The sequence below is a fragment of the Pleuronectes platessa genome, chromosome 19, assembly GCF_947347685.1.
Source record: "Pleuronectes platessa chromosome 19, fPlePla1.1, whole genome shotgun sequence".
NCBI classification, from domain to species: Eukaryota; Metazoa; Chordata; class Actinopteri; order Pleuronectiformes; family Pleuronectidae; genus Pleuronectes; species Pleuronectes platessa.
In genome coordinates, this window is record NC_070644.1 from 3399843 (window position 1) to 3544021 (window position 144179).

The window sequence follows — 144179 nt, forward strand, 5'->3', positions numbered from 1 at the left end:
GAGGCAGCTAGCTCCCCCCAGCTTCCACACACAGTCAGCAGGGACACCCGATACTAGCTACTACCAAGTGTTTGCTTCTAACCTGACGGTGTTTGAGAAACAGTGTCATGACAGCCGTGGGATTAAGGCAGCGGGTTTTTGCGCTGTTCCCACCGCAGTTAGCATGGTGGCTAGCCCGCTAGCCCCGTTATCAAAGTTCGTTATAACCGTATGTGACCGTACACACATGCTGTAAGTGCTCTAACCAGCCACCGTCAGCAGGACAACGCCGCTGGCTTAACACACTTGTCACATTAATCATAGAGTCGTAGTTGTGATTTTGGTTTATTGTGATGTAGGGAATGGAACAGGAAGTTTCCATTCCGAAATGCTGGCGTTAGCGGACCAATCACAGCCAAGTGCTATCCGTGGGCTGTCCGTCATTTCGACGTGTAGTTAGAAAAATGAGAGCTGCACGAAAAGCACGTTGGAGAAGGCGGTCCTATCTGTCCGTGTCCGTCAAAACGCAGAAGCATACATTGGCCTTTAGACACACCGCCGCTGATGTGACGTTTTGTAATAAATCTCTAATTAGATTTTTGTGTTTGCAACTTGTGTTTCTGCTTGCGCGGCTATATTTTGGTCACCCCCGACAAAATCTCACGCCAAGGTTTTTTGAAGAGTTGGCAGCTCTGTTAATATTAAAAAAATTTATAAAAAATTTATAAAATACCACAATATTCATATAATAATTTACAGAACAAATCCCATGAATTTCATGTTGTTTATTAAGATAAAACTACGTCATTTGAAAGACTCGGAGATCTGTTGTTGATGCACCCCGCTTTGCAGACAAAAACTTTTGAAATTTGCCGCATCTGGGGAGCAAGCAGCAGAGAGGAACAAAGAGTTACCTGCTCAATGCAAACATGTCAAAAAGACAGTTGAATTTACTGTCCTGTTTCAAAAAGAAGGAAGAGTTGCATGACGCTTCGAAACGAGTCAGAAAAGCCTCGACAAGCGGCGACAAGGGCAGTTGCAGCGGTCATGTTGACGAGCAAAACCGGCTGCAGCAGGAGACTAGCGCCGCAACCGCTAGCCAGCTTCACCGACAGCTAGCCAAGCCAGGGCAGGAGGCCGGTACCGCGGCAGCAGCAGGTCAGGTTGCCCGCCAGCCGGAGCGGGAGCTAGCTACATCGCCAGCATCACAGACACACGCAGTAAAACCCGAAACAGGGAGGAGGAGGAGAATCCGGACATGGTCGTGATGTGGGGTGTTTTGGACAACTAAATATGGTGAGCTTACTGTCTATTAATAGGCCGCCGTGCCAATCTTTAAATAATAATAATGGAAGATTTATGTGATTTATTGTAAGCTTTGAACTTTTATTTGTTCTGTTTTACAAGTTAGATCTATGTTGAGAAATTAATTGCTGACTGTAAGTCCCACCTGTGTTGATGTGGGTTTTTGCCTGTGCTGTGCAGTATAGCCTAAAATAATTGTAAATTATTGTCATAAAATTTATACCATGGATATTATTTGAAATTAAGGCTTGTAAGTCCCACAGCATTGTCAGTGGGCATTTGCATGTATTTTTTCAGCATCGTTTTCTTTATGCGTTCCGGGACCTGTGCCCGTCTCGTCATCCCTGTGCTGTCATATGTACTTTGCGTTCCGGCACCTTGTGATTTACAAATTAAGCACTGGTCCTGCGGCACACATCATCCTGCAGCGCACATCCCTTTGGCGCACATCGTCCTGCGGAGCACATCATCCTGCGGCGCACATCATCCTGCAGCGCACATCATCCTGGGGCGCACATCGGCGCACATCGTCCTGTGGCGCCACATCATCGTGCAGCGCACATCATCCTGCGGCGCACTTCATCCTGCAGCGCACATCGGCGCACATCATCGTGCAGCGCACATCATCCTGCGGTGCACATCATCGTGAGGCGCACATCATCCTGCGGCGCACTTCATCCTGCGGCACATCGTCTGCGGCGCACTTCATCCTGCAGCGCACATCATCCTGCGCGCACATCAAAGGAGGAGGGTTGGATCTAGATACCCCACATAACAGCCTTTGGATTAAATTTGATATTCTAGCATTGAACAATACAGGACAAAATCGATTTATGTATGTGGGTCTAGATACAGCAATAAAGTCATGAAGTTATTTTGAGAAGTGATGGCCTATTTCAAAGGCAGAGAAAAAAAAAGAATCAACAGGAGAATACGGAAGCGGGAATTGCATTCACTTTAATTTTTGGGGGCCTTTGTAACTTCTACTGTGTTGTGCAGAATTGTGTGCATAGATTTTTTGGGGGGGGTTTTCATAACCCTAACCCTAGCTCCTAATCCTAATTGCAACACTAACCCTAAAGCTTCACAAATTGTTTTTTTTCTTTCATAAGGTCGTAGAAGCTCATGGTTTTTAGAATGGGCTTTCTTTGTACTCAAAGGGAAAAGCACAAGCGTAAATACAAAATGAAATGTAGGTTTTAGCTGTGTTAGTTTCAGGGTCATGTGATTCCTTCACACTGACTCACTGAACAGAGCAAGTTGCTGTTATCTGTAACACCTGTGCCGTTCCTACGATGACATGTCAAAAATGTCTGCTGTGAAAAAGGCCTGCGGCTCATTCTGTATCTCCCAATTGCATTTCAGGTTATGTTAGTTAGTCTACCAGTCCCCCCCCCCCCCCCACACACACACCTTTATGGAGCCATTAGGGTAATAGTTGACACAGACCAGGCAGACAAATCTAAGAATGCTGTGGTGTTTAAGATTAATTTCATAATGTACTGAGTTTGCATTAGGTGGACCTGTTTCTTCAATGCAGCGTATCTGAGCTGTTTGTTTATAAATAATCTGAATTCAATCTTAAATATCATAGTTTCGGTCTTTCAGTAACACTAAAAGTGAGAGAGCACACTACTGTCAAAATCTCGGCATCTGCAATAACAAGATATCTGACCTGTGAAGTTTGTATTTTGATATGTTGTTTTCAAAGCTGAGAATGAAACTGGCATTTCCTTTTGGGAACAAATCTTGTTTTCCTTCTTTCACAAGAGGTAGAAGTCAGTTTTCCTCTCTGTTCTGGACTATGGTGACATTTTTTAAGGTCAAACAGCAAGCTTCACCCTCAGACCTCTAGATGTGGTTTAATACCCATTGCCAATTGCACAAAAAACTGGTCTCCCTGCTCTTTCAGTGAGGAGGGATCAGTATTTATTTATTTTTATGTACAAAGCTATTTTTATCAAACGCCCCCCACTCCAATGTCTCTGACTTGCTGTCCGGGAATGATGGTGGTCACTTTACCTAATCACAAACATGGTTTACCCTGCAGGTAAACAGCTAGGAAAATCTGCTTTTACAGTATTCCACAAACTTCACCAGAACTTCAAGCTGACTTCAATAATACCACTGAGGCAATTAATTGACAAAAATACTTTTAATTTTATAACAGTTTTTTTTCTTTTATTTATTCTTTAATTTCTTTATTAATATTATTTTTTTGCAAATACATCTTTAAAAAAAACTTGTATCTATTTTTAATTAATTTTCGTTGATATAACCATGTATTATTTTATTGCTGTTTAAATTTAAAAGTGTTATATTCCCTGTATTGTTGTATTGCTGCATCTCGGCACCATTGCAACTTAGGGTTCCACCCATAGACTGTATATCAGAGGGACGATAAAGGATCAAAAGGATATGCATAGACTGTGTGTATATTTAAAAAACTCACACATTGGTTCCACCTTTACGTAAACAAATAAATGATGATGATATTTGCACATAGACAATTACTACAGTTTTATATCCAAGCACCTTGATGGACTTAATCAAAGTCAGCTCATCCATACATCAGCAGCATCATGTGTAGACCTATGGTGTGTACATTGAGGTTGATTGACAGGCTCTGCGACTCTGAAGTTTGTCCCTCGCCGGCCGCTGTTTAAACCCGTACGTGGCATTCACAGAGCGGTGCAGCGCAGCCGAAGTGGCTCGTACTCACTCGTACAACCCGACTTCCTGCACTCCCGCAGGAGACACAGTGGCGAGGATAAGTTCGATTCCGCCGGACTCACCACCTAAGCGCTTGGAACATGTTTACCCTGTCGGAGCTCGTTGTTTTGCTGGCCGTCCTGTCTTCCACCGCGTCCGGCTACTTCGTTAGCATAGACGCCCATGCCGACGAGTGCTTCTACGAGCGGGTCAACTCCGGCACCAAGATGGGCCTCATGTTTGAGGTCGCCGAAGGAGGCTTCCTGGACATTGATGTGGAGGTGAGGACATGTCGCTGAGCTCATGAACCATCGCCCTAGCCTAGAGAAATAAATCTTAATGTGTAAACACAACTCATTCGGGGAACCCCAAGGCCTGTGCTAAGGTTAGCTGTTAGCTGTTAGCTGCCTGCGTTACGTCTAGTGGAAGTAGCCCTGTGCTGCCCATGTTTATGGCTTTCAACTCACAGTTAGCTATTTAATCTGAGGATACCTATTTCAATAGATATTTTTTATCAGCTTTCTGTTATGGAGCGTATGGCACTGACTACTATATTATTCAAAGCGATACAGGAAGTGCAGTGTTAGCATGTCACCAGCTAATTCCTGCTAGCAAAATCACATAGCCAGCAAAGGTGCTTGACCTAATAATACACTATGAGGCGAAATATTCCTCCTCTTCTGATCTGTTGTCTCTGGAAACATCCATGCGCTCTGCAGTGTACTTGAACGCAGCACGTATCCCTGCCATATGTTGTCCACAGCCCTGTCATGGAGTTAATGATCTGCCCTAATGCATCACTGAGTTTTCACACATGCCCCCCCCTCTCCAGATAACAGGGCCTGATGGGAAGCAGATATACAAAGGCGACAGAGAGTCAAGTGGCAAGTACTCTGTGGCAGCACACATGGACGGGACCTACAAGTTCTGCTTCAGCAACAAGATGTCAACCATGACACCCAAGATTGTCATGTTCACCATTGATATTGGAGAGGCACCGAAAGGGCAAGACATGGAGACAGAAGGTACGTGGAGGATCTGCCTCAGTGGTCTCCAACCTTTTCAAGCCCAAGATCACTTTTTAATTCCAAACAAAAGCTGAAATCTGCCCCCCTATCTTCCAAAAAATACACTTAGGAGCGTCAATCATAATTTTTTGCAATTTCTGTTAAAGGCTGAATGTACAAGAAATAAAAATACACAAACCGAGGCAGTTTTTAAACTATTTCACAATAAAAAAGCATTTTTTTAAACAAGGTATTGGATTCCATCAACAAAAACGCTGAAGTGCTTTTATTTTGAAAAGGCATACAGAAAGTGTTGCAACCATTTGTTTGTGACATAAATTCAATAAGAAACATTTAGACACAGGTGAAAGATCATCTTCTCTGTTTATTCTGCTACGAACCACAATGTATATCTGTCTATTACACAAATGTATTAACGACACTTTCCAAACCCGTTTCAAAGTAAAAGCACTCATTTGTTCTATCGGGGATTTTATTTTTATCGACAGACCGAAAGATGCGCATCTTCATACCGTAGAGTCCTGACATTTACTTTAGTAAATAAACCGACTTGTTCTTGAACGAAATGTAGTAGATAAACATGCAACTCCACCGCCAGTAGCAGACACACAGCACCTGTGTAAAACAGACAACCCACACACCGCTGATCTGCGGCACGACGACAGCCAGTGAGTCCAGAGAGTTCGGGGATCGACCGTTAGATCGCGATTGACGGGATGGCGACCACTGATCTACATGGTTATTACTGAATATGTCCGCGCAGGAGAGCTTAAGAAATTGCAGAGCGTGTGTCCCACAGCCTTTCAGTAGATGGCTCCAGCAAAATGTTTCTCTGGGTGTTCTGCTTGTGTTTATCTTGTTCAACAACAGATTTCCTTCCTTGTGACTTTATTTTGGGCACCTTTTCCCCAACTTTACAGGTGGTGACAGCTGGGATGGTAGGGCACAGGGCAGGCTATGGCTCTTGAGTTTGCGATGCACTGCAGAGTTTTCTCTAACCAGTGTTGTTTCCGTAGCCTAAACTAATATTGTGCAGTATTACGACATGTAATCAAGCTGCTGTGATGCTTGTGAATGGTTTAACTATTTGCACAATGAGGAAATTATATAATCTGTAAGTGTCTGATGGGACAGCATCACCTTTCACATGTCCCCAAGAATGACGCATGTATTGCATACTCTGCATGTTTTTTGTGCACACAAATGGTTGCGTGGCCTATTAATGATGCATTAACTTTTTCCTGCTTCAGCCCACCAAAACAAACTGGAGGAGATGATCAACGAGCTGGCGGTTGCTATGACAGCTGTGAAGCATGAGCAGGAGTACATGGAGGTCCGCGAGAGGATACACAGAGCAAGTAAGAGTCCAGGGAACATGTACAGAACGTGTAATGTGTTGCTTTAAGTGTGTAAAATCCTAAATGTTCTTTTTGTCTCCCTCTAGTCAACGACAACACAAACAGCAGAGTGGTGCTGTGGTCGTTCTTCGAGGCTCTGGTTCTGGTGGCGATGACGCTCGGACAGATTTACTATCTGAAGAGATTTTTCGAAGTGCGGCGAGTGGTGTAGTGCGATGAAGTGATCTCTCTGTGTCCTCCACTGTTTTCTCCAACACAAAGACAGTTATTTACACTCTGGAAATGAGACTGGCAGTTTGAGTAAAGCCCACAAATGATCGGATCTCAGATGTTTTTGTTGTCCTGTTACCTATGTCCTTCTGTAAAAATGTTAGAATGTTTGGAGTGAATGGCCAAAATGTTCATTAGTTTTTTGTTCTTTTTTATTTGTTTTTTAAACTGCCTATTTTTTCTCCAGTATTGTTTGATAATTATACATAAATACCAATCACAAGCCAGAACAGTTTGGTCTGTATGAAGTAGTGCAAGGCTCATTAATTTAAGTGAAGGCAGTCTGATGAAAAATTCTTAGAAATGCACAAAAGTGGACATGCATGTGTGGAGTCACCACAGGAGAATGTGCTCTTATTCAGATTGAACTGGGATACTTTTCAAACCCTAAATATATCAAACATTAAAAAACCGATTCCATTAGCTCACTGTCTGAGATGCTGGTGGCTTTGTTTCCAATATCTAAGCCAAGTCCGACAATGTACTGTACATTGTGTTACTGCTCTCAAACAACAAATTGCACTCCTATAGAATATGTCTAAATAACCTGAAGGATTTATATTTCAGCTGGTCTTTATGGGAAACTGTTCAGCTTCTAGCTCTGTCTGTTGATTCAGTTTGATCCGTGCCACAGGGGCTTCAGTGGACGTCCTTTGTAGGGGAATGGCTTGACTCCCTACATAGTTCAGAAAAAGGCAACAGGCCTGAAAGGTCATAAGTTCGATGTAAAAGTCCAAAAGTTAAACTTTTAAGGTGCGATTTAGCAGATAAAGCTGAGACAAAGTTTGATTTCATCTTAACTACTTGGGCTGAAACTCCAAAACCAAGTGGAGAGGAATACAGAAATACATGTTACGTGTTGATTGATTGAGGCTGGGTGGGGTGGGGTGGGTGGGTCACCTAATTGACTGCTGTGTGCTTTAGTTGCTTCTACTCTGGTTAGTTTGTTGGTGTCTGGGATTTTAAATTATGAGATTGTATACAATTTTGGATATTTGGTTTTAGTTTCATTTTTCTGGAGCATATCCAGGGACTGTTTTGGTGATGCCTTTAAAATGATTTTTCCTTCCTCATACAAAGTAAAAGGCTTCTGTCCAAGGCACTATCTGAGGCATGTTACTGAATATGCTCCAGTTTTGTATTAAAAAAGCATCCTTGAGCTCAGGCAGGTAAACTGCTCCGTGCACAGTCTCTCCTTTGTGTGATTTCGACAAAATCTGATTAATGGATCTGTGCAAATGTAGAATGATTGTGGAAATTTCCCCAGGATTCATAATAAAGCCAATATTCTGTACAATTACTCAAATGTCTTTGTAAACAAGTGGAAACTGCTATGGTAAAAAGTTTGACCAAGATTCACCCTAATTCAGCAGTAAAGCTGAATTGGTGAAAACATTATGCTCAATTTCTGTGCTTTAATCACTGGAACAGAACCATTGTTTGTTATTAGCTTCACCTAATATGAAAAGTCAATGTCTGCTGTGAAAAAAGTCCAACATGTTAACTCATTTCGAGACGAGATCACTGTAACAATGTGGGAATGACGGTACAGCAACATACAGAAGTTTCTACCTGTATAGTTGAAAATAAATTTCCAACTCTGTGCTGGAACCTTTTCCATAAGGAACGCAACTTGATGAAAACGTATTTGTTCTTTATGAGAATGGGAGGAGGTGGAGAAAAGTTATGATTTTTTTCTTGGCACATTGCTCTGGCTGTAAGCAGATAATTGTATTACCCTGTGTGGGTGCGTGTCAATAACTCAACAACACATGGACAGATTTTCACGAAGCTTGGTGAAAATATTACTTGGGAGAGTATCTCCAGTTGATTAACTTGGAGCTGATTGGTCAAAGGTAAAAAAATTGTTTTATGTATCATAATGTATGTAACAGTTACAACCTACATGTACAGTTTATATTGATCCAAGCCTAATTTAAAATGGTCATGCAGTAGCATTAAAAGTCAAACAGAATTCACATAGGCATATAAAAACTAGCACATATCAGGTTTTGATATTCGAAATGCCAGGGATGGAAGAAGTATCAAAAACGCTTTGTAGAAGTAGTTGTAGGCCCTAATTTCAAAATCTTACTGAAGTCAATGCATCAAAGTATTAACATGGAAAGATACTTAAACCAAAGGTACAATTACTCACCAGGCATTATTATATTATAATACATGGCTATCTTAACAAAATATACTGCTACAGGCATTATTGTATTATAATAAATATTATAATAATGCCTGGCGAGTTTCAATCTATATTATATAAATGATGTATATAATTTCAGCCTATTTTATATAAATGAGTTTTAATCAATGATGCATTGATTTGAACATCACCTAAAATGTTGAAGTTGTTCAATTTCAGCTTATTTCAATCACTTATTGGTTTGTGGTAAATAAAGCAACATTATTTATGTATAGGTCGATTGTGGTGTTATTGTTGATCTGAATACAAAACTTTAAAAAGAATCATCACATATACAGTTGCAATCAGAAATATTCAACCCCCCAAAGATTTTAAGGATTTATCAATTAAAGGTGACAGAATCTTGCTCTTTGAGCAAGATTCTGCTTCGGATGAATTCTTTATGAGTTGAGTGATACAGAAAATCAACACGGAAAATGCATAATGTAGTATTTGTGTGTAGCAGTATATTTTGTTAAGATAGCCATGTCACAATTATTCAACCCCTATATAATATTGTTGTTTTTAAAGCTGTCTTTGTTTTTTTGTCTTAAAGTTGAGTTGAAACATTATTAAGCCTTTGGGAACTCTATACTGATCCTTCATTTGCTTCAGCTGTGACGCATATATAAACCCCACCCATGAAGGTATTCAAGGTGAGTTGCAATCATGGGAAAGACAAAGGAGCTTCCACAAAAGCTGAGAGAGGAGATTATTTCATCACACCTGAAAGGCCTTGGGTAGAAGAAGATTTCCCCCAAAAATTATATTCCAAGAGACACCATTGGGAACATTATAAGGAAGTTTAAAACTTATGGAGCAGCTTCAAACCTGCCTGGCCGTGGAAGAAAGCCCAACATTTCATCAAGGACCCTCAGCAACTTAGTCAGAACAACTCAGAGAAACCCCTGCGTGACTACAAGACACCAATAGGATGACCTGATGAGGGCTGGTACAAGTGCTTCAGTGGCAACTATAAAACGTGCACTGAATAAACAAGGACTTCATGGCCGGCTTCAAGACACACTCAGCAAGGAACATCAAAAGTCGACTAGAATATGCCAGGAGGAATTTGGATAAGACTACTGAGTTTTGGGTGACAGTTCTATGGACTGATGAAACCAAACTGGAACTGTTTGGACGTATGGACCAGCGGTATGTCTGCCGTGTGAAAGGGCAGCTTATGACCAGAAGAATACCATCCCCACAGTCCAGCATGGAGGTTGGTCAAAGATGATGTTGGGCTGTTTTTCTGCGGCAGGAATTAGCAATCTTTATTGTGTACATGGCATCATGGATTCACAGAAATACCAGGCCATTTTAAAGAGGAATGTGATGCCTTCTGTTGACAAATTAAACCTTGGTGATCATTGGACTTTCCAGCAAGACAATGATCCAAAGCAAAACCTCCAAGTCCACCAAAGCTTGGTTGAGAAAAAAATCCTGGAACGTCCTGGAGTGGCATTCACAGTCACTAGATTCAAATTTGATTGTAAGTCTTTGGTGTGATTTAAAGAAGGCAGTTGCAGCATGGAAGCCATCAAACATCACTGATCTAGAGGCTTTTGTACTTGAAAAATGGGCAAAGATTCCAATCGAGAGGTGTAAGAAGCTTGTCCGCACTTACCGAAAACATTTTTTAGAAGTTATGAAAGCTAGAGGATGCGCCACAAAGTACTGAAGCTGGGGGGTTGAATAATACTGAACATGCACATGTGTTGAAAGAGTTACATTTTTCATTTGAACTTCAAAGTTAACTCAACTTCTGTGGTCAAAATAACTAAAATACGCATCAATAAATATCCTTTGTTGTTTGATGAGTTTTTTTTTGTCATTTATTGTCATTATCGGTCATCCACATCCCTATAATGTCTATTGAGGTGAGGGGGTTGAATATTTCTGATTGCAACTGTATAACAAAAAACTATAAACGAATAATAAGTGAATAAATGTAGAAGAGTAAAAAGTACAATGTGTTCCAATACAGAAAAATAAAGCAGCAAACAGTCAGTACAAGTTATTTATATAATAAATAAACGTATACAGGACTTTCACATGTAACGGGGTACTTCTACTTCTACATAAATACAACATTAAAGGTACATAAAGAAAGTTAGATGTGTATGCGGAATGAACTACACGCGGAACTATACGTGCCTCTGGGCCTCAGTTCCCACCCGGCCTGTAAACATCGGCGTACCAGGAACACGGAACAGCGTGGAGCTCGGACCAAGCAGCTGCGACACGCACGTTTCCTTTCCACGGTGAAAACCAGTGATCGCCGCTGGTTTGTTTCACAATGGACAACACGACAGACGCAACATGGGACTCGTTACCTGTTCAGCTGAGCGAGGGAATTCTACAAACTCTGGAGGAGCTGAAGTTCACTCACATGACACCTGTACAGGTAACACCAGCCCCCCCGACACGTGACTCCCACCAGCTTCTCTCCACAGCATCTTTACTGATCATCATTATTGTGTGTTTATAGTCCGCGTGTATCCCGCTGTTCATGGGCCACAAAGATGTGGCTGCGGAGGCGGTGAGTACACGTTCTCCACCTGCAACAAATACTCGAGTACTTATCTGAGTTACTTTTACTTCACTTCACTGTTTCCATCTCTTGCCACCTTCTACTTCTACTGCAACTTATCTCATATTCTATCTTCTTACTCCTCCACATGTTTGAGAAAACTTTCAATATTTAGCAGATAATGCAGCATATTATCAAAAACCACCATCAAGCTTAATAAGATGTTTTCACGTCATTACAAATACATCATGATGTGAGTCACTCATTCTTTTGAATCCCAATTTCACTGATGTATAAAAATGATAGTCATGTTATTGTTTGTTTTTGCTGGGGTCTGTCCTATATTGCCATGTTACGTCAAATCTGGACATTATGAGTTGTACAATGTGTTGTATGACTCATTTCATCAAAACATTCCCACTCGGCCACAGTTAAAGAGGTTTGCTTGTGCCGTCGCAGGTGACTGGAAGTGGGAAGACGCTTGCTTTCGTCATCCCGATCATCGAGCTGCTCCTGAAGAGAGAAGAGAAGCTGAAGAAGATGCAGGTAACAATAAGATAGACGTGTATTTCCACCCTGGTACTTTTACTATCCCAGTGGAGTTGTCATTTCTCCTGGATGCTGCGAGTGTTGCTCTTTCCAGGTTGACAGGAGAAGAAGGCGGGGTTTGGACCCTGAAGGGAGATGCTGAGTTTTGATCTGTGTTTTTCCGCAGGTTGGCGCCTTGGTGATCACTCCCACAAGAGAACTGGCCCTTCAGATCAGCGAAGTGATGCAGCAGTTCATTCAGAAGTTTCCACAGTTCACGTGAGTTCAAAGTCACTGCAGAAGGTGGATCACTGGATGAAGATATGAACTGGGGCTGAAAGAACGAATCGATTAGTGCATCAATCTGCGACTATCATGAGTTATTTGACCTTTTTTTTCTTCATGCAAAAATTTCACTTCCACAATATCCAGAAAGTTGATAGACCAAATAATGAATCAGAAAAATAATCAGTTGAAATCATAGTAGCAGGGGTTGTTAGTTATAGCTCTGGAATTAATAATCAGACGAGAGACAAACTGTTCCGAAATATGTTTCTACTACTGAGGGTGTGTGTCAGTATTCACCATCACTCCTCCAAAGATCCAAAATCAAGTCTGAGAGAGCATGAAGCCTCCTTATTGACCAAGATCCACAAACCAGCTTCTTCCACATATCACTTATTGTTTGTTGAGCTGTTGATGAGATGTGGCAATATAATTTATCTGTCAAAAAACACATCAAAATGTTTGTACTGTTTTTGTTACTTATTCAGGACCTTTTCCAAATAAACACTGACTAGACCAGTGTACCGTATGAGGACCAAAGCCTGGTCCTAATGAGGCAAACCCTAATGTACGCGGTCTTGGTCCAAAAATTAAAGTCCATACAAAGGACAGCTGCAGAAACCTTTGTGCATGTGTGTGTTTAACTTTAACTCGACCGAGCGTCATAACTTCAATCTAAAAGCACCAGAACTACAGTGATACCCGTCCCAAAGGAACAGCATCCTCATCAGTTTAACCACACTGTCTTTTGTGTTTTAACTAATTAAGTTGTTTCATGTATGTCTGTGTTTTCCAGGCAGATTTTATTGATTGGTGGATCCAACCCAATAGATGATGTGGAGAAGATCCAGGATCAAGGGTATGTGATGCATGGAGTGCCACATCATCAGATCACTTAACAGTAACTGTATTATTATTTGTATGCTGATGGTGTCCAAATGTACCTCTCAAAATTGTTCCCATTTAAGTCAGAATTCATATTAAGGTTGCGGTGGCCAAGCCCCTATGTTCATCTCCGACCTGTTGCCACGTTAGATCACCACCTTAGTTGTTCTGACCAGGGCTTAATAGACGTCCCTCACACACATTATAAAAACAAGAGATGAACGTGATGGGTATTACATTATGCAATAATTCTCTGCAACGAGAAGCTGAAACCTTATTTATTCAAGCTTGCCTTTGTCTAATGAAAGGAGAGCGAGAGATGATAGAAAGACAACTACAGGAAATGTTTTTTTTTTTCTGTGCAAGATACCTTTCTGATTGTTTTATTGTTTAATTTTAACAACTATATTTTATGAATCACTGTGACTTACTCTGTGAAAGGTGCTTCATTAATTCAACTTAACTGACTCGCTTACTTACAGTTGTCACGCCATCATCTTCCTCACAGAGTATCGAGTAAGTTTATGGTTCTTGTCACGAGGAAATCTGGCAGACGTTTCCCAAATAATCTTTTTGTTTAGTACTCAAATGTCTGCAGTGAGGCTCCGAAATCAAATCAGATCCTGGACTCCATCCAGAGTGTTGCGTAATTAAGTCCACAATAATGTGTAGACAGAGTTACACAAACCAACATGGCAGCTCCTGTGTTTCAGAGCCAACATTGTGATCGCGACTCCCGGCCGTCTGGAGGATATGTTCAGGAGGAAAGAAGATGGTCTGGACTTTGGCAGCTCAGTCAGGTGTCTGGATGTGCTGGTTCTGGATGAGGCCGACCGGCTGCTGGAAATGGGCTTCGCGGCCAGGTACGGGATAAAAAGGAATATTTGTCGTTGTGTAGGAACAAATGAGTTCTGTGTACACGATCTTGACAAGCGTTTACTGTCTGTGTGATCCAATGGCTCTCGTGTAATGTACATTGTATTTTGTGCACATTGAATATATTGTATTTACATTGTCTATATTATTTCTATTCTATTTCTATTGTCGTATCTCATGTACTGAAAATGCATCTTTAATTATTATTACTTTGAATGATGCCTATTTTTCCACTGTTCTCTTTGCTGCTGCAGCATAGCACTTTTTTAGTCCCACCTGTTGTGGGACTAAAAAACGATTCGCTTATCTGAATAATTGGAGTAAATACAGCGTTACAGAGATGTGTAGAGGCGTCAGGCATAACAATTCTGTGGTTGAGCTCATTTAGTTCCAGAATGAATTTGGCTCCAGACAGACGAGTCCGTCCAAATCCCTAAAGTCCCTAAAACCTTCCCACAGTTCTGTGTTTTTAATTTCCTCTGCTATTTGACGTCTTCTTGCCATTAACAACCTGTCTGTGCTTCCAGTCTGAACACCATCTTGGGCTACCTGCCCAAACAGAGGCGCACAGGCCTGTTTTCAGCCACTCAGACTCAGGAGCTGGAGAAGCTGGTGAGGGCCGGCCTCAGGAACCCTGTCCGCATCACCGTCAAAGAGAAAGGCGTGGCTGCGTCCGCCACTGCCCAGAAGACCCCCGCCAAGCTCTCCAACTACTACATAGTAAGTGTGGCCTTCGCACCAATCAGCCCGAAGTTTAAAAATGGTTTCAACACAAAAATTCACATCATGGTTTTCATTCCAGTTATGTAAAGCTGAGGACAAGTTCAACAACCTGGTGGCTTTTCTGAGACAACACAAGCACGAGAAGAATCTGGTCTTCTTCAAGTACGTTGAACTGGACAAACACTTGATTTAATCCTGTTTGAAGTTAAAGTTTGAATCAGCCGGTCTGCACATCAAAAACATTCAACTTCTGTTCTCACACAGAATCCCCTTTTTTTTATTCTAGTAACAACTCAACTAGGTTACTTTAAACAAAACAACAATGTTGTCAAAATTTTGGACAGAAAAATAAATTCAACGTTACTTTGTGCAGCACATCCATAAACAGGGACTTAGACTAAAAGTAAAATACAAATCTGTAGCTTACAATATGGTCTGTTCTGCAGTAAGGTCCAATTTCATATTAACACAGCTCAGTCTCAGTCCAACCAATAATTTATTTCTTTATTGATTCATCTGCCGATTATTTTCTTAATTAATCTGTTTGTAAAATGTCACAACTTCTTTAACCACAAGGTGATGTCTGTGCATGTGATATGAATAAAACAGAGATGAGAAGTGAATTCTCACAATCAAAAAGCCACAAACAAAAGTGTTTGGCATTATTTTAGAAACAAAATGACAGGAGAGTCAGTAGTTAAAACAATTCATTATCTGTTGATCAATGAATCATTTAATTGTTACAGCTCTATAAAATATTACTCCTGCAAAATCTAAATGAGCTCACCAGAGCTAATGGATAATTCAACGGCAGCCATGGGAGAAATCTGATGGAGCAGCTCAAACTTCAGCATTTGACTCCCGTCATCTGGGGACAGATCGTCGACTGTTCAGGAAATTAATCAGGATTCATGATTCGTTCCCCCTCAAACTGACACCTCCATCTTTGGTTTCTGGACCAACTGCATCACTTTAGCCTGTGTGGCTCAGGTTCCTTTGACATGTACTCACATGACTTGTCTCTCTGGTCATCAGCACGTGTGCGGGTGTGGAGTACTTTGGCAAAGTTCTGGAGACTGTGATCAAGAAGGCCACCATCTGCTGCATCCACGGCAAGATGAAGAGTAAACGCAACACGATCTTTGCAGACTTTCGGGCCCTGAAGAGGTGAGAATGAGTTTGCCTGTGATCGGTGCAGTGACGCTGGTTGTACGTGATTTGACTTCCAAGTATCGCTTTTGTCCGTGTGTTACGCTGCAGTGGGATCTTGGTGTGCACAGACGTCATGGCCAGAGGCATCGATATCCCCGATGTGAACTGGGTGCTGCAGTATGATCCTCCCAGCAGTGCCAGGTGAGTGAGCTAAGTAAAGTCTCTGAAAATCTGCGTAGCTGGATCTGAAAGGCCCAATGAGCATCATCATATTGACTATAAGGTTTTGTATGTTTGTAAATAAACTTTTAATATACAGTGTTTATAATCCGTCTCACTAAAATACCTAAACTCTGATGATTATCTCTAGTGTTGCTCTAAAGCCGGATGCATATTGTTCCTCTGTGCTACAGAGCCACACTGTTTCACTGGTCACATGTTCCCTCATCACCAGGAAGAAACACTGCACTTTTGTTAATTTTTTCGTTCCACACATATCGCCCTGCCACCTCAAATACTCATGAGAGCCTCAAAATGTGGATTCATCCGCTGCTGAAATTAGTTCCCATGAGTTGTCCCACTTTTTGAGTGACATTGAAAAACCTGCAGTGAACAGGTTGCCATAGCTGTTACATCACCAGTCTTATTTAACTCACTGGTTACTTGGATGTGAACATGCTGCTTAATGCCAGTTGCAGATCAGTACATTGATTATCTAGTGGACTATGACTGAGTTTTTAGTTACTTTTAATGATCTTTTATCAAACACAATTCACTTTCAAATAACGATGACTTTGAAAACCAATGAATATCAGAACAATCAAGAAAAATAACCTCCGATGTTGAGATATCATCGTGTCGCATTTTGAAAGTTACTTAGAGTATATAGAAAAATCGTCTTCAGATGCCAGTTTGTTTCCAGTACGTTTTCCAGTATAATTAATTCAAATTACTTTATGTAGTTTTGTCACAATTATTTTATTGAAAAAGATTCATCATTCAGGCTTTAATTCCTTCTACATTTCTTCTGTCTGTGTCTCAGGGCCTTTGTCCATCGATGTGGGCGCACAGCACGTATTGGTAACCTGGGCAACGCGCTGGTCTTTTTGCTGCCGATGGAGGAAACGTATGTTACCTTCTTGTCCATCAACCAGAAAGTGAGTTCTTCTCTTCTTTTTATTCATACAACATTTACCAAGCTCTGAAAGCCACAGAACGTACCACTGCTTGTATCTGCTCTGCTTGGTCTGAAGTTGTTTTAAACCTGGTAGGACATACTTTGATGTGACTGTTGCCAGGTTACTCTGGATTTTCTCTCTCACCTAGGCACATGTGGAATGGATGGATAAACTCAACAGATGTAATGGGGGAAATATTTGGAGGAGTGACGGGTGGAGTTATGTTGATGGGGCGGTGCGGGTTGTTAGATCTGGTTAAGATGATAAGTATAGTAAAATAAATTGCTTCAAACTCTCATATTTTATTAACTGCACATCAACACTGGTGTTTAGGGTCCAAGGACAGAGGTTGTCGTGTAATACCGATTTGTAAAGGCAAATATAAATATTATTTGACTTGGCTTGGTGGATACATAAGACACTTTCATGCTTGATAACCACTGCATAATGTAGTTTAGAAGTATTCTGAACTGGGAAGTACTATGACTTGTATAACATTGCTGAATGCTGGTTGCATTTAATTTTAGCTGTTTGATCATATTGATTTTCACGTAAATGGATGTAATAAGTATACTTACTACTGACAGCAGTGAGATGATAGAGGGCTGAACCCCCTCGGCCAACACACACATCAATTTATATTTCTACCATATGAGCATCAGAACTTCTAACTCCTCCCCTTTGACTATAAGTTCTGACAATTAGCGACCAGCCCACAGAGACTGAAACTGTCCTTTGACAGTGAGCAGGATGTCATCAGGACTTTCCGTGCTGAACTGCTAGTTACTGTTTAACTCTGCTGCCGCTGTGCTGTAGAAAAACGCGAATCAATATCCACGAGAGTTCCCTCCATTGCTGTGTGTTTTACTGGACACATATATATGCTGAATGAAACAGCTCTGATCTGTGTCACAGGATTTAAAAAAGACACAGGAATATTGGCCACATTCCTTATAAGTTACTATTGAATATGAATCAGTTGAAAAAAGACTTGTGTTGCATCTTCACAGTCCAGGCCTCACAATTAAAAGCTCTTCTGTCATTTTCCTCAGTGCCCGCTCCAGCTTATGCCTCATGTACGTGATGTTGTGGATGTGCTGCCCAAAGCCAGGGCCTTAAATCTGGCAGACCGCGCCATGTTTGACAAAAGCATGAGGGCCTTCGTCTCATTCGTCCAGGCCTACGCCAAACACGAATGTAGTCTCATCTTTAGAGTCAAAGGTGAAATAAGCAGCTTGACTTTTAACTTGACTATTCAATTTGTTGGTGTGTATCAAGTCCAAATATAAAAAATAAAATGTATTTCCTTTCTTTGTCTAGATTTGGACTTTGCTACCTTAGCTCGTGGCTTTGCCCTCCTTCGCCTGCCGAAGATGCCTGAACTAAGAGGAAAAACGTTCCCTGATTTCGAATCGACGATGGTGGACACAGAAACCATCCGCTACAAGGACAAGAACAGGCAGAAGGAGAGAGTGAAGATGCTGAAAGACAGAATTGAGAATCCTGTTCCCAGAAAGGTTTTCGTCAAGACTACGTCCTGGTCCAAACAGAAGAACAAGAAGGATCGCAAGAAAAAGTTTACGGCTAAGAGGAAGCACAAAGAGGTATTTCCATTCAGTGGCCATTAAATGAATTGATAAAGTGTCAGTGGACTAGATGTATTTATGTCCCTTTTTTATTTTCTGTGTCTGCAGGACTGCGAAATCGACGATGAAGATATGAAAGAGCTTTTAAGCGACACTCGCCTCCTCAAGAGACTGAAGAAAGGGCAAATCAGTGAGGAGGACTTTGAGAAACAGATAACAACCTTACCAAAGTCCAAACACAAAACCGAGGGAGCACCACTCGACGGCTCAGTGGGGGAGGCTGTTTGACAAAACTCCTGAAGTCAAAATGGCCAAAGTCAGAAACAAAGTTTTGAATAAATCCAGAAGAACACCTCGGACATTTGTTTTCCCTTTTATAAAAGGGTTTTATTTGAGGCTTTTAAGTCACGGTCATAAATAAAGTTTGATGAGTTCGTCGCTGACAGCGGACGGGGTGAGGACGCCCAGGTCAGTGAAGAGGAGGGTGATGAGGGAGGGAGGCGTGTAATCAATGATCGGATGCTCCTCTGACAGGTTCTGCACTGTCTTCAGGGTTTCTGCTTTGTACTGTGGAGGAACGGAGAAGAAATGTTAAGATTCAACAGTTGTATGTTAAGGTTTGGACAAAGGACATTTTGCTGTAAAGTGGAAATACAAACATTTAACCCCTGCAGCAGTGAGCCTCTTTATTAATGTTGAAGCACTCTCACTTTTATTTCATGAACAATAACAACAAAAGTAGCATGTGGCGCAAGAATCACTGCACAGATTGTGGGAAGAACAGACTCCTATGTTGGATGTAAATTTGCTGTCAGGAAAGTGAAAAGAAGAGGTTGACTTCTATAATAGGACAATTCACCAAGAACCATCTAAAAGTAAAACAAAACAGTTTCTCATCGTCCCTTTCTGCAATTCCCCTTAAATTCCGTTCCGCCCGGGTGCACTCACCAATAGAAACATGAATCAAGGTGCTTAGAAATGCAAAGGCAGCAAGCTAAAAAACAATCATTTTAAATATTTTATTGCATAAGCAGTGTAACCTTTGACCCTTTGCAATAATTTACATTGTAAACAGTGAACATGATTCATTATTGTACTTAATATTCCTTGACTCTTGAGAAAATTTCAGGATGGCATCATGATTTGGAAATTTGGCCACTTGTTACTTCGTTGGCTTTATGACAAATCAAGGGGAATTAGAATTAAAGGCCACAATGAGTGTGAATAAACTACCTTCAGTGATTAGTCACCTATTTGGCCAACAGGCGGCTTTTGTGGAAAGCGCTGGTTATTTCTCGTTATTCTTCTCTACTGGGAGAGGAGTTAAATTGAATAGTGGAGAGAGCGGGGTCGCGTTAATTGAGTTTAGTGATTGAGTTGCTCCTGCAAAATCATCTAGATATGAATGGAGATGAACTACTAAAGAAATGAATTCCTTTCCTGTGATTTGGTGCCTCTCAAGGAACCCATTTTGAGAGGTGCAGAGAAGCTTCTACAGTTCCTCGCCTGATGACTTACTTTCCCAGTTCAAAGCCCCATGATGAGCAGTAGACAAAGATAGACTCACAGCACCGCGACCCTGACACTGCATGAAGGAGTGGGTAGGGATGTCTCAATAAATAAATAAATTTCAGAGTAGAGGCACTTCAGCCAAAACATACGGGTGGCTTAGCTTCCTGCTTACACAACAGCCCAAAGTGTAGCTGCTTTCAGACATGCACTGAACTCAGGAGATCATCCGCATTTTCTCCGGAGGAGGTGTGTGTGTGAACGCAAATGTCCCAGTGAGAGCCTCCAGGGACTTTCTCCACATGGCCCCCTTAATAAAGTCCACAGAAAGTGCTGTAAACAAAATCAAAGGTTCTCCACAGTGGAATTAATACATGATAATGACATCATGTCTCTGCTCGCTGCACCACCCCTCATCTGAATCCTGCAGATTATTTGTTGCTGTTTTGAGCACGTCTGAGCAGAGAAAGGCAAACTGCGGAGAAAGTCCAGAAGATCCTAATGTATCATAATACATGATATTATACCTTAAATTTATCTGGCACATCCTGTTGGTTGAGCGGATAGAGCCGGACAAACTTGAAACTCTCTGCCACAACGTAGAAGGGCTTGTTGTGAGCTTTGGAGCACATCGCCGTCTGATAAGTGCCGATCTGCAGAAACAAAGGGGAGGAGTTTAGGCCTGTGTTTGTCATCACATGTACCTGACATGTGACCTTTATCACAGAGTGAGATCAGTAGGTTAGCCAGACATCTTTGGGTTTTACTCATTGTTTGCTGTCGTCATAAACAGCTAGCGCACCATTATCTGGAGAAGCTCACCAAGTATTCAGCTCAATGAACCTGGTTAATGCACTTTCACACCTACTTTGTATGGTCCGGACCTTCTGACTTTCGGGTTTAGTCCAAACTACAATAACAGATATGGAAGAAGCTCTTGACCAACATTCTAATATCTATACATTTCCTAATTTAATTATGAAACACAAACTAGCCGGATCAAATGTTTAAAATGTAATTAGGACATTAACCTTAGTTCGGACTTTCATTTAAACCCTTAAAACCCCCTTAGATGGACTCACTTTGTGATACAGACCCCTGACTAGTTCCTGAAACACACCTTGTTGATGATTCCTCCGCTCTCAACAACTCCCTCTGCACCAACAATAACTAGATCCACCTTCTCCAGGACATACCTGTGAAAAATAATAACAGCAATATACTAAATTAATGCGACTTAGTTCATCTTGACAATGTATGATACCGATTTTTTATCTGTTTACCCGACGGCTGCATCCAGGACCACCGTTACTGGGACATTAAGTTTTCTCAGGGCTTCGGCCATCTGTCGCCTGAATAGAGAAAGAAACGGATTCAATGAGCGTTTGTCCCGTCAGGATAAAACTGGGACACAGTTTACTGACAGTATTCACTCACCCAGCTGAGTCAGGCTGCGATTCAGTCACATAGACAGAGAAACGTTTCTTCTCAGCTGCAGCTTTTTCCAGCACCCTGAGGACGACTCTGGAGTAGGAGTGAGTCAGGATTTTCTGGGAGAGAAACATTTGGAGGACAAAGGATATCAGCAAATTGCCTGAATAGTGTGTGTGTTCTGTCTGCTTACATCCAAACTGTGTCATCTTAAATCCTAGAAACAGTGGCCAACTTAAAATGTGGTCTATGTTTCAGTCATAATACTTGAGAAATTTATAAAATCTTTATAGCTATAAACAAAACTTAGTGTCTTCAAAGCATCTTTTAAGACTTCAGGGGCTCCGTACTTTAATTATGCTTGATGAGAACATTTAATAAGGTGCTTTTCTGTTGTTGTTATAACTTTTCTGTTTCCATGTGCTTGTTGTTAACCTCAAATGGTTGATAAAGTGTCCAACAAGGTCTTCAGATTGTTCACACCTGGCTGCTTGACTTAAAAAAAAAATCCAAAATACAAGACCACATCAGTTACCTCCTTTTTACACTGGCTAACCCTGAGCCACCGAATTTACAAAGAATGTCATCAATAACTCTGAAAGCTCTACAAAGTGTTGATCCAATCTGGATTACATGTTTATTTGCCCCCTACATGCACAGCCACTGTCAGCGCTCCTCAGGTAGGACCCTGCTAAGTGTTCCCAGTGCTGCTACAATAGAAACTGGACATTTCCCATCAGAACCGTGCAGCTGTGGAACCTGAGGAAACTAAGGAACGCTTCTTTTAAATCACTCCTCAAAATGTACATTTACAGGAAAGTTTATTTTCTTCTAATAATCCCATTGTTTATATAGATTCTATCCCTTTTAGTTATCAGTATTTATTAGGCACTATTTTATCAGGTCTTACGATTTTTTTGTTTATATCTGAAGCTCCTCTGACCCAAACACATAATGAAAATATAATCCATACAATACAGCATTAAAAAATTTGTTTTACTTTTTCGTTATACAGCAAACTGTCCAACATAAACAGCTTGTTCATCAACAGTTATAATATTATTAATAAATACAGTACTTACAGCCCCGTCTTTGATGAAGGTGTGACAGAGCTTTGCAACCTTGGTCCTGGACATTGAGATCTTCTCTAGAAACAGTTCTCCCCTCTCTTCCATCACCTTCTTACAACGAGACAGATCCTGGCAGACAGAGAGACGAGAGTTAGCTTTGCCTTGAAATAATAACAAAAACTGACCCCCAAAAATAACTATATAATGTAAAGATGCAAATTAACTATCTTATTAATTTAGTTATGGTATATTACTTGGTGCCTCTTTGGCCCTAGAAACTACTTGGACAGGATCCAACAGGACTCGGCCTGGGAGGAGCTGTATGTGGAAAGCAGCAGTGCATTCGAGCAAACAGGTCATCAAACCGACTCCTTCATAAGCTACCAATGAAAAGTTTGAATCTGCAATGTTGTTGTGTCATGCCATAAAACAAATTTTAGGACAATTAATCTAAAACAATGATGGCCTGATGCGAGTACTGTTTTTTGAACCACTCCTTTAGCCATTGCCTGCCTCTTCGGTCTTGGTCCCAGTGTAAAACATGGAGTGCTGTAGCACGGTTGTGTCCCGGGCAGGTCACTCACCTGGTGCTCCAGTGATGTGAGGCTTATGAAGCGCAGGAAGAGCTCCCCTCCTGAGGACACGCCCACAGAGGAGTCCACTCGCGTCAGGCAGTCTGTGGCCCCCGTCAGGCTCTCTCTCAGACCCAGGATGGTTTCACCTAGAGGGGCAGAGAGAACTTGTCGAATTAGGCTGAGAACAGTATGCAGCTGTTCCATTTAACACTACAGGAGGTCACATGTGTAAGAATACAGAAGCTAGGAGTGAACATACCTTTGTCTCGCTTGAGGAATTCCAGCAGGGTGCGGATGGAGGCCACAGCTGAGGCCATGTCCGGATCTTCCCTCATCTGAGCCCTGAAATACTCCACCAGCTCTGACCCGGGCACAGTGAGAGTGAGAGTCAGTGAGGCAGCACTGAAATCTGAGCATCCATTGTCCCACCTGTGTTTGGCTCTATACATAACTACATCAGCATATTAGTCAACGCATCGAACTGCTACATCATCTTTGGAGTAAACTACACCAACACATCCTAACCCCAACTCTTGGTCCTACACTAATGTTGAGAATACTGTATTCCATAATTAACTGATAATAAAGCTGTGATCACTCTCAAACAGCTTCAACACAGACATCAGAGTTCAATAACAACATGTCTGAGGATGTATTCCAACCATCGAGCTGATGAACTCTGTGTTGTGTTGTTTCAATAACTTCAGACATGTTCAACTAATATAAACTGGTAACTATCAAGAGAACAGCTCATCTGCTTTGACTTGTTTTGAACTAATGACTGCAGTGGCCCCTGAGAGGCCCTGGTGTTGTTTCCACCACGTGTGAACTGTATCTCACTCTGTTGAGGGCCCCTGTCGTGCTGAGAAGTAGTTTCAGTGTCCCCATCATTAGTTACCACCTGGTTCTTATCTGCTCACCGAGGAGGAGACTGAACTAACTCACCTTCTTCATCCATCGTCAGTCTGACAGGTGGAGTTTCTCAGAGTTGAAACAAACCACGGCGAATCAAGCGTTGGAGGTTTTCTCGCTAGTTTCAGTCAGTCAACAGGTTTTTATATCACCTCCCGTCACACGCGACTTTACAACAAGCCGTTTCAGTCACAGTTACCAGGTGAAAAGCAGTTGACACTCCAGCTGTGGTCAGTTTGTGAGGAGCTGAGCACCATTAGCTTCTGTGGCGGCGCTGCGTGTCGCGGGGAGATGACGTAGGACGGTGGTGGTGCCTTCGCGTGCTGCTGGAAAAGTTGTGCTCGATTTTACGTTTGAAGGATTGGTGAAAATTATGGAAAGATGTCGGCTGAAAACAAAATGTGGTTGTAGTTTAGTTAACGTTGTTTTTTTGTATTCCACGTGTGCATTGTGCAATGAGTAGGACAAGGTACTGAGCCCGTGTATTTAGCCTTCTATAGTTCTTCAAATGGTGTCTAATAAAAATAATACTTAGTAACTATTCAGAATGATTGCTGGAGTTTATTGTTTTATTTATATACATTTTTTCTCCAACCCCTCATTAAGATAAACTGCAATTTTTGCTTTTTGATTTACGCCATTAAAAGGTTACACTGTCATTTTCACATTATATGAGCTTGACTCAAGTTTCATTCAATTCGTTTTTTTTGTATCATTAGTTATAAGGAGAAAGCATTTTGCGAGTTTGTGACAGTCCAGCCAACTGAGATGTACTGTACATCAGTGTCATACCATTACATGGATTTAGTTTACAATTTTTATTTCTGTTCAACTTTCGTCATATTGCCGCTGAACAATGGTTCAAGGTGTCAGCTAAGGTATTGGAGTTAATCACCTGGCAACCATAAACATTCACAGTAAATTATAACTGAAGTTTGACCATTCAATTTCCAGACATATACTGTGTCTTGTCTTACACCATCATGGAGTGGCTTTGACCTCATGGTGGCATTAGACAAAAAGGTCAGAGGGCCACAAAATAATAGGCAAAACCATCCTTAATCCAGCAATTTTCCATTGTAGCTGAAAAAACATGAAAATACATATGAAGATTTTAGCTAAATGAGCCCTCAACATCTGGAAAACTGTAATCACTTTTTGCTTCTGATGGCCAGACTGGATTGGATGTCAGATTTACATTATTACACATACACAGAACAGACACTACATAAACACCACACTAAGTGTATTAGTTTATCATGTACACCCAGTTGCAACCAATGCATCTGTTGGACTGTAGCCAATAGTTGGTTTTGGCTTTGGTGAGTCCTGAACCATCCCTCAGTTCTACTGCTGTAGATCTAGTGCTGGGGGAATTCCTATCATGCACTGGGCACTTCGACATCAGACTACTGCATGTTACCAACTTCTTTGTCCTCTCTCTGTCCTTCTTACTATTGTTATAACTTATTCATAGATGGTGTTATAACTGATAAGATCATTATACCTGTGTGAACTGGTATAATTTTAACCAGTTTGACAGTGCTATACTTTACAACAGTCACACAACGGCACTCTCTCTCTCTCTCTCTCTCTCTCTCTCTCTCTCTCTCTCTCTACCTTTGAGATTACACATAAAATATGCTAATCCTGTATTAATCCCCAAGGGGAGAATGTGTGTATATCAGTAGCTCAAGTACAGAATAAATACAGGTTAAAACTACAGTGTCACTCAGTAGAGCACATACCTCCCTCCAGCAGTCCCCTTAGATTCAGGCTAGCCGCACCAAATTTCCCAGGCCTGACATCCCCCTCTGCTTGGTCGCGTGTGGATCACAGAGGAGATTTAGGCCAAAAACATGGTGTAAATGATGCTGTTTCAATTCGGATATGAATGTCAGGGATTGCGGACAATTGGATGACAGCACAGGAGCAGTATGGAGGCATGTTGTGTTTAAAAAAAAAATATTTTTAGATATTTTTCGACAAAAAGTGGATTTTCCTTTCTTGGTGAACTATCCCTTTAAGGTCACACTTAAATCACACATTAGATCTTGATGGACGAGGTGTTCAAGTTGAAAATCATCACTGATGTACATTGTATAATTTGGTTAGAACAAAATGACATTACAAAGTTCAATGGAAACGAACATCATTAACCCATTGAGGGCTGGATTCAAAACCATATAGAAAAATCTAAAATTTTAAGCTGAAATCACAGGGTGATCCAACTTGCGGTAATTTCATCAAGGCTGCTCATAATGTGAGTCAGTAGTGGGAATGACCTCCGCGTGTCTGTATGCACTCCCAACAACGTCTGGTCAGGCTCCTGATGAGTTGGCGGATGGTGTCCTAAGAGATCTACTCCGAGACCTGGATCTGGGCATCAGTGAGCTCCTGGACAGGCTGTGGTGGTACTTGGCGGCGTCGGAAGCCCCAATACATAACATTCCATAGGGGCTAAATTGGATTTATCCAGGAAATGCCCACTCTTGCCACTTGAGGCCTGGCATCGTCCTGCACCAGGAGGAGCCCGAGGCCCACTGCACCAGCTTGAGGTCTGAAAATCTCTGTGAGGATTTCATCCTGGTACCTAACAGCAGTCAAGGCACCGTTGGCTATGACAGGGAGGTCTGTGCGACCCTCCAAGGATATGCCTCCCCAGACCATCACTGACCTACCAACAAACTGGTCATGTTGGATGATGTTAAACACAGCATAACGTTCACCACAGCTTCTAGAGACTCTTTCACGTCTGTCACATGTGCTCATGTCAAATGTCAATCGAGCTGCACGGTGCTGGGCTGTGAGCATAGGACCTACTAGAGGACGTCGAGCCCACATGCAGTCTGTTTCAGACAGTTTGGTCAGAAACAAGCACACCAGTAGCCTGCTGGAGGTCATATTGTACAGCTCCTCCTGTTCCTCCTCGCTCAAAGGAGCAGATACCAGTGCTGCTCCTGGGTTGATGCCCTTCTACAGCCCTGTCCAGCTCTCCTTGTGTAACTCCCGGTCTCCTGGTATCTCCTTCATGCTCTTGAGACTGAGCTGGGAGACACAGCAAACCTTCTTGTACATATGGATGTGTCATCCTGGAGGAGCTGGACTACCTGTGCAGCCTGATTGGGCTGCAGGTACCAGCTCATGCAACCAGTAGTGACAAGGACACTAAACTAGAGAGGAATCAACCAGGAAGGATGAGGAGAGAACAGCTGTCTGTGGCCACCACATGTAAAACCATCCACTTGTTGTGAGTTGTCTTGCTTTTGCCTCCATTGCACCTGTTGTCACTTTCATCTGCACCAAAGTAGGAGACAGTGATTCATTACTTGTTCTTCCTGAATGGACTCATTGATCCCTGAAGTTTAACTGACATGGTGTTTTACTGCAATGATTCAGTGTTCCATTTATTCATTTGAGCGATGTGCAGAGTAAATAAAGAGCCAATACATTATATACAGAGACACTTTATCATATATATATATATATATATATATATATATATATATATATATATATATATATATATATATATATATATATATATATATATATATTAATGTAGTGCAGTTATACAGCGAATAACTTTGTCGGTCTAGTAGTTTACTCTCCACCAGGTTCTTTGTTCTCCTCCTCTCTCTCTCTTTCAAAGCAGGAGACACATCTCTCTCTCTCTATCTTTCTGTCTCTCTCTTTCTCTCTTGTTTTCTGTCTGTCTGTCTCTCCTTCTCTCTGCCCCTAGTGCAGCTGCACCCGTGCTCCCCCCCCTCTCTCCTCCCCCTCGCCGTGCTCTATCAGTGGGCGCATGCGCACTGGCTCCTGTGTGCGCTCCACTGTTTGCATTGTGTCTGAGCAGCCGGCGAGCTTTACTAAATATTATAACCACCGCGGCAATGTCGGGCAGGTCGGTGCGAGCTGAGACCCGGAGCAGGGCGAAGGATGACATCAAGCGGGTCATGGCCGCTATTGAGAAAGTACGAAAATGGTAAGAGGACAAAAGGGAAAGAAGCAGGCTCGGGTTATCTAACGAGAGAAGGCTCGTTGGGGGAGGAGAGGGGAGCCGCGAGACGGAGCGAGGGATGAAAGTGGAGGAAATTTAAAGGACGCTTTTGCGAAGGGCTCCGCGGCTCTTGTAGCTCAGGTGCACCGGGGCAGCAGCCGCCGTCGTCCCGGCGTCTGGCGGCTCAGTCCGACATGTAGCCGGCGTTTTTTTTTTTAACGGCAAGGGTTGAACCCAGAAGCCATTACGATGCAGTCACATGAAGCCATTGCTGTGGAGCTGGCGGCGCGGCGCGGGTTATTAGCGGCGAAACGTCGGACACGCGTGGCCCGAGAAACGATTCGACGACGGCGCTGTGGAGCCGGAGCACTTTAGTCCGTGCGGAGTTTGAAATGAAGCGCTCGGAGTCGCCCTGTGGGTCCGACACGGAGCAGGGCTCGGTGGGGGTGGGGAGAGGGAAGTAGGCTGTGGTGCATGGCTGAACACGTACAGTGACTCCACGTTCAACACAAGAACAAAGCGCTTTAATAAACATTCACAAACACACATGTATCTATTAAGAGGATGGCTGGTTTTTATATGAACGTGTATAAGCCCCGCACGGTGGATGAATATATGTGATTTTTGTTTTATCAGGTGTATAAATCTAACGCCCTCGGGACCGGTGGAAGTTGTTCTTGGGTGAAAAAAAAAGTTTATGAATGATCAAATTAGAGATGCTTTCAGGTGGATGTAGTAGAAATTACACATGTCATCGTTTGGGTGATTTGTTTTTCTGTTCGGGCCTTTCATACATTTGTGTCAATGTGTTTTCTTTTACTGTCGCATTGTTTTGTCTCAAGCAAAAATATTAATCTGACAGTGACTTTGAGATAGTCGACTTATTGATAGATTACTAATTCATTCGTCAATTATTGAGCAGGTGCTTTACTAATCAACGAGAATCCCAGATACCAGCTTCACAAATGATCATATTTACTTTGTTTTGTGTCATGGTAAATTAAATATTTGAACAAATGTACTGACAAAATGGAACATTTACATATATAACTGAAGTTAACACATGGGTACTTAAAAATGCTTAAGAGCAGATAAAGAACACATGGAGATTGGCTTCGTTGTTGTTTGTCTTGACCTTTTATACGTCTGTGACAACATGTTGTCTGTTGCTGGAACATTATCGCTTAATCAATTGGTCGACCCTTGAAACAATTATTCCTAAGCTATTTTACTGATGTAATAACTAAACGAAAATGCCCGAATTCACTGAAACCTCCTTCACGGCTGTTCATATTTGCCTATTTCTTTGTTTCCAGGTATGGTAAACTGAAAGTAAAACATTAGATATGTTAGAACAAAATGTACTCATTCATATAACTTCAATAATGTGAATGTAGAAAACATGAAAAATTCTGTGGTCAATTATTCATCTACATCAGCTTTTTTTTACTATTTTTGAAGTAATTTTTAATGCAAATATACAGAGACCGTCTTCACAGATGTTCATATTTGCGGTCATATTAAACTGAATATTTTTAATCAGACAAAGATAGAACTATTGGTGTCATCTTAGACATTTTTTATTTTCTGGCATTTTGTAGACTTAATAATCCTTTGATCACTCAAGAATATAATTAGCAGATTAATAAATAATGTAAATATTGACTTAACCATTACTTTTATACTGATTTTAATGTAGCTATATTATCATTTTCTGTTGTTAAAAATTATTAACATACTTCACTGTTCATTCTTTGACCCAAGTATTTCATGTTCTTTGTTTTCTATGGGATTCCAAATGTTGATTAGTCAAGCTGAAATATGACTGTCAACTTTATCTTTGTGAAATTAGAATAGACTTTTGATTCAGGGCTCTAACTAACAATAGTTTTATTTTCATCATCGATTACCACACCAATTTTTCTCTCAAGTACTTGATGTATAAAGTGTCATGAAACAAAAAACATATAGAGTATGTTGGCATCAGTAGTGATTTTAGACTGCAGTTATAACAATATGACATTTTCCTGCCTTACAAATGTGAATATTTGATGCTTTTGTCTGTTTGCTTTTATTTTAAATGAGAGTTTTGGGTTTTGTCAGACAAAACTATTATTTTGACAAAGTAATGATTTTTAGTTGGAAAGTGATGATTACATTGAACTGAAGTTGTGGTGAAATCAACTGAGAAGGAAAACAATCTTCACTTGCAACCCAAGAATAACCTCATTGTACTTGTAGTATTTTAAAACTCGTATCACTATAGAGTCCCATCAGGAATGTTTTATAGAATGACTGTAGACCTTTGGGGCAGGGGGCTGCATTCATGGCTTGATTTACACTACTTCAAAAGCATCTTGATTTCAAAGTGTCAGGCTTATAATATATTTCCCCCCAGAGGCTTCCATTCATCTTGTGTTCTTTTTAAATCTCATCTACAGGGAGAAGAAATGGGTGACTGTCGGAGACACGTCCCTTCGCATCTACAAGTGGGTGCCTGTGACGGAGCCCAAATCAGATGATGTGAGTTCGGTCTCCTCAGTGGCCATGACACACACTTTTAACCACATATTATCAGAACGTTTTTTTTATTGTATGTTTTTTGATCAATTGTTCAGGATACTTTTCAAGTTGAAATGCTGCTTCTCTTGTTTGATATACAGTAAATGGAAATTGAATATATTTGATATGCGAATTTCTGTCTTGATAATTGTAATTCTAGAAATGGACATTTATTGGGAATTTATCACAATTTCCACGAAGTTTAATAGACGAGCCGATTAATCAGTTTTACAGTGAAAATAATCATTTCTGTCAAAAAAACCTAACCAAGATTAATATAATGACTATTGTGTACAGACGGTGGACAAATTGTATATTAAACAGAGAACACACTGTCAATATACAGGTCAAATACATAATATTAACAGACTGCATAAATTAACATTTAACAATTAGGGGCTAAATGTATATGATTAGTCAAATTGGTTAAATAAGCTAAAAGGTTTAAGGCATTTTGTTCATAATGCGTTCTCTGTAGTTATCTAACATTAACCAGTTCCACCATTTTTATCATTGTTTGTTTTCACATCACATTATTGCATGTTCACTAACTTTGAATGGAGAATTAATGCATTTGAATGTTGTGCTTGTTCTCTCATTGTAGAAGAACAAGAATAAAAAAAAGGGTAAAGATGAAAAGTACGGCTCTGAGTTGACGACCCCGGAGAACAGCTCTTCTCCAGGCATGATGGACATGCATGGTAGGTACTTAAAGTCTCAAAGTAAAGTCTGGTGATACTTGTTTTCTATTTTTCTTGATGTCAACAGAACCCATGAAAAGACCAAAACCAACGTAGTGTTTGTGTATGTCCTTTTCAACTTCTCTCTCTATATATATATATATATATATATATATATATATATATATATAAAATCTTTTAAAAACCTTGTTTGAGCTTACATGCAACAGTTGGGCTGGATAGGTTATTATAAATGTTACCTAAACAGAGGTAATAGTGCATTTGTCTGGGACTACTTTCAGAGGCAGATTAATCCATATTTGGTGCGCGAGGGAGAATTTGGTCGTGTGCGCGTCTGTGTGTGTGAAAATATCAGTAGATTTTCACTGCAGGTTTTACACATATGGACTTTAATACACACAGCACTCTGTGTTCTCCACTCTTACACTAACATAGTACAGGGCTAATTGGTTTAGCTAAATATGTTTAACATCTTTTTTACGTTGCTGTATCTTATTTTAGAACTTGAGTGTAATTCCTGTAGCATTTGTGTTTTTAGTCATTTGTACTCATGCAACTTTTATTAACATTTTATACTCTTGGTGTAATTTTACTGTGGGAATGGAAAAACCGTGTCTTATTGTGTTTTGTGTTTATGGTGAATGTTGGACAACCTCAAAGTGAGAGAAACTGAAATGACTCGTATCTTTCTGTCTTTGCCAGACGACAACAGCAACCAGAGCTCGATCGCTGACTCATCCCCGGTGAAACAGGAGAACAGTTGTAGCACCAGCCCTGCCCCTGAGCCCACCACCTTGTCTCACCGTGAGAACAGCGAGACCAAGACTGACCAGAGCCCGGACAGCAAGAGGGGTCAGACAGTCACACAAACACACAAGCATGCCGTACACACAGAAACACCAGTTAGTGCCCGAAATCACTCACTGATCTAACCTATTTAGTTCACTATATAGGGAGTTTGCTATTTTGTAGTGCTGTTTTATTGTTGAGTGAAATTCTTAATATCTAATAGAATGGACTTATTTTTTAACCACAATGCAACATGAACAGTAGTACACAACTGAACATTTACCATAATGCGTTACGCTGACAGTGCAGCAGGAACAGCCTGACCAGTACGACAGAGCAGAGCAGCGTATCACAGAACAAACTGATTCAAACAAGATGCTTTTTTTCTATCTAAAAGTATTCAGGTAAGGGTAATGTATATATTACAAAAAGGTATTATGGGATTTTCCACTGGCCAACATTGAAGGTCGTAGACCTGCAATATTACTTAATTGAGCCGAGTAGTGTCCGAAGGCATTTTTTTCTTTTGCTGGTAAGCTCCCTATATAGTCCAGCTACACAGAAGTGTCTATATAGTGAAGTATGAGGGTAGTGAGTGATTGGGTGATTACCGACACAAATGGTGGTAATGATATGTAATCTCATACCACATGTAAATGAACTAGATCTGGATTTTATTTGGATCTGCACCAAATTGCACAAACTCCTGAATATCAGTCCCCTAGACGTGCCCATTTTATTTCATCAAGAACCATGAATTATCGGAGAAATCAGTGAAAATGTTGGTAAACACCCAATCTCACAGTATTGAAATGTTAATCACTGTTAAAGAAAGTAAATAAACCTTCCTGGATCTGCCTCCTGATCTGGATCTGTACCAAAGGTTAATGGGACCTGAATCATACCTGGCCTTCCACCAAGTTTCATGGTAATCCATCCAGTATTGTTTGCGTAATCTTATTTAAAACAAACAAACAAATCCACAAACAAACTGACATGGGTGAAATCATGACTTCCTTGGCTGAGGGAATAATGGAAATAAAGAAATAATTGTTGAAATGAGCTTCACCTCATTTAGTAGTAATGAATACTTAAAATTGTAAGAATCTTATTACATTTTTATGATAATACTTGCGTAGTTTTTATTCCTTCTCCATCATTGGTGCTAACGTGAACAAACTCACTTTATTTAACCACCATGTGATAGTTACATTTAAAGAAAATCATAAATACACTTTTGTTTGTAATAATTCTGTTAATTCTTGAGGGTCCCTCCTCATCCAGCTCATCTGATGGTGACAAAGTCAATTGCAAATAGAAAGAAAGTCAGATCCCACTTCCAATCAAGAAAGAATTTACTGTGACACACATTGTCATCAGATGAAGCTGAAAGCCGCAGCAGCATGAAAAAAAGATTCCATGCACAATTTATTTGTCATAAAGAAAAAACTGTAACAAATGAGTTACACAAGTATCATGACTTATAAATTCAACATGTAACATTTCGAAGGAGATGACTTCAAGTTGTTGAGGATAATATTCTTATGTGAAATGAGTGTGTAATACAGATTTGATTTACTCCTTATGCTTTGTGGGAGAGACACTGGAAATACAATTTCATCTCCATATTAACATTACTTCACGTGACCACCAAAAGATGATCAATTTTAAGAGTTACAGATTTTACGTTAATACTCGAACAAGTTATACTTGTACTTTTATATGCAAAGTTATTTTTGCACAATTATCGATGTTACTTATTGTCCGAAATTCAGTGCACATTGAGACGACATTGACGTTCGGTTAAATTCTAATCTTGTCGATATATTTCTACCCCAGCATCGAGTTAAATACATTGTGTCAGTTTCTTTTTTGGATGTTGAAACGTTTCCCGGGTCTTTTCATGTTGTGCATTGAACCGATATAAATTGTTCAAGTATGAGTTTATTTTGCACGTTAAGCACTTTCAGCAGAATCCTCAGATACCCTAATGCCAACTGCAGGGGTGGATGGATGGATGATGATTTGTAGCCCAATTTTCCACTTGCTGACCAAGCCAAATCGGCATTCGATCGGCAGTGGCAGATTGCAATGTGTGAACGAAAAAAGTTTCATCGCCTCCTTTTACTCGATTTCAAGCAGGCTAAATATCAGACGAATGTGTGACTAGCACAATCAATCCAGTGCAGGACGAGCTTACCAGACGTATTGTCCAGGGTTTTTGTCCCGGGGAAAGGGAGATGAAGACAGAAATGAATGAATTCGACTCTGTACTGAATCCCGTCTCCTCATTGATTGGTCTCTTTCTGTCTTTTGCTTGAATACAGTCATGTGTCTCAGCTGGTTTCATCCAATTACACACCATCAGACTTTGCCCTGCACACCCACACAGTGTCATCGCAAAACTCCAGCAGATCACCCACAATGTTGAATGTTCTCCTCTGTGTGAAACAAAGATGTAGTTCTGATGTGTTGCTGTTTTCCAATCTTCAGGTAAGCCCGTCCCTTCGTCAGAGACCTCAGAGAGAGCACCAAGTGCCAAGAGAGACAGCCTGTCCCCAGGGGAGAAGGACTCTCCAGACAGCAAAGCCACTCAGGTACCAACACCTCACCAAACTGGATGACACAACAGATCAGTTCAGTCTGTGTAGTGCTGGTCCGGAACTGTTAAGGCGTCAAATTAGCACAATAAAGATCCATTTTTTTTATCCCGCTCCATTTTGACTACATTGCTACACTAACAACAAGCGGCCTCAAGCCAGTGAATGTTGAGTGGATATTTATAGTCACAGACGCAGTAGGACCTTGGCCTTCGGAGCGCTTTTGTCACGGCTTCTTTACTCAAGTGTTAATCATGTTAATGATACAACATAAATCTGTACAAAAGCCACCAGGCTTAAATCCTTGATTCCTTTATATGAATTACCAATCAGCCTTCACAGTTTGCTGACCTTATAAGGTCTTTGATTGTTCTACATAACAATATTTTGAACTACACTTCACTAAATGAAGCACGGAAAGGCTGAGTGAAGACTCTTATTTATATGGCCTCAAACCAGAGGTTATCTTGTCATGTAGAGTGGATTTGAAAAACATATGAATACAAGATACAAATCAAATAATAATAAAAAAAAATCTTACAATTTCAATGGGGCCTCTCACCAAAACATTTTTACATATCTGATGCACCTGTATACCTCATCACTATGCTTACTCAATGCGTAGTGATGAGATATACATATCCATAACATTAAACTTTTGTAATCTTGCTATTGATGAAACTTATATTGCGATAATTATTGATATAGTTTTATTGCCTAGCCCCGTCTGTAAGTCATGAAAAGTACCTGAGAACGGTCTAGGAAGGTATTTAGATATAATTACTGAATCTGAATGTTTCCCTACCTGTTATGGGTGGTTATGTTGGCGTCAGTCAGTAAAAATTGAATTATATCATCAGGGATTATTGCTCAGAGATCTTTTCGTTGACATAAAACTCAACATTGTGTATACTGTGTCCTTGTTTTAAAAAAAGATGTGTGTGCTATCGGAAATGACTTTATGTTTTCTGTTTTGGTCGTAGGACCTAGAGGCGGAGACCCCACCCACCAAGAAGAGCAAACTGGAGTCCTCGTCTCCGGACTTTGAGGAGAGTTAAACGTTTGGGTTGCAGTGTAATTTCTCCTCCTCCTCCCTCCCTCCCTCCCTCGCTCTGTACCTCCCTCCATTAACTCCTGATAATTTAGGGCTAATGGACACGTCGGCTCTCTTCCCTCTCCTCTTTCTCACCCCACCACTCCTTCCTGACCCAAACTTATCAACACCGAAGGGAGAATGGACATCTCTCTTCCTCCCCCTCTCCCTTCCACCCTGAAGGCTGTCCCCCCCCTCCCCCTCCTTCCACCCTCCAGTTTGTCCCCTTCACCCTAGCACTCCTCTGTCACAGAGGGAGAATGGATAATACCTCTATTCACTGGTCCCCTCCGTGCTTCCTTCCAGTTCTCCACACTTTTTCACTAATGCCAAGAGAAGCTCTGAACCCAGGCTGCAATCCCCTACGTGACCAGGGGCAGCGCTGTCAGCCCACTCAGCCACCGCCAGGCCAGACCGCAGACCATGACCTGCATCTGTGACTAAAAGAGTTAACGCAGGGGATCTGAGATCGGGACGAGGTTGATCCCGGACGCTGCTCTGAGGCCGCTTTTTAAATGTTTCACCGCTAAATGGTTTAGCTCAGGACAACTGGAGTGGCTAACCAGGTCTCAGATCAGCGGCTGGGGGATGACCACGTCATGTCAGTCCTCTCGATTCGCCTCCTGTTAGATTCATGTTCTATATTTGTTTAGGAAATGTTTAGGGTTTTTTTTCTCAGGAGGGTCAATGCACTGTTATGGTATGTCACAACCGATCACACATAGATTTGCTGCTGTAGTGGATGTCTTTTTTTTCTCTATCCATGAAAGGTTCTCCATTCACGTGTTCATTATTTTTCTTACAATACAAGAAGTTAGCTTGTGGTTGGTAGTGGGGGAAGACGACGGTACTGGTTAAGATACAAACTCTTGAAAGTAGTGACAGGCATAGGTAGCGTAGGTCCTGAAGGTGTGTGCCTTGAGTTACTACAATGAAATATGTTTTAGGTCAAACAGATTTTGAATTACAATCTTGGTGCCATGTTTTGTTTTTATGCCTTATAATCATCGCTAATCAGCTGTATCCAATATTTCTAGTCCACTTCGACAGTCTGATTTCTTTTAAAGGAATAGTTTGACATTTGTTTTCTTGCCCAGAGGAAAACAAGACTGATGCTAAAGCTACAGCCGGAGGTGGTTCGCTTAGCTTAAGTTAGCGTAGCATAAAGACTGGAAACAGGTGGAAACGGCTAGCTCGACTCAAACAGTGAAAACAGTCCTTCAACGTCTCTAATTAGGAAGTTGACACACACAAGTAAATGAATGACACGTTTTCATACAAGAAGTAGGTTTTTATATGTGGTGACTTCTTGAGGGAAAGTTTTTTTGTACAGACCGTTGGTGGATTTTGTTGCCTTTGGAAAGAACAAGGCGAACTGTTCCTCTGTTTCCAGTCATCATGCTTAGATAACTCTGTTCAATATTCACCTGATTGTAATCATATTCAACCACATGTTTGAACAGTTTCATTAGAACAGTTGGATACGGGAACTTCAACACTAACCAGAAGTTAATGTAGTTTTGTTACTGCTGGACATTTGAACATTTGTACAAAAACCTGGCGAGTCAGAATTCCTGGTCACTGGTATGTGTTTACTTCAGGTGACACGTTGTTGTTGTATTCCCCCCCCAAAAAAAGTAGAAACGGACCAGTTTCTCAAACTGGTTTTCTCCTCTGCTCCACCATCTCGACTTGCATTTACTCACGTTGTCTTCTGTACGTGTTCTGTGTATCACTACTTATCTATGTCCCGCAAATGTTCCTGTAGCTCCCGATACACAAGGCTCCAGTCCTTTAGCTCCGACTTTGGTTCTCCTCCTCCTTCAAGGTGCTGTCTGTCGGCTGAATCCATACACGCCCTTGATTTGTGCGGACTTGAACTTTATTGTACGGATTCAGACCTATGACCTCTAATGTCCAACCTCACACATGTAAGATGTGCTTGGATTAATCAATATTTTCTCATGAATATGGATTGAAATCAATTGAATCACCGCAAACCACCAACTTCATGACACAACAGGGGCTATAGAGGTGGAACGTGACACAGAATGACTTGATCAGATTTCATCAAATCAGCGTTCACATGGATGGAGAGAAAAGAAAACAGTCTCAGTTAAGAGGATGGATTAGCATATACCTCATTCCCAGTCCAGCAGCGCTGGAACTTAAAATGCTATTGTATTGACATTAACAGTTAGAAACAGCATTATGTACACTCAGTTTAAGAAAAAATTCTCACTCATGTTGTAGCTCCCATCTGTTCGAGCTGATTAATTGTAGTTTGCTCAAAACTGTGCGTAAGGAAAAAAAAGCTGTGAGATATAAAATCTTGTATGTTTTTTTTCATGGGACCATTGTTTGACGTTAGATCTTGTACAGATTAATGGTTTGGTTTGACTTATTTATTCCATCAGTAGTGCTTGGTTTTTATCATGTCCAATGGTTTTGTTTTCTTAATAAAATTCACAAAACTTGATAGTGTTATCTTGACTCCGAAATTGTATTTCTCTGCTTTTTTCCAGGATCAGACCACTTCTGACCAGGTCTCGATTGAAATCCATTGTACTTAGACGCGTCAAATCTAGAATAGATTGTCCCAGAGAGGCCAGACACTCGTATAGACACAGTTTCAGATTCATGAATCAACTGATGATGTATCTCAAATCTGAAACATTTTTCCAGAGTCATATGTTTCTCTGGACTAGATCTAAAATCTGGTCCATATTTAAACATTCCAAGTACAATGGTTTCACATCGGGAGCCTGTCCGATTTTGTCTAGACGTGAGTATAACCTTGTTTACATTTCATAAGTTTGACTGTGGTTTTCCGACACGATCCCTGTGTGTGTGTATTACTCTTTCACAACAGTTGGAGGTGCAAAAAATCAATCCCTCAGCACTGTCGGATAGGTCTTATCGTAACTTTCCTTTTAACTGTTGGGAAGCTGACTGCAGCGTTATCTTGGCGGTTTAAATCCTAAATGAGCAGATTGTCTCATCGTGTCGTCTGTAATGCTGGACTCACTGACAAAAGCCCGGCCCCCCCTCAGCCACTTTCATGTAAAAAGTAACAACTCTTTGCAGCTCATGAAAAATAGAGCAGGCTCTTTGTGCTGCCCGAGCCTCTCCGGAGTAAATGGATGTGGGAATGAGATCGCAATAAGCGGTGCAGCAGCCAATCTATACGGTCGGGTTAGAGAGTGGGTTTTAATGGCGGTGCCTTTAGAGTGTTACACAAAACACCCAGGTTCCTGCCGGAGGGAACAAACACAAACACAGCAGCGGTTTTGTTCTTAGTTTTTCTATTGGACTGTTCAGGAGTATACAGTACATAGAAAACAGGACATCTTACACCACGCCAACGTCAGTCGAATGGTCTGAGCATTTGGAAACCATTTATAGATGGTGCCTGAAATTGTTACATATATAAAACACTAATAATTAGACATATCACTTACAAAGTACATCATGTTTTTAAAGTCTATACAAAGGGGCTTGGTTTTTCCTCTGGAGTGGCAACCTCCGTGTACGTCAATCTTATCCACAGGGCAGAAAAAATAAATTGCCGTACACATAAAAGCTATCGTTGTTCCATGGCACTGTGTACACATTTATCAGAAGCGTCTGACTGGTATTTACAAAGACTAGTGTCAATGGTTAGTCATGTATTATACACTGTTACACTGGAAGATTCAATATGATCCAACATTGTGCTTAAGTACGAGATACGTCAAAATACATGTTTTTATACTGGGTACATTTAAAGGAATAGTTTGACATTTTGGGAAATAGGCCCATTCGCTTCCCTGCACATGAAGAAAGTGTCTATGGGTTAAAAGGGTGCTCATGAGTTAGATACAGAGCATTGTTGGACTGAAGGTGGTCAGTTAAATACAAAAATGATCAAAATCAATGTAGCAGAACCGGAGATATCGTCTTTTCTTCCTTCTCCATATTCTTCTCTCTGGTCAGAACCTGGTGGCCGCATTACCCACAATGCAACGTGTCAGCCAGTTTGGTTCAGGTTAGGTGTGTTATGTTAGGAGCAGCTAATTTGAAATAAAACGTCACAGGCTATAGCTGCTTGTCCTGTTTCCAGGCTTTGTTACTTAAACTAACCTGCTATAGCTTTGCATGTATCATACACATGTCAATCTTTTTATGTAAAAGCGAGAGAGAATTTCCCCAAAATGTCAAACTGTATCTTTAAAGAGGGCAGCATGAAATAGGACATTAATGAATTATCTGAACGAACTTTTAAGATAAAATAACTTTTATATAACGTTAGAATCGGAACATTAACGTATGTCTCTGCTGAATCGTTAAAGTGGACAGTGCAAATCTAAGCAAGTCGAGGCTGCTATAGTTTCATCTGGGTGAGTTCCTGTTACATGCGGCAGACGCCCACCTACACTACAGTAGTCCTACTACAGACTATAAACACTTTAAATCAGTGCTAGCTTATTTCCCTGTAGGAATATCACTGGTTAGTGAAAGATTAGACAATAAATAACAAAACGTATCAACATCATCAATAGCTACAACAGATCTTCAGTAAAGTTCCGTGACATTACTGAGGGATATTAACGTATATATGCCGACCTATTGAAAGGTAAATACACAACAATGTTAAAATAGAAAGTTCACTCGTGACCTTAGATACAACAGCGGACTAAAATTGTAAATAATCCAACCTCAAGGTCAATTGAGCATCTGTTTTCAGTCGAGTTGCCCAGCTGTCATGGGATTCTAAAATCTCAATTTAAAGCAAACAAGAGATGAGAGGAGTCCTAAAAGGGATCTCTGCAATTTCATGACCACCATACGTACTTCATCTGCCGATGAAGATATTTGCGATAATACTGAAAGCTCCAGGGCGCCAGTCAAATGGACCGAACGTTGCAGAGCCACCCCATCCAAGAGAAGTAAGCAAGTAAACAGATCAACCAGTCCTTCATGTTTAAGATCCACTGGGTGGCTCTTTGACTCAACATCCATCTGCCAGCTGTTTCTGAAACCTTCATTTGCTTCTCAGTCTTCATCGATAGGTGGCGTTAACGCTCCACACACGGTGTAAACTGTTAAACTTCCCGGGAATAAACTTCAAGAGAGTTGAAAGCTCTGTAAAGAACTAGTTACCATGGAAACTAGGATTTCCAAGGTCAAGAAGGAACTTTTTACAACGTGTTAACATTTAGACGGAGTACTAGGGCCACTAGAAAAGTATGAATATCTAGAGAATAAAGTCATACGAATTTGAGAGTGAAGTTGTAAAATTTAAAGATTAAAGCGGAAAGTGTGAAAGTGGGATATTTAGAGAGACAACACTAAAAAAAAGGTCTAATATATATAGACTAGAGTATGAAGTAATTATGTAAGACATTGTTGTCAAAATACATCCTGTACTATTATGAGAATAAAGGGTTATGTAATATCTCAACAGTAATGTTGTAATAATTTTACAACCTTTCAAATATGAATATGTAGTAATATTATGAGACTAAAATCAAAATAGTTCAGAAAAATAAGTTGCAATATTTTCAAAATGTAAGTAAACCAAAAAAATAACTTTAGGGTTTAGAAAATAAAGTTGTTATGTATCAAGAATATGCCATAAACATCCTTCAAAAATAAAACTTTGGATTGAAATATTAAAATGTTTTTCTTTTGGTCTCAAGATATTCACTCTTTCCTGATTAAGCGAGAGCAGAGGCTGACAGTTCCTATATGTGCTGGAAGCGGTTAACCAATCACAAAAGAGCATGTATACCGTTTCCAGTAATACTACTTGTACAATAATAACGATTAAAATAATGAGCCTGAACACGAGCATAACGTCTCCTTTAAAAGTGGCCCTAACGCTCTATTGTAAGATATAAACTGACAAAGTGGCTTTGTAAAACGTTATTAAGCATAAAACATCAGTCAATTTTTTGTTGTGGCAGTACCTCTGTATCAGTATCTGATTGGTTTACAGGCGTACAGGCAGAGGAGTGTGATACAGAGGACAGGAATGTTAAGTACGAGAGGAGTTTCATTTTCCCTTCAGTTTTAACTGTGCTTCACTTTTTGTCGCATCACATTTTTGCTAATAAAGCCCAAAACACATTGAATGTGACTAATGCTCATTTTTGAAAACAACACGTTCAAAACAACAAGTGCAGAGGACAGATTCCTTTTGTTCTAAACATCAATATTGCACTAAAGCAGCATATTTGGACGAACAGTCTGCATTACAGAACCGGTTCTCCTCTGAGAAAAAAGCTGCGGGCTAAAGGATTTGGGTCAGAACTGTGGCTACCAGTGATATGCTTAAATAGAGTATAAAAATACAATATGGAAGAATCTGCAGGCATGTTGGGCTGGATGGAAGGAAATGTAGCAGGAGAGCAAGAGGTGAGATGTGCATAAAAGTGAGATGAAAGAGGAAATGGAAGGAATTGAAATGCAGGGGGAGTTTTTTGGAGCCTCTAGAAGGTCTGGTCATCGTTGCAGGACTGTGTGCTGTGTCCGAAGGCCTCACAGATGTCACAGTAGGGCCTTTCGTTGGCCGGGTTGCCGTGGTAGGTGCTGTGAGGAACAGAGTCGGGGCTCTGGGCCTGAGTGGGACAGTCCTCTGTGTCGTGGAGGTCAAAGCAGTCGCAGATGTCGCAGAACAGACGGAGGGAGGCCTTCTTCTCCCGCTTTGATATGGCTTCATCAAAACTAGGTGGCAAAGAGAAAATTTATTCGAGATAAAAAATTAAGCATTAGTCTTCACCTGAGGTGCTAATTAGAGTGTGTTCTGGTCTGTGCAGGACTCAGTCTTCACATGATCACAGCAAATCACATTTTCAGACAGTATTAAACTTCTGTGCAAAGCTTTAAAGGATTCATCATTTTTTAAGCCCCCAATAAACCCACATTTCTATCATGTCTGTGCCTGTCTATTTTATTTTATGTAGATATGGACCATTGTGTCTGCATAAGGTTCAATTGTATTGTCTCTTACACTCACTCTGACCTTTTGGTTGTACATTTTTATTTCTCTTCACCTGGTATTAACATCCATCCTGTGCGATCTGATCACAAGTGGACAGCTCAGAGTTCAGGTGTGAAGGCATCACAGACCACATTGGGAGGTGGTGTGAGATGCATTCCTTTAGCTGAATGAATTCAAATGTAGTCCTGGGCCACGTATATAGGACTGAAGCTGACGTCCTCTAACCTGCTACAGTTTCATAATGAACCCAAAATATTTTAAGACTCATTTTATCACTGGTTTAAATTTGGCCACCACCACACAATCAACACTAACCACTACACACTGACTTCCTCTTTTATAATTTGTCCTCATTTCATTGATTCACTCCACTCTCTGTCTCTCACAGCATAATTTGGTTCTTTGAGAACAGAATTGACGTTGGTCTGTGTTGAGTCTGGACTGGATTTAGTTTTTTCTCCTTTTTTGGCTCGTGTCCCGAATCATGACGGATTTAATTTAACAGATATTTATGTAGTTTGTGTAACTTTTGTTTTGTCTGGTTGTGTACTTTGCCCCAGTTTCCGGTATACACGTGTATATTTTAATGAGTGCACGTGTTTGTTTGTTGACTCAGATTTGGGTTGGGGGGTCGGATATGGAGATTTTTTTTGTGCGTGGTTTGGTGATATGGTCATCCTTACCCATCAGTCTCTTCGTTGCCATTGAACTCAGCCAGAGCGAGTTTCTTCAGTTTGATCTTCAGCTCCTCGTTCTTCCGCTGCAGGTCCACGATCACACTGTTCAGGAAGTTGATCTGACGGAGACAGTTAGGACACAACTGAGAATTAGGCACATGCTGATTTGATCGCAGCATAGAAAATGTTTTGGGAAGCATCGAGACAGTCTTACCTGTCCCTCAGCGAACTCCTTCTCTTCCCTCAGCTGCTCGAGAGCCGCATCGCCTGCAGAAACACACCATGAATCAGAAAACAGGTCGAATACAAGAAGTGCAGAGTGTGAATGTTCAAATCGTTGGCTCCTCACCTGATGGTGGGGCCTCGCTGTCTTCTCCCTCAGAGGTCTGCGTTCCCATGAGCCTTTGCTCTAGACGGCAAACACGACTCTGCAGCTGAGCTTTGTCTCTCTCCAACGTCTCCACGGCCGACTGAAGGGTCTTGGCCATGGCGTTTTCACCTCGAAGAACTTTGATCTGCAGCGACAGAGCAAACTGATAAATCCCTCATGCAGCTCAATGGAGACTTTCCAAGAAATGAGAAGACTGAGAAGAGTGAAAGTCGTGAGGGAGCACCTCATTCCTCAGAGTTTCCAGTTCCCGATCTTTGTCTGAGGTTAAGGCTCCAGTTGACTTCTGGAATTTGACTTCCTCCTCAAGTTCCCGATTTGAGTTAGTTTCTCTGTGGAAAAATGTGAGAATCAGAGAGTGTGTTGCATGTCAACTGCTCTCGAACTGCAGCAAACTCAGACCTGAGAACAGCTGAACAAGAGCTGTGAAGTAATGGCTTCATCAACCTGTTCTACAACCACATAAGAGAGAAAGTCTCCACCATTTTATTTATGGCAAACCTCTAATTCCAACTTTCTCGCTATTACTTGTGCTAATGTGGGTGTGTAAATGACGCACACACAGACAGACAAGTCCCTATTACATAATATGATACTGATAACATATGAGATCTTATTCATTAAAACACAATAATGATCACATGGAGAAATATCATAAGATGCTTAAAAAATGTACCAAAAAAAAGATATTATCTAATCGATGAAATTGTTTATAATGTATGTTGGGCTCACTTTGGCTCAACTCCTGTTGTTTGTAACGTGCTTTATCAATATATGGGACTTGATTATCATGTATCATCCCTCGTTTTTGAGTTTTTGATGAAATTTCACAACTGCAGACTGTTTTAGTTCTTGTTTGTAGTCTTGTGACTACAACACATCTCTCGCAGTCCACATGCAGCGTTTCTGGCCTAATCAATAACAGATTCCACATTTAGGTTAGTGCTATGTTTACACCCACTGAAAAGGGATTGATTTAATTAGGCCCTGATTTAAATGGGACAATAAAGCTGATGAAAACAATGTTTTTTCTGAGAGTTCATCTTTTTTTTCCTCATATTCCAGAGAAAATAAAACTAATGTCCAGATACAAGACACAGAACACTAAGGATAAGGATTCAACACAAATTCAAATCCCAGAATCTCCTTTTTGCTGTGGTTCAGTGGGTTCATAGCACTGCCTCAAGAATCAATTACAACAGCACAACATAACAACTGGCACAACAAAATCTCCATGACATGAAAGTGGATGTGCAGCACATCGTTTCACTGCATCACGTCTCCTGTCTTTTTTTTATGTTCACCTGAGAACACACCATCTCCCTCCTCGTCTACTGTTTCTGCTTCCAATGCACAACAACTCTTTCATTTTCCTGTAGTCAAAACCACAGAGCTGTCAGCCTCTCTTCACATCCCGCTGCTGCTTCCATCTTACACCAAGTGCACATCAGCTTCTTCCATTACTGTCCTCTGCTGTCTGCCATCCTTCGCTTTATTTTACGTTCACTCTAAACTTCGCTCGCTGCCGTGTAGAAGTGGTGACGTTTTAAACTAAGACATTCACAGCTTCCTTTGTTCCCAGACTTAGAAAGGGCTCGAAAAAGGCACAACAACAACACAATGAGAAATATAGAAACTGAATCCACATATTAAAACTGTACCTCGAAATACCTTGAGACATGTGATAAACCTTACTGTCGTTCAAACTAAGAAAACTGTTAATCTAAAACCAGATTAAATCTAAATTGGTCCCTGAAAGGCTTGGTTCCTTCTGGTCAGATCCACTTCAGATCTGGTTTCCAGTGGGAAAATACCTGGATACGTGAAGCTTTGACATGATGACTTTACTCCTAAACATGGAGCTAATGTTACCAGCTTCTTATACAGCCAACTCAAGATAAAATGATACGAATTTGGGGATTAAATGTTATTTCTTGTGCTCTCCAACACGCTGACTGGATTGACATACCTCTGTTACAAACTGTATCTCTAAGTCTGCTGACATGTGTTGTTTTAGTTCAACACAGTGGAAACCCAGTGAATGTTTAAGTTATAGTTTTGAAAAGTTTTAGTTAGCTGATAATGTAAGCTAAACCTAATGATATATAGTTTAATAAAATGCTTTCACGATCCCAACCCTATGCCTAGACATTATCTTAAGCAGTGGGTTGGTTTATCTGAAACTGCAATACAGTGGTGTTAGTCCTTTTTATTGTTTTTCTAAATTTATTTTGGTTGGCGATTTGGTCGTTTCTTTACGGTCTTTAGCCCCTAAAATATGTTGAGTGCCCCGGGGTTCAATTCTGCGACCACTATTAGTGTCTTAGTGTTTCTTACGTTTTGATTAAATAAAAGGAAAAACTGAAATATCAAGAGCATTTTTTGACATTATACAAAATATAAAAAAAAACTTGCTTCCCTCATAAGAGTAAGATACGAAGATCGTCTCAACTCTAATATCTGTTTCATTGGAGATGAAGTTGTAGCCAGCAGTTAATGAAGCTCGGCAGAAAGAATGTGATTGAAACAGCTCACCTGGCTCTGTCACAAGGAATCAAAATCCAACTACCAGCACCTCTAATATTCACTAAGACATTACTTGTTATTATTGTAGTAATGCATCAATTATTGACACAAAATTAATTGGAAATATTCTCATAAATTCAACTCAATTTTCAGAACTCTAAACGATCTTGTTTCAAAATGAGTTTTTGCTGCTTTGAGAAAATGATCAGCAGATGAACCCATGAATAATAAAATAGAAATTAGAAATAATAACAAGGAATAAAAATAATAATAAACCACTTCAGGCCGATATAGTTTCTGTTTCATTTAACTTGATAAACACAAAACAAGCTTTAAATCCACATACAGCTAAATTATAGTGTTAAAGTGTAATTTAATTGAATTAAAATCAAACCTTCACACAGAAAGTTGATTCTATTGCACTTTCATTGCTAAATGATAAATGAAAGGGAATTACGATTATCAAAAACAATCAATCATTCAAGAACATATATTTAAATAGCACCAATTTCTATATTGTACAGCTTAACCCAGGAAATGACTTAAAGTGACTCCATTAAAGTCAGAGTACATCAGTGCAGGTTAAAAAGTCAGAACTGAATTAAAAATACGATCCCATTACCTGCTCTTCATGTCCGGTTGTTGATTGTTGCGATCCTCGTTGTACTGAGAGGCAAACACACACAAATATAGAAGCATTAAACTAGAGGCTTAGCCCGTCTGCGCTTTAAGAGTTCAGCCACAGCAGGAAGTCTATCCTCACTATGCCAAAACCTATTAATCAAATCACCGTGTCTGGTTTACCAAACCCTTATCTACTATTACAGGATGAAGGAAATAGTTTCTATAAAGTGAGACTGGGAAGGGTCATTACCTCGTCAAGAGACTTCTGGGAGGCCAGCTTCAGCTCCTCGCTGAGAGGGAAGACAGAGAAAGGAGAGGTGACTTACTTTTTAAGTCCTTTTAGTGCTGCTCTAAAGCCATCAGGTTTCTAGAATATCTGTGTCATGGTCACTCCAGTATATGCTTAAATCTAAGTCTGCCAGATGTTAGCAGGGTTCACATCTGCTGAACGTGGACAGAGGCAAAACTTGAGCTGTACAGTCACTGTTGTATGAAGCAAATAAGTTCTGCATTATGTATGTGAGTACTAAGGGCAAATCTTACATTAAAAAGGCTTATTTCACATTCGATCATGGACAGTAAAATTCTGTTGTATGTTCGACTCTCTGATCAGTCTGAAATGTGTGTGACAGAGAAAGGGGGGGGGGGGATTTCATGGTTTCACTGAGAGCTGCAACAAGCGATCAGTATAATATCATCAGAAAAATATTCTACTAATCATTTAACCCACTGAAGTCTTTCCGGTCATCCATAAATAAAGCAGATAAGAATAGATCAGGATAGAATCATCCTAATTGTCATAGTACATTGTACAACAAATTAAGTTGTGCACCCCCAAAAAAATTATAGTATATAAAAAGTAGAGAAGCAGGGAAAGAAAGATGAAGGGAAAAACTGCTTACATCCACTGATTCTGGTTTAAAAGAGAGTGTGTGCAATTGATGTGGCTTGATTGAATTTAGGCAGTTGGGCCTTGTTGAGTGAAATTCTAATATATTATTTGTTTAATATTTCCAGTGGTTTACAAATAGATCAGAAACCCAAAAAAAAGAGATGAGGGAGGCTAAAAATTTGCATAGATCTGATAGGAGCTGCAGAATAAAAAAATACTGATTACAGCAAACCAAAGAAAATGTACCAGTCCCACTTTTTATGAATTTATGCTAGATAAACTACATTTGTATTCTAAACCAAGCTGCATGGGTGTCAAAGGCAAAGTCACTTAGAACTACGGGTATCTTGATTTGATTCGCCCGTATAAGTTAATCTACTGCAAAGATCACATTCAGATTCATGACGATCAAATCTACAGAGTAATCTTTCAAAAAGACCATCTGTTGGTGTATCTCTGCTGCTTATGTCGACTACTACACTCTCCCTTTGAAACATCTTAAAGGATTTGGTGCCTGTAAAGCCCACAGTGATTTATATACTCCGCAGCACTAAGATACAATATGCAAACAACCCCTAGTGAAAAACTCAATCAGGATAGCTTAAAGCTGATCGTCTAATCTGTGCAAATGATCAGAGTCACATTTATGAGTCTGTATATTTTGGGATGCTGGAACCAAATGATTTTCTGGAGAAATTGAGTTTAGCTCCATGTGGGTCATTCGTAGGATTTGTGTCCAATGAGGAACTCTGGAGCTCTGCGTGACTAATATCCAAGTCTGAGCCCCATCTGGGTGAAATATTTAGCTGCCTGATGTATAATTACATTCACCATGCCACTTAAGCATCCTGCACTCTAACACAAGCAGGAGAAGGTCATGTTAGAGGGGGACTTAACTATAAAATATTAGATTTTTCCCCCATATAATGTTTTATAAAGAGTGTTGAAATGAAATGTCACTGTTCTCCCAGACTCCACCAATTCATAGGTCCACAAAACATAACAAGACAAGTGCTCTGCAACAGACGGATCACAGATTCACACATAGAAAGAACCAGGTAGGATTCCGCTTTTCCACTTTAAAATGTCACGCTGTTTCATACAATATCTAAAATTACACACTGTATATTACTGCAGGTAAAAACTCGGAAAACGATTGACACATGATGGCCTGGAACATCAATTGAAAATGAAAAACTTGTGATAGTAATAATATAATGAAAATAACTATTTATCTTTCAAATGACTTAAGCAAAGCCAACAATGTGTTAACTAGCCAGTATAATATTACTGAAGTGTATCGCATTCACCTTTTGATATTTATTTATTAGATTATTACCTCAGAATTCTGAGAAAAGGTTTACCGTACCTCAACTCAACAGTCTACTTTGAAATATTTGAGCCAAACATATTCCGCCTGTGTAGATTGAACTCATTTTATTTTGTTTTGGGTTGGAGACATTGGTGCTTGTGTCTTTAAGTTATATGGAAGCCATTGTTATTTGTCGGCTTTGTGCAGGCACATCAGTACTTGCTCAGACGGAAAGTTAAATAATTATGAGCTCTCATTATTCAGAAAAACAGGGCAGATTTAGTCTTTTCTTAGGTAAATGCAAAACACTTCAGCACAATCCTTTCTGACTTACTCAACCTGTATGTGCCACTCAGTTTTAGCTGAAGTCATGTATCTTTATAAACATCTCACCGTGTTAAAGTTCCATTTTATTTTTTACGATGGAGCTCTGAGGTTCAGAGGAAAATGAAACATTAGCATAAATTATTTGCTAAATAAAACCACAAATTGAAAGCTAATGGTTTCCTACTTTTAAAAAAAGGGTTTCATTGGCTTCAATAGACAAACCCATCAAGATTTGAAATCGAGTAACACAAATGCAGGGAGGCAAATTCTGTTCTGCAGTGGATACAGCTGTTCTTTCAGATGCCACAAAAGCCTCATTGATTCTACACACACACACACACACACACACACACACACACACACACACACACACACACACACACACACACACACACACACACACACACACACACACACACACACACACACACACACACACACACACACACACACACACACACACACAGAGATAGAGATAGAGAAGTGGCCATGTTGGAGCCAGGCGGTCCTAGGAGGAGACACAGCAATTACATAACATCAACAGACTGAGGAAGGATGTGCCTCGGAAAAGGATGGAGGAAAACAGTGTTGGCGCAGGACAGGATGGGGGTGGAGGTTGGGGAAATAGAACCGAGCCATAGAGGTGATTCACATGAGTGTACAGACATTTGTTTTTTTTAATTATCTAGTCAGGATTACGCATGCAAAGTGCTGCTCCTAAAGGTGGATGAAGCTGGTTTTGTTTCACTGTAACAAAACACATTTGATGACATGTTCGACTCCATCTGCTGTGACACGACGCTGTAATGGATGACTCTAATTCAGCTAGTTACATCCAGCTGGAGCTCTGATGTCACAGCTTGGGACACTTATGACTCAGGGGAGGGGTGGCAGGATGACGTTGAGACTCAAGAGCACACGCATGGAAACATACCACAGACACATATACACACACAGCAGATACACACACAAGGTCTATAAATAGACCTCAGCATCAGACTGGAGATCCAACACAAACACTACAATGCAAAGTAAAAACAGGCTTGTAAAAGATGGATTTTTTTACCGTGCATCAAAAACATCACGCTTCAGCTGAACAATCAGTCGGAGAACTCTAACTATTAATTATTTCCAAGCAGAAACTGTGAAAGCAACAAAAGTATCTGATAATCTGTCAAGCCTTATTTATCGCTTACTCTTATCTATCGATGAGCTCTTAAAGCATTTTGAAGGGGTTTTCATGGTTATTTTATTTAGGAGGTATAAGGCTCCCATGGAATCTGTTTATTCATTATTCGAAGAAAATGAAAGCACAAAACACACTCAATCTAAAAAAAAAATGTTATGGCTTCTGTTTAGATTTGATACAGGGAAGGTGTATGAATATTAACACAAAATAAACGATGACGTTGTTTGAATGTGTTTCAAAAGTGATTTTTTTTCCCCCCCCCCATTGATTTAAATATAATATTTTAAAATCCTCCTGTGTTATGTAATCCACTGCATGTAGATGGGATCATTTCTGTTTAACATTATTACTATGACGTATCACTCAAAGGACTTTTAAATCTGCATTTTAACAGTGTTACCACAAGTGAAAGTAAACTGTGAGGGATTACACAATTCAAGCTGTTTCATGAAGTTAATAATTGATGTTTCAGTCCATGCAGAGAGAGATGAAAACCACGTGTATTTTCAAGGATCTTGTCATTTTCAGTCAAGACTTATAGTTTGGAAATGTATATATAGAAGCCATAACAGCCAAGGAGGTGGGAGATTTACTGAGTATTGTTCTCCACTCCAACATCATGTACACAATCAAAAAATGTAGCTCATTATGGGATTTACACAACAGTTTATAGCATATTTACAAGGGAAAGCGTCTCTCCAGAGAGTCGCAGATGGAGCCACCTTAATACCACATTTGGCATTTCAGTGGTAGACCATTAAAGACACTGTTTACATGTTTGTATTGACTATATGTAATTAAATCAAGCCACGTGTGCACACAGTCCTTCCTTTGTACACGATTACAGTGGAGCTAGAAAATGCAGACTGCATTTTCTTAATCACCAAATTTGACCACAAAGCTATAATGAACTGGCTGGCTGCAGTGCAGGGGCAACTTTTATTGGATACTCGAGCCAGGAACAAGATGCATCAATTATCCTGACTACTTACATTTCCTTGCAGAGGACTCCGATACGCTGGTTTTCTGAGCTGCTCCTCTCCTTCGACAGACTGAGCTCCTCCTGGTAGTTGGAGTTCTGCTGTTTCAAAGCCTCAAGCTGCAGAGGAACAGACACATGGATGAAATGTAAGAGGGTCTGAAAGATACACGCCAGGTAAAGACAACAATGGAAATCACAGGAAGTAGAATTCTTCTCTCTAGCTCAAACCTCCCAACTAAATGTTGTTAGACCTGAGCATATTTCAGACCGGATTTATTTCTCTAATGAAGCCGGGTTGATTTTAATAATAACTTTTCTTGTCAGTGATTATAATCCTGCCTAGAGACACATGTGAGTACTATTTTTACCCCACCTTAGTAATAATTAAAGCTATGATTACCCAACTGTTTTTCAGTGAACTCCCAAAGACCCCCTTAACATTAAAGTCCATCCACAGTGATATCTTTGTATTTTTATATGGATCTCTGTGGGAACAGGTACTTTATTTTTCCATCAGATCAGTGGTAATTCTGACTTTTTTGTAAGAATGGACAATATAAATTTTTTTTGCTATTCTGAAAGATAAAAACATGCTAACGCCAACATGTTGACATTAGAACAGCAAAACCCTGTAAAAGTTAATTGATAGTGCTGTTGTAAAGTCAGAGGTACAGGTACTGCTATTCTCTATTTAAACCCGTATGTTAATTACTTGGCAAGGATTAACATATGCAAAGTTAGGAACTACGACATCCTTTCAGCAATTTATCCATTAATGTATAGACAACTATCACTGGATTTCTGTGACATTGAAGAAAACTTAAAAATGTGACAACATAATTTAATCAACCGTTGTTCGCAATAAAGATAATGGTATCCTCTAGAGATTTAACTGAATGATATCAACATATTTTTCATATCTGTGTGTTAAGATGTTATTAAATTATAACTCAAAGAAGGACAATGATTTTTGACAAAGATTCACCTCACACAGTATCTTTGCCTCCCCTCTAACTCTTTTGGCTGACATTGATTCCTAAATCAACAATGACCAACACAGTCCCTTGTTGAAGTCTAAACCAATAATCTTAGCACATCACGTTCATAAAATCATTATAAAAATAGCTTCCTTAGAAAAGCTGCTGGTAGATAAGATGAAATTCTGGACCATTAGAAGTAATTGCAGGTAGTATATTAAGTACACAATGCCTTAATATTCCTGATGAGTCAGTAGACAACAGTATGGGTTAAATCCATGTGAAGCTAAAAAAAAAAAAGCCTCAGAAGCTCATCCTCACCTGAAGCCAAGGTTCTGTTTCCTATCTGACTGAGACATCTGGGACTCCAAAAACACCAAATAAATCATCGTCTGACTTCAAACTGCTTCTCAGACACGTGCAGCTCTGTGGTCCCAGTGGCTTTAACGTGGCAACAGTCAATAATTAATTAACAAGTATGACTTTGAAATCAATGCTTTTGCTGCAACTGGCATCAGAAAACTCATGTGTAATGGTTCACACAGGGAGCCGTCTGCAGCCTGTTTGTGTTCACACATCGATAAGTGTGTCGTCAGCTGTGTTTTGGAAGCCTCGCACGTGAGTTTCAGTCTTCGTGATGCCTTAATATTAATCCACACCCCCAATGTGAGATCTAGACTACAGAGCGGGCTGAAATACACACAAGCACACAGAACCACTCGCACTGATGCATGCTGAAGTATACCGAGAAAACATGCGCAAATAAACACAAACATGCAGAATGTGCACAGCTTCAATGCCGAGTGAAAATAATAGTCTATAACATGAAATCTGACTTGAACACAAAAGAAAATAATACTTTAAAATACTTAATTACATTAGGTGGAACAGGAGAACAGTTTACAGGCTCTTTCTGGTTACAATGCCACTAAACGCTCTGATATCGGCTGACAGTTCAGTTTGAATCCCATGCGAGAAACTGGCGATCCTACCTGGTAGTGAGGCGAGTAGACATTACTGGAGTAACCCTGATGCAGAGCAGCTATGTCCATACCTACACACAGCTCCCCACTGTTGGATGTCAACTTGATGTCCACCTGCTAAACACAGCAGCGTTGTCCCTACACCGCTCTCCCTCTTTAGTCGACACTACAACATGCACAGACTAACACAAGCTGGGCATCAATAAAACATCAGCTCTCATCCCCGCCGTGCACAACTGCGAGAGGCAAATAGAGAGCGTGTTGCCTGAGCAGCTTCCCTCTCTTTCTCTCTCTCCCCCCCTCTCGCTCACAGTCGGGTGAAAGAAGCTGAGCACTTCCATTATGTAAGCCTAAATAAGCCCCTCCCTGACTCACCCCCACCACTTCCCTGCTCACAGACTTGATTCCTCACTCTCTGACATTGTATACACACACACACGCCTTCATCGCTTCACCTTCCATTCATGGTGAATCACAGAATCTCAAATAGAAGAATCAGCTGCTTTGCTTTCATATTAAAAGGTCAGATAAAATCAACAAGACATTCATACTGTACTCTGTACTGTTTTTCCAATGACACATTTACACAGTTTCTTTCTGTTGACCGTTCCTCCTACAAGCACCATAACATTCTGAGAGAGCTCAGTAAGTAAACATTATTAATATTCTACTGATTATTTTCTCAAATAATCAATCATGGGGTCTGAAATTTAAATGTCAAGTTAACATCTTCATGGACCAAAATATATTTCATTTACGTGCATGACAAATAAAGAACATCTGAGGTACAGCTGGGCGATAAACAAGATCAATAATTATTGCAATATAATTTGCCTCAATAGCAACGTAATAAAAGTCCAATGTGTATTGATATAACGTATATGCATTGTGCAGCACAGGGAGGAGGTATAACACATAACTGATCTATCTAAGATTAATAAAATGTTGAGCTGTTTATCAAGAGTTTATCATTCTCTGCACATAAAGAAATTTAAAACCACAACCTTTAATCAGGAGTAAGAATCAGCCCGTAGCCTTAAAATAAATAACAATGTGATATTTGTATTTAGCCATATCCTCCAGACCTAATCGAAGAAGATAGTCAGAGGATGTTTGGTATACTTTCCTAAAAATTACTTTAATAGGTGCCATTAACTTCTGTTGATTTAATCAATCAAAAAAACAGCCGCTATCCACGTCTAAGAATCTGAAATCAGATTTCTTTGCATTTTTGTTTGAAAAGAAATGTCACAATTAAAAGTTTTCCATTGTAGGGGTTAAGAAGAATGTGATAATTAAGACATTAACAATAAATCGATTGTCAATATTGTTGAAGACTAATCCCCTGATCAACTGATAGATTAATGAAATTATAGATTCAGCTCCTTATAAAAGTGTCTGACCAGCACAAGACAAGAGGCTGATATCAAGTTATCCATCCATTAACTGAAGCAATGTTCTGTCCACTAGGGCATCATCATAACACACACACACACACTCAAGTCTGCAAAGCTATCCCTGTTAAGATATCCCTGTGTATTCACTTCCATTAATCATGGACAGCCCAACCAAACCTAACCTCTAACCTTAACCATGACCCATTCATGACTAACCCTAACCTTACCTCACCACAATTCACTTCTGATCCTTTGAAGGGCCTCAGAAATTTAGTTTAGCCTCATTAAGACCTGGCTTTGGTCCTGTCAAGGTTCATGTTTATGCTGGAAAGGTCCTAAAGTTGTAACAAAGGTGAGTATACACACACATACACACGTTTGTATATATGTCTTATGACAGTGAGGACACTCTTTGGAATAAGGCATTCCCTAGCCCCTTACCCTAACCATCACAATTAAATGCCTAACCCAACCCTTATTTTATCTAAACCTAATTCTAACCTTTATCCGAAAACTTAACCCTGAAACAGCTGATTAAAAGTCGGTGAGAAAGTGAGGACCAGCCTCACTTTCCCCAAATGTCCTCACTCTATAGGTTCTTGCTCAAACTGATCCTCACATCTGTACAAGAACACATACGCACACACACGCACGCTCACTCTGACATGTGCAGGATTACATCACAGGCTACCACGTCATGGGTAAGTGGAGAGAGGAGGCAGATGTAGCAGCATCCTGCTGAATAATTGCTCTACAATGATACTTGCGTGTGTGTGTGTGTGCGTGTGTGTGTGGTTGTGTGTGCGCTCGCTCTCTTGAAGCTGCAAAAATAATTTTGTAAATTTTTTGATGTGGTCACATTACTCCTACTTCTCTCTAGATTCAAGGGGATTTAAAATACATTTGCCAGTTTGTTGTTTGTTCCAGCCTTAAAATACTGTTTATGTTATTTTTTGCCATACATGCATCTGTTAATAACTTTTACTCACTGAATGTATTGAACTATTTCCGGGAGAAAGGGATACATTTTCTGTAAATCCTGTTTAAAAGATGTCAGATTTACTAGTTCAGAATATCAAACTGACAAATATTAAATTAATAAATACAACATCACACTATATGTTCTTTATTGAGCATTTAAAAGCTGTATGATTCATTTTATTAAAACACTGTAATGAGGTTGGATACCAATATAAGAATAATGTGTAATTGTTTATTAATAAAGTTATAAATAACTAGAACTCTTATGACGCATTGGTAACCATGGTACAAACAGTCAATGAATCAACAACATGAAACTTAATATAATACCAAATATGATATGTCTATTTAATATATGTTTGCATAATTATTTATTTTATATATTAATAAAGAATTCATGTATATATTTAGAAATACTCCCTCTTCAAATTCCCTCTGATGAAGACCATAAGAGGTGAAAGATCCAGATGGAGCTAAATATGTTTGATAATAATAATGCCAGCTAATCATTATTCTTAATAATCTGTACATTTGTATAAACAGCTAATAATTGCTCTATATGTAAGGTTTTCATCGTGAGTAAGATTATTTATCTTTGAATATGAATTCAGTGGTGTTCATTAACTATTTATGCAGCAATCATGCTACATGCAACATACTTTCAATAGGTAATAAATATGCTAATTAACCACATTAATAAATATTTAGAATGTCGAAGATGCGGTAATGACTCTATGGCAAACAGGACATTTTTAAACTGTACACATATTCTTAACAAAAGGAGTTAAAGTAAAATGGTTAATGGTTTGTATTTATATAGCAGCTTTTCAAGTCTTGATGACCACTCAAGCTCTTTACAGGACGGTTTTGCCATTTACCAATTAGCACACGCACACACACACACACACACATTCATTTGATCATCTTGTCCATGGACATGGGCATGCATCTTATCACCAGCCCTCTGGTTTGGGGACGACTCGCTCTAACTACTGCCACCACTAAAGATACGTTTCTTCTTATTTCAAAATAATTTGGAGAGGTACTTACACGTAGTTATATTGTGCAGCAGTGAAAAACCTACACATTCATTCAATCTCTTAAAGATGAAAACGGTAAAATATTCAAAGTCAGCAACAGCAGGAGAGTACAGCTGCAGTGCTGAAAAATAGTGCGTGAAGAAGATTTATGCCACAAAATTACGAATAAACACTCCCAAAGAGGAAGCATGTTTATGTTCTCTCCCGCGCTAATCTCCTATCCATTTCACTCGCTGTTATGATGCCGACCATCTGGAGCGCATGGGCAGCTGCTGTCAAAGGAGATCAACGTACAGCAGAGGAGCGGAAGGGCACCAGAACGCCACACACTGAATGAGTGGCTACAGGTGAACAACAGTTTAAAGGAATGGCATGGGTTATGATGAAATTATAGAAAGATGGCAGTCAGGGCAGGTGAGACGTGCAGGCTAAGAGGGAAGAGTAAAGAGAAAGGGAGGCTGACTGCAGTACCCCATGCATGGGTGATTAAATGCGAGGACTGGGACTGGGACACCGTCACATGCAGTCAGTGTGGGATTCCTGTTGCGAATGCGCAACAAAAACCCTGCAGGCTACAGATGCTAAACTTGTCTGTGTGCATGTGCAAATCACTTCACAGGGCTGGGGATACACAAAGTAGCACATGCACGCGTCCTCTGCCTGCTGAACCAGTTTACACAGGGCTATGGGGAGAGCATTATTTGGTATTAAAAGAGTTTTGAGTGTAATACCACAGCACAAGTATAAGGAATGGATTAAACAATGTTTATCTTCTCAGATAAGCTGCAAACGATAGCATGCCTGGCAAACTAACTAGTTACTTTAAAGGCCCAGGGGGATTTGATGAGCTAACTACATTAGTTAGTGAGGTTACATGAAACAAACTGCCCCAATCACAGATACAAAATCTGTTGTGTAGTATTTCTCCACACTGCGGAAGTTGGTTCTAGAGGTTTACACCGCAAATGTTGTGTTATGCCAGGTTACACAACATTCGCAGGACAAATCGGCCACTCGATAACCGAAAAGCCTTTTTTCTTGTTGCATTAAAAATGAATAGCATAATTTAACCTCTGACTTGCTTGTTTGAGTGCATGCGGTATGCTGAGCAGCGAATGGGGCTAAGTTACAAAGACACTGAGAGCCAGAGTCATGACGTTCATATAACTACTGATGTTACTTATTCAGCATTTCCTTAATGGGTCTTTAAGAAAATTACATAATTACTTTGTGAACACAGGAAAGGCCTGTCTGACCTGCAGTTATTAAAGACGCATGAACCAACCACTAACCACAGCTCGCTCATGGTCGCACCTCTTTTGTAGAGTTGTAACATTGTTTTATTAATTAATTATTAGGGCTGTGAAATGATTACAATTTTTAATCAAATTAATCACAGGTTTCTATGGATTAATCATGATTAATCACATTACCGAATTTTCGGAATATTTTTGTGAAAACAAGATTTATGACATTTAACTTTTCTTTTGTGCTGCAACTCAGCAGTTCTTCAGCAGTTATCATTGCTTTTCCATATGGAACATTAATATAATCTTCATCCTAAACAGAATTCGGGCTCCTTAGCCATTGTGTGGTTGAATAAAACTTTTTTTTTTAAATTAAACAGAAATTATTTGAGCTTCTTAGCCATAGGATGGTTGACATTTTTTATATTTTTTGTCACACAACCATTAACCACACCATGATACAATCTAATGCCTCTAAAGGCCCTCTTAGCTACTCGGTCTTTAGCCAGTTGGTGAGGCAAACTAACTTGTTCAAATTCTCTGACAGTAAAGCTGACCGCTTCTTTTGCACAATGTGTCCGGCGAGTGAGTCTGGTTTGGCGCATTCCACTTGAACGCCCCTCGCCGACCAACACATGCTTCACGTTGCGGTGGTTAGGCGGGTATTGCTACGGTGAAACGATAACGTCTTCTCGCAGAGTGTGCATATCACCTTGGTTTTACTGAATGTTCGATCTTTGTTTTTTTGGAACACGATCTTCCCGTCCAGAAGGTCCTCATGTTCATCAGAATTATCCATGTTGTTTGTTTGTTTGAATGGGAGCTGCCGTCTGACTGCATTAGAGCGGCGACTAGTGCAGAGGCGGCGGAATTGGAAGGTCCTTCTGCGCATGCGTTAAATGCGTTAAAAAAAACAAACGAATTAATCCTGTAAATTAATCATAACGCGTTAACGCGTTATTTTTCACAGCTCTAATAATTATATAACAAACAGCAATGGTATTACTGATACTCCTGTTGTGGAAAAAGACACTCATCCAAGGCTAGAGTTTAATTAATAAGCGTAGTTATAAATTCCAGTGGGACTTTGAATGAAGTTTTAGTTACTTACTAGAAAGTTGTGATATTGTTTTTTTCTCCATATTTTACTTGCAACACTAAAATAACTAGTTTAACACTGAAATAAAAGAACACTGTTGTTGCTTAATGGGCTATCAGTTGAAGACGACCAAAGAAATAAATGTAAAAGTGAAGATTCACAGTCCCTCTTGAAGGTAAATGTTAAAACAGGGACTCACCTCTGTCTCCAGCATCTTATTCTCATTAGTCAGATGATCAAGCGACAGAGCCGTCCCCTCTGACTTCTCAGTGGCCTGGAGAAGATAACACAGAAAACATTTTTTAAATGTTTGTTTTTTTCTAAATACACAAAATCCCACTATCTAGAGAAAACAGGACAACTTTCAAAAATGTTCTTTTCTATAATTATAGAAAAATTATATTAAATATTTATGAATTTCATCTTTTGTTCTGCGTACAGTCTGGCTATTAATAAGATTGTTTATGTTTATGGGGATTATTTTGGTTTGTTGTGGTGAATTCTGTTGATAATAGACAATAGACCTTTTTTTAGAATGCAACATTAATTTGAACCCATGTCCTTTTGGCCACTTGGGGGCAGTTGAAACACAGCAGAGGAGTAGCTGTAGATGCGATGCATATTTCAACCTTATCAAGTTTATATAGTTAATCTATTAGCAAACAGATGTTTATTTACGGATAAGGCAGACATCGAACTAAATCAGCATTCATTTCTCATCGTGACAATGTTCAATTAACAAATACAAGTCTGATATTCACTCTCTTTTAGCTCTAGTTTGGTCTACTCCAGTTCCTGAGAAGAAACAGCTGCCAAAACTGATGGTGGTAAGAACAGTGATAGTGAATCAAAACATGAAATCTGCTGTAAAAATGGAAAAAGCTCAAACCCATTAAAAAAACGCTATTCATCTCTCAGTTCATCTCTTTAATCAAAAATAATTCATGTGATCTGTTGCTATAGTTAAATATTGATCGAACAGCAGTTGGTGAATCTGTTTTGCAGCCAGACAGCTAAGCAGTATTACGCAAATTTCAGACATTAACTTACAAGTGTGGACAAATGTATAAATCATCCAAATCACTTTCAAGTTGAAGCCAAAGTCAAGACGTAAAACATTAGCTCTCAAAGAACAGTATTCCATTTATAATCACAAAGGTCAGAGGTCAAATCAATCTTGGCTAAAAAAAGAAACAAGGCTCTTCACTGAATCTCAAGATGGTTCAGTTTCCCTTTCCCAGCCAGTAGGGAAACAAAATACTGTCTTATCACTGCAGACTGTAATATTTGTATTAGTATAAAAGCAGAGGACCTGTGTATAATGAGTGGATGCTGTGTATGCAATGCTTTTCTGAGGTTTTATGCTATATTGATCCTAAGTGATGGCATGGAGAATCTTTCTGCTGCTAAGACATCTGACATGTGCAGAAACACTGACTACTAGAAACGTACGAGAATAAATACTAAATGAGTTGAAGCAGTGTGTTCCTGTGTTTCCTTTATATAAGCGATGACTTCATAGAAGAACACAAACAAACAGAGTTTATTATACACAAATTCCGATCAGTTTTGGTTACTAGGGATTTCATATATTTGTGTTGTTTTTTTATGTAAATATGCAATGTCATGTTCTTCTCTTTATTAATTACTCTTGAGCAACATTTGCATCCTAATTTGAGGACAGATGTGAGGTTGTTTGCTCATGTTGGCCGACGATTTCAATCACAAACCATATTCCTTTTCTGAGTTTCATACTCTTATTATTTAATATTTTTTTTCCCTCTGAAAAAAGGTCTTCAGGTATTTTGGTCTGACAAATATAGTGGACATGTCTGAATTTCTCACCTCATAAAAAAATCTGCAAAACTGCATTAATGCCTAAAAGCTGCATTGTTTGCGTTAAAACTATTATTGACCAACGGTCAATATTTACCCTCTGTCGTTTGTGTCGTCTGTTTTATTCTGACAAACCCCTGTTAAGCAATATAAAACATCTTGGCAGATCCCTCCACTTTACATGATTTAATGGATGATTCTGAAAACTTGATTATTGAAACTCAATGCTTTCATTGTGTAAGTGTAACAATGAAGTTGTGCTGATAGACTTTGCGTAAAGCTCTAATCCAAAAAATAAAAGTGGTCGTATTATTTAATCCACATGGGAATGAGGGCAAAGTGTGCATGCGTGTAGGAAATGTTTTAACAACACAAAATTAGCCTGAGGAGAGAGTCCGATTTAGAGAGAGAAACTTTCTTTAACTCGGTAAGAAAGCATTCTGGAGAGGTAGGATTAGTTCAGTAGGGATTATTAAAAGTGCCAAAAAGGTTTAAAATTAGCTAAATCTGAGCAATTACTTTTCCATTTCCTTTTAAAGAATGCCCACACTAATTTGCTTTACTCAGACTTAGCTACCTTGGTGGGAGGCTGCAAATGCCAACACACTGATTCATCGTCTACATACAGCATTATTCAAGCTGCAGTCAGAGGCCGGGACAGAAGAGACAGAAGCAAGATTAGCTCTCAGGCTCTTTTCTGTGCACTGCACGTACAACAATAAGAAGACTGGTTACATGAGGTCAAGATATTTTCACGAGTGTTGTTGTACCAGTGTCATGCACTGAGTTGTTATACCAACGGATTACTGTGCAAATTAAACTGAAAACTCACAACATGCAGCGGTAGAAAAAACAAATATGTAAATGAATATTCTTTTACAAGCAAAAGACCTGCATTCAAAATGTATTTAAATAGTAAAGTAAAATAACTTATTTCACAGTAAAAGAGTATCATGACATTATAACTTTTGGATACAGATGCATAATTGCTTGTAGAGCATTTTATTTATCTAGCAGCTCGGGGTTCAACTTCAACTTTCAAGGTGGCGCTGCTTTTGAAGACTTTGTATATAGTTATGAAGTTTTAATGAACAAATTTTATTTAAAGATTGATTTATTCTCAGTATTCTTCGATTTTTTCCATGATATATCGGATCATTTTATGTCTAGAGAGTAAGGTCTCTTTGTTGAGACTGTTACTAACACATAGGCATCTAAAAGATGAGAGGCTGCTTTCTTGTTAGACGTCACAAACACAAAAAGCCTGGTTGAATTTTAGAAAGTGTATCGTATTGTGTTTTTGGTCAGTTCAAGCTATTGTAGTTTTTTATGTAAAATCCAAAATCTGAAAAGTTACAGCTGCCAAATAATAAGTGGAGCAGAAGGTGTAAAGTTGCAAATAATGGAAATATTCAAGTTACGTCCAAGTATTTTAAAGAACAGCACTTGAGTAACTGTACCAAGTGATTTGTAAACCTACCTTTGTCAGCCGGACTTTCAGCTCCTTCTCTCTACACTTGCTCTCCTCTTTCAGGGTCTGAGAGTCTTTCTTCGACTGCTCCACACTCTTCTCCAATTCTGAAGGAAACAGAAGTTCATCAACTGTAATAACAATCTTGAAGCAGAAATAGATCACCTACTATTTAATCGGCATAAAGATGGTAGATATATTGTATATCTGTTTACCTTGCATGGTCTTTGCTGTCCTCCTGTTTTCCTCCTCAGCTATCTCAAGCATTTGTCTCTGAAATGGAGAAACATCAGCTCGACTATGAGATAATCACTTACATGGCAACATTCTTGTACCTTGAGCTAAGCGGGCAGTAATGAGCGATTCCAGAGAACATACAAAGTTGTGGATGAAATAACTCTCTTAATGAGGCCACTTTCTCGATGCCCACGAGCAAAACACCTCACGGTGAAAAAATCTCCAGTTACAGACGTGCATTTTTTAGTGGAAGCGTGCTTGTCGTGTTATACAGCCATTTTCATGCCTTTACAATTGGGTCCGGACTTTCTCCAGGGTCTGACTTTTACACATCAACAATGCAGCAGGAGATACTCAGCTCAGTTCACAACAACACTGAAATCCCTGGAGTGGTGAAGGATGGTATAGAAGACCGAGGGAGAGTGTAACATATACATTTCACAAGTTTTTGTTTACAGCAAAATGAAAAGCTCTCCTCCCATCTTCATCAGTGTCTTCAATGCTTTTTCCTCGAGAGATAGTTTCTGAGATATCATTTTTTTTAATTTGTATTATCTGTGTTGTGTTAGCATGTCTGAGTAGGCAGCCCATCATATGTGTCCCAGGACATATTTGCATTCACACAGCAAAAAGAATGTGGCAACATGTGTCCCCTCTGAGAGTAGCCTGAGTGATCAGAGCTCAGGATGCATTTGGGTGCATTCAGACAAGTACTTAGCGCTGAGCACCTGTGATCGGATCACTCAAGACTGGTGTTAGCACCAGGTCTGAACTGGCTCTGAACGTAGAGTTTATCAGAGCTGACCTGTAATAGACACTTGTGACATGGAGGCTCTGGAGAAACAGTTTATCTGGACATGTATGGACAATTATTTGCTTCTCTATTTTCTTGTTTTTCGTTAGTACTTGTTTGAAAGTACTAACTAAAGCATTGAATGTCACTATATCGAATTGTATTTTTCTACTGTTTATTTGGGATTATTAAGGAGGCAAATACATCGTGTCTTTCTTACCAGGCTGCTCAGCTGCTGTTCCAGAGAACTCTTATCCTGCTGCACAGACTGAAGCTCTTTCTGTCTGCTCTCCAGGTCCACGCTCAGCTCACTGATCTGTTGTGGACACACAGTATAGCACATACACATGTACATATATAAATAATGCATTATCACAGTAGCAAAGCACACTTAACAAGGATACATGCCTATTTTCTAATGTTTTCAACAAACCCTTTTCTCTTGAGACTGTGCCTGGGCCTTGAGGCTGCCAATCTGTTGCTGGGACAGAGACACAGCATCCTCCTTCTGCTGGGACGCCCGGAGCCTCAGCTGGAGATCTGCCACCTCCCTCTCCAGCTCCATGATCCTGGAGCGCTCAGACACAGTGGCCACCTGCAGCAGTAAATGCAGAGAGGAGGCATGAGGGTGAAAGAGGATACAGGAGAAGCTGACAGAGGAGAAGAGACGTGGGTTTTTAAAACCTGAAGCCCATACGGGGAACTCCTTTGACCTGACTATTGTAATGTGAGGGAGAGTAGCAACTGAATCATACAATCATCTACAAGAAGTTATTATCAAAAACAGTATTAATTTAATAAGACAAACACAATCCCTGTGGTTAAGCCATCATAACATGACCATGATCCAAAATGTGTACTTACCAAGCGACTGGAGATCACTGGAGAAGTGTATATGTAAGTAAATCTCCTGCTTTCTGAATTTCCTTAAAAAAAATCTATGTATTTATGCACTATAGAAAATATCCTCATAAACACAAACTATAGTTTATTCTGGCTTATTCTTAAACACATAGTTCCCTCCTGCACCAACTTTTCCCTAGAGTACTAAATTTGGATTAATCCGCCATTGAAAATAGTCCCCATCAAATGCATATATATTTCAGAGGTATTTTCCAAGTTTGGGGCTGAGTGCAATGGAAAGGGCAGAGAAGTTTGAACGTTCAAAGAAAGACGTGACACATTGTTGGTCCTATCATGGGTTTTGCAGCAGAGGAAAGGATGCCAGCCTTATCCTTTAAGTCCAACAATGTCAAAGCACAGGCATTCCCAAAATGGGTCCTTTTGTAGGACTTTCATGCACACATGCCTCATTTTCAGGAATATGGCCCAGGCCAATAAGCTTTAAGCATCACTATGCCAGAGCTAGTTGGATGAAGCTACATCTGAGGCACCTTCGGATAAATAGGTCAGTTTACATAATGTTTGCATTTTGGTTCCTTTAACATATCAAAATCACATCACTCAGTCCTTCGGTGGGACTGGGACAGCCAGCATTACCCTAGTGTCCTCTAAATCCCTCTGGAGTTTTTCAGCTTTGGTCTTTTCAAAGAGCAGGCTCTGCTCAAGCTCCTTTATGTGGGCATGCTCCAGCCTGGTCTGCGTCTGTTAGTAAGAGAGAGCAGGAAGAGTAGAACAAACCAATGCAACACTGACATGCCAGCCAAGATTTTAGAGAAAAGAGCAGTGAGGGTGTAAGAAAGCACTGATGGTTCCAATCTTTTCAATCACATCAGTTGGTTGTGCTTATTCTGCTCAGAGGAATCTCTGCAATTAACTATTTTGAATATCTCAGTCTGACTCTCAGCTTCTTCAGAAACTTGTATGTCTCTTCTATGGGCACCTGAAGGAGACTAATCCAGGCAGTAAATCTTCACTAGAGTGACAAAGAAGCAGATAAAGAAGAGGAGGATGGAAGCGCAAAGGAAGACTGAAGACGAGGCAAGACAAAAACAGCTTTCAAGAAGAGGCGTATGGATGAGAAGATGATGACAGGATAGTTATAAACAACTACTGCAGATGGGTAGAAAAATCTGAGTGGAAGGATAAGTGAGTTAAGTTTGAATGAATAAATAAAAGGAGCTGGAAGACAGGCATGTCTTAAGAAGAAATGAAATGAATGATTCAAAGAGCGCAGGAAAAGGATAAACTGATCCAAGAGCAGTAATTTAGTTTTGTGGCCCCTTTTTCCCCACTTTGAAATCACTTACTGCACTTTAACAAATTAGAACAGAGCAAACAGAGCAAGTACAAGCAAAAGCTCAAAACTCATGAAAGAAGTGAAGAAGAAGTATTGATTTACAAAGAACTGAATGGATTAGGTATTGCAAAATTAGTTATCACCTTATCGGTAAGTTTCTGAAGGTTTTCATTTAAAAGTTTCAGTCTGACAATGTAAAGCAGAACTAGAAAAACTGATGCCTTAATAGAAAATAAAATACACACAGAGCGGAAAAAGGAAGTAAACTAGTGAAGTAAAAGTAAAAGTAATTAATTACTATAAAATATTAATAACTGACAGACAGACAGACAGGTAGATACCTCCAGGTCTCCTTTGGTTATGCAAACCTCTTCCACACGAAACTGCAGATCCTCCACTTTTCTGTCAAACAGGAACGATAATCAAATTCCATCACAAATATTAGATTTCAATATATATTTGTATTTAATTATTAAATAGGAAGTTAATGAGGTGCATGAAGCCAAAATGTAAAAAGCTGTGGCGCCTTGGAATAATCCCTTCAGTGGGATAGTGAAATATTAATATATATCATCCCATGGTGGCTTCTTGAAGATATCAGTGGCACTTTTTCAAAAGCTTGAAAAGAAAAAAACGTTTATTTCTATCTTTTTAATGATATTTTATCCATTTTGTTTGGACACTCGTTTCTGTGGTTATGTAGAAATAACTACAATCAGCTAATCAATAATTGTTTGGCTCCATCAAACATTAATTTGGATCAGGAAGGACATCCTGCTGTTGGGATATATCAGAGAACATATAATGAATATTTAGAGCAGTGCAACATTGACTAGTGCAGAAAAAAGAAATGAATGCAAAGTCATTGCAGACAGAATAATTGCCAGTTTAGTTGTGCACCCTCATAAATGCAATAAAAGACAGGAGACAGGTAACACTGAATCAAATGTTGACATCAAGCAAAATGAATACATTCTGAACCGTGCATATTTATTCAGGTTATGAATTTTTCATTTTGTGCACATCTTACTTTCAGACATCTGAATCAGTATAGTAGTTTTATTTTCCTACTTCGTCTGCTGTGTCTTCTCTCACCCCTGACATTACAATCCATGAACAGTATCATGTTTAAAGTCAGACCTCCCACCTTTTCTCCTCCTCCAGCTGATTGAGCAGCTCCACTTTGTCTCGATCTGCGGCTTCCACCAACGAACGCAGCTGATCCAGCTTGGCCTCCATCTCCATGGTATACTGAAACATCCGCAACCACAATAAAGTCTATTTAAGATGGAATTCATACCATTACAATATCTGTGAAAGAGCTCCCGCACATTGACCAACTTATTTCTAGCTGTGGGCCTAGTAGTAGTCGTACATGTTGCTCTTATGAGTGTATAACAAAAGACAACTTGATAAAACGTTGACCTTTGACAGTTACGCAAGAAAGATTTAGGCCTCTGTCAATTAGAGGCAGCATTGTGTTGTCATAGATATGTGCAAAAGTGACTCTTTAAAAGGTGCATGATTTCTTTAGCAGAAAACTCACAGAAACACAAGCCTTGATAAATTATAGTGTTAAAAAGGTGTTTTCCCATTAGTCATGTTTCCTGACTGCAACCACATTTCAGATCTAAGACATTCTTCTAATTGAGTTGTGTGTGTTCTGTCATGTATTGTGTATTTTAAATGTTTTGGTTTATTGTATGTTTTGAAATTCCAAATTAATTAATGATTGAGTTGTGTTGAACTAACATTAATAGCTGGGGGTAAACATATAATTTAACAACTACTAGCTAGCAGCTTATGGTAAAATAAACAAGTTTAAGTAAGTCATTTTTCTTAGTTTTTGTAGCCTTAGTTCCTGTTTCACCTGATCCCTTCCTTTCATCAGCTTAGTCAGCTCCTGCTGCACCTCTCCTGCGTGGCTGGTCACCTTTGCAACTTCACATCTCTCCAGGTCTCTCTCCGCCAGCAGCTGTTCAATGTGCTGCTGCTTCTCCTTCAGCGCCTCCTGCAGGGCTGTGGTGCCAGAGATCTTCCGAGCATACCGAGCAGATGTCTCCGTCAGCTGAAACATCACAGCATAGCATACATTCATATTTTACACCAAGTACTGTATTTAATCTAATATTGTTGTACAGGGCATTTTATATTGCTAGGGTATAAACTGTCTCTCTGGTTCCTAAGGCATAACGGTGGCATATGAAATAGCAAATTATAAGGTTACACACATACAATAAAGTCTAATTTCCCTTCTGTGTGATTGATAAGAAATATCCTTATTTAGAAATATTAATTTAGCTTGCATACACCAATGCAAAACATAACACAAAATGAGGCCCTAGTGTGTAGTCATTTGTCTGTCTATCTACTACTTATTTGTTTTTCCTAATACATTATGATTGAAATAAACTCCTGTATTTAGTTCACTGTTATGTAAATCTTATGGAGTCGATATAAACCAGACTTCCCTTCCTCTTCTCGTCGTTTTGAGTCAAGAACAGCACTTTGTGGTTGTGGTAAGTGAAACACTGACTCAGGTTTCAGCTGAAAAATCCCTCCAGTTTGTGTCACTTTTTCTACATTTAACCAAGAGGACGAGCTGTGATTGCGTAAAAAGTTCAAACATGCTCAAATCATGTATAAATTTCAATTATCTGATATTGGGAAAACAAAATAATTAATTATATTTTCAACGAAAGGTGTACAGATATGTATTTGATACATGTTAAATGTTTAACACAAAATGACACTCAGTAGTGTTACAGATGTCTCAAAACATTTTCTGCTTGCAAATGAGTAGAATGGCTCAGACTACAACATTTTTTTTAAATACAGAACGTTTGGTAATTATTGGTGGCAGCCCAAATGATTCTGTGGGGAGTTTGGTGTGTAAGAATCACTCTGTAACCCCTCACACTTGCAGTCTGAATCCAGTTTTGTTTAGCCTAACATTTCTCAGAAGCTATTAGCTGATGGTCAAAACAGAAAATCAACTGCAATTCATAACAGAGTGAAAAAGAGACAAGAGGGGAAAACATAATCCTGCCACTCAGAGTGAAGTTTGGGGAGGAGCTGCGGAACCAGTCAGCATGAAGCCAACAACTTAGTGTGGGTCTTACCAGTCCTGCTCGGCTGGGTTTGCCGCTGATTGAGGAGGTGGCGGAGCTGAGCGAGCTAATGGAGGAGGCACTTGGACTCCTCTTCAGAAGGCCGGACCTCCTCCGTGAGCTCTTCGCCTTGGTAGGTGTTGTGCAGGGGAAGCCAATACGCGTCACCTTGTGGACCGGGGCAAACAAGCCAAACCTCGGCATGCACTGAAAGTACCTGAGGGGGAAACCAGGTTGCACCACAGAGTCAGAACCCGGAGACAGAACCAGTAACAGCTGCTGGTACAGGAACATTTTTAGAACTGAATTTTAGCAGATATTATATATCTGTCAATGCTCTTTACCTGGTCCCTGCTACAGCTCCATCATTCTTGCCAAGTGGTTCGTCTAGTTCGACTCCACACCAGTATCCCTTGGCAAAGTCTGTCTCTCCCAGAAACCGCACAACTCCTGCCTTGCTACCACCCACCTACACATGAAAAGAATAAGATAATGTTTGATATAGCATGTTTTTTTCTCTGTACTTTAAGCATATGATGCTCGCTGACCAGTTGATCCTATAGTTGACCTGATCAACCCAAATTCACATCTGTTATAGATAAATAGTAGATGATTTCCAATTCATGATTTCTTCTAAGTTTTGTTTGCATTGTGGTTTGTTAAATAAGCCACTCGTTCCTGGAGCACTCTTATAGAAGAAGAGTAAGACAGATGTAAGGTTTGGAGAATAAGAATCGTCTTTGCATGATTCCCAAAAGACTCCAGATTCCCTGCTCAGACGTGTTCATAACAACAAAGAAATCTCCAGAGTGTTCAGGTGAGGGGAGGTGCAGCAGGCCGACACAGGATGTAACATATTAATTCTGTTGCTTGGATTACGTGTTTTTTGTTTACAGCATATCAACAGGCCTTTATCGTGTAAAGGTCTTTTGACATTTTCGCCTATGTCTTCTACATGTAAGGCACCACTTTTTCATCCTCAGATATTTGTATCCTGTTTACATTTTTTTCATTCTTGTGCCTTTCTTCTGATATAAACATCATCCACATGCCCACATGCTCACAGTGAATCCTCTGGAAGTTCTCCTGCTATGTTCTCACATCAGCTCATTCAGACATTCTCCTAAGTTTTTACTAGGAGATGGGCAGAGAAACTCAGGAGAATGTCCGGAGATTCTCCAGAGCTCAATGCACGTCTGAGACAATATAACTACTCATTATGAATGATTACGGACTCTGCTCAAAAACAAAATGTTATGATGACTTACCAGCACACGGTCTACCAGCCTCAGCTCCCTACTGTTCTTCTTCATGGAGTCTGGGTCTGAGAGGTTTGACACCGACTCGCTAGACGTGTGCATTCGGTTTAGCAACCCACTTGTCTTTATGCCAGTGCCCTGAACTGAACAAAGAATTTATTTTCACTATGCTGATGTGACATAATAAAACAAGCACAAATCAAAAAAGTAAGATAGTGTAGTGCATTGTTTTAAATTACTGAAAAACAAATTAAGTATTTGATTTCTTTGTATTTTCACGTGTACATTTGCGAGATGTTACCGGTTGAGGTAGAGCTAACAGGTGCAGGCTGGCTTGTTGCAAAGGAAGCTTGTGCTGGGCTGGCCTGGCCGCCATTTTCCTCCTTCTCTGGCAGTGCAGTCTTGGATAGTTTTGAAGGTCGCGTGAATATCCCCCTCCCATCCTCACACTGGAAGTACCGGACCCCTGCCACCGACCCGTCGTTCTTCCCGATTGGCTCCTCCAGCACGATTCCCGCCCACTGCCCAGGAGCGAACTGTGTGCCCCCGATAAACTGCACACAGCCGGGCTTGTTGCCATTGACCCAGACCCTCTCCCCTAACTGGAAGTCACCACATCCGTCTGGAGTTGGAGAGGTAACACTACCAGGGGACTTCTCAGGAGGAACTGGCTTTGGAGTACCTGCAATCACAATTTTATTTTCATCAGCCTTTTTGATGTTTATATAATCGTGTGTTTGGTTTTTACTTAAAGCTCCTGCAAGGATATTCTCATTTTTGTTGATTTTGGTATCTCTGGACAAAAGTGGTAAAAACCTTGGTCCAGCAAGTGCATTGGTTTTGGAAGTAGTGAAAAAAGACACACATGTAACGAGTTCAGGAAGTACACCAACAAAACGTTGCGACACCGAAGCTCTCTTTTAGTTTAAATGTTTAATTTCACCTTGTTACAGTATGAATGCAGATTAGCCGGTAATATTATTAAAATAAAGTTTGACTTAATTTTTTTATTGTGGAAAGGAAAACACTCATGAGAACCTCTACTAATATTGCCACTTATATATTCAATGGTTAATTGTTGCAAGAACTGCTTGGTTCTTACCTGAGGACGGGGACGTCCTTGTTGGCACCCCTGATGGACGGACTATTTTACTGGGAGGCTTGAGTCCGCTGACCTTGCCTGGTGTTGTCATGGCGGCTGGTTTGTCCATGGCTGGGGATAGTGGGAGGTGTGTGGGGTATCCTGCCTGGTCAAGGTGGAGGACTAGGCCTTCCCCACCCCCCCGCACAGTCCCAATATGAGGGAATAGAGCTGAAATAAACAATCAAGCAAACAAAAAAAACTGTCTACTTAGTTATTTTAAATATAAACAACGACATGTCAATGAACTAGTAAACAAATAACACAGCTGCAACATGTGTGGGAACATGACACAAATTTAGATAAAATAAAATCCACACCGGAACCATACCAGGACCAGTTAATGGTGCATTCTTTTAACTTAAAGTCATGTATTGTTGTTAATCACTTACAGAGCCTTCAAACTAATCTAACTCATCAGTCGATCTTTATCCTCATTCATTTTTTTGAGCAGAACATTTTTCTTGACGATGATGTCATCATGACCAGAGGCTGAGGTAATACACTGACAAGCAAAGACTCAAGTATTTAAACCTTCTAGAGCTGAATTATTGATTAGAGTTGATTATCAAAAGAATTAAAACAAAAAAAGATAACGAAAAAATCTTATATAGTTTTGGGGTTTTCAGATGTTTGTGTCACACTTAACAGAATTTCTGAGGTTTGGACAAAACGACATTTTAAAATGGAACCTTATTCTCATGATAGTTTAAATTGACATATGATATATTTATGATGTGAGAAGCTGGAATTCAATTAAAATTCAATGATTGCATAAGAAAATGTCTGAAATGAATCATCAGTAGTTAAAATACTTAATCACCACAGGTCTACTTATTATGACAGTTAAATTCAAATGGCTGCTCCCTTAACAATTTGAGTGAGGGCTATTTAGGGTGTCATGCCTTATCTATCTTAAACATTTAAATCATCCCATTGTGGAAATATGTTGTCACTTAATGACTCATTTTTTTCCGGTGACCAGTTGTCAGGTAAAACGTTATTAAATCAAATTTTATTCAATGTTATAAAACAAAGAACTAGAGAAACCTCCAAGGGAGGGGCCTACTTTGTATCTGCTCTGTAGTCAACAAACACAACCGTAACTCAGTGGGAGCTGCTCCACTGCTAAGCGACTGAACTCTGGACCGCTCTCAACCCCTCCTACATGTCACGTCCCAGTGTTTATTCCTGAGCTATGAATTATCACCCATGCAGAGCAACACTGACCGCACATCACATGTAGCTTCTCTCTATGTCCCTGCTCTAGGGCCACGAGGACAAGTGCCTTTTCATTAACTGTATACTGCACTTGTCAAATCAAGAGTGACAGTTTTTTCACCTCAGACACTAAAATAAGATTTTATCCCCCTGCAGGTCTGTAGGTGGTGGACATTTTACTCATGAGGCTGATGATTCACTCCAACTGCAACTGGGTCAACGCGAACGTTATGTTTCATTCACTAACGACAATATAATCCCACATATAGATATAGATAGACAGATAAAGATATAACAGAGATTGTGCAAAGCAACAACAATGTCAATACAGTTATAATTTACTATTTAACTAACAGTTTAAGCTTATTGATAATATTTTAAACAAATGTGTGAAAGTTTAATTTGTTCTTAATCATTAAAGAGTTTGAATTGAACATTTTGATGTATTAGAGTGATGGCATAATATGAAAACATCTCCTCTGGTTGTGGTAAATTACAACCCCTATTTTTAGTTTCTATGAAAAACAACCAGTAGATCGGTCTATGATGGGTCCCATGGTGACAGTTTCTTGTTGACCCCAACAATACAGGGTAGGTTCACTTATTTCCCAGTCACCAACCAGTGCTATAAGTAACAGACAATTCATTGATCGTTTGAAGTCGTGGGTCATTAGTTTGGTTCTGCAAACCCTTTGCGTTTTGTATGTATTTATTGAGGGACACATGTCAAATACCACATAGATGGAGTTTCAGTTTCATTATTATGCTTGGTTTGATTAAAGAGGCATTGGAAAGAGTGTGTAGTTAAAGAACAACAGTGAGTGTGAGTGTAGGCTTAATGCTTCTTTAACCAGGCTGGGAAGATGGCAGCTCCTCCACTGTTTTTTATGATAATATAGACTCAACATTTTTGGGGGTATAACAAGGAGCAAAAGAAATAAAAATATGTTTACTTTTAAAATAAATCAATAGAAAAACGTGGGCATTTTCACTGTTGACCAACAATAATCGTTGATTGCAGCCTTGCGATACTTCTATGGTGGAATAACAGAACCCTGCATGTTGCTTTTCTGTGGGTTTATTGCTGGCAAAGCAAAATGAAGAAAAACATGATGAATTACAGCTTTAAAACCATATAAACTAAACGATTAACTGCCAAATTTCCACACAGAGTTCTCCCCAAAAGACCAGGGCCACAAGCAAGAGGAGTGGTGCTAATTTATAATCAATATGCAATCGATCAAACAATTCAGACCTAACCAATGTGGAGCCAACCTGAGTCTAACCTGTGTTTCCTGGGGGTCTGGGGCCCCTGAGCAGTCGATCCCATGCAGTAGACCAGGCAGGGGGAAGATGCTCGGTTTGTTATGTTACCTGAGAGCCCGCCCCGCCCAACCGGTGCAGCCACACCAAACAACAAGCAAACCCGGAGCTGTCAGACCTCATCCTCCTGCTGCTGCTTCTCACGCTGTCACCGCCTCGTCCCCAGCCTCACACACCGTGGCCGCTGAGCACAAATACAACAACCTCCATGAAATCCACCCCACACCACTTCTTCTACAGCGGGGCAGACACACGGAGAGCCCGGGCCCGTGGTGTTGATGTCTGGGCTCTGTTCTCTACCCACCCACGCTGCCTCCCCCGAGCCAGTGGGATAACTTTGGTGGGAACCCTTTCTCTCACCGACCCGCACATTGACTGCCCGCTCACGCCCAGCAGACATGAAGTGTGGCGGCTGCTCCTGAAGCTTTAAGCCCGCTCGAACTTTACTCTCTGTCATGTTCAGTGTCGCTGCTGGAGGGGAACCACAGCTAGCTAGCTACAGATTAGCCTGGCAGAACAAACTGAGGGTTAACGCCCGAGACGACTGGCGCCATGTTGAGGCGACATTGAAGCAGAATGAGAGCAGTCGAGTCTTTGTGGAGGCTTACTTGATCTTTATGTCGGTGAGCCGGGTCTCAGGGCGGGATGTCGTGGCTCCACTTCACTGAGCAGCTCGTCTCCACAGCCCGACAGCATGACGTCAGCCTGGGCACTGACGCTGCCTTCACGGACCCGCGTACATGCCAACTTCATCAGAGATGTGATTCGTCAAAGAAATGTTCAAATCTGAACCTTAAAGCAAATTTCCACAAAATCAAATCCTGATAATTTCCTCGTTCATCCCAACTGCAACATCATCAGAGATTTGATTCGTCAAAGGAAAAAAATTATGTTCAAATCTTTAGTCCAGTGTGTAAGGTTTAGGTGAAAGGGATCTATTGGCCGAGATTGAGTGTAAAATAATCAGAGTGATGTTTTCACTAGCATGTTTCATCTAATTTTTAAGAATTGTTGATTTCATTAACATAGAATTGGCAAAGATCCTTCCATCGTCTTCGTGTTCATGATGGCCATCATGGAAGACCACTGGGAAAAAACTTTCAAAAGGCTTCCCGTCCTTCTCAAGAGACCAAACTCAGACACAAAATGACCATGAATCAATCAATTGCTGTTTTTTCTCCATATGTTGTCATTATGCATCTCTTTGCATCTGTTTTGTGAAGTTTAGTAACAGTTTAGAGTCTCTCTGGTCATTTAACGTTGTGATGGGAATTTGACCTGTTGAGACTTCTGAAATAAAGAGACAAGAGAATCATTGTCTTTAAAGTATACTGTATTCCTTGCAAGGAAGGTCAGACAATCATACAGCATGCAAAGAGCATTCTGCAGAGGGAATGACAAATAAACAGTTGCAGGCGTGTATTTTTTATGCAGATACAGTGAAGCGATGTGTGTTTGTGAAGAGTTAAACTACATGTGTGTGTTTATGTGTGAACTATGTGTGTGAACTGAGTGAATAGTAAAATCCCAGGAGATAAGACACAGACACAGGATGAAGGCCTCTTCGAGGTCTTTGGTAGGAGGAGAAGAGCACAGTCTCAGATTTGTGGCCCTGATGTCTTTTTGACAGTTACACAAGCAGAAATAGTATGTGTAAGCAGAGATAATATATATTGTAGTGTATTGGTAATATAATTTTCCATTACAACATGTAATTGGCAGCGCCATTCTCTGTTGTAGCACAGTTTTAATAGTAATATTGTAGATTTGTACTTAGTTTATTAAAGTGTTTATACAAAGCCAGACATGACGGGAAGCCCTAGGAGTAAGGATCACAGCAGAACAGGGGGATGATGCATAAAAATAAGGTAATTGCATGTTCTGTTTGTGTTAGTCATGGTTAACACACAAATATTATACATTGTGAATCTGTCCGAAGAGAAAGTCTTTAGGTTTGTCTGTACCAACAATCAGTGACTGATGTTTTTGACTAAAATTTTCTGATCTCTTTCTGAGGTTTTACGGAGACCATTCAAACCAGATTAAAGCTTCTGATGTTGAGTCGTAAAATAAGTAATAGTATAACTTCTATTGAGATGTATTAACTGCTAATAAATAAATTAAACTGGAAGCAGAGAAACCTACCAACACTTAGCACTGTTTAAAGATGTGATGGGACATCAGGTAGAAAGATCATTGAAAAAAACTATAACCAAGAGGAAATACATTTATTTCCAAATGGCAACCTTTTACAGTGTTACAATAAGGTGCTCTGTAATTGATAACACATCTTAGATTCTTAGACTTTTACATCCCTTTGTGTTAAGTTATTTGTCTGTTCAAAGTAAGGTGCTCCTGTATCTTTTTGGATTTATTTATTTACACTAAATTAAAACCCTCAATAACAAAGTTGATCCAAAGCTCATATAGTATGATGTGTCAGCAGACTGACTCAGTCCAAAAAAAGAATGCTACAAAGTTGGAACATTTCAAGTATACATCTCCTTTGTCCAAACAATTCCTCTGTTCAGTAACATGGGAAGAATAGAAAAAAACGGTGGACATTTTGAATTAAAATGACTAACTTTGGACAACATACACAAATTATTTAACTTGTTTAGTTACAACAGCTCTGGGTTATTGGTTTGGTTCAGCAAACCCTCTGATCCTGCATTATATTTGTTAGGTGACAGAACTTCATACAAAATATATCTAAATGTAAATTTTTGGTTTCATTATTATAGTGGGTTTAATTAATGAGCCATTGAAAGGACAAGATAGACACAATGATAGAAACAGCATCCACTGTAGGTGTAGGCCTGATAGATTAAAAGGTGAGTTTGGAAGATGGGATCTCTTCCTGGGATCTCTTTAGCTACGCTTTCACGAGAGGCCAAAATGCTCCTGTCGCACATTTCTTTTCATTTTATTGATGACTCAATTTCTCACCAATCTTATGTGTTGCTGAAGGGTCTGTGACCAAGAAGTCATGTGAAGACCTTTCTGTCGGCATGTGTCTGATGTTTCTTTGCAAAATCAATACAAATCCTAAATGCATAATGATATACACAACTTTAGTCCGAAGAGCCATCACAACACAACCAACAGGCATAGGACAAAAACATACTATAAAGTTTATTCTAATCCCTAATGTTTAACCTTTTTATTGAAAACCAGGCAGAATGTGATAGGATACAAAGACAGGAAAATGAAAAAACGATGTATAATGATCTCTGCTTTCCTTCCTCGTTGATTCACAAACCAGCCTGTGGAGCGTTTTTTGTCAACACTTTACTGATATCACTTAAGAAATCTAAACATGGCTCTGGCCGTTCATTTGATTTGTACTGTAAATATTATTTTCCTGGCAGATAGCCAGGCTTTGCTGTTTAAAGTTGAAGTGACCGACAAAGTAAAGGATTTTGTTAACGATCTTAATGTTGAAGAACCACAATAGAAGATCGCTCACTTAACAGATGTAACCGTTACAATCATTTGCAGTAAATATCTAACAATAGCTCAAATGCAAATAGAGATTATTAATTGTGAATGATTCATAATTTACTTACTCACACACTGCAATCACACTCACAAGGGTTTATGTTACACAATTACAAACACACTGCAACAAGCAACTACTTCTTTGGGGTTGTGAAATCTTAATTGTTTATAGCAGATTTAACCAATTCATACATTTTATTTAAGTTATATCTGCATTATGCTTTAATAAAATCTGATAAAATACCCCGCAATATAAGAAGGGAACATAGCAGCACCTGGCTTCACAACCTTCTCCCTTCAATGGAGGAAATGTTATTCTCAGAAGAATTTGTCTCATCTTTGGGACTCCGTCTCAGCAGTTTGTTCAGGATCTTGTTAAAGGCGCCACTAAAGGCTGGGCTGGAGAAATAATACACCACAGGGTTGAGGACGCTATTGAAGTAAGTGAAACACACCGATGTGTAGAATGCCAGGTTGGCCTCCTCAAAATATTTGCACTCATCATACCATAGCTTAAGGACCCATACAGCGATACGCGATATAGTGCTGGGAAAGAAACATACAATAAAGATCAGCGCCACAGCCAACACGAACTGAACAGCCCGCTTGATTTTCCCCTTTTTGTCCACAGTCCTGCTTTTCAGCTGCCAGGTGATTCTGACTGTGCAGAAGGCGACGATCACAGTCGGCAGGAAGAACTGGACGACATAGAAAGTATTGTGCCAGGTGGAGAGGGGGCTGAAGCCCAGGCAGATGTTGAAACTCTCACACTGTGTGCGGTTGCTGTTGTAGAAAAAGTGCTCATTGGCAAGAAGGTAACCAGTCGCAAGAAATATCAGACCCCAGAGCCCGAGAGAAACCCAGAGAGCATAGCCCAGGCCCATTCGGTTGATCTGACTCAATGGGTGGACGATCTTGAAGTATCGATCAACAGCCACGGCAGTGAGGAAGAAGATCCCCGCCGCACGGTTGGCTGCCAGCAGAAAGAGCAGGATACGACAAAGGACATCGCCATACAGCCAGTTTTTTCCACGCCTGTAGTAGTCTGCTCTGAATGGCAGGCAGAACAGCACAATGGAGTCAGCGACAGCCAGGTGAGTCAGGTACACAGAGTTGGGCTTCCAGGTGTCCATGTGAAAGACGAACATCCACAGAGCGACAAAGTTCCCCATCAGTCCAAACATGAACTCCAGGATCAGAATTGGAGGCAAAACCCTGTCCAGGGTGGGAGACTCGAAGGCGCAGCACTTGTCCTTGAGCGTAAGATTCATTGCTGAAATGGCCAGTGAAACACAACACCCACCTGCTGCTCTTTATAGTGTCAACACTGATAGGCTGTACCAGGTGACTTCTTTGGTAGAGAATCAGGTTTGCGTTCGCACAAATGATTCTCAAACACACATCTTAATTCCTGAGTTGTGCGAACATCTGTGCAAGGCGTGTTATCTTTTGGGAAGTGCTATTGACCCAGAGGAGCAGGGCAGCAATTGTAAATGTTATCTGTCTGGGGACTGTGCCTTCATTATAAAACTATTTTGCAGCAGAATAGGTGCACTCATGGGTATTGAGTAGGATACAAGAAAAACAAGTGCCCTGTGGCTGAGGAAAAGCAAGGACTACAACAACATAACCACAGAGTACATAAACATCACAACCCTGTAAAAAGTCCTTCAAAACTTTTTGAAAATCAGAAGCATTGCTATAAAGAACTCTGTTGGAAAAAAAGACATGAGAAGTAGAGGTGAGGGAGACTGAAATTTATTAGCCTACAGTTGCTTGAGTGAAGAACATTTGGGGAGGAAGTCACGCCACACCACACCTTTGGCAAACGAGAGAAAGTGGCTATTAACTAAAAAATGCCAAGTGAGTGGCCAAGTCCGCAGCTTTTTATGTACAGTAAATAAAAGAGGTATAAAATGACTTAATGTGTACATTTGGCCAGGTCGTTGCTGTTACAGGTCACATCCATTATTCAAAGTGCATATTTGGTCTTCACTTCTTGACTTCACCCAGATCATCAATGCTTTCATCATCCACCTACAACAGAGAGATTGCATTTGAGTATTTGATTTCAACATTTTTAAATGTCAATGGAAAAATTCAAAAAAGTGAAAAACGTCCAGTGTGTAGGATGTAGATTCATCTAGTGGTGAATTTGCAGATTGCAACACACTGACTACCTCTCCCCTCACCATCCAGGTGTGTGGGAGAACCTATAGTGACCATCAGGTACTGTTAAACAAAGTCCCTCTCCAGAGACAGGATTGTGTTGATGTTTGGATTGTCTGTTCTGGGACACTGTAGAAACATGTTGGTGCAACATGGCGGACTCCTAGTAAGAGAACCAGATCCCCATAAAGATATAAGGGCTCATCAAATAGTATGGAAAATACAACCGTCATTGGTGTAAGGGGATAGACACTAATGAAAACATCAGTATTTTACTAAATCCTACACACTGGTCATTTAAAAGCTGTAAACCGTAACAGGATAAACAGCGATCCTCACTAAAAAGCACATATGCCTGAGAACAAAAACACGAAAGATAGAGCCTCAACTTATGAATAAACCAAATTACTTGAACAAAGTCCAAGAAAACCTGGAGCCTGTTCCAACTCCAAAGCTTAAAACGGTTTGCTTGTATCAAAATTTAGAAAATCCACTATATCAGGCACGGCAGTCTATTTTTTTTAGACACATACTAACACTCTCTTTTGTCGGTCGGTCCCACACTTGGGTCCAGACAGTAGTATGTGTATTGAATGGTTTGCTATGGAATTTACTTAGAACATCAATGTTCCCAACATGTTCCTAGAGGTTTCATCTAGCGGCACCATCAGGTAAAACATTTATTATTTGTTCAATACTTTGGTTTATGCCTTCAAACTAAATGGCATCCATATCAAGCATTTGGGTACGCAAAAGTTTGCGATTATCTCAAAACACAGTGGCCTAAAATTAAAACATTGGATTTGTAAACTGCTATTTACTGCATTTAGTAATGGCATACAACAATCCACTTCACATATTAGTATTTGAGCATTGATATGCATCTGTAACTGCATTTATCTCATTGAATTTGTTTAACTGGACAGCCAGTGTTTGGTTGGACCTTATCACAACTGTCGAAATATATACTTTTATTAATCAAAAAATATTTAAATGAGAAAAAGTTGAAGATAGAGCCAATAATCTTCTCAGCAATCCAGCCAAGTCCCATCTGAACATAACAGCAAAGACAAAGAGAGGCTCAAATTCATAGAAAAAGTACTTAATACACACCAATACTAATCCTACAGTGTTCTACATGTAAGACAACTCACCTCAGGCCACTTCTCTTGAATGACGTCGATTATGTCATCTGTAAAATCTCCCTGAATGATAATTTCATCCTCAGCTGTAACTGAGGCACCGCAAGAGAATTTCTGGGCAAAGAATCGCTGAGCCTCTTTAAGTTCGATGTCTGCAAGAGGCAACACAGGATTCATGTTCAGAGTCAGGCATCAACACAAAAGGGACTGAAACATCAAAACGTATAAAACATGTTAGACTCTCACCGAATGTTGCCAGACCACAAACCCGTGTGACGTATTTCTTCTTGGCTCTTGGGATTTTTGCTATCGAAACTTTCTGAGGCAAGGTCTTCTTTTTCTGTTTGATCTGGCCTCTTCCACCTTAAGTAGGTAAAATGGGATTAAGACAGATTTAAGACAATGTTACTTTGTAAACACGACAAGACATTGGATTAAATTGCCTTCTCGTGATGCAGCATGTAACCCCAAGTCATAGCTATTTAGTAGTTTGTGAGATACTTGACAATGACCCTGGTTAACATTGTAGGGACTAAAGGAACCAGGAGGAGCAGCGGCAGTGAGCAGATAAAATGGGCTCAGACAACAGGAGTTTCAGACTGATTTAACCCTGACCGCCCCTCTGTAAATCAGAGGAGGGATCTGGTCTGGAACCTCGGTCGGAATTGATGTTCAGACCAGATTATCTGCTAGTGTGAGGGGCTACAGACACTTCTTAGATCTCCCAACGCAGAATCCTCAGGGTATAGCTATCAAAAATGTTTGATTTTAGGATTTAAAATTGGGATTATTAAATCAGTGCATCCCGAGTAGAATCATGACAGCCAATGAGCCCCATTACCTCTGGAGCAAAAGTCTAGATAATATCCTGGTAACAAGCTTAGCACTGTCCGGTGGCTGTGTTTAAAACTACTCTCACTGTGTGCAGCATTAAATCGGACTGTGATTGGAATTTGTTCTTGACTAACGTTATTTCTGGCCATCGTAGCTGCTTAAAGAAGGATTGCTGCAATACTGAACTGCCTGTTACATGCAGTAATCCCTGATGTAAATAAGGCAATAAAAGGCTCTTGCACTTTAGCTCAAATTGGGCATTTTAAGGTTGGTATTTCCCAGGTAACAATTGATTTTGACTTACCTCTCTTCTGTTTCTTTTTCTCCTCCTCCTCGCCTAGAGGGGCCACTTCTCCAATGCCGGGTTCCTGGTTGGGTAAGTTCGCTGCCGGGCCAGTGGGACAGAAGTAAAATGGAAGATATTAAAACCAATCCCACAACATTAAATCACAATATCACTGTTGGTGGGTTTAGGACACATCTTCACAAAAACTATTCCCACACAGGATAACATTAGGAGATATGATAACTTAACAAGCATTAACATTTAGTTAATTTGTGTGTCACGTAGCTGCATGAGCTGTAACACAATATTATTGTGTGTATTGTGATATGGTCTATGGTGTGAGCTTGAATATGGTGTGAGCTTGAATGGCTATATTTTTATGAATGGGAATGCTGGGACATTGTATTGTTCTATGTACAAGATCTTTACTTTCAGGTTTTTATGCCAGGTCATTGTGGCAAAACCAAAATGTACGTTTTTGTATTCGTATTACCATATATATATATAACTCCAAGAATAAATACTTGATAAATGTATATTCCACAGCTCTATTATTAATATTATCATTATCACAGTAGTGTAAAGTAAACTTTGGGGAAACTGAAGAAAACTCATCAGTGACACTTACCAACGGTCATCCTGGCAAATATATCTGGAAAGTTCTTCTCAAGCCATTGTCTACATTTGGCTGGCTCAGGCATGTACTCACAGTACTGCAGACACAACCATGTAGATTTAATTAGACCTCACACAACAGCACAGTTGACACTGCTTTAATGACAACACAATATCCAAATAGGTAGACTTACCTCTGAAGGCAGGGAGCACACTGCAGAAAGAGAGAGAAAAGTTCTGTCACATTTTGAAAAAGTGCAATGTTTAAATCTTACAAAGATAAAAAAACTCAGTACTGTACCTCCACAATAAGTAACTTTAAGTGGGTACTTAGAATTAGGATTTATCGTCCGATGGTCTGTCCTCTCTGAAGAACCTGATTCCATCTCAGTAGTAGCCATCACAAATTATCTGAATACAGAGAAATGGAAAGAAACATTAATGGCAAAGGACACATATGCAAATATTAAATGATAGTCCATCTGTACAGCTTCAAATCCAACATGATAACTATTCTTTCAATTATATATGTATATATATATATATACATATATACAGGGGTTAATTTGTGCCGGATCCTGCCGGAACAGGATCCGGCACCTCTTGGTTTTGGCCTGCCCGTGTTCCGGGACTTATTTGGGCTGATCCGGTACCTCTCGTATAGAAAAACATATTGATACAGAGCTGCCAACTCTCACGCTTTCGGCGTGTGACACACATCCAATTTCTCACGCCCAAAAAAAAAAGTGATTTCTTACAAGTGGCCAATACGTCGATCGCGAAGGCAGTGTGGGCCGGCGCCGCCACGCCCCCCCCCCCCCCTCCCCCGACAAGAGGTCCGCCGCTGACGAGGTTCGCTACATCGTCCAGGGTGGGGGGTGGCGGCGGCGGCTAAAGACACACCGCCGCTGACGTTTTGTAATAAATCTCTCATTTGATTTTTGTGTTTGCAACTTGTTTCTGCTTGCGCGGCTATATTTTGGTCAGCCCCGACAAAATCTCACGCCAAGGTTTTTTATAAAATAAAACAATAATATTCATATAATAATTTACAGAACAAGTCCCATGAATTTCATGTTGTTTATTAAGATAAAACGACGTCATTTGAAAGACTGAGATCTGTTGTTGATGCACCCCGCTTTGCAGACAAAAACTTTTGAAATTTGCCGCATCTGGGGAGCAAGCAGCAGAGAGGAACAGAGAGTTACCTGTTCAATGCAAACATGTCAAAAAGACAGTTGAATTTACTGTCCTGTTTCAAAAAGAAGGAAGAGTTGCATGACGCTTCGAAACGAGTCAGAAAAGCCTCGACAAGCGGCGACAAGGGCAGTTGCAGCGGTCATGTTGACGAGCAAAACCGGCTGCAGCAGGAGACTAGCGCCGCAACCGCTAGCCAGCTTCACCGACAGCTAGCCAAGCCAGGGCAGGAGGCCGGTACCGCGGCAGCAGCAGGTCAGGTTGCCCGCCAGCCGGAGCGGGAGCTAGCTACATCGCCAGCATCACAGACACACGCAGTAAAACCCGAAACAGGGAGGAGGAGGAGAATCCGGACATGGTCGTGATGTGGGGTGTTTTGGACAACTAAATATGGTGAGCTTACTGTCTATTAATAGGCCGCCGTGCCAATCTTTAAATAATAATAATGGAAGATTTATGTGATTTATTGTAAGCTTTGAACCTTTATTTTTTATGTTTTACAAGTTAGATCCATGTTGAGAAATTAATTGCTGACTGTAAGTCCCACCTGTGTTGATGTGGGCATTTGCCTGTGCTGTGCAGTATAGCCTAAAATAATTGTAAATTATTGTCATAAAATTTATACCATGGATATTATTTGAAATTAAGGCTTGTAAGTCCCACAGCATTGTCAGTGGGCACTTGCATGTTTTTTTCAGCACCGTTTTCTTTATGCGTTCCGGGACCTGTGCCCGTCTGGTCATCCCTGCGCTGTCATATGTACTTTGCGTTCCGGCACCTTGTGATTTACAAATTAAGCACTGCATATATATATATATATAGTCATTGTTTTAGGTACTACGTCATAAGGGGAGTCGCTACTAATAATTGTTTGTCATTATGTTGGTTTTAATCATTCAATCAATTTACTGCATAGTCCACTTGAAAATAGTTTTAAATTTCCTTTGGATGGATCTAGGGGTCTGTCAGTTTAGTGCAATATGAAATATAGTGCTGCCATAAGTGACAACTTTCAGCATCAGGTCAAATTCCAATTGGTTCCTCCAGGAATCGATCAAATGTTTTTTCCCCCCTATTAAATGTTAGAAAATAGTGTAAGACACATCACAACATTTCCTTAAAGTCCACATCGCGATATTAAAATCACTTGTTTGGTCCAACTTGTCGTTAAGAACGCATACATGTTGGAGCCATCATATAATTTGGCATTTCTATGTTGCAAATGGTCTAAAATAATTAATTAATTATCTAAATAGCTGCAGGTTCACTTGATTGAGCTAAACTGATTGGCCAATTTGGGCAATTCTGACAAATAATATTGTAGAGGAAACATTGAGGAAAATAGGATTGTCATAAGGAGTACGACTAAATCAAAGGCACATTTAAAACATAACGACACATCTTAAAATAAGTCGGGATAAAAGCTTTAAGCCTTCACTCCACATCAAAGTATTTTCTGATTTGTGATTATCAGACTCCATTGCAGACCTGACTATACTTGTGCAATTATTTCATCATGCTAGCATGCACTGCCAACGCTGTACGTGTCTTTAAATGTCACGTCCACGAGCAGCAGGAACCCAACGTCAGAAAACAACTGGAATAGTCCACAAGTCGTTTACTTGAGTGTGAAGTTAACTCATTACTTGAGATAACCCATAAATAGCGAGTAACACAGCACCAAGCCACAGCTAGCTTCATCTGGCTAACACATGCGGCTGTTTTAGAACTGATCCTTCAGTCAGATTATTCCATCGATTCGGTTTGAATCGCCCTGTCATTGTAGGTGTTGTAGTCGCATAGACAAACTACGCTATGCCTTGCTGAAGCACACATCTACACAGCTACATACGAGTGGTTTCATTCATCAGGTAACACCGAGTCACCCAGCTGTCACCGTTAGTCGGCATTAGCTTAGCATGCTAGCTGAGCTAACGCAGCGCACACTGGGAAAGGCTCTGCTGCCCAGTAACTGGATAAAGACACAAGACACGTCGAGTTACATACCCCGCGAAATATACTCTAAAACTGCTGTCTGTCCAGGGAGTCCGTTCGCATCGTTAGCCTCAGTGTGACTTTTAGAAAATCATTGTCATTGATTGAGGTTTAGTTGGCGTACTTTGAGCACGCCTAGTTGCGACTCTTGTTTGGGTTGTTGAAGCTGCTGATTCGCTGCGCGAAAGTGCGACACCGCCCTCTTGCGGACCGGAAAGCGACCACACACACATGCTGTTATTTATTTTACTAAGATTGAATATGACGTGCAAAGTGTGACAGAGAATATGAAAATAGAGATGGGGGGGCAAATCTTGGCAGATCTTCCATCTACCAAATAATGCACCCCCCTCCCATTTTCCCCAGCTGATATTTTAGGTCATTTTGAAGATTAGATAAAATAAAATAATTATGTATTAGTCCCACAATGGGGAAATTTGCAATATTACAGAAGCAAGAGTCAAAACTAGGCATCAGTAAGTAATTAGTGACATGCAATATTTAAGGGTAAGGATAATAATACACTCTCCAGGGGGGTGATTGCTCTTGTTTCCTCTATTATTCAGATATTCATTGCTTTATAAACAGTCTTTTTAAAGACTCACTCCTTCCTGCACTTGCAGCAGGCCTATTCGTAGCCTAATCTAAGGAGTACTTTGCTCCACAGTCTTTTTTAGAAAGCTCATAGCCCCAAGAGCTAGCCTTCTAGCTAGCTAACTTCTTCCAACCGCAGCTAGCCCTTTTCTCCTTAACACCTACCTTTAGATCTTCAATCATCCACCGTGTTGCAACAAATAAAACACCAGCACTTGAATAGTGTTCTGTGCTGTCCCTGTCTACATTGTGTACTGTTCGTTTTGTTAGGTACCAGGAGATGTGCGGCGCAGGAGATGTGTGCGTTTTTTTATTAATTTGATGTAAAAAAAAATTAAATTTTTTTTTTTTTTATTTATGTGCAACGCAGGATGTGCGCCGCAGGATGTGCGCACATCTGCGCAGCAGGAGATGTAGGCCGCAGGAGATGCGTTCGCAGGATGTGCGCTCTTGCCATCTGTATATGAGACCGAGAGCTGTTGTGTTGCAGGTATGGCCTGCCCCTTTAAGGAAAGTTTGTATTGTGTGACGCAGTGCACCTGGGTATTGTGGGAAAAGACGCTAATAGTGTGTGAATAACGAGAAGTGACGGACCACCTAGAGGTGATTCGAGTGTTGCTCCTGCTGTATATCCGAGAAATAAAGTGGCTGCATTCCAAGTAAAGAAACATCTCCTCCTCCTTCTTCATGGAGCGGTCCGGACAGCGATCCAAGATAACCTGTGAGCCGAGCTCCAGACTACGGCTCGGAGCCGAGACACTGGCCAGAGAAGAAAACACTTACCAACCAATACGTTGCTTGTTTGGTATTATTGATATACACCACGTACATAACACATACACATATTGACATATTCGCACACATTCCTTATACCTTTTACTCCACTGTTGGTGCATAGTCAACACTTTATATCACACATCCCAACTCCCTGATTCAGTTAGCACAGAGATAGTGAGTAGACCTTGGCCCACAATCTCTCCCAGACAGCACACTAACGCAGCTGCACTGACATAGAAACATTATCACCTCTGGTTACTACGACAACGGAGAGCACGTACGACATCTTCATCACGCGACATTCCAAGAGGATGAGGCACTGTCCCGTCTAGATGCAGCAGCCTCCATCTAGTTTCGACCAATCCAAGAAGAACCCCTGTCACGCCCAATATATCAATATATAATCTATGTGCGCACTCCAGGGCCGGGTCTAGGCAGGGGCAAGAGGGGGCCTGGCCCCCTCAAATAAATGTTGTGCCCCCTCAAACTAAATAGGGTTAGGGTTAGGGTTAGGCACAATGCCCCCTCAAGATTTGTGGCTGCCCCCTCATGCATGCCTGTCTAGACCCGGCCCTGGCGCACTCTGTTTAAGCGTCTTTTTTCCTGTGTAGCCTTCTGCATAGAACTAGAGAACCATGCATGTTCAATTGCTGGACACCGCGTTTTCCTGACCTGTGACCTCTGAATAAACTTGCTTAATTTCAACTTGAGAACGACGACTCCTCTCCTTTGATTTCCACCCGCAACAGTATGCATGTGTGTGTGTGATGAATCATGGGTAACGTAGTGCGTAGTTACTTGGTTCAGGTTAGGCTACATCGCGGACATTTCACGGGCACTGAGCAACGACATGGTGCAAGCATTCGATTTAGACAGCGTCTCTCCTCAGGAGAAGGAAGACATTCCGTAACGTTTTAGCTAGACCTCAGATAATATTGTAACGGACTGGTAGTTAGGTTTATGTTCTGTCTGACTGCTATGTGTTTGTTATGACTTATGTTCAGCTAACTACACCAAGTCAATAAGTATTGGGATTTCCAGAGGGTCAGTGAACCAGTCGGGGTGGGGCAAGTGACAGTTCTAGACCAATGGCTGGAGAGTTACCTGGCATGACAGGCTCTCATTGGCTGATGAGTTGGCATGTCAAGGGTGAATGAGGAAGGGGAGTGAAGAACACAGTAGTGGATGACAGGAGTGTCGGAGTTACGGACAAGAAGTGTGTCGTGTTCGCTGGACTTTAATAAAGTAACACATAAAGAGAGAAGTTTCCTGTCGTCTATAAGCGAGGATGCTGAAATATGAAATATGAACGTGTTCACCGTTCAAATTCAGTATTTGTCATTGAGGTGCGTTCAGTTCATTGTTCTCACAAAAGTGAACGTGTTCAATGAACGCGTTCTTTTGCGTTCGTTCATGCACAACTTCTGCGCCGCAGGAGATGTACCTGCGCAATTTTTTGATTAATTTGATTTAATTATAATTTTTTTGTAAATAAATGTTTTATTTATGTGCACCGCAGGAAATGTGCGCCGCAGGATATGGTCGCAGTTTTTTTATTAATTTCATTCAAATATATTTTTTTATTTTAATTAAATTTTTTATTTATGTGCGCCGCAGTATGTGCGCCGCAGGAGATGCGCGCGCAGTTTTTTAATTAATTTGATTTAAAATTTTTTTTAATTTTAATAATTTTTTTTATTTATGTGCGCAACAGGAGATGTGTCGCAGCAGGAGATGTGCGCCGCAGGAGATGTGCGACGCAGGAGATGTGCGACGCAGGAGATGTGCGCAGCAGGAGATGTGCGCCGCAGGAGATGTGCGCCGCAGGAGATGTGCGCCGCAGGAGATGTGCGCCGCAGGAGATGTGCGACGCAGGAGATGTGCGCAGCAAGAGATGTGCGACGCAGGAGATGCGCACGCAGATTTTTTATTAATTTGATTTAAATATTCTTTTTTAATTTTAATTAAATGTTACCCAATTTTTTGGGGTAAATAAATGTTTTATTTATGTGCACCGCAGGGTTTGCGACGCAGGATGTGCGCAACAGGAGATGTGCTGTGAACGACAGTGTGACGAGTTGGGGAGTCTCTTCGACCCGAAGGCTCGCGCCGGGGGGCTCGAGCTGCCGCCCGTGTCGAGGGCCGTCTCTTTGATAGGGGGTCTCCGTGACCCCGACACTTGCGAAGCCGGGCCGGTCCGGCTCCCCGCATCGTGCACTCGAGCCTGTTGTTGCTCAGTGGTCGTTGAAAATAAAAAAAATTAGGATACAGTGGCAAAGCTTTTGCCTTTTTTTGTAATCTCCGCACTCTACGCTCCAAGTTGCGCGCCGGTGTGACGTAGGACCCCTGGGATGCCCGCGTTGGGGAGTCTCTTCGGCCTGGGTCTCGGCGACCTGAAGGCTCGCGTCGGGGGGCTCACGCTGCCGCTCGAGTTGACGGCCGTCTCTCCGATAGGGGGTTTCCGTGACCCAGAGACTCGCAACGCCGGGCCGGTCAAAGTAACTATGGCAACACTGGACACGACACTACTAAGTGCTCCAGGGTCTCTGGCAGCGAGCAGAAGGGACACCCCCCCTCAGTGCTTGGGTCCAGGTGAGCTCTGTATCTGTTTGTAGCTAGAGCTCCGTGTATAATTCTCCACTGGATGTCTGCCATCCGTTTCTCCACAGGAGGTGTATACAGGACCCGCCAGCTGCCACTAGGGGAATAATCTGAGCCAAAAACCTCCGTCCATTTCGAACCCCTGACTCCTTCTAGAGAGCGACAGTTCAGGACCTTCACACAGCTGCATTTAAGTTGTTTCCCTGCAGAGGTGTTGAAAGGGCCCAGTGCTGGAGTCCTGAGGGTCAGCAGCCGGCCGCTCTCTTCTCTCCACTCCCCCACTGCAGGACTCACATTCAGGACAGGAAACTGGTATTCTTCTGTTTTTGTCCACTGGTCAGCCTGGCTTTGGCTCTGGGCGAAGGTCCGAAGAGGCTGGGGCAGTGACTGCCACACCTCGTCCACGAGGCTCCGCAGCATCCTGGTAGATCTTATCCCCGTCACCGCCTCCAGCCTCTCCAGTGATGTCCGTGTCAGGTGGCCCAGCTTCCCTTTTCCCGCCTCCCTGAACTTGTTTTGTACTGTAGTTGATGAGGATGTGGATGTTAGGTCCAGGAAACCATTGTTAAACAGTGGCTCCTCAAAGAGCCACATCCCAGGCGTTGGGTCAGCAGGCCTCTTGAAGGTGAGAGTCCTCCAGGCATCTAATACGGATGTATAGAAAAGACTGAGCCCAGTCAGTCTGTGTAGAGGAGAGTTTAACAGGAATAGTTGTTTGTCGTACCCGAGGCCCCCGGCTCTCCAGAGCAGCGTGCGGGCCACAGCCGACCAGCACAGTGTGGAGCCGTACAGCAGCCTCTGGGCTGCCTGCAGTCTGAAAGCATCAGTCCTGGATATGATGTCTGTCAGTTCATGGCCCCCCTCTGCCACAGGGAGGTACAGCACGCACCCAGTGATGGCCCGACCAGAAGAAGTCCACCAGCAGCCTCTGTAGTTGTTGCAGGAGTCCCACAGGGATACTATCCACAGGGATACTGCAACCAGGTTATTGACGATCAGAGTTCTTCCCCTGTAGGACAGCTGGGGTAGCAACCATTTCCATTTAGACAACTTGAGCTGCACCTTCCCCAGCACTCCCTCCCAGTTCTGCCTCTCTATCTCTTCACTGCCTAAAAACAAACCGAGGACTTTTAACCCTTTTACTCCCCATGTCAGGTTCCCAGGGAGACGGGGTATTCTCCCTGCGTCCCACTGACCAATCACACATGCCTCGCTCTTTTCCCAGTTCACCTTGGCTGTCGTAGCCTTTGCATACAATGCCAGACTGCCCTCTAATTCCTGTATGTCCCCCTGATCCCGGACAAGAATGTTTACGTCATCAGCATAAGCTGATATTATTATCGGGGGACTTTGAGGCAGCTCTGGCATGTATGTATCATTATATAATAATTATATAATAACTTCAACGAGGATAGAAAGTGCTCCCTGACACCAAAAGCCTGCAGTGTGGCAAACAAGAATGCACGATCGACACGATCAAAGGCTTTTTCTTGGTCGATGGAAATAATGCCAATATTAATGCCATATGTTGCACACAAATCAAAAATGTCTCTCATTAAAAACAAATTGTCCTGGATTGACCTTCCTGGTATACAATAAGATTGGTCAGCTCTAATAAATACTTCCATAAAAACCTTGAGTCTATTTGCTAAAACCTTAGATATAACCTTATAGTCACTGCATAAAAGAGAGACGGGTCTCCAGTTCTTCAGCAGTGTTAGATCTTCTTTCTTCGGTAGCAGTGATATTACAGCCCGTCTGCAGGAGGCTGGAAGAAGCCCTTTCCCAAATGCCTCCTTCAGGACATCAAGCAGATCCTGTCCCATACTGTTCCAGAAATGTTTTAAAAAATCTGCTAGTAATCCATCCAACCCTGGTGACTTGCCTGCAGCCATCTGTGATACAGCAGTGGTCAGCTCCTCCAGCGTGATGTCAGTGCTCAGGGTGTCTCGCTCACCTGGACTCAGCTGTGGGAGGTCCTGCAGCAGCTCGGCCACAGCTTCCCCGTCACACTCCTCCGCCCCAAACAGGTCGGTATAAAAGTCCACCGCGTGTCTCCTCATCTCTGCTGGTTCAGATGTAATATTCCCATCCGGCAGCCGGAGACCCACCATCTGCTTCCCCTGGGCCACGGATCTCTCCAGGTTAAAAAGAACGTGGTAGGTGCATCTATGTCTTTTAATTTCTGGAACCGAGCTCGAACCAGAGCTCCTTTGGCCTTCTCCTGGAGAAAGGAGTTAAGTTGTTGTCTTTTACCTTTTAATTTCTCTGTGTTGGTAGGTACGCTCTCCAGCTCCTTAATGTCTTCCTCCAACTGCTCCATCGCTCTTTTAATGTTTCTCGTAGAGCATGCAGTGTACTGCTGGCAGAAGACCTTAATTTGACCCTTGCGAACCTCCCACCACTGACCCAGGTAGGGAAACGAGTCTTTCTTGGAACACCAGTTGGCCCAGAACAGTTTAAAATTCTCACAGAAATGTAAATCATTTAAAAGCTTAACATTAAAATGCCAGAAGGATCCAGACTTTCTAGCAGGAGATAAAAGTAGCTGGATTTGACAGTTTGTCACACGTGTGATAAAAGGAGCGGATATGTAAAATCTGTTCAGCCGGGCCCCACTGACCCTGCCATCTGTTATTTTGATCCAGGTATACCGCCTGGTGGAAGGATGTTTCCTCCGCCACACGTCCACTAGATCTGCCTCTTTGACTGTCTGGCCCAGAAAAGAGGAGGACTGAGGATGGAGCTCCTGTCCTGTTGCAACCCAGTCTCATCAGAAAACTTTCAATGGCAACGTTGGTCCACTTGGAAAAATGTTACCATCTCACAATCTGGCCTCTCAGGTTGTAAAATTGTCACGTCTCTGTCCGCCCATTGTTTTGCATTGGCGTATTCTCACGTCACGTGACTGCCAAGCTTCCGTCTGTGGAAAGTAAAACATGGCGGAGATTCCTTGTTTTTTCAGATAAAAATCTAATTTTGTAACTTAGTTTGGGCATAAAAATACATTCTGACGCCATTTCTAGTGAGAAATGTGCTCTTTGCTTCCACAGTCTTCAGCCAGTTCATGCTTATGAAATATATTTTAATAGTTATCACGAATATTTTTATCGTTGCTATGATGGTTGCTATGACGCTGCCATGCCACCACGTCGTAGCGTGCTGTTTAAATCACCGTCACTGCGTGGTGTCGTTCAGTGATCGTGAATGTTATTCATGTTTTATAATATTAATATTTGAGGATAGATTACACCTCTAATGCGAAGGATCCTGCGACTCTGTTCATACCGAGGCCGGCCCGAGTGCGCGACCGGACATGACGTGTTTTTGTAAACATCCGGTCCTTTAACTCAGCGCTGCGCCATAAATCAGTAGCGCTTGGAAGACAACGATATAATCTTCCTTCTGTCAGGAAAGTAGTTTATTGTTTTTAAAGATCGTTACAATCTAGGTTTACAGTCCGAGTGCTGAGACAGCGGATGCGGAGTCCATCGATACACACTATGGATGCTATTCATCAGCTAATACGCCATTGTTTTGCCCCAGGCATGCTACGGCCCAGGTAGCCTGGTGTACCTGAAATGTGAATAAATAGTTAAACCAGTTCAAGACGCTTAGCTCATCATTGAGGGACGCTACAATATAAATATAAACATGCATTTGATTTATGAATGCTTTAGATTAATAAGGAGTGTATTTGTCTACCATTACTCCACAATATCAGATCAATTTGGTTTAATATATAGTATGCAATATGACAATAATGTTTTCATGTTATGGAGTTGCGATTCATTTTATAAAACAATTGCTATGTTCTGTTTTTTAATCAAGGAGGATTCAAGTGAAGCTACAGGAGTTTCAGCAACGTCAACAACTTGGACCGAACACTTTGTTTTGCTTGATGAGGAACAGACTGGAGAGAAAGAGAAGCCGTAGCTGGTCTCGTTTAAAACCTTGTATGCAGTGGATTTGTTCACTATATATGAGGATCTCAAGACTGCGGCTCTGGGAATGTCACATCAAGCTTTTGTTAGCATGCCTGAACATCGCAGAAAAGTCTTAGGTCGGTGAGTATAAAATGGAAGTACTTACCCACTGCTTGCAATATGTTTGTTATGTAAGATATGTGGGGATACCATGCTAAATGCATTACTGGAATTTACTGTTGAGGGGCTGTTTCAGGTGCAGCATTCCGTGCCCTGCGTGCAGTCTGTAAACTATATTGCTGTAAGAGCCAACGCACCTGTCGCCTGTCTCACAATTGTTGGGCCAGAGCCCAGCGGGGTGCCACCAGACACTGGAGCCGAGAGGAACAAAGGGTTGTTAAACTTTGGGCGGGAAAACATCCTCCTGCAGGCTCAAGAATCTCCCCCTGGTGGTGGAAAAATGTCCTGGGGTTTTCCCAGAAACCCCTGCTCAGTTCCAAGCCCCGCCCACTCAGATCCATTTCTGACACTCAATTGGCTTAAAGCCAGCATCATCCTATGACCAACTCCTCAAGGAGGAGGACCTCTCAGGTAGAACAAAACCACTGAGACATCAATAATCGCAGCCATTTTACCCTGCTCTGAAGACAACACCAGGCCCCCTTCGGGGCCTCCCAGCTGATTTAGTTGCTAAAGGGGGCAACCAGAGTTATTTTCTTTCATTTCTTTCATTGTCTTTTATCTCAGTCGACGTTTTTATTTTCAAAAGGACTTTTGCTCCTTTAACTTGAAAAGACCAAACAGGAAATTGCACGCGGAACAATCTCAGACTGTTTAACTTTCCCCACGGACTTTATTTTTCTTTTCCCAACGATCTACAAACGGCTTCCACAGCCGTCCCCTGCAGAAGCGCGAGATTCATTCCGCTGAGGAACACGAGCTCCACATCCCTGAAGAAGGACGACGTTCATCCCGTCGAGGCAGCACGAGAAAATCCGCTGCTTGTCCGGTCCAGCGGCCGAAGACCGCTTGAGAGACCACGTGATTCACTGGCCCGACGCGCACGCACACCGCGAGGGTGGTACAGTAAGAGGCTTTATTGTCTGGGCAGATGTTAATCTAATACGTAGCGTATTGTTTTAATACTTGAATGTATTTGTTTTGTATGAGACCGCCGAGTCTCTAGTGTTAGCGGCGATTCGCCACTTCCGGTTTCCGGTTACGGCCTTGTGCCACAGTTTTTAAGCGCCGTGAGCAGAGTCTCCAGCTCATTGTGACCGTTTGAACAACTTTAAAGAGACTTTACCGTTCAAACCTCAGCACACAACGCCACTTGGGTGCTGAGTGGTAAAGTAAATGTAACTTGTCTCTGACGGTGCTTTTAAGAGCTTTGCTCTCTCCTTGTATGCTCTCTCTCTCTCTCCTTCTAAACCGACCTATACACACATCCGATCTGTATTTAGAATACAGTTCATGTAACATAGTTAAATCTATATTCAGAGAGGCTGGACACATCTGGAAGCCATGCGGCCCAACGCCAAAGCAGAGACAAAGACTTCTCTTTGTCTGAAAATCCCTTGGTGTAATTCATGTGACGACCACCAGTGTGAGCTCCGGCCACATGGTGTCATTAACATAGACTCCATTTTGAATAACGCAAGTTAAACCCACCATTTTGAATCTATTATTGCCACGCCTCCTCTCTCCCTCTCCTCCCATTCTGGCTCTAAATTCATAACGGCTCCGCCATCTTGTTTTGTAGTCAATCCGCCATTTTGAGAGTTTTTAGGCCTTGATTCCACGAATCATGATCGGCCGCCATCTTAGATGTGACGTCACCACGTGACTGCATCATCGCCACGCCCCCTTCTTTTTCTCTCTCTCTCTCGCTCTCTCACACACCCACACACACACACACAGACACACCCACACAGACACAGAGACACATTGATAGACACAGACAGATACACACACACAGATACACATAGATGAATACATGTGTTTTTCTAAGTTGTGATAAGCGGCTGCTGTTGTTATCTTTGAAATATGGGAGTTTGTTAAAATGATGAATCATTAAATAACACTAACTTTATTTCACATGCATACACATAGACACACACACAGAGAGACACTTTGACACAGACACACACACACACACCGAGACAGACATACATAGGTAGACCGCCGGTTTTACATGTATTTTCTGAATTGTGATAAGTGCTGCTGCTGTGTTTATCTTTGAAATATCGGAGCTTGTTAAAATGATGAATCATTGAATAACATTATAACTTTATTTCCCCTTTTTAATAAATGCTTTTGTAATTAAAGTATCTGTAGTCTGTGATTATTTGTGCATATGTATGTGATTGCAGCTGGATTATGATTGCCTGTGCTCGAACTTAGAAGCCTTCACTGTTAATTAAATAATTATTAATATTAAATATTGAGATTATTGATTTGACATTTATCATTATGAGACTGATATTTATAGATTGACTCGTTGGTCCCTGTAACCAGGGTGGTGCCCCGCGACAATAAGCAATGATTACAGATTTGTATTATTCTTAATTGATAATTTTATTGTTTTCATTAATTATTTTAACTATTATTAATGGATAACCGTATCATTTCTAATTGAATGTGTTACATTTCTTAATTAATAGCTTTATCATTTTTGATTATTTTTAAGAAATAATTGTTATTTTAATAATCATATTTCATGATTATTAATAATTAGCCAACGTCAATTCTACTCCTACTATTGCACAACATAAATGGTGCCCCCGTGTGAGGCATTCTAACTCCAGCTGTATCATAATACTGTACAATAATCCAGATTCATTTTCCCCCAGAAATTAATTTTTGAAGAAAAAGATATTAATTCATTTTTTTTTTTTCCTTCCAAAACTTTTTTTTTATCCCTCACAACATAAATGGATCCCCGTGTGAGGGCGGAACGCTTCACGCATGCAACATAAATGGTGCCCCTGCGTGAGACTATCTAACTCCAGCTGTATCATAATACTGTGTACAATGATCCAGAAATAATTTTGAAAGTTATCTCTCTGCAAATAATTTTTTTTTTAATTTCTAAATTCCCCTGCACCTTTGCAACACAGGTATACTCGTGCCTTGCGTATCTGTGGTTGGCTGCAGAGTGCAATCGGTGGTTGTGTATTCGCGATGCACAATATTTATGATTAATTTCTTAAAGAGAAAAATAATTTTGGAAATTTATTTCTCTTTGAATTTTTTATTTGTAATCCCTTTGCACCTGTGCCAAACAGGTATACTATTGCCTTGTGTATCCGTGGTTGGCTGCTTATTGCATATTAGTGGTTGTGTCATCTCAATGCACAATAATTATAATTAAGTTTCTTAAGAGAAAAATAATTTTGGAAATTTATTTCTCTTTTTGAATTTTCTTTATTCTTAATTCCCTTTGCTAAGCAGGCGTTGTGTATAGCTATGGTTGGTTGCTGACTACGTTTCAGTAGGTTAGTAATATTTTTATTGGAGAATTTCTGCATGCTTTGAATTTCAAGGAGACTAACTAGATTTGAGAGACTAGTTACGAGTAGACTAGTTGTTAACCAACTAGGTCTAAAGGATTGAGCCATCGAGCTATCCTACATAGCGCTACTATATAGACACAGAGTGAAGCTCACCTGTGCGTCTTGTGTAGTGTTTATTAAATTTGTATCCGCTTTTAACCTAAGCAAGCTTGAGCAGCCCACCAGGTGTTTGCGCACTCAGAAGATGAGTAGCATGGACCACACTGGGGCAGGGCTCCCTCAAGACCAGACGACCTGTCAGAGACAGTCGCCAGTCTGATCAATTTTTCTAGTGATGAAGTGAGTGAGTTGAGTGAGTATGATTTAAGTACCTGCGATCGTAAGATTAAAGAACTGTCCATTCACCTGATCAACCCCACTGGCCCGCATCCAAAAATACCCCATGCTCTGGGTCAACTGACACTCCTCTACCAGCAGAGAGCCGAGCTGCAGGCCCAAGAACATGCGAAGGAGCTCCAGGCCATGCAAGCAGCATGTCGAGCGGAGCAGGAGAAAAACTCCCACCTGCGGCATATCATCGAGACCCGCACAGAACAGGACCAGGCGGTGCAGGAGCACGAAGCTCTGCACGCGAAGGTCAAAGGTCAGCAGAAAGGGGGGCACAGTCAAACAGAGCTGCCCCCCCTCGAGCTGATATCCCTGATGACAGGGCCAGGAGCTGACGTCATTCCCGGTGGAGCCAGCGGAACAGAGACACTGGGAGAAAAGCTGCGAGCACAGCTACGCAACCCTCTTGCAGAGGAAGCTTTGCTCTGGAGAGCCAGACACACCCAGCAGTCGACCGCTCCAACCCCCTCAACACCAAAGGGGGGGCCGGACTCAACCCCTAGACGTGCAGTGACCTGGGACCGCTATGAGGCACTCCAAATGCCTTTCCAGCGGACACACAGCATCCACTCCAGCCAGAAGGAACACATCCTGCACGGAGCCATGCTTATCCACACCACAACGACGGAAGGAATCCGTCCTGGAGGGCTGAAGGAGATTTCCCAGTCTGCCACTCAGGCAGGGGCGCACCATGACTCACGGTCGCGTCCTGGATGGTCCTCCACTCCCGGTGCAAGAGATGGTGGCCACAAAGATGAATACTGTGGCACACACAATTCAGAAGACCCTGATGACTCAGCACCCCCTCAAAGAGAGGAAATCTGCACCCGGCAGCTAGAGCCCCTTAAAAAAGACATTTATCGCTTCGACCCAGACAACCGAGGGTTCAACGAAGACGACACCGTGGTTCTGGCAGTTCAAATCCAACTAAATGTGGACCCGGCGCTGGAAGATGACAACTTTCCCCACGCCAAGATGAACCCCAGCAAAGAGAACCAGGAACAGCGACCCTTCCAACAGGGCGCCCCACAAAACCAAGGGGGTGAGGATTTCAACCAGCCCCACAAACAGTTTCGACCTCAGCACCTGAATCCCTCTCAACAGAAGAGTAGGGGCTGGAACAGACGGAAACCCTATCAGTACCAGGAGTATAGATGTGGTGACCGAAATCCAACACATGGGATGCATCCTGGGACAGAGGAGTAAATACGGAGATGTGTGGATGAAGCAATGAGAGACATTGCGCCACGTGTTCCTCCAGGCTCCACTGAGAGACCAGACACTGAACCCCGTTGGCGAAACTAGGAGCAGACGCCCTCCTTCTCCACTCCCAAAGATGACTTCAATGACGGGGAAGGACCAAGGCGCTGCCAGAAACCCCCTCTCACCTCCACATCTGAAAAAGGGGGGGAAGAAATCCCAACTTTAAAAAAAAAAAAACGCTCAAACCACTCACTCCATCAATAGCTGCATGCTTTAGACCCTCTGTCAGTAAATTGTATAACGTAGTTCAGGTAGTGAACCTCCTTAGACCTCGTTGAGGATTTTGAAGTTGTTACCACTACGGTTGTGCAGCCCTCACGGGTACACTTGGCAATTCAGTCTTGGCAGTGAAATTCCAATATCTGTAGATCTGAAAACCTAGAAATAGGATTTATCATAAATTCACAGATTAGCGAACAACAGAACGTGACTCGCCGTTCTAAATGTTTTGGTTTGACAGGATAACACACATGTTTACCTCAAAACACCAGCACCTACTCAAACATTTTCTTCTGTTCGTGTTTCCACTTTTCTTTCATTTCACTCTTCACCGAAATTCATTGGTATTTTAACAATAACTGCCGATAAGCATTATGTGAAATTGAAAGTGTGTGCCGTGTTTTAGAATATATGTTATTTAGCCTGTCTGCCCAGAGAATTACCTCTCTCTGTTTAGACTCATGCCTCGAAGACATTTATGCCTCTCTGCCTCATAATGAACTAACTTTCACTGCTTCAACTCCACTCAAGGATTACCACTCATGGATTATCGCTGGACTCTCGACCATAGTTTGCCCTGGAGACCGGGGTCACAGCCCACTCTCCAGACCAAAAGGGGGACTGTTGGGCCAGAGCCCAGCGGGGTGCCACCAGACACTGGAGCCGAGAGGAACAAAGGGTTGTTAAACTTTGGGCGGGAAAACATCCTCCTGCAGGCTCAAGAATCTCCCCCTGGTGGTGGAAAAATGTCCTGGGGTTTTCCCAGAAACCCCTGCTCAGTTCCAAGCCCCGCCCACTCAGATCCATTTCTGACACTCAATTGGCTTAAAGCCAGCATCATCCTATGACCAACTCCTCAAGGAGGAGGACCTCTCAGGTAGAACAAAACCACTGAGACATCAATAATCGCAGCCATTTTACCCTGCTCTGAAGACAACACCAGGCCCCCTTCGGGGCCTCCCAGCTGATTTAGTTGCTAAAGGGGGCAACCAGAGTTATTTTCTTTCATTTCTTTCATTGTCTTTTATCTCAGTCGACGTTTTTATTTTCAAAAGGACTTTTGCTCTTTTAACTTGAAAAGACCAAACAGGAAATTGCACGCGGAACAATCTCAGACTGTTTAACTTTCCCCACGGACTTTATTTTTCTTTTCCCAACGATCTACAAACGGCTTCCACAGCCGTCCCCTGCAGAAGCGCGAGATTCATTCCGCTGAGGAGCACGAGCTCCACATCCCTGAAGAAGGACGACGTTCATCCCGTCGAGGCAGCACGAGAAAATCCGCTGCTTGTCCGGTCCAGCGGCCGAAGACCGCTTGAGAGACCACGTGATTCACTGGCCCGACGCGCACGCACACCGCGAGGGTGGTACAGTAAGAGGCTTTATTGTCTGGGCAGATGTTAATCTAATACGTAGCGTATTGTTTTAATACTTGAATGTATTTGTTTTGTATGAGACCGCCGAGTCTCTAGTGTTAGCGGCGATTCGCCACTTCCGGTTTCCGGTTACGGCCTTGTGCCACAGTTTTTAAGCGCCGTGAGCAGCGTCTCCAGCTCATTGTGACCGTTTGAACAACTTTAAAGAGACTTTACCGTTCAAACCTCAGCACACAACGCCACTTGGGTGCTGAGTGGTAAAGTAAATGTAACTTGTCTCTGACGGTGCTTTTAAGAGCTTTGCTCTCTCCTTGTATGCTCTCTCTCTCTCTCCTTCTAAACCGACCTATACACACATCCGATCTGTATTTAGAATACAGTTCATGTAACATAGTTAAATCTATATTCAGAGAGGCTGGACACATCTGGAAGCCATGCGGCCCAACGCCAAAGCAGAGACAAAGACTTCTCTTTGTCTGAAAATCCCTTGGTGTAATTCATGTGACGACCACCAGTGTGAGCTCCGGCCACATGGTGTCATTAACATAGACTCCATTTTGAATAACGCAAGTTAAACCCACCATTTTGAATCTATTATTGCCACGCCTCCTCTCTCCCTCTCCTCCCATTCTGGCTCTAAATTCATAACGGCTCCGCCATCTTGTTTTGTAGTCAATCCGCCATTTTGAGAGTTTTTAGGCCTTGATTCCACGAATCATGATCGGCCGCCATCTTAGATGTGACGTCACCACGTGACTGCATCATCGCCACGCCCCCTTCTTTTTCTCTCTCTCTCTCGCTCTCTCACACACCCACACACACACACACAGACACACCCACACAGACACAGAGACACATTGATAGACACAGACAGATACACACACACAAATACACATAGATGAATACATGTGTTTTTCTAAGTTGTGATAAGCGGCTGCTGTTGTTATCTTTGAAATATGGGAGTTTGTTAAAATGATGAATCATTAAATAACACTAACTTTATTTCACATGCATACACATAGACACACACACAGAGAGACACTTTGACACAGACACACACACACACACCGAGACAGACATACATAGGTAGACCGCCGGTTTTACATGTATTTTCTGAATTGTGATAAGTGCTGCTGCTGTGTTTATCTTTGAAATATCGGAGCTTGTTAAAATGATGAATCATTGAATAACATTATAACTTTATTTCCCCTTTTTAATAAATGCTTTTGTAATTAAAGTATCTGTAGTCTGTGATTATTTGTGCATATGTATGTGATTGCAGCTGGATTATGATTGCCTGTGCTCGAACTTAGAAGCCTTCACTGTTAATTAAATAATTATTAATATTAAATATTGAGATTATTGATTTGACATTTATCATTATGAGACTGATATTTATAGATTGACTCGTTGGTCCCTGTAACCAGGGTGGTGCCCCGCGACAATAAGCAATGATTACAGATTTGTATTATTCTTAATTGATAATTTTATTGTTTTCATTAATTATTTTAACTATTATTAATGGATAACCGTATCATTTCTAATTGAATGTGTTACATTTCTTAATTAATAGCTTTATCATTTTTGATTATTTTTAAGAAATAATTGTTATTTTAATAATCATATTTCATGATTATTAATAATTAGCCAACGTCAATTCTACTCCTACTATTGCACAACATAAAATACATGTGCAAAGTTTTACTCTGTTATGTATAATGATGACCCCCATCAAACATAATGTTAGCAATATTTACACCTTTTAATTTATACTGTTTATTTCTGTCTACATGTGTGAATTTGCCTTCATTAGGTTCAGAAAAGAGCAATGATGTCTCGGTCAGGCGGCGGCAGACTGTCCAAAAGACCTTTTGAACATCACTACTCTACAGGAAGACACAGTCCAGTAATGTGTGTCAGAAGTTCAGTAGTGAATGACAGGTACTGTGGAGAAAATGTGTGTCATTGTTGCACAATGTCCTTTGACTCTGTTTACACAAGGTCAACACAAAAAGGTTTGATTGTAAACTGATATTGGTACGAATTCATGTTATTCTCCTCCTCACAAGGAACAAACATCAAAATTACCTGCAGAACGCCCTTGATGGATGCTTCAGCTGCATCGTCAGACTGGTGAGACAGCAAGATGCCAACTTTAATGCCAATTTCTTTGTGTAAAATTCTGTGACCAAATGTATAGATAACTTTTTGTAGATTGTAAAAATAGATAACCCATTTATAAAAAAAAATAAACCAGAATTACCACACTGCGTTGTATGACTCAGCTAACCAGTGCAGTGTCCGTCTACATATTTCTACATATTTTCTCTCATATAAATGTCACTGTCACCTCTTGACAACTGAAGCCATAAGATGAGGTCAGTGTGGCCTTGACCTTTTGACTTTAAGACAAATAGTCAGTTGGACAACCCGAAAACATACAGTAATGCCTCCGGCGACTCGCTATTGCAGAGACATTAAAATGTTAGTGTAGTAGACTGGATTTTATTGGTGTTACATTGGACATCTTGTATGGGTACACAAAAAATGTATTTGGTTTCACATTCTAGATGGTGTGAGGGCCCAGCCGGTGAGCAGTGCCCCACATGGCTGAGGACAGCCAGACAAGAGAGATCAAGGGGTGTGGTGTTGGATGGGCGGTACTACTCCACAGGATCATCATAGGGAACTCCTCCCCTCCCAGGTGGCTCTGATTGTCCCTCACAGGTGAAGGGAATCAGCCGGGCAATCAGGAGCCATCTTAAAAACCCCAAACAAAGGAGTGAGAGGCAGAGCTGCAGAGGAAAGAGATCCAGACGCTTACAGCCAAACACGATCAGGGTAAGAGGCCAGCCTGTCTACTCTCATGAAGAATAATGCTGTCTCTCTCTTGTTGGATCAGAAATAGCCCGACGGAGCCCCAGATGCAAACTGCCAACCAGGTGAAGATGTTTGAGTTACCTTTGGATGCCCTCCTCCCTTTTCCCCTCAAGTTATAAATAAAACTTATGTTATATTCATCACAACCCCTGCGTCTGACTGCTCCTTTTCCGATTTTGTGTGCCCACTGTTTGCTTTTGCAAAGCCAGGCTCCCACAATGGCAATTAGCAGAGACATAAACTCAGTAAAAAGATTTCTGTAGAACAGAAAGCCCTGTATGTGTGTATATATACATACACAAAAACGCACTTTTAAAACGTTTTGTTTTTGATCATATATTCTCAGGGAGTACTGAGGCATTTACGGAGATGGGACCTGAGGGCCTACTCTGCGTGCTCAAGAGAAGATTGCATAGAGTTCAAGCCCAGCAGGCTGCAGCAGGTTTGGATGAATCCTCCTCTGAAGAGGAAAACATGGCGAGGTACTTCTCCACTGAAGAAATGTGAGTGCTGTGATTAGCTAAACTCTGTTGCTACAAGGCTACTTACTGTTGCTACTGCCTGGCATTAGTTTGGTAGCTGTTAGCTTTAGCATATTTAGTTTTTAACGGCCTGCCTGACGTTTATGTTTAAAAAAAAAAAATCAGAGGGAACCATCTTCATAATTTAACACTATGGTTTGTTTGTGTTCTTCTCAAGAGAAGCTGTGTGCTTCAGCTCCACGGTCCCTCCTGCAGCCTCCGCTCCTGATGCTAACCTGCTGTCTCCATCACACCAAGCAGCAGACCTGGATTGACAGACCCTTCTCCAGAGCTGCCCCCTCCCTCTGAAACCCCCCTCTCCAAAACACTCTGTGTAGTTTTTAAAGTATTTTTTTGCATGAGAATTGTTGATCATATCATTTCCAGCAGATGCCTTAATGTAATGTTTATCCACAATAAATGACATTGATCATAACATATTGTTATTTCCTTGCATTTCTACACCATGTTATTGGCAGATATGATGCTGATTACATTAAAGCAGTGAATGCTCTGCTTTAAGCAAAATAAACACACAATTATCCAATGCTTTTGAAGTAGAACTTCAAACTAGAACTACATTCTGTAGAGAGTAGCTCAGTTATGGAAGTCAGAAAATTACTTTCTTTATCTGAGGTTCCAGTCATTTATAGTCACAGCAAAGCTAACAGGTCTGGTTGTCTAAGTGGCGCCCATATCATTGTTTAAGATCTGTAACATCAAGTTTGTATCAGTGCCAAATACATCCCTCTTGTTTACACTAAAATTAGGTGACCCAGATGTTTCACAATGCAATCTGATAAGGTCGTGTGAGAAACATTGTTAACATTAAAGAAATGAACACAGAGGATAGTGTTGTGCAATAGTAGGAGTAGAATTGACGTTGGCTAATTATTAATAATCATGAAATATGATTATTAAAATAACAATTATTTCTTAAAAATAATCAAAAATGATAAAGCTATTAATTAAGAAATGTAACACATTTAATTAGAAATGATACGGTTATCCATTAATAATAGTTAAAATAATTAATGAAAACAATAAAATTATCAATTAAGAATAATACAAATCTGTAATCATTGCTTATTGTCGCGGGGCACCACCCTGGTTACAGGGACCAACGAGTCAATCTATAAATATCAGTCTCATAATGATAAATGTCAAATCAATAATCTCAATATTTAATATTAATAATTATTTAATTAACAGTGAAGGCTTCTAAGTTCGAGCACAGGCAATCATAATCCAGCTGCAATCACATACATATGCACAAATAATCACAGACTACAGATACTTTAATTACAAAAGCATTTATTAAAAAGGGGAAATAAAGTTATAATGTTATTCAATGATTCATCATTTTAACAAGCTCCGATATTTCAAAGATAAACACAGCAGCAGCACTTATCACAATTCAGAAAATACATGTAAAACCGGCGGTCTACCTATGTATGTCTGTCTCGGTGTGTGTGTGTGTGTCTGTGTCAAAGTGTCTCTCTGTGTGTGTGTCTATGTGTATGCATGTGAAATAAAGTTAGTGTTATTTAATGATTCATCATTTTAACAAACTCCCATATTTCAAAGATAACAACAGCAGCCGCTTATCACAATTTAGAAAAACACATGTATTCATCTATGTGTATCTGTGTGTGTATCTGTCTGTGTCTATCAATGTGTGTCTGTGTGGGTGTGTCTCTGTGTGTGTGTGTGTGTGGGTGTGTGAGAGAGCGAGAGAGAGAGAGAGAAAAAGAAGGGGGCGTGGCGATGACGCAGTCACTTGGTGACGTCACATCTAAGATGGCGGCCGATCATGATTCGTGGAATCAAGGCCTAAAAACTCTCAAAATGGCGGATTGACTACAAACAAGATGGCGGAGCCGTTATGAATTTAGAGCCAGAATGGGAGGAGAGGGAGAGAGGAGGCGTGGCAATAATAGATTCAAAATGGTGGTTTAACTTGCGTTATTCAAAATGGAGTCTATGTTAATGACACCATGTGGCCGGAGCTCACACTGGTGGTCGTCACATGAATTGCACCAAGGGATTTTCAGACAAAGAGAATTCTTTGTCTCTGCTTTGGCGTTCGGCCGCATGGCTTCCAGATGTGTCCAGCCTCTCTGAATATAGATTTAACTATGTTACATGAACTGTATTCTAAATACAGATCGGATGTGTGTATAGGTCGGTTTAGAAGGAGAGAGAGAGAGAGAGAGCAAGGAGAGAGCAAAGCTCTTAAAAGCACCGTCAGAGACAAGTTACATTTACTTTACCACTCAGCACCCAAGTGGCATTGTGTGCTGAGGTTTGAACGGTAAAGTCTCTTTAAAGTTGTTCAAACGGTCACAATGAGCTGGAGACGCTGCTCACGGCGCTTAAAAACTGTGGCACAAGGCCGTAACCGGAAACCGGAAGTGGCGAGTCGCCGCTAAACATTAGAGACTCGGCGGTCTCATACAAAACAAATACGTTCAAGTATTAAAACAATACGCTACGTATTAGATTAACATCTGCCCAGACAATAAAGCCTCTTACTGTGACCTCCGCGGTGTTGCTTGCGCGTGGGGCGCGGATTTCCGGGAGTCCAGTGAATGTCTCGTTAAACCCCAGGATGCGTGCGAACGGGCGGATTCCTGGAAAACAAAATCAGTGTCCTGGCCTCTTAAGCGGTGCTCCGGTGGGTCTCGTGGTTGCAACGGAGATCAGCGCTGGGCCGAATCGAGCGAACTTCTCTTGCTCTTGGAATGGAATTCAGCTTCGTCTCTTCTGCAGGGATGAACAGCGGTAACGCCGCTGTGGATTTGGAAAGAAAGTCTGTGATGCTCGACCGGCGAGCGAGTTCCTGTGCGCGGCCTCTTCAAGTTAAAATAACAAAAGTCCTTTTGAAAATAAAAACGTTGACTGAATAAAGAAATAAAAGAAATGAAATAAAATAACTCTGGTTGCCCCCTTTAGCACCTAAATCAGCTGGGAGGCCCCGAAGGGGGCCTGGTGTTGTCTTCAGAGCAGGGTAAAATGGCAGCGATGTTTGGGGTTCATGGGCTTTTAAATTACCTGAGAGGTCCTCCTCCTTGAGGAGTTGGTCATAGGATGATGCTGGCTTTAAGCCAATTGAGTGTCAGAAATGGATCTGAGTGGGCGGGGCTTGGAATTGAGCAGGGGTTTCTGGGAAAACCCCAGGACATTTTTCCACCACCAGGGGGAGATTCTTGAGCCTGCAGGAGGATGTTTTCCCGCCCAAAGTTTAACAACCCTTTGTTTCTCTCGGCTTCAGTGTCTGTTGGCCCCCCCGCTGGGCTCTGGCCCAACAATAGCAATAGATGTTTCACTTAAATCATTAGCTGGTAATCGGCAGCCTGACTTATTCAAACACACTACAATGAATGAGGCAGGGGTTTTCTATCAGAAATCATTTCTGTGACATTAATTTAAAAGATCTCCAGTATAAGCAAATGTGTTCTAAAATTGGTTTAAATCCAAGTGTGAGGCTGCATATATTGTTTTTATTAGCTTTCCCTCAGTGAAGTACTTGCACTTCTTGAAAAGCTCTATATAAATAAGATGTATTATTGTTTATACATTGCCCTCTAGTAGATGTTCTCCTAAAAGTCACTGTAGATACAGAAACAACAGTATGGTTCAGGTGACAGTAAGTGGAAGGTGATGGTCATTTCCATGAGCTCAAGAGAAACCTAATGTGACGATATAGTAGATTTCTGATAGACAAACCCCTACCTCAGGGGTGGACTCTGACTAATGACTGGATGTATTTAGCACTGATACACAAACTTGATGATACACATATTAAACAATGCTACACAGCAAAAAAGCCAGTGTTAAATCAACTCCGAGAGTGTTAAATTTAACACCAAGAAAGTGTGTATATGCGTCCACTCTTTTCAGTGTTAATTTAACACTAACACTATTGTTAATGTTTTTACACTCCGCTATAGTTATTTCAACACTGTAGGGAGTTCAAAATTAACACTAGCTAATATGTGTAGTGTCAATAATACTCTACACTAGTGTCATTATAATAAAATGTTACACTGACTGGAGTTGAAAATGCTACACTGACTACCAATGCATTCAGACCAATGGGTGTAAAATTTGACTACCAATAAACCCACCCACCCTTTACCACCACAACCACCCACCAAACCCATCACAAAAAATACACAAGGCAAACACTTCTTTAGAAAAATAGTTTTATTAAATGGACACCACACCAGATTAACAATTAGCATGGATTCACATATAATTACAGTATGGAACAAGGTACACTTGGTCATCTGTGTCATATGAAAATTGCCTATCACAAGGTCTGTAATATACCAGGTCATTTACACAGATCACTGTGAAAACCTCATTTTTCTCCTCAATACCAAATGCATTTAAATGATCATCAAAAAAAATATTCGAGACTTTACAAATCAAAAGATAGGCATTGTTGTCTTTAACAATTATACTGTCAATCCTGTTGAACAAAGGCATCTCATTTTCCACTCCAGTAACCACATACATCCCAACTTGATACTCTGTGCCATAGTTTTTGACCCAGGAAGTGGTGGAAACTGATGACACATCAAAAGCTTCATTCAGCACCTCTCCACCCTCTGTACTGCTGACCAACACTTCGGAGATCGGACCAAACTGTAATCTTTGAAAATAAAAGTTCTCAAAATGAAATGCTAACTGAGCCTGATGTTTCTTAACCAGAGTCTTAGCAATATTTTTGAAGTTTTTCACAGATTTCTTGAAGAAATTATGTTTTCCTTCAAATCGCATGCACCAAATGTGTATGAGTGGTCCAATTCTTCTAATACAGCTTGGGTAGTGGATCATATGGTGATGTTTTGGAATGAGATTGTGCTCTGGGAAGATGGATTTAAAAAGTTTGTGATGTTCAAAAATTAAATGTTTCAAATAACAGGTCATACCATGAGTTACAGTTGGTGAAAACACAATATTTACAATTTGAATTAAAAGGAGTAACAATTGCCAACAGGTATCCTCTCTTTTAACTAAATCTCCAAATATCAGCGGGACATTGCGTAGGAGGCACCAAGACTGGATAGCATTAAGTCCAAGATCTTTGCTGTTGTCATCCAGCTTAAGCCCACCTGGTCTGTTCTTTCTCTGTGTGTATCCATAATTAAAGCCAACAATTCTTTCAGACAATGAACTCAGGGATATTGAATTCTTGATCAAATACTGAAACACAAGCTTTAACTCATATTGCACCACTCCTTCTAGCAGGTCATGCATTATGTCTACAGCGTAATTGTTTGATGAATGGAAAAACTGGAGGGAATTGAGTGGACAATCTCGTTTGACACCAAATGTTGATTTCAAAGCAGGATTTTCCTGGATGACACGAACATGCTCAACATGAAGGTCTTTTGAACGTAGAGTTAAACCTGGGTGATCTTCACTGAAAACTGACTGATATTCACTTTTATCAGTTAAACATAACCTACAGCAGTATGTCGCACTGAATGATTCAACAAAACCAAAAAGTGCATGTAGAGCTAAATTGTCTCCTGTAACCTGAATGACTGAACCCTTCACAGGTGTAGCTGAAAAGGGCAACTGTATTCCTTCAGTCTCCAAAATCTTAAGATCATCAATAAGTGGCTTCAGAATTGGCTCAAACCCATATTTCTTAAGATCCTCTGAGTGAAAGAGAGCGACAAGATGAATATTCATTAACACAGAATTGAGCTTTGGTGATAAATTTCTCAAAACAAAATAAACACATCCAAGTTTGTGCACTCCCTTTTTTGAGCCCAATGGATTGGCAGTTTCAAAATCGTCATAGTAGAGCTGGATCTGAAGAGCGGGTTCTTGCTGAGAAAATAAACTATGATTTTTAAAGTAGGACCCATCACTTATATCTCTGTAAAATCCCTCCTGGTGTGGTTTTACTTCTTGGAAACTGTTACAGAGTTCACTGTTACTAAACATAGATGAGAGAGACCCCCGGATAGGTACATACATGAACTTATCATTGACCGGAACTTGTCTATACGTGCCTGTTATTCTATCTCTTCTTACATCAAAACGGACACCCAGAACATGCTCTACAGGTTCTACTATATTCCATTTCTTTTCAAAATGCCTCATCCTTTTATATCCTGTGTTAAGACATGAAAATGGGTTTTCTAGTTGATCAAAACAACCCTCAACTCTATCCAAAGTTTCTCTAGATGCATCAGAAGACAAACAATTAACAACAGCTTCCTTTGTGTGAGCATGGATGTCATTAACCAGTTCCTCCATTGAGCCAACTAAACACTGCACAGTACTCTCTGGAACACCTGAGGCTTGAACCTGAGCAATAACAGAGCTGCACATGTCCAGTATATTCTTCTTTTCAACTGGAACATGTGTAGTGACCCTCACAGGAGGATCCACATTCACTGGTGAGGAAGGTCCAGCTACAGGCTCAAATTCAAAACTGCTGACGGGATCTGGATCAAGACAGTCTTTATGTGCTCGAGATAGGTGACGTTGGTAACCGGAATATGTACAAAAAACAAATGAACAACCAGGCTCTCCACAGTTCAAGCGCAGAGACCTTCCCGGATACAATCCATGCTCAAACTTCAAATGTCTAAATAACATTGAACAACTGGTGTGGTGTACCTTGCAAATGTAACATGTGTACATTTCTGCTCAAAATGTATCAGTCTTCAAACTTCAGAGTGAAGAACCCTTGCTCTGATTTCTTTTACCCGAGGACTCTCTTTCACTTTGCCAACGTCGATGCCATACACGGTGGTTTGGATGAAGATGAAGAAGCTGGACAGCGCATCATCATACGACACGGCAAAAGCATAATGTGCCTTGAAGAGCTCATCAAAGGCAGCAACTGGAGTCTGCATCCTGCAGGGAATGGCCTTCTGGTCCAGGATGACATAAAAATCCTGGATGCTGTTGCTTCTTTCTCCGACACCGAGAAGAAAGGGTTGTTTGGGGCCAGTTTCTTTAAGGAAGGTCTCCATGCTTGACCCCACCTGAGAGAGAGAGAGAGAGAGAGAGAGAGAGAGAGAATGTTTTTACTCAAGTCATTTTAATTCATGTGACTGAATTCAGGGATCAGGGATGGATCTATCAATGTACACAACATTCATTTATTTTTGTGTGATGAATAGATGGATGACTTTTTTAAAACAATTTAACTGCACCCCCCCAATTACCCTGCCATATTGGCACCTGAAAACCTTATATCAGCTTATATGAAAACCTTGCATCAGTAATGTGCAGTCCTAAGAAAATACCTTCATGAACTTGATCAGGCGTCTAGCAGCCTCCGATGCGCTCATCTTGCCGGCCTTCTTGCCTTTAACTGTTGGAGGCAAGAGGTGAAGCAGCAGAAGGATGGCAGCCATCTCAGAGTCCCACTCTTCAGAATGCCACACTGCAGAATTAGAATTGACACTATAAAATTTCTTTTATTTCCTTATAAGCATAACAGCATCAGTTATAGTAAAGTTTTCTTAAATTACACCATGGATTGAATATGGTTAGCAGTAAGGTGCAGTATGTGATTTGTAGTAAAGGGGCTAAAACATGAAAGAACACAACAATGTCCTCTTTTGTTGTGTACACTAAAGGCATGTGCAATCTGTGTCCACTATTCAATTAACACTTACCACTATCATCAGACTCCTGTTGTGCAGCCAGAAGCAGCTCATCCACATGCGGACTCGTGGTTAGATTCTTGCAGCAATCTGCGATGACTCTTGGTTTGAAAAATGTTGGCCACTTGGAGAGGAATTTACCAGACACCTCCTCACCAAAGATCATTGTGAAGTCTTGGTCGATCTTAAACAGAAAACGTTTGTGTGTGTCTGAATGAGAACACCATTGTTATGGCGCTATGGGTGTCAATTAATAAACAGTCAAGCAAAATAAGGCAATCGCAAAGTCGTCAGTAATTAATTTCATGTTTACCAAGCCAGGTGTATCCAAGAATCTGGGAAAGAGATCCAGGACAGTAGAGGCAGTATCCGGGTCTTGAACCACCTTTTGCCTGTGCTGGAATGTTGCCTTCATCTTATTTTTGACAAGGGTCGTATTACTTGAGTGTTTCATCACCGATATGGCTTCCCTGCATTCATCACCAGTCAACTGCTTCTCATCTGAATGGATACTGCGTGGAGTCTTGGGGCCCTCTTGGAAATTGGTCCTGGATTTTTTGCTGTCTTGAGCAGAGTTCCGCTGAACAGTTTTCAGCCTCCACGCTAGGTAGCCGGAACCACTCTGGTGATCATAGAAATGTTCCTGTTGATAAACAAAAAAACACATCGACTCACATCAACTGAGGAAAAACTCCAGGAAAACCATTTAACAGGGAAAAATTGGAGAAACCTTAGGGTGAGCAACAGAGGAGGGATCCCTCAACCAGGACTGGCAGGCTTGCAATAGATGTTATATACAGACAAAAACAGTTAACAACACATAATGTATGGGGATGCATTACTGTTTATACTCACATAGCCATTCTGGGAATCCGGGTCCTTCAATTTAGGGAACAGTGTTGTAATCCCAAGTGCATAGAGGATCCGCACATTCACCGGAGGGACCCTCCTGAAAAGAGATAGATCATTCCTCCAAAAACTGCAAATTTCATTTATATGCACTTGGGTTATCATAGTTAACTAAAACTAAAACTAGCAGTGAAAAAATTATTTAGTAACCAGAACATTTAAATAAATAATATTAAAAAAAAATCCAAAAATGAGAACTAAATAAAAACTACAATAATACAAAAACTAAAACTAAAGTGAATGTCAGATAACATCAGCTTAGTTGTAGTTAGAGATGCTAAAGTTACCGGAAGAAAAGGCTTCAACTCAATATGGTACAACTTAGAGTACGACCCACAGCTAGATAAGAGTAAATGGAAACGTGATGAGGACTGATGGGAACATTATGGGATGCAACTAAAAGGCAAAAAGTTAATCTTTAGAGGTCTCACAGAGGCTTTCTCCTAAAACCTGAAAAACTAAGACTGAGTCCAAATAAAAACTAGTCAATTTCCTCAAAATAAAAACAATATAAACTAAACTGCTTCATCACTTGTTGAGCAAACTAAAACTGAACTGAAACAAAAAAGCAAATTGAATAGCTAAATAAAAACAACAACTAATGAAAAATTCAAAACTATAATAACCTTGATGTGCACATGGGTGTGGGTGAAGACATAATCGGCAGCGAAAAAAAAAAACACAACCTGTTATTGCAAGTGCATTCACTTACCCATGGCTCTCCACCATATCTGCCACAAGAATGTTTACCATCTTTCTTCTTGTAACATCACTGATGGTGCTTGTTTTCTCATACTCTTTGAATATTTCTTTTCCACCAGGCTTTGAATACAGAGCGACTCTAACATTCTGAAACGACAAATGCATAACATTCACACTGCAGGTACAGTAGGTATTTCAGCCTGTGCCCCGGGCTGATGTAACAGTTGGTTAGGGGGTGCATGATAAATTAATTAGCTAATATAACCGAGCTCTGGGTCTTCAGTCCGACACCTACTGAAGCTGCAGTACTAATATACTTATTGTGAAATTTGAATGTACGGTTTGATATCGGTCTAATTGACATCAGGGTCAATATCAGGTGGTTAACTTACATTTCTTGCAACGTTGCTATCCAGGGGTCCTTCAACCAGCTGTCTTTTCCGAGCTTTGGTAGATTCCAGTATCAGCGTTGAGTCAGAACCTGATGATGATGACCCTTGGGATGCACGTGATGGTGATGGTGACCAGTCTGATAAAGATGAGCCCTCTGAGAACTCCACCTCAGCATTGCTACCTAAGAAAACACACAGCCTTGCATTATAAATGACGCAATTGACCACGAGAGGAAACAAGTTACAGCTCCATTTACCTTTTGTAGAAAACAGACTCAAATTCTTAAAAATTTAAAATATAAGCCTGCAAACCCTTACCATCACATTCTTCGGCCCTGAAAGACACCCCAGATGACTTCAAGAGTTCATCAAATATGTCAGAATCCACTTCCACGTTAGAGGAATCCTTCAGGCTCAAGGAAGCAGAACCTGGCAAATTGAATTTTGCCAGCACTAAAACATAAGATACTTTAGATAAGCAAGATTTGGGAGGGACAAACATGCATTAATGAACAGAGCTGATGAACTAATAATGCACCGGAGTGAGTAGGAAAGCTAATTTTCATCTGCAGTCTCTATGAAAAACATTGGAAAAGCCTAAATGCACAAATAAACATGACAATCAAATTAGCCTAGTTACCTGCTTGCAAAAACTGGGAGTAATTGTACTCGTCCTCCACCTGTGGTACCCTGACCCATTTGCTGACTCCGTTACACTCTACAGGAACCAGCATGTTGCTTCAAAGACAAGAATGGCATAATTTATTATTATTCCTAATTTCGTACATTTACACCCAGTGTTTCCGCGCGGGGTGGGGGGTAATTTGAACACTGTACAATTACTTCTTGGTGTACCTTGCACACAGTGGCAGTGCCGCCCCTGCTTGCACATGTGTAATGTTGTCATACTTGTATCGTGTACAACCTTTTCAATACATTCCTATTACTCAAAAACCCTTTCCTTTATATACACTTTTAATAATTTGAGGAAGTAATGTTTGCTAAACCCTGGTCCAGCGTAGTGTTGACCAGGGCTAGCGAGCTAAGCTAACGTTAGCTAGCTAGCCAACTTCGCTAGGTAGCTAGCAGCCAAAGTCAACCACAAAAAAAACCCCGCTAATATCAATCCGAAAGAGACAATTTTATCGACCGAAACATAACTTACCGTAGAAAGAAGAGATTTGGACGACAATTATGACTGCAGTCTGAGTGCTGACTCTGTGTGTGCCAACGTGTGCCAGTACCTGCCAAGGGTGACCCATTCAAATGGTGGGTGTGGCCAATTGAACGAGCCAGAGTGTAAATTCAGAGTGATTCTCAGAACGACAGATATCAACTCTTACACTATCAGCAACGGACTCTAGGGAGAGTTAATTTTGATCAATTCTGAGTAAAATTAATAGTAACCCCTGTTAATTTACACCAACACTAAAAAAATAACACTGGCACATTTGCTGTGTATGGTCGCCACTTAGACAACCAGACCTGTTAGCTTTGCTGTGACTATAAATGACTGGAACCTCAGATAAAGAAAGTAATTTTCTGACTTCCATAACTGAGCTACTCTCTTCAGAATGTAATGGGCCCATTCTACTTCAAAAGCATTGGATCATTGTGTGTTTATTTTGCTTAAAGCAGAGCATTCACTGCTTTAATGTAATCAGCATCATATCTGCCAATAACATGGTGTAGAAGTGCAAGGAAATACCAATATGTTATGATCAATGTCATTTATTGTGGACAAACATTACATTAAGGCATCTGCTGGAAATGATTTGATCAACAATTCTCATGCAAAAAATACTTTAAAAACTACACAAAGAGTGTTTTGGAGAGGGGGGTTTCAGAGGGAGGGGGCAGCTCTGGAGAAGGGTCTGTCAATCCAGGTCTGCTGCTTGGTGTGATGGAGACAGCAGGTTAGCATCAGGAGCGGAGGCTGCAGGAGGGACCGTGGAGCTGAAGCACACAGCTTCTCTTGAGAAGAACTGAAGGACACAAATAAACCATAGTGTTAAATTATGAAGATGGTTCCCTCTGATTTTTTTTTTTAAACATAAACGTCAGGCAGGCCGTTAAAAACTAAATATGCTAAAGCTAACAGCTACCAAACACCAAGCTAATGCCAGGCAGTAGCAACAGTAAGTACCCTTGCAGCAACTGTGTTTAGCTAATCACAGCACTCACATTTCTTCATCAGTGGAGAAGTTCCTCGCCATGTTTTCCTCTTCAGAGGAGGATTCATCCAAACCTGCTGCAGCCTGCTGGGCTTGAACTCTGTGCAATCTTCTCTTGAGCACGCAGAGTAGGCCCTCAGGTCATTATTGTCTTCTCATCCTCTGTGGAACAACATTTGCAGAGGCTGGAAATAGTGCTTGATCGGCCCCAAAAGGAAGGTCTTAAAGCGAAACTCGAAAAGTGTGTATTCTTTAGACGGGAGGTCGGTTACTTGGGGCATGTTATCACAAGCCAGGGAGTGTCCACCGATCCCAAGAAAATCGAGGCTGTGTCTAAGTGGCAGCGCCCCCGCCACATATCAGAACTACGCTCATTTTTGGGTTTCGCTAGCTATTACCGTCGCTTCGTAGAGGGCTTTGCAAAATTGGCCGGCCCTCTGCATAAACTTGTGGCCGAGCTGGCAGGTACCAAATCCAAGAAGGGGCCAGGCCTAACTTTAGGTGCTGCGTGGACACCTCAGTGTGAGGCGAGCTTTGAGGCCTTAAAGGCAAAGTTGGTCTCGTCCCCAGTGTTAGTATATGCCGACTTCAGAAAGCCTTTCATTTTAGAAATTGATGCCAGCTATAGTGGTCTTGGGGCTGTACTCTCACAGGAGACTGACAATTGCGTGAAACCCATGGCCTATGCTAGCAGAGGCCTTCGACCCCCTGAGCGCAACATGACAAACTATAGTTCCATGAAGTTGGAATTCTTGGCACTCAAGTGGGCTATGACGGAGAAGTTCCGGGAGTATCTGTTGGGGCATACGTGCATTGTCTATACCGACAACAACCCGTTGAGCTACCTCCAGTCAGCAAAATTGGGGGCCACAGAGCAACGATGGGCCGCTCAATTGGCCGACTTTGACTTTACCATTAAGTATCGTTCAGGTCGCAGCAACAGAAACGCTGATGCGCTTTCACGGCAGTATGTTTCTGGCACCAATTTAGTTGATCATGTCTTGCCTGGCACTACGGTCCCCCTAGCCTTTCAGCAAGTGCTACTAACAGATCCGGGGTTGTCCGCCACTCAGTCCCTAGTCTCAGTTCTCCCATCACACTCTGCACCTGATCTCCGCTCCTTACAGGAAGATGATCCATTTCTAAAAAGCGTGTTTGTGTTTTGGCGACGTAAAGCGCCGCCCACCTCGGCTGAACGGCAACATTTGCCCAAGCCAGTCATGGCAATTCTGCGCCAATGGGACCGCTTGGTGGAGAAAGACGGGGTTCTGCTCCGCCGAGTCTTCCGCTCAGACGGGGGAGAGGAGGCTCTCCAGTTAATATTACCTGCAGTTCTCAAGCAGGAGACCTTGAACCAGCTTCACCAAGAGCACGGCCACCAGGGCATCGAGCGAACTACAGAATTGGTCAGACAACGCTGTTATTGGCCAGGAATGTCTTCGGACATTAAGAATTGGGTTCAAGAGTGTGAGCGCTGCCAAGTCGCTAAGGACTCAGGGCATGTGCCACATAGTTTTATGGGCCACCTGCTTGCCTCCCGACCCAATGAGATTGTGGCCATCGATTTCACACTATTGGAACCTTCCCGGAACGGTTTAGAAAATGTCTTAGTAATGACAGACGTGTTTAGTAAATTTACTGTCGCCATCCCTACACGGGATCAACGAGCCTCCACTGTGGCTCAGGTCTTAGTTCAGGAGTGGTTTTATAAGTTCGGTGTTCCAGGCCGCCTCCACTCGGACCAAGGAAGGAACTTTGAGAGTTCTTTGATTCACCAGCTCTGCTCTTTGTACGGGGTCACCAAATCCCGTACTACCCCATACCACCCTGCGGGTAACGGCCAATGCGAGCGGTTTAATAGAACTCTTCATAACCTCCTTCGTACCCTACCAGTTTCACGAAAACGGGACTGGGCCTCCTGTCTGTCCCAGGTGCTGTTTTGTTATAACACCACACCTCATCAGGGCACTGGTGAGTCGCCGTTCCTTCTAATGTTTGGGCAGGAACCTCGGCTTCCTGTGGACTTCCTTCTGGGTCGAGTTCAAGACCCAGTACCTGGCGGGGTGCAGGACTGGGTGGTCGAACACCAAGCTCGACTCAGAGTTGCTTTCGAGGGTGCTCGTGAACGGTTGTTGGCTGCTACTAGTAAAAGAAAATCGCGGCATGATCAGCGGGTCCGAGACCTACCTTTCACAGTAGGCCAATTAGTGTACCTGAGGGACCACAGCGTTAGAGGGCGACATAAAATCCAAGACCTTTGGAATGCCCAGGTCCATCAGGTTGTGAAGGCTCCCTGCGGTGATGGAGCAGTGTACACGGTTACCCCTGTAAATGACCCGCAGAAGGTCAAACGCGTACATCGGGACATGGTCAAGGCCGTGGTCCCGCATGAGGTTGCAAATTCCCCATCTAACATGCCCTCTCCGCCGTCCTTGGCCGTACGGGATGATGAGTCCTCTAATGCCGGAGACTTGTGGGTTTTGGTTCAGGAAACCCTTTGTCCACAGTCTGCGGTGGTTCCATGTACCAGGCCTTTGGAAAGCCCTCCTGTCCTGATCCCATTGGAGAACAGGCCCAGTATCTCAATACCTGTTGCTTGTTTGCCTTCTTCCTTACCAGCTCCCCTAGGGTTCCTACCCGAGCAGCTAGATCACGGTCAGTTGGCCCTGCGCCGATCTGCTCGGTCCACGGCAGGGCACCACTCAAATGTCCACCATCTTCCTTGCCCTGTTGAGCTACAACCTCAGGAAAACAATACACCCCTAGGCCCGATGTCCAATGCCCAGTTGGCCATTTTTAGGCCTTGGTGTTAATTTGATTTTTCTGACCATCGTCGGGCCGACGATGCAAAAGGAGGGGGGATAAATGTGGCCAGATGCGGGTGCCCTCCCTGCCACTTGGGGCGCTGTGCCTGCATGCGCCCTCCCCGTCAAGGGGGGCGCTGTCGGCACCTATTTAAGGCAGCAGCCCACTCTTACTTGCGGTCTCCCTGGTGCTGTTGTTTCGTTCCGGGACCTTGGTCGGACAGCAGGATAGCGTGGCTGTGGGTGCCTCTTGACTTAGACACCTTGTCGCATGGCCGGACTGGCTTACAGCGCGGAGTCGCTCCACCAGGGAAGACGAGTGCGGTAGCGCGCCAGCGGGGTGAGTAACGTTGTCTGCCGCCCTTGATTCTACCATGCCATAGCTGACACTGATTCCACCTTACAGCTAATGCTACAGGACTCGGCGGCGGCTAAAAACACTCCCTCCCTCCGGGTTACGGAGACACTGCCTTGGCCTGACACGGCAGGTGAGGTCCTGCCCCCCTCATCGCCGTCCAGCAGCCCCGTGTACACAGATCTGGAACCTGTTGTTCTGGCACCCCTGGAGGGGGTGCCAGAACAGGGGGTGTCAGTTCACTATTAGATGAACTGACCAGCTCCGTGTCCTTGTTAACCAACACCCTTGATCTATACTCCACGCTACGCCTTCACGGCACGTGGAGGGAACAGGTGCAGGGGGACGCCCATATTTTATAGTTACATTTAACTCAGCTCTATTGTGTTTGTATGTGTTATTTTGTTGTTTGTTTGTTTAAACGTGTTTTAAACCTTGACTTGTTTTAATAATATTTTTGTTGTGGTCAGGTGCTGTGGCCCGGAGGCTGCTGTTGCACACATTATCAATAGTTATATTCCTGAGGTGAAACTCCTCAGGTGGCGTTGTGGGCAACCTTTCATTTACCGCTTTGCTACATATGGCAATGTGCAATATGGTTGACTGGTACGTATTAAATAAATTGTATATTTCTGAAATCACAGCCTCTTCTGCTGATGTTTTAATGTTCCTGACAGGACGGTGATTCTTATAGGCTGCAGGGAGTCGGCGAAGTCTATTTAGGGACCCCGTAACTCTTCCCTTCTCCCCCTCTCTCTCTCCCCCCACTGCCGGTCCTGTGTGTGTGAGGAAGTGTAGCGTGGGCCAAGCAGGGATGGATTTATAAAAGAGTGCGTAGGATTCTTACTAAAAGTGTGCTTACGCCAAAAAAAGCAGGAAATGGCGTAAGCCAAAGCTAATTCCGATTTATAAAACCGTGTGCACGCAAAACCTGAACTCCAAATCCGCTCTCCACACGCCCAATTTCTACTATGAATGGTCAATGCAAAGCACGTCACGAATATTACATTATGAAGCTGACCAATGGTTTTCCACCGCGAGTCCTGACGGAGGCACGGCATCAAGCGATGTGAAGAGGAAGTAAAACTTTCAGACACTGACATCGAGGTGTTTGTTAGTGAGATGGAGGTAAAGAGCTACTTATGGGACAGCTGTGATGTCACTAATAAAGAAAATACACTGATACTCTGCCGCTGCTGCGGCAGAGTATCGCTGAACCCTCGCTTCCTCCTCATCCTTCCATTCGCATGCACACATCGTCCAGAACCCCCCACCGGGGTCACGGTAGTATTTATCCATTTAGATAATCGGACCGCTTCCCTCACATCAGTGGATCCTTGCCTCCACTCTGGGATCTTATTTGGAAAGTTTATTCATTTCTTGTAAGTGATCTCCTGTGCGCTCTGCGCTCTGCCCGCTCTCTGTGCGCTCTGCGCCACTGCGCTCTCTGCGGTCTGCGCGCTCTGCTGAATTATGTTGAATTTCATTTAAAACAATAATAAACAGACAAATAAATTGACATGACAATTGTTTACAGTGCGGGAGTTACACTCCAACAGAACGCATCACACTCGCGCTGTGGGTTTTACGCGGTGTCATTGCCGCCGGTCTACGGGGAGTATGACGGAAGTTGCATGTGCGCAGGACATCAGCTCCTGTGGAAACACACGAGCAAAGCGATGACGGAAGCGACGCTGATGGGATCGGTCCCAGAATTTCCTTGTGGTTAACTCTTTAGATTTGGAAGGGTCGAACATCAAAGCAGCAAACACAAAAACCTGAAGGGAACAACCTAAACTTAACTACTGAAATTAATGGAACCAAAAGACATGTTCCTATCCTGACTCCTCTTCCAGAAACAGGAGAAAAAATGGGTTCAACTCAAATGATACCCACCCCCCGAACCTGGCTGGGACATCCTCAACAGATCTTAAGACACGTTACAAGTGTAAGGGGTCAATTCTTAATACAGTTTTCGAGTTTTGGCAGTGTTATTTTTCCCGTTTTGCTGATATTTTAATTCATCCGACAGGACAGTGATTCCTATAGGCTGCGGGGATTTGGCGACGTCTATTAAGTGACACCGTAGCGCTCCCTCTCGCCCTCTCTCTCTCTCCACTGCCGGTCCTGTGTGTGTGAGTAAGTGCAGCGTGGCCGCAGCAGGTGCGGACACAAATTGTTTGTTGCGGTGAGTTTGCTGAAAGTAACTTTAATGTCAACGGAGATCACTCAGAAAACGTTCCGCAAATATGAACCTTTATTCCGTCCCTAGAGCCAGCGTACAGCTGTGTGCGTGAGGGTGAGACTGTATCAGCGTCGGCATAAATGCGCGCTGTAATCTTCAGTCATAAGAGTAATACTTGTAAGTAATGCGCCGGAACAATTAACAGAGTCTTCACTATTGTGTGCGTGACATTAAGTTAAGTTGTCTTTTCCTGTTTTAGTAATTGCTCTCAAGACAATAAGGACGGCGTGGATCCCTGCTTTATTTTAAATGAATTAAAGGTATGACATAATGATGTGTTTTATGATTGTCAATGTTTTCAAACATTTTGATAAACTGGTTTAAATTGTGTGAACTAACTACAACAAGTTTGTTTTATAGGGCTGCCTTATTTGACCTTATTTAAATTTAGTTTCTTTCTGATTTATTGGTTTGATTATTGTGCTTTTTGTTTTATTTTATTTTGTTCTATGGGAATGTGCAATATGGTTGACTGGTACGTATTAAATAAATTGTATATTTCTGAAATCACAGCCTCTTCTGCTGATGTTTTAATGTTCCTGACAGGACGGTGATTCTTATAGGCTGCAGGGAGTCGGCGAAGTCTATTTAGGGACCCCCTAACTCTTCCCTTCTCCCCCTCTCTCTCTCCCCCCACTGCCGGTCCTGTGTGTGTGAGGAAGTGTTGCGTGGGCCGAGCAGGGATGGATTTATAAAAGAGTGCGTAGGATTCTTACTAAAAGTGTGCTTATGCCCAAAAGCAGGAAATGGCGTAAGCCAAAGCTAATTCCGATTTATAAAACCGTGCGCACGCAAAACCTGAACTCCAAATCCGCTCTCCACACGCTCAATTTCTACTATAAATGGTCAATGCATAGCACGTCACGAATATTAAATTATGAAGCTGACCAATGGTTTTCCACCGCGAGTCCTGACGGAGGCACGGCATCAAGCGATGTGAAGAGGAAGTAAAACTTTCAGACACTGACATCGAGGTGTTTGTTAGTGAGATGGAGGTGAAGAGCGACTTATGGGACAGCTGTGATGTCACTAATAAAGGAAATACACTGATACTCTGCCGCTGCTGCTGTGGATAACACAATGTGTGAGAATAGAAATCGCTGAACCCTCGCTTCCTCCTCATCCTTCCATTCGCATGCACACATCGTCCAGAACCCCCCACCGGGGTCACGGTAGTATTTATCCATTTAGAGAATCGGACCGCTTCCCTCACATCAGTGGATCCTTGCCTCCACTCTGGGATCTTATTTGGAAAGTTTATTCATTTCTTGTAAGTGATCTCCTGTGCGCTCTGCCCGCTCTCTGTGCGCTCTGCGCCACTGCGCTCTCTGCGGTCTGCGCGCTCTGCTGAATTATGTTGAATTTCATTTAAAACAATAATAAACAGACAAATAAATTTACATGACAATTGTTTACAGTGCGGGAGTTACACTCCAACAGAACGCATCACACTCGCGCTGTGGGTTTTACGCGGTGTGATTGCCGCCGGTCTACGGGGAGTATGACGGAAGTTGCATGTGCGCAGGACATCAGCTCCTGTGGAAACACACGAGCAAAGCGATGACGGAAGCGACGCTGATGGGATCGGTCCCAGAATTTCCTTGTGGTTAACTCTTTAGATTTGGAAGGGTCGAACATCAAAGCAGCAAACACAAAAACCTGAAGGGAACAACCTAAACTTAACTACTGAAATTAATGGAACCAAAAGACATGTTCCTATCCTGACTCCTCTTCCAGAAACAGGAGAAAAAATGGGTTCAACTCAAATGATACCCACCCCCCGAACCTGGCTGGGACATCCTCAACAGATCTTAAGACACGTTACAAGTGTAAGGGGTCAATTCTTAATACAGTTTTCGAGTTTTGGCAGTGTTATTTTTCCCGTTTTGCTGATATTTTAATTCATCCGACAGGACAGTGATTCCAATAGGCTGCGGGGATTTGGCGACGTCTATTAAGGGACACCGTAGCGCTCCCTCTCGCCCTCTCTCTCTCTCCACTGCCGGTCCTGTGTGTTTGAGTAAGTGCAGCGTGGCCGCAGCAGGTGCGGACACGAATTGTTTGTTGCGGTGAGTGTGCTGAAAGTAACTTTAATGTCAACGGAGATCACTCAGAAAACGTTCCGCAAATATTAACCTTTATTCCGTCCCTAGAGCCAGCGTACAGCTGTGTGCGTGAGGGTGAGACTGTATCAGCGTCGGCATAAATGCGCGCTGTAATCTTCAGTCATAAGAGTAATACTTGTAAGTAATGCGCCGGAACAATTAACAGAGTCTTCACTATTGTGTGCGTGACATTAAGTTAAGTTGTCTTTTCCTGTTTTAGTAATTGCTCTCAAGACAATAAGGACGGCGTGGATCCCTGCTTTATTTTAAATGAATTAAAGGTATGACATAATGATGTGTTTTATGATTGTCAATGTTTTCAAACATTTTGATAAACTGGTTTAAATTGTGTGAACTAACTACAACAAGTTTGTTTTATAGGGCTGCCTTATTTGACCTTATTTAAATTTAGTTTCTTTCTGATTTATTGGTTTGATTATTGTGCTTTTTGTTTTATTTTATTTTGTTCTATGGGAATGTGCAATATGGTTGACTGGTACGTATTAAATAAATTGTATATTTCTGAAATCACAGCCTCTTCTGCTGATGTTTTAATGTTCCTGACAGGACGGTGATTCTTATAGGCTGCAGGGAGTCGGCGAAGTCTATTTAGGGACCCCCTAACTCTTCCCTTCTCCCCCTCTCTCTCTCCCCCCACTGCCGGTCCTGTGTGTGTGAGGAAGTGTTGCGTGGGCCGAGCAGGGATGGATTTATTAAAGAGTGCGTAGGATTCTTACTAAAAGTGTGCTTATGCCCAAAAGCAGGAAATGGCGTAAGCCAAAGCTAATTCCGATTTATAAAACCGTGCGCACGCAAAACCTGAACTCCAAATCCGCTCTCCACACGCTCAATTTCTACTATAAATGGTCAATGCATAGCACGTCACGAATATTAAATTATGAAGCTGACCAATGGTTTTCCACCGCGAGTCCTGACGGAGGCACGGCATCAAGCGATGTGAAGAGGAAGTAAAACTTTCAGACACTGACATCGAGGTGTTTGTTAGTGAGATGGAGGTGAAGAGCGACTTATGGGACAGCTGTGATGTCACTAATAAAGGAAATACACTGATACTCTGCCGCTGCTGCTGTGGATAACACAATGTGTGAGAATAGAAATCGCTGAACCCTCGCTTCCTCCTCATCCTACCATTCGCATGCACACATCGTCCAGAACCCCCCACCGGGGTCACGGTAGTATTTATCCATTTAGAGAATCGGACCGCTTCCCTCACATCAGTGGATCCTTGCCTCCACTCTGGGATCTTATTTGGAAAGTTTATTCATTTCTTGTAAGTGATCTCCTGTGCGCTCTGCCCGCTCTCTGTGCGCTCTGCGCCACTGCGCTCTCTGCGGTCTGCGCGCTCTGCTGAATTATGTTGAATTTCATTTAAAACAATAATAAACAGACAAATACATTTACATGACAATTGTTTACAGTGCGGGAGTTACACTCCAACAGACCGCATCACACTCGCGCTGTGGGTTTTACGCGGTGTGATTGCCGCCGGTCTACGGGGAGTATGACGGAAGTTGCATGTGCGCAGGACATCAGCTCCTGTGGAAACACACGAGCAAAGCGATGACGGAAGCGACGCTGATGGGATCGGTCCCAGAATTTCCTTGTGGTTAACTCTTTAGATTTGGAAGGGTCGAACATCAAAGCAGCAAACACAAAAACCTGAAGGGAACAACCTAAACTTAACTACTGAAATTAATGGAACCAAAAGACATGTTCCTATCCTGACTCCTCTTCCAGAAACGGGAGAAAAAATGGGTTCAACTCAAATGATACCCACCCCCCGAACCTGGCTGGGACGTCCTCAACAGATCTTAAGACACGCTACAAGTGTAAGGGGTCAATTCTTAATACAGTTTTCGAGTTTTGGCAGTGTTATTTTTCCCGTTTTGCTGATATTTTAATTCATCCGACAGGACAGTGATTCCTATAGGCTGCGGGGATTTGGCGACGTCTATTAAGTGACACCGTAGCGCTCCCTCTCGCCCTCTCTCTCTCTCCACTGCCGGTCCTGTGTGTGTGAGTAAGTGCAGCGTGGCCGCAGCAGGTGCGGACACAAATTGTTTGTTGCGGTGAGTTTGCTGAAAGTAACTTTAATGTCAACGGAGATCACTCAGAAAACGTTCCGCAAATATGAACCTTTATTCCGTCCCTAGAGCCAGCGTACAGCTGTGTGCGTGAGGGTGAGACTGTATCAGCGTCGGCATAAATGCGCGCTGTAATCTTCAATCATAAGAGTAATACTTGTAAGTAATGCGCCGGAACAATTAACAGAGTCTTCACTATTGTGTGCGTGACATTAAGTTAAGTTGTCTTTTCCTGTTTTAGTAATTGCTCTCAAGACAATAAGGACGGCGTGGATCCCTGCTTTATTTTAAATGAATTAAAGGTATGACATAATGATGTGTTTTATGATTGTCAATGTTTTCAAACATTTTGATAAACTGGTTTAAATTGTGTGAACTAACTACAACAAGTTTGTTTTATAGGGCTGCCTTATTTGACCTTATTTAAATTTAGTTTCTTTCTGATTTATTGGTTTGATTATTGTGCTTTTTGTTTTATTTTATTTTGTTCTATGGGAATGTGCAATATGGTTGACTGGTACGTATTAAATAAATTGGATATTTCTGAAATCACAGCCTCTTCTGCTGATGTTTTAATGTTCCTGACAGGACGGTGATTCTTATAGGCTGCAGGGAGTCGGCGAAGTCTATTTAGGGACCCCCTAACTCTTCCCTTCTCCCCCTCTCTCTCTCCCCCCACTGCCGGTCCTGTGTGTGTGAGGAAGTGTTGCGTGGGCCGAGCAGGGATGGATTTATAAAAGAGTGCGTAGGATTCTCACTAAAAGTGTGCTTATGCCCAAAAGCAGGAAATGGCGTAAGCCAAAGCTAATTCCGATTTATAAAACCGTGCGCACGCAAAACCTGAACTCCAAATCCGCTCTCCACACGCTCAATTTCTACTATAAATGGTCAATGCATAGCACGTCACGAATATTAAATTATGAAGCTGACCAATGGTTTTCCACCGCGAGTCCTGACGGAGGCACGGCATCCAGCGATGTGAAGAGGAAGTAAAACTTTCAGACACTGACATCGAGGTGTTTGTTAGTGAGATGGAGGTGAAGAGCGACTCATGGGACAGCTGTGATGTCACTAATAAAGGAAATACACTGATACTCTGCCGCTGCTGCTGTGGATAACACAATGTGTGAGAATAGAAATCGCTGAACCCTCGCTTCCTCCTCATCCTTCCATTCGCATGCACACATCGTCCAGAACCCCCCACCGGGGTCACGGTAGTATTTATCCATTTAGAGAATCGGACCGCTTCCCTCACATCAGTGGATCCTTGCCTCCACTCTGGGATCTTATTTGGAAAGTTTATTCATTTCTTGTAAGTGATCTCCTGTGCGCTCTGCCCGCTCTCTGTGCGCTCTGCGCCACTGCGCTCTCTGCGGTCTGCGCGCTCTGCTGAATTATGTTGAATTTCATTTAAAACAATAATAAACAGACAAATAAATTGACATGACAATTGTTTACAGGGCGGGAGTTACACTCCAACAGAACGCATCACACTCGCGCTGTGGGTTTTACGCGGTGTCATTGCCGCCGGTCTACGGGGAGTATGACGGAAGTTGCATGCGCGCAGGACATCAGCTCCTGTGGAAACACACGAGCAAAGCGATGACGGAAGCGACGCTGATGGGATCGGTCCCAGAATTTCCTTGTGGTTAACTCTTTAGATTTGGAAGGGTCGAACATCAAAGCAGCAAACACAAAAACCTGAAGGGAACAACCTAAACTTAACTACTGAAATTAATGGAACCAAAAGACATGTTCCTATCCTGACTCTTCTTCCAGAAACGGGAGAAAAAATGGGTTCAACTCAAATGATACCCACCCCCCGAACCTGGCTGGGACGTCCTCAACAGATCTTAAGACACGCAACAAGTGTAAGGGGTCAATTCTTAATACTGTTTTCGAGTTTTGGCAGTGTTATTTTTCCCGTTTTGCTGATATTTTAATTCATCCGACAGGACAGTGATTCCTATAGGCTGCGGGGATTTGGCGACGTCTATTAAGTGACACCGTAGCGCTCCCTCTCGCCCTCTCTCTCTCTCCACTGCCGGTCCTGTGTGTGTGAGTAAGTGCAGCGTGGCCGCAGCAGGTGCGGACACAAATTGTTTGTTGCGGTGAGTTTGCTGAAAGTAACTTTAATGTCAACGGAGATCACTCAGAAAACGTTCCGCAAATATGAACCTTTATTCCGTCCCTAGAGCCAGCGTACAGCTGTGTGCGTGAGGGTGAGACTGTATCAGCGTCGGCATAAATGCGCGCTGTAATCTTCAGTCATAAGAGTAATACTTGTAAGTAATGCGCCGGAACAATTAACAGAGTCTTCACTATTGTGTGCGTGACATTAAGTTAAGTTGTCTTTTCCTGTTTTAGTAATTGCTCTCAAGACAATAAGGACGGCGTGGATCCCTGCTTTATTTTAAATGAATTAAAGGTATGACATAATGATGTGTTTTATGATTGTCAATGTTTTCAAACATTTTGATAAACTGGTTTAAATTGTGTGAACTAACTACAACAAGTTTGTTTTATAGGGCTGCCTTATTTGACCTTATTTAAATTTAGTTTCTTTCTGATTTATTGGTTTGATTATTGTGCTTTTTGTTTTATTTTATTTTGTTCTATGGGAATGTGCAATATGGTTGACTGGTACGTATTAAATAAATTGTATATTTCTGAAATCACAGCCTCTTCTGCTGATGTTTTAATGTTCCTGACAGGACGGTGATTCTTATAGGCTGCAGGGAGTCGGCGAAGTCTATTTAGGGACCCCCTAACTCTTCCCTTCTCCCCCTCTCTCTCTCCCCCCACTGCCGGTCCTGTGTGTGTGAGGAAGTGTTGCGTGGGCCGAGCAGGGATGGATTTATAAAAGAGTGCGTAGGATTCTTACTAAAAGTGTGCTTATGCCCAAAAGCAGGAAATGGCGTAAGCCAAAGCTAATTCCGATTTATAAAACCGTGCGCACGCAAAACCTGAACTCCAAATCCGCTCTCCACACGCTCAATTTCTACTATAAATGGTCAATGCATAGCACGTCACGAATATTAAATTATGAAGCTGACCAATGGTTTTCCACCGCGAGTCCTGACGGAGGCACGGCATCAAGCGATGTGAAGAGGAAGTAAAACTTTCAGACACTGACATCGAGGTGTTTGTTAGTGAGATGGAGGTGAAGAGCGACTTATGGGACAGCTGTGATGTCACTAATAAAGGAAATACACTGATACTCTGCCGCTGCTGCTGTGGATAACACAATGTGTGAGAATAGAAATCGCTGAACCCTCGCTTCCTCCTCATCCTACCATTCGCATGCACACATCGTCCAGAACCCCCCACCGGGGTCACGGTAGTATTTATCCATTTAGAGAATCGGACCGCTTCCCTCACATCAGTGGATCCTTGCCTCCACTCTGGGATCTTATTTGGAAAGTTTATTCATTTCTTGTAAGTGATCTCCTGTGCGCTCTGCCCGCTCTCTGTGCGCTCTGCGCCACTGCGCTCTCTGCGGTCTGCGCGCTCTGCTGAATTATGTTGAATTTCATTTAAAACAATAATAAACAGACAAATACATTTACATGACAATTGTTTACAGTGCGGGAGTTACACTCCAACAGACCGCATCACACTCGCGCTGTGGGTTTTACGCGGTGTGATTGCCGCCGGTCTACGGGGAGTATGACGGAAGTTGCATGTGCGCAGGACATCAGCTCCTGTGGAAACACACGAGCAAAGCGATGACGGAAGCGACGCTGATGGGATCGGTCCCAGAATTTCCTTGTGGTAAACTCTTTAGATTTGGAAGGGTCGAACATCAAAGCAGCAAACACAAAAACCTGAAGGGAACAACCTAAACTTAACTACTGAAATTAATGGAACCAAAAGACATGTTCCTATCCTGACTCCTCTTCCAGAAACGGGAGAAAAAATGGGTTCAACTCAAATGATACCCACCCCCCGAACCTGGCTGGGACATCCTCAACAGATCTTAAGACACGCTACAAGTGTAAGGGGTCAATTCTTAATACAGTTTTCGAGTTTTGGCAGTGTTATTTTTCCCGTTTTGCTGATATTTTAATTCATCCGACAGGACAGTGATTCCTATAGGCTGCGGGGATTTGGCGACGTCTATTAAGTGACACCGTAGCGCTCCCTCTCGCCCTCTCTCTCTCTCCACTGCCGGTCCTGTGTGTGTGAGTAAGTGCAGCGTGGCCGCAGCAGGTGCGGACACAAATTGTTTGTTGCGGTGAGTTTGCTGAAAGTAACTTTAATGTCAACGGAGATCACTCAGAAAACGTTCCGCAAATATTAACCTTTATTCCGTCCCTAGAGCCAGCGTACAGCTGTGTGCGTGAGGGTGAGACTGTATCAGCGTCGGCATAAATGCGCGCTGTAATCTTCAGTTATAAGAGTAATACTTGTAAGTAATGCGCCGGAACAATTAACAGAGTCTTCACTATTGTGTGCGTGACATTAAGTTAAGTTGTCTTTTCCTGTTTTAGTAATTGCTCTCAAGACAATAAGGACGGCGTGGATCCCTGCTTTATTTTAAATGAATTAAAGGTATGACATAATGATGTGTTTTATGATTGTCAATGTTTTCAAACATTTTGATAAACTGGTTTAAATTGTGTGAACTAACTACAACAAGTTTGTTTTATAGGGCTGCCTTATTTGACCTTATTTAAATTTAGTTTCTTTCTGATTTATTGGTTTGATTATTGTGCTTTTTGTTTTATTTTATTTTGTTCTATGGGAATGTGCAATATGGTTGACTGGTACGTATTAAATAAATTGTATATTTCTGAAATCACAGCCTCTTCTGCTGATGTTTTAATGTTCCTGACAGGACGGTGATTCTTATAGGCTGCAGGGAGTCGGCGAAGTCTATTTAGGGACCCCCTAACTCTTCCCTTCTCCCCCTCTCTCTCTCCCCCCACTGCCGGTCCTGTGTGTGTGAGGAAGTGTTGCGTGGGCCGAGCAGGGATGGATTTATAAAAGAGTGCGTAGGATTCTTACTAAAAGTGTGCTTATGCCCAAAAGCAGGAAATGGCGTAAGCCAAAGCTAATTCCGATTTATAAAACCGTGCGCACGCAAAACCTGAACTCCAAATCCGCTCTCCACACGCTCAATTTCTACTATAAATGGTCAATGCATAGCACGTCACGAATATTAAATTATGAAGCTGACCAATGGTTTTCCACCGCGAGTCCTGACGGAGGCACCGCATCAAGCGATTTGAAGAGGAAGTAAAACTTTCAGACACTGACATCGAGGTGTTTGTTAGTGAGATGGAGGTGAAGAGCGACTTATGGGACAGCTGTGATGTCACTAATAAAGGAAATACACTGATACTCTGCCGCTGCTGCTGTGGATAACACAATGTGTGAGAATAGAAATCGCTGAACCCTCGCTTCCTCCTCATCCTACCATTCGCATGCACACATCGTCCAGAACCCCCCACCGGGGTCACGGTAGTATTTATCCATTTAGAGAATCGGACCGCTTCCCTCACATCAGTGGATCCTTGCCTCCACTCTGGGATCTTATTTGGAAAGTTTATTCATTTCTTGTAAGTGATCTCCTGTGCGCTCTGCCCGCTCTCTGTGCGCTCTGCGCCACTGCGCTCTCTGCGGTCTGCGCGCTCTGCTGAATTATGTTGAATTTCATTTAAAACAATAATAAACAGACAAATACATTTACATGACAATTGTTTACAGTGCGGGAGTTACACTCCAACTGACCGCATCACACTCGCGCTGTGGGTTTTACGCGGTGTGATTGCCGCCGGTCTACGGGGAGTATGACGGAAGTTGCATGTGCGCAGGACATCAGCTCCTGTGGAAACACACGAGCAAAGCGATGACGGAAGCGACGCTGATGGGATCGGTCCCAGAATTTCCTTGTGGTTAACTCTTTAGATTTGGAAGGGTCGAACATCAAAGCAGCAAACACAAAAACCTGAAGGGAACAACCTAAACTTAACTACTGAAATTAATGGAACCAAAAGACATGTTCCTATCCTGACTCCTCTTCCAGAAACGGGAGAAAAAATGGGTTCAACTCAAATGATACCCACCCCCCGAACCTGGCTGGGACATCCTCAACAGATCTTAAGACACGCTACAAGTGTAAGGGGTCAATTCTTAATACAGTTTTCGAGTTTTGGCAGTGTTATTTTTCCCGTTTTGCTGATATTTTAATTCATCCGACAGGACAGTGATTCCTATAGGCTGCGGGGATTTGGCGACGTCTATTAAGTGACACCGTAGCGCTCCCTCTCGCCCTCTCTCTCTCTCCACTGCCGGTCCTGTGTGTGTGAGTAAGTGCAGCGTGGCCGCAGCAGGTGCGGACACAAATTGTTTGTTGCGGTGAGTTTGCTGAAAGTAACTTTAATGTCAACGGAGATCACTCAGAAAACGTTCCGCAAATATTAACCTTTATTCCGTCCCTAGAGCCAGCGTACAGCTGTGTGCGTGAGGGTGAGACTGTATCAGCGTCGGCATAAATGCGCGCTGTAATCTTCAGTTATAAGAGTAATACTTGTAAGTAATGCGCCGGAACAATTAACAGAGTCTTCACTATTGTGTGCGTGACATTAAGTTAAGTTGTCTTTTCCTGTTTTAGTAATTGCTCTCAAGACAATAAGGACGGCGTGGATCCCTGCTTTATTTTAAATGAATTAAAGGTATGACATAATGATGTGTTTTATGATTGTCAATGTTTTCAAACATTTTGATAAACTGGTTTAAATTGTGTGAACTAACTACAACAAGTTTGTTTTATAGGGCTGCCTTATTTGACCTTATTTAAATTTAGTTTCTTTCTGATTTATTGGTTTGATTATTGTGCTTTTTGTTTTATTTTATTTTGTTCTATGGGAATGTGCAATATGGTTGACTGGTACGTATTAAATAAATTGTATATTTCTGAAATCACAGCCTCTTCTGCTGATGTTTTAATGTTCCTGACAGGACGGTGATTCTTATAGGCTGCAGGGAGTCGGCGAAGTCTATTTAGGGACCCCCTAACTCTTCCCTTCTCCCCCTCTCTCTCTCCCCCCACTGCCGGTCCTGTGTGTGTGAGGAAGTGTTGCGTGGGCCGAGCAGGGATGGATTTATAAAAGAGTGCGTAGGATTCTCACTAAAAGTGTGCTTATGCCCAAAAGCAGGAAATGGCGTAAGCCAAAGCTAATTCCGATTTATAAAACCGTGCGCACGCAAAACCTGAACTCCAAATCCGCTCTCCACACGCTCAATTTCTACTATAAATGGTCAATGCATAGCACGTCACGAATATTAAATTATGAAGCTGACCAATGGTTTTCCACCGCGAGTCCTGACGGAGGCACGGCATCCAGCGATGTGAAGAGGAAGTAAAACTTTCAGACACTGACATCGAGGTGTTTGTTAGTGAGATGGAGGTGAAGAGCGACTCATGGGACAGCTGTGATGTCACTAATAAAGGAAATACACTGATACTCTGCCGCTGCTGCTGTGGATAACACAATGTGTGAGAATAGAAATCGCTGAACCCTCGCTTCCTCCTCATCCTTCCATTCGCATGCACACATCGTCCAGAACCCCCCACCGGGGTCACGGTAGTATTTATCCATTTAGAGAATCGGACCGCTTCCCTCACATCAGTGGATCCTTGCCTCCACTCTGGGATCTTATTTGGAAAGTTTATTCATTTCTTGTAAGTGATCTCCTGTGCGCTCTGCCCGCTCTCTGTGCGCTCTGCGCCACTGCGCTCTCTGCGGTCTGCGCGCTCTGCTGAATTATGTTGAATTTCATTTAAAACAATAATAAACAGACAAATAAATTGACATGACAATTGTTTACAGTGCGGGAGTTACACTCCAACAGAACGCATCACACTCGCGCTGTGGGTTTTACGCGGTGTGATTGCCGCCGGTCTACGGGGAGTATGACGGAAGTTGCATGTGCGCAGGACATCAGCTCCTGTGGAAACACACGAGCAAAGCGATGACGGAAGCGACGCTGATGGGATCGGTCCCAGAATTTCCTTGTGGTTAACTCTTTAGATTTGGAAGGGTCGAACATCAAAGCAGCAAACACAAAAACCTGAAGGGAACAACCTAAACTTAACTACTGAAATTAATGGAACCAAAAGACATGTTCCTATCCTGACTCCTCTTCCAGAAACGGGAGAAAAAATGGGTTCAACTCAAATGATACCCACCCCCCGAACCTGGCTGGGACGTCCTCAACAGATCTTAAGACACGCTACAAGTGTAAGGGGTCAATTCTTAATACAGTTTTCGAGTTTTGGCAGTGTTATTTTTCCCGTTTTGCTGATATTTTAATTCATCCGACAGGACAGTGATTCCTATAGGCTGCGGGGATTTGGCGACGTCTATTAAGTGACACCGTAGCGCTCCCTCTCGCCCTCTCTCTCTCTCCACTGCCGGTCCTGTGTGTGTGAGTAAGTGCAGCGTGGCCGCAGCAGGTGCGGACACAAATTGTTTGTTGCGGTGAGTTTGCTGAAAGTAACTTTAATGTCAACGGAGATCACTCAGAAAACGTTCCGCAAATATGAACCTTTATTCCGTCCCTAGAGCCAGCGTACAGCTGTGTGCGTGAGGGTGAGACTGTATCAGCGTCGGCATAAATGCGCGCTGTAATCTTCAATCATAAGAGTAATACTTGTAAGTAATGCGCCGGAACAATTAACAGAGTCTTCACTATTGTGTGCGTGACATTAAGTTAAGTTGTCTTTTCCTGTTTTAGTAATTGCTCTCAAGACAATAAGGACGGCGTGGATCCCTGCTTTATTTTAAATGAATTAAAGGTATGACATAATGATGTGTTTTATGATTGTCAATGTTTTCAAACATTTTGATAAACTGGTTTAAATTGTGTGAACTAACTACAACAAGTTTGTTTTATAGGGCTGCCTTATTTGACCTTATTTAAATTTAGTTTCTTTCTGATTTATTGGTTTGATTATTGTGCTTTTTGTTTTATTTTATTTTGTTCTATGGGAATGTGCAATATGGTTGACTGGTACGTATTAAATAAATTGGATATTTCTGAAATCACAGCCTCTTCTGCTGATGTTTTAATGTTCCTGACAGGACGGTGATTCTTATAGGCTGCAGGGAGTCGGCGAAGTCTATTTAGGGACCCCCTAACTCTTCCCTTCTCCCCCTCTCTCTCTCCCCCCACTGCCGGTCCTGTGTGTGTGAGGAAGTGTTGCGTGGGCCGAGCAGGGATGGATTTATAAAAGAGTGCGTAGGATTCTCACTAAAAGTGTGCTTATGCCCAAAAGCAGGAAATGGCGTAAGCCAAAGCTAATTCCGATTTATAAAACCGTGCGCACGCAAAACCTGAACTCCAAATCCGCTCTCCACACGCTCAATTTCTACTATAAATGGTCAATGCATAGCACGTCACGAATATTAAATTATGAAGCTGACCAATGGTTTTCCACCGCGAGTCCTGACGGAGGCACGGCATCCAGCGATGTGAAGAGGAAGTAAAACTTTCAGACACTGACATCGAGGTGTTTGTTAGTGAGATGGAGGTGAAGAGCGACTCATGGGACAGCTGTGATGTCACTAATAAAGGAAATACACTGATACTCTGCCGCTGCTGCTGTGGATAACACAATGTGTGAGAATAGAAATCGCTGAACCCTCGCTTCCTCCTCATCCTTCCATTCGCATGCACACATCGTCCAGAACCCCCCACCGGGGTCACGGTAGTATTTATCCATTTAGAGAATCGGACCGCTTCCCTCACATCAGTGGATCCTTGCCTCCACTCTGGGATCTTATTTGGAAAGTTTATTCATTTCTTGTAAGTGATCTCCTGTGCGCTCTGCCCGCTCTCTGTGCGCTCTGCGCCACTGCGCTCTCTGCGGTCTGCGCGCTCTGCTGAATTATGTTGAATTTCATTTAAAACAATAATAAACAGACAAATAAATTGACATGACAATTGTTTACAGGGCGGGAGTTACACTCCAACAGAACGCATCACACTCGCGCTGTGGGTTTTACGCGGTGTCATTGCCGCCGGTCTACGGGGAGTATGACGGAAGTTGCATGCGCGCAGGACATCAGCTCCTGTGGAAACACACGAGCAAAGCGATGACGGAAGCGACGCTGATGGGATCGGTCCCAGAATTTCCTTGTGGTTAACTCTTTAGATTTGGAAGGGTCGAACATCAAAGCAGCAAACACAAAAACCTGAAGGGAACAACCTAAACTTAACTACTGAAATTAATGGAACCAAAAGACATGTTCCTATCCTGACTCTTCTTCCAGAAACGGGAGAAAAAATGGGTTCAACTCAAATGATACCCACCCCCCGAACCTGGCTGGGACGTCCTCAACAGATCTTAAGACACGCAACAAGTGTAAGGGGTCAATTCTTAATACTGTTTTCGAGTTTTGGCAGTGTTATTTTTCCCGTTTTGCTGATATTTTAATTCATCCGACAGGACAGTGATTCCTATAGGCTGCGGGGATTTGGCGACGTCTATTAAGTGACACCGTAGCGCTCCCTCTCGCCCTCTCTCTCTCTCCACTGCCGGTCCTGTGTGTGTGAGTAAGTGCAGCGTGGCCGCAGCAGGTGCGGACACAAATTGTTTGTTGCGGTGAGTTTGCTGAAAGTAACTTTAATGTCAACGGAGATCACTCAGAAAACGTTCCGCAAATATGAACCTTTATTCCGTCCCTAGAGCCAGCGTACAGCTGTGTGCGTGAGGGTGAGACTGTATCAGCGTCGGCATAAATGCGCGCTGTAATCTTCAGTCATAAGAGTAATACTTGTAAGTAATGCGCCGGAACAATTAACAGAGTCTTCACTATTGTGTGCGTGACATTAAGTTAAGTTGTCTTTTCCTGTTTTAGTAATTGCTCTCAAGACAATAAGGACGGCGTGGATCCCTGCTTTATTTTAAATGAATTAAAGGTATGACATAATGATGTGTTTTATGATTGTCAATGTTTTCAAACATTTTGATAAACTGGTTTAAATTGTGTGAACTAACTACAACAAGTTTGTTTTATAGGGCTGCCTTATTTGACCTTATTTAAATTTAGTTTCTTTCTGATTTATTGGTTTGATTATTGTGCTTTTTGTTTTATTTTATTTTGTTCTATGGGAATGTGCAATATGGTTGACTGGTACGTATTAAATAAATTGTATATTTCTGAAATCACAGCCTCTTCTGCTGATGTTTTAATGTTCCTGACAGGACGGTGATTCTTATAGGCTGCAGGGAGTCGGCGAAGTCTATTTAGGGACCCCCTAACTCTTCCCTTCTCCCCCTCTCTCTCTCCCCCCACTGCCGGTCCTGTGTGTGTGAGGAAGTGTTGCGTGGGCCGAGCAGGGATGGATTTATAAAAGAGTGCGTAGGATTCTTACTAAAAGTGTGCTTATGCCCAAAAGCAGGAAATGGCGTAAGCCAAAGCTAATTCCGATTTATAAAACCGTGCGCACGCAAAACCTGAACTCCAAATCCGCTCTCCACACGCTCAATTTCTACTATAAATGGTCAATGCATAGCACGTCACGAATATTAAATTATGAAGCTGACCAATGGTTTTCCACCGCGAGTCCTGACGGAGGCACGGCATCAAGCGATGTGAAGAGGAAGTAAAACTTTCAGACACTGACATCGAGGTGTTTGTTAGTGAGATGGAGGTGAAGAGCGACTTATGGGACAGCTGTGATGTCACTAATAAAGGAAATACACTGATACTCTGCCGCTGCTGCTGTGGATAACACAATGTGTGAGAATAGAAATCGCTGAACCCTCGCTTCCTCCTCATCCTACCATTCGCATGCACACATCGTCCAGAACCCCCCACCGGGGTCACGGTAGTATTTATCCATTTAGAGAATCGGACCGCTTCCCTCACATCAGTGGATCCTTGCCTCCACTCTGGGATCTTATTTGGAAAGTTTATTCATTTCTTGTAAGTGATCTCCTGTGCGCTCTGCCCGCTCTCTGTGCGCTCTGCGCCACTGCGCTCTCTGCGGTCTGCGCGCTCTGCTGAATTATGTTGAATTTCATTTAAAACAATAATAAACAGACAAATACATTTACATGACAATTGTTTACAGTGCGGGAGTTACACTCCAACAGACCGCATCACACTCGCGCTGTGGGTTTTACGCGGTGTGATTGCCGCCGGTCTACGGGGAGTATGACGGAAGTTGCATGTGCGCAGGACATCAGCTCCTGTGGAAACACACGAGCAAAGCGATGACGGAAGCGACGCTGATGGGATCGGTCCCAGAATTTCCTTGTGGTAAACTCTTTAGATTTGGAAGGGTCGAACATCAAAGCAGCAAACACAAAAACCTGAAGGGAACAACCTAAACTTAACTACTGAAATTAATGGAACCAAAAGACATGTTCCTATCCTGACTCCTCTTCCAGAAACGGGAGAAAAAATGGGTTCAACTCAAATGATACCCACCCCCCGAACCTGGCTGGGACATCCTCAACAGATCTTAAGACACGCTACAAGTGTAAGGGGTCAATTCTTAATACAGTTTTCGAGTTTTGGCAGTGTTATTTTTCCCGTTTTGCTGATATTTTAATTCATCCGACAGGACAGTGATTCCTATAGGCTGCGGGGATTTGGCGACGTCTATTAAGTGACACCGTAGCGCTCCCTCTCGCCCTCTCTCTCTCTCCACTGCCGGTCCTGTGTGTGTGAGTAAGTGCAGCGTGGCCGCAGCAGGTGCGGACACAAATTGTTTGTTGCGGTGAGTTTGCTGAAAGTAACTTTAATGTCAACGGAGATCACTCAGAAAACGTTCCGCAAATATTAACCTTTATTCCGTCCCTAGAGCCAGCGTACAGCTGTGTGCGTGAGGGTGAGACTGTATCAGCGTCGGCATAAATGCGCGCTGTAATCTTCAGTTATAAGAGTAATACTTGTAAGTAATGCGCCGGAACAATTAACAGAGTCTTCACTATTGTGTGCGTGACATTAAGTTAAGTTGTCTTTTCCTGTTTTAGTAATTGCTCTCAAGACAATAAGGACGGCGTGGATCCCTGCTTTATTTTAAATGAATTAAAGGTATGACATAATGATGTGTTTTATGATTGTCAATGTTTTCAAACATTTTGATAAACTGGTTTAAATTGTGTGAACTAACTACAACAAGTTTGTTTTATAGGGCTGCCTTATTTGACCTTATTTAAATTTAGTTTCTTTCTGATTTATTGGTTTGATTATTGTGCTTTTTGTTTTATTTTATTTTGTTCTATGGGAATGTGCAATATGGTTGACTGGTACGTATTAAATAAATTGTATATTTCTGAAATCACAGCCTCTTCTGCTGATGTTTTAATGTTCCTGACAGGACGGTGATTCTTATAGGCTGCAGGGAGTCGGCGAAGTCTATTTAGGGACCCCCTAACTCTTCCCTTCTCCCCCTCTCTCTCTCCCCCCACTGCCGGTCCTGTGTGTGTGAGGAAGTGTTGCGTGGGCCGAGCAGGGATGGATTTATAAAAGAGTGCGTAGGATTCTTACTAAAAGTGTGCTTATGCCCAAAAGCAGGAAATGGCGTAAGCCAAAGCTAATTCCGATTTATAAAACCGTGCGCACGCAAAACCTGAACTCCAAATCCGCTCTCCACACGCTCAATTTCTACTATAAATGGTCAATGCATAGCACGTCACGAATATTAAATTATGAAGCTGACCAATGGTTTTCCACCGCGAGTCCTGACGGAGGCACCGCATCAAGCGATGTGAAGAGGAAGTAAAACTTTCAGACACTGACATCGAGGTGTTTGTTAGTGAGATGGAGGTGAAGAGCGACTTATGGGACAGCTGTGATGTCACTAATAAAGGAAATACACTGATACTCTGCCGCTGCTGCTGTGGATAACACAATGTGTGAGAATAGAAATCGCTGAACCCTCGCTTCCTCCTCATCCTACCATTCGCATGCACACATCGTCCAGAACCCCCCACCGGGGTCACGGTAGTATTTATCCATTTAGAGAATCGGACCGCTTCCCTCACATCAGTGGATCCTTGCCTCCACTCTGGGATCTTATTTGGAAAGTTTATTCATTTCTTGTAAGTGATCTCCTGTGCGCTCTGCCCGCTCTCTGTGCGCTCTGCGCCACTGCGCTCTCTGCGGTCTGCGCGCTCTGCTGAATTATGTTGAATTTCATTTAAAACAATAATAAACAGACAAATACATTTACATGACAATTGTTTACAGTGCGGGAGTTACACTCCAACAGACCGCATCACACTCGCGCTGTGGGTTTTACGCGGTGTGATTGCCGCCGGTCTACGGGGAGTATGACGGAAGTTGCATGTGCGCAGGACATCAGCTCCTGTGGAAACACACGAGCAAAGCGATGACGGAAGCGACGCTGATGGGATCGGTCCCAGAATTTCCTTGTGGTTAACTCTTTAGATTTGGAAGGGTCGAACATCAAAGCAGCAAACACAAAAACCTGAAGGGAACAACCTAAACTTAACTACTGAAATTAATGGAACCAAAAGACATGTTCCTATCCTGACTCCTCTTCCAGAAACGGGAGAAAAAATGGGTTCAACTCAAATGATACCCACCCCCCGAACCTGGCTGGGACATCCTCAACAGATCTTAAGACACGCTACAAGTGTAAGGGGTCAATTCTTAATACAGTTTTCGAGTTTTGGCAGTGTTATTTTTCCCGTTTTGCTGATATTTTAATTCATCCGACAGGACAGTGATTCCTATAGGCTGCGGGGATTTGGCGACGTCTATTAAGTGACACCGTAGCGCTCCCTCTCGCCCTCTCTCTCTCTCCACTGCCGGTCCTGTGTGTGTGAGTAAGTGCAGCGTGGCCGCAGCAGGTGCGGACACAAATTGTTTGTTGCGGTGAGTTTGCTGAAAGTAACTTTAATGTCAACGGAGATCACTCAGAAAACGTTCCGCAAATATTAACCTTTATTCCGTCCCTAGAGCCAGCGTACAGCTGTGTGCGTGAGGGTGAGACTGTATCAGCGTCGGCATAAATGCGCGCTGTAATCTTCAGTTATAAGAGTAATACTTGTAAGTAATGCGCCGGAACAATTAACAGAGTCTTCACTATTGTGTGCGTGACATTAAGTTAAGTTGTCTTTTCCTGTTTTAGTAATTGCTCTCAAGACAATAAGGACGGCGTGGATCCCTGCTTTATTTTAAATGAATTAAAGGTATGACATAATGATGTGTTTTATGATTGTCAATGTTTTCAAACATTTTGATAAACTGGTTTAAATTGTGTGAACTAACTACAACAAGTTTGTTTTATAGGGCTGCCTTATTTGACCTTATTTAAATTTAGTTTCTTTCTGATTTATTGGTTTGATTATTGTGCTTTTTGTTTTATTTTATTTTGTTCTATGGGAATGTGCAATATGGTTGACTGGTACGTATTAAATAAATTGGATATTTCTGAAATCACAGCCTCTTCTGCTGATGTTTTAATGTTCCTGACAGGACGGTGATTCTTATAGGCTGCAGGGAGTCGGCGAAGTCTATTTAGGGACCCCCTAACTCTTCCCTTCTCCCCCTCTCTCTCTCCCCCCACTGCCGGTCCTGTGTGTGTGAGGAAGTGTTGCGTGGGCCGAGCAGGGATGGATTTATAAAAGAGTGCGTAGGATTCTCACTAAAAGTGTGCTTATGCCCAAAAGCAGGAAATGGCGTAAGCCAAAGCTAATTCCGATTTATAAAACCGTGCGCACGCAAAACCTGAACTCCAAATCCGCTCTCCACACGCTCAATTTCTACTATAAATGGTCAATGCATAGCACGTCACGAATATTAAATTATGAAGCTGACCAATGGTTTTCCACCGCGAGTCCTGACGGAGGCACGGCATCCAGCGATGTGAAGAGGAAGTAAAACTTTCAGACACTGACATCGAGGTGTTTGTTAGTGAGATGGAGGTGAAGAGCGACTCATGGGACAGCTGTGATGTCACTAATAAAGGAAATACACTGATACTCTGCCGCTGCTGCTGTGGATAACACAATGTGTGAGAATAGAAATCGCTGAACCCTCGCTTCCTCCTCATCCTTCCATTCGCATGCACACATCGTCCAGAACCCCCCACCGGGGTCACGGTAGTATTTATCCATTTAGAGAATCGGACCGCTTCCCTCACATCAGTGGATCCTTGCCTCCACTCTGGGATCTTATTTGGAAAGTTTATTCATTTCTTGTAAGTGATCTCCTGTGCGCTCTGCCCGCTCTCTGTGCGCTCTGCGCCACTGCGCTCTCTGCGGTCTGCGCGCTCTGCTGAATTATGTTGAATTTCATTTAAAACAATAATAAACAGACAAATAAATTGACATGACAATTGTTTACAGTGCGGGAGTTACACTCCAACAGAACGCATCACACTCGCGCTGTGGGTTTTACGCGGTGTGATTGCCGCCGGTCTACGGGGAGTATGACGGAAGTTGCATGTGCGCAGGACATCAGCTCCTGTGGAAACACACGAGCAAAGCGATGACGGAAGCGACGCTGATGGGATCGGTCCCAGAATTTCCTTGTGGTTAACTCTTTAGATTTGGAAGGGTCGAACATCAAAGCAGCAAACACAAAAACCTGAAGGGAACAACCTAAACTTAACTACTGAAATTAATGGAACCAAAAGACATGTTCCTATCCTGACTCCTCTTCCAGAAACGGGAGAAAAAATGGGTTCAACTCAAATGATACCCACCCCCCGAACCTGGCTGGGACGTCCTCAACAGATCTTAAGACACGCTACAAGTGTAAGGGGTCAATTCTTAATACAGTTTTCGAGTTTTGGCAGTGTTATTTTTCCCGTTTTGCTGATATTTTAATTCATCCGACAGGACAGTGATTCCTATAGGCTGCGGGGATTTGGCGACGTCTATTAAGTGACACCGTAGCGCTCCCTCTCGCCCTCTCTCTCTCTCCACTGCCGGTCCTGTGTGTGTGAGTAAGTGCAGCGTGGCCGCAGCAGGTGCGGACACAAATTGTTTGTTGCGGTGAGTTTGCTGAAAGTAACTTTAATGTCAACGGAGATCACTCAGAAAACGTTCCGCAAATATGAACCTTTATTCCGTCCCTAGAGCCAGCGTACAGCTGTGTGCGTGAGGGTGAGACTGTATCAGCGTCGGCATAAATGCGCGCTGTAATCTTCAATCATAAGAGTAATACTTGTAAGTAATGCGCCGGAACAATTAACAGAGTCTTCACTATTGTGTGCGTGACATTAAGTTAAGTTGTCTTTTCCTGTTTTAGTAATTGCTCTCAAGACAATAAGGACGGCGTGGATCCCTGCTTTATTTTAAATGAATTAAAGGTATGACATAATGATGTGTTTTATGATTGTCAATGTTTTCAAACATTTTGATAAACTGGTTTAAATTGTGTGAACTAACTACAACAAGTTTGTTTTATAGGGCTGCCTTATTTGACCTTATTTAAATTTAGTTTCTTTCTGATTTATTGGTTTGATTATTGTGCTTTTTGTTTTATTTTATTTTGTTCTATGGGAATGTGCAATATGGTTGACTGGTACGTATTAAATAAATTGGATATTTCTGAAATCACAGCCTCTTCTGCTGATGTTTTAATGTTCCTGACAGGACGGTGATTCTTATAGGCTGCAGGGAGTCGGCGAAGTCTATTTAGGGACCCCCTAACTCTTCCCTTCTCCCCCTCTCTCTCTCCCCCCACTGCCGGTCCTGTGTGTGTGAGGAAGTGTTGCGTGGGCCGAGCAGGGATGGATTTATAAAAGAGTGCGTAGGATTCTCACTAAAAGTGTGCTTATGCCCAAAAGCAGGAAATGGCGTAAGCCAAAGCTAATTCCGATTTATAAAACCGTGCGCACGCAAAACCTGAACTCCAAATCCGCTCTCCACACGCTCAATTTCTACTATAAATGGTCAATGCATAGCACGTCACGAATATTAAATTATGAAGCTGACCAATGGTTTTCCACCGCGAGTCCTGACGGAGGCACGGCATCCAGCGATGTGAAGAGGAAGTAAAACTTTCAGACACTGACATCGAGGTGTTTGTTAGTGAGATGGAGGTGAAGAGCGACTCATGGGACAGCTGTGATGTCACTAATAAAGGAAATACACTGATACTCTGCCGCTGCTGCTGTGGATAACACAATGTGTGAGAATAGAAATCGCTGAACCCTCGCTTCCTCCTCATCCTTCCATTCGCATGCACACATCGTCCAGAACCCCCCACCGGGGTCACGGTAGTATTTATCCATTTAGAGAATCGGACCGCTTCCCTCACATCAGTGGATCCTTGCCTCCACTCTGGGATCTTATTTGGAAAGTTTATTCATTTCTTGTAAGTGATCTCCTGTGCGCTCTGCCCGCTCTCTGTGCGCTCTGCGCCACTGCGCTCTCTGCGGTCTGCGCGCTCTGCTGAATTATGTTGAATTTCATTTAAAACAATAATAAACAGACAAATAAATTGACATGACAATTGTTTACAGGGCGGGAGTTACACTCCAACAGAACGCATCACACTCGCGCTGTGGGTTTTACGCGGTGTCATTGCCGCCGGTCTACGGGGAGTATGACGGAAGTTGCATGCGCGCAGGACATCAGCTCCTGTGGAAACACACGAGCAAAGCGATGACGGAAGCGACGCTGATGGGATCGGTCCCAGAATTTCCTTGTGGTTAACTCTTTAGATTTGGAAGGGTCGAACATCAAAGCAGCAAACACAAAAACCTGAAGGGAACAACCTAAACTTAACTACTGAAATTAATGGAACCAAAAGACATGTTCCTATCCTGACTCTTCTTCCAGAAACGGGAGAAAAAATGGGTTCAACTCAAATGATACCCACCCCCCGAACCTGGCTGGGACGTCCTCAACAGATCTTAAGACACGCAACAAGTGTAAGGGGTCAATT

At 41.9% G+C, this 144179-nt stretch overlaps 8 protein-coding genes across 10 annotated transcripts; 3 read left to right on the forward strand and 5 right to left on the reverse strand.

The window, feature by feature from the left end:
* The first annotated feature begins 3942 nt into the window (after positions 1–3942).
* Positions 3943–7952, forward strand: tmed2 (transmembrane p24 trafficking protein 2). The gene is made up of 4 exons (XM_053411564.1): positions 3943–4277; positions 4829–5021; positions 6275–6382; positions 6469–7952. The coding sequence occupies exons 1-4, from the start codon at positions 4098–4100 to the stop codon at positions 6591–6593; spliced, it is 606 nt and encodes a 201-aa protein (XP_053267539.1). The 5' UTR covers positions 3943–4097; the 3' UTR covers positions 6594–7952.
* A 3085-nt stretch (positions 7953–11037) lies between these two features.
* On the forward strand, positions 11038–19265 carry ddx55 (DEAD (Asp-Glu-Ala-Asp) box polypeptide 55). The gene is made up of 14 exons (XM_053411552.1): positions 11038–11253; positions 11338–11388; positions 11839–11925; positions 12095–12186; positions 12989–13051; positions 13791–13940; positions 14481–14673; positions 14756–14838; positions 15712–15843; positions 15937–16029; positions 16871–16985; positions 18059–18227; positions 18327–18610; positions 18701–19265. Exons 1-14 carry the CDS (start codon positions 11146–11148, stop codon positions 18878–18880), a joined length of 1800 nt encoding a protein of 599 aa, XP_053267527.1. The 5' UTR covers positions 11038–11145; the 3' UTR covers positions 18881–19265.
* eif2b1 (eukaryotic translation initiation factor 2B, subunit 1 alpha) lies at positions 18950–24381 on the reverse strand. Its single transcript, XM_053411562.1, has 9 exons — positions 24123–24381; positions 23437–23538; positions 23187–23323; positions 22615–22731; positions 21539–21651; positions 21385–21453; positions 21222–21297; positions 20629–20754; positions 18950–19159 (listed from the first exon to the last, which is right to left on the reverse strand). Exons 1-9 carry the CDS (start codon positions 24133–24135, stop codon positions 19004–19006), a joined length of 909 nt encoding a protein of 302 aa, XP_053267537.1. The 5' UTR covers positions 24136–24381; the 3' UTR covers positions 18950–19003.
* Positions 24382–27909: 3528 nt separating this feature from the next.
* Positions 27910–38313, forward strand: bcl7a (BAF chromatin remodeling complex subunit BCL7A). The gene is made up of 6 exons (XM_053411565.1): positions 27910–28074; positions 30531–30612; positions 31256–31352; positions 32055–32204; positions 34635–34738; positions 35725–38313. The coding sequence occupies exons 1-6, from the start codon at positions 27983–27985 to the stop codon at positions 35797–35799; spliced, it is 600 nt and encodes a 199-aa protein (XP_053267540.1). The 5' UTR covers positions 27910–27982; the 3' UTR covers positions 35800–38313.
* On the reverse strand, positions 37512–74763 carry clip1b (CAP-GLY domain containing linker protein 1b). Of its 2 annotated transcripts, XM_053411548.1 has the most exons (23): positions 74660–74763; positions 71469–71678; positions 70668–71048; positions 70376–70509; positions 69452–69576; positions 69120–69324; positions 67868–68065; positions 67145–67248; positions 66339–66399; positions 65298–65402; positions 64231–64392; positions 64018–64113; positions 62983–63040; positions 62777–62874; positions 59660–59734; positions 51747–51853; positions 47285–47324; positions 47033–47076; positions 44111–44216; positions 43846–44011; positions 43711–43763; positions 43503–43615; positions 37512–42542 (listed from the first exon to the last, which is right to left on the reverse strand). In XM_053411548.1, exons 2-23 carry the CDS (start codon positions 71575–71577, stop codon positions 42308–42310), a joined length of 2775 nt encoding a protein of 924 aa, XP_053267523.1. In that variant the 5' UTR covers positions 71578–71678; positions 74660–74763; the 3' UTR covers positions 37512–42307. The 2 variants fall into 2 exon arrangements, with proteins under 2 accessions (XP_053267523.1, XP_053267524.1); XM_053411549.1 differs by lacking the exon at positions 65298–65402.
* Positions 74764–77199: 2436 nt separating this feature from the next.
* On the reverse strand, positions 77200–78864 carry LOC128425066 (hydroxycarboxylic acid receptor 3). The gene has a single exon (XM_053411561.1). It carries the CDS (start codon positions 78821–78823, stop codon positions 77834–77836), a length of 990 nt encoding a protein of 329 aa, XP_053267536.1. The 5' UTR covers positions 78824–78864; the 3' UTR covers positions 77200–77833.
* A 430-nt stretch (positions 78865–79294) lies between these two features.
* denr (density-regulated protein) lies at positions 79295–85971 on the reverse strand. 2 transcript variants are annotated; one of them, XM_053411567.1, is made up of 8 exons: positions 85803–85971; positions 82900–83009; positions 82793–82812; positions 82612–82696; positions 82002–82082; positions 81110–81226; positions 80876–81015; positions 79295–79589 (listed from the first exon to the last, which is right to left on the reverse strand). In XM_053411567.1, the coding sequence occupies exons 2-8, from the start codon at positions 82997–82999 to the stop codon at positions 79545–79547; spliced, it is 588 nt and encodes a 195-aa protein (XP_053267542.1). In that variant the 5' UTR covers positions 83000–83009; positions 85803–85971; the 3' UTR covers positions 79295–79544. The 2 variants fall into 2 exon arrangements, with proteins under 2 accessions (XP_053267542.1, XP_053267541.1); XM_053411566.1 differs by having other exon boundaries at positions 82002–82090; positions 82611–82696; positions 85803–85970.
* A 24558-nt stretch (positions 85972–110529) lies between these two features.
* On the reverse strand, positions 110530–114249 carry LOC128425064 (uncharacterized). The gene is made up of 9 exons (XM_053411557.1): positions 114139–114249; positions 113817–113951; positions 113499–113680; positions 113117–113253; positions 112351–112444; positions 111809–112138; positions 111508–111679; positions 111133–111272; positions 110530–110868 (listed from the first exon to the last, which is right to left on the reverse strand). Exons 1-9 carry the CDS (start codon positions 114230–114232, stop codon positions 110545–110547), a joined length of 1608 nt encoding a protein of 535 aa, XP_053267532.1. The 5' UTR covers positions 114233–114249; the 3' UTR covers positions 110530–110544.
* Positions 114250–144179: the final 29930 nt, after the last annotated feature.

Bases quoted from the DNA above. Each gene is read 5' to 3' on its own strand.
- LOC128425064 (XM_053411557.1), bottom strand. From the start codon at position 114,232: ATGCTGGTTCCTGTAGAGTGTAACGGAGTCAGCAAATGGGTCAGGGTA. The intron at 113,254-113,498 runs GTAAGTTAACCA...TTGTCGTTTCAG, and splicing joins ATAGCAACGTTGCAAGAAAT to AATGTTAGAGTCGCTCTGTA. The intron at 111,273-111,507 runs GTAAGTGTTAAT...CTAATTCTGCAG, and splicing joins ACAGGAGTCTGATGATAGTG to TGTGGCATTCTGAAGAGTGG.
- clip1b (XM_053411548.1), bottom strand. From the start codon at position 71,577: ATGGACAAACCAGCCGCCATGACAACACCAGGCAAGGTCAGCGGACTC. The intron at 63,041-64,017 runs GTAAGAAAGACA...TCTCCATTTCAG, and splicing joins AACAGCAGCTGAGCAGCCTG to AGACAAATGCTTGAGATAGC. The intron at 51,854-59,659 runs GTGAGTCCCTGT...GTTCCTCTGCAG, and splicing joins ATAAGATGCTGGAGACAGAG to CTTGAGGCTTTGAAACAGCA.
- denr (XM_053411566.1), bottom strand. From the start codon at position 82,999: ATGGCTACTACTGAGATGGAATCAGGTTCTTCAGAGAGGACAGACCAT. The intron at 82,091-82,610 runs TAAGTGTCACTG...CTGTCCCACTGG, and splicing joins TTTGCCAGGATGACCGTTGG to CCCGGCAGCGAACTTACCCA. The intron at 79,590-80,875 runs GTGAGTTGTCTT...TCTCTGTTGTAG, and splicing joins TTCAAGAGAAGTGGCCTGAG to GTGGATGATGAAAGCATTGA.
- eif2b1 (XM_053411562.1), bottom strand. The intron at 21,652-22,614 runs GTAAGTACTGTA...TTTCTCTCCCAG, and splicing joins CCTTCATCAAAGACGGGGCT to AAAATCCTGACTCACTCCTA. The intron at 21,298-21,384 runs GTAAACAGATAA...TATTTTTCACAG, and splicing joins GTCCTGGATGCAGCCGTCGG to GTATGTCCTGGAGAAGGTGG.
- tmed2 (XM_053411564.1), top strand. From the start codon at position 4,098: ATGTTTACCCTGTCGGAGCTCGTTGTTTTGCTGGCCGTCCTGTCTTCC. The intron at 5,022-6,274 runs GTACGTGGAGGA...TTCCTGCTTCAG, and splicing joins GCAAGACATGGAGACAGAAG to CCCACCAAAACAAACTGGAG. The intron at 6,383-6,468 runs GTAAGAGTCCAG...GTCTCCCTCTAG, and splicing joins CGAGAGGATACACAGAGCAA to TCAACGACAACACAAACAGC.
- ddx55 (XM_053411552.1), top strand. From the start codon at position 11,146: ATGGACAACACGACAGACGCAACATGGGACTCGTTACCTGTTCAGCTG. The intron at 16,030-16,870 runs GTGAGTGAGCTA...TCTGTGTCTCAG, and splicing joins GATCCTCCCAGCAGTGCCAG to GGCCTTTGTCCATCGATGTG. The intron at 18,228-18,326 runs GTGAAATAAGCA...TTCTTTGTCTAG, and splicing joins TCTCATCTTTAGAGTCAAAG to ATTTGGACTTTGCTACCTTA.
- LOC128425066 (XM_053411561.1), bottom strand. From the start codon at position 78,823: ATGAATCTTACGCTCAAGGACAAGTGCTGCGCCTTCGAGTCTCCCACC.
- bcl7a (XM_053411565.1), top strand. From the start codon at position 27,983: ATGTCGGGCAGGTCGGTGCGAGCTGAGACCCGGAGCAGGGCGAAGGAT. The intron at 28,075-30,530 runs GTAAGAGGACAA...TCTCATCTACAG, and splicing joins ATTGAGAAAGTACGAAAATG to GGAGAAGAAATGGGTGACTG. The intron at 30,613-31,255 runs GTGAGTTCGGTC...CTCTCATTGTAG, and splicing joins CGGAGCCCAAATCAGATGAT to AAGAACAAGAATAAAAAAAA.